Source organism: Dermacentor albipictus, chromosome 1 (assembly GCF_038994185.2).
Source record: "Dermacentor albipictus isolate Rhodes 1998 colony chromosome 1, USDA_Dalb.pri_finalv2, whole genome shotgun sequence".
Classification (NCBI taxonomy): Eukaryota; Metazoa; Arthropoda; class Arachnida; order Ixodida; family Ixodidae; genus Dermacentor; species Dermacentor albipictus.
The window spans coordinates 200,832,509-200,976,687 of NC_091821.1; the positions used below are offsets into that span (position 1 = coordinate 200,832,509).

General features: G+C 43.5%; 3 protein-coding genes and 1 long non-coding RNA gene across 7 annotated transcripts in view; 1 reads left to right on the forward strand and 3 right to left on the reverse strand.

Annotated features, from left to right (window-relative positions):
• Positions 1–329: 329 nt before the first annotated feature.
• LOC135903144 (Fanconi anemia group A protein homolog) lies at positions 330–89,023 on the reverse strand. 2 transcript variants are annotated; one of them, XM_065433549.1, is made up of 39 exons: positions 88,728–89,023; positions 88,585–88,636; positions 84,445–84,626; positions 81,597–81,686; positions 81,438–81,511; positions 80,972–81,072; positions 80,819–80,892; positions 79,581–79,614; positions 77,332–77,371; positions 77,139–77,251; positions 76,999–77,075; positions 66,049–66,187; positions 64,969–65,102; positions 44,871–44,981; positions 43,934–44,029; positions 43,778–43,822; positions 43,634–43,716; positions 43,486–43,546; positions 43,327–43,376; positions 43,163–43,227; positions 42,602–42,691; positions 41,952–42,067; positions 40,156–40,296; positions 37,313–37,488; positions 36,772–36,859; positions 36,559–36,666; positions 36,401–36,477; positions 29,097–29,223; positions 28,891–29,024; positions 27,029–27,134; positions 23,370–23,426; positions 20,433–20,620; positions 6,416–6,551; positions 6,267–6,320; positions 5,990–6,144; positions 5,406–5,541; positions 5,246–5,338; positions 4,314–4,417; positions 330–651 (listed from the first exon to the last, which is right to left on the reverse strand). In XM_065433549.1, exons 1-38 carry the CDS (start codon positions 88,812–88,814, stop codon positions 4,364–4,366), a joined length of 3,744 nt encoding a protein of 1,247 aa, XP_065289621.1. In that variant the 5' UTR covers positions 88,815–89,023; the 3' UTR covers positions 330–651; positions 4,314–4,363. The 2 variants fall into 2 exon arrangements, with proteins under 2 accessions (XP_065289621.1, XP_070386817.1); XM_070530716.1 differs by having other exon boundaries at positions 43,934–44,051; positions 44,836–44,981.
• Positions 89,024–101,236: 12,213 nt separating this feature from the next.
• On the reverse strand, positions 101,237–111,779 carry LOC135903148 (UPF0711 protein C18orf21 homolog). Its single transcript, XM_065433556.1, has 5 exons — positions 111,574–111,779; positions 110,991–111,022; positions 110,684–110,889; positions 109,285–109,403; positions 101,237–101,953 (listed from the first exon to the last, which is right to left on the reverse strand). The coding sequence occupies exons 1-5, from the start codon at positions 111,675–111,677 to the stop codon at positions 101,758–101,760; spliced, it is 657 nt and encodes a 218-aa protein (XP_065289628.1). The 5' UTR covers positions 111,678–111,779; the 3' UTR covers positions 101,237–101,757.
• Positions 111,780–111,948: 169 nt separating this feature from the next.
• LOC135903147 (proteasome subunit alpha type-4-like) lies at positions 111,949–112,983 on the forward strand. Its single transcript, XM_065433555.1, has one exon. The coding sequence runs from the start codon at positions 112,075–112,077 to the stop codon at positions 112,870–112,872; it is 798 nt and encodes a 265-aa protein (XP_065289627.1). The 5' UTR covers positions 111,949–112,074; the 3' UTR covers positions 112,873–112,983.
• Positions 112,984–115,150: 2,167 nt separating this feature from the next.
• LOC135903150 (uncharacterized) overlaps positions 115,151–144,179 on the reverse strand; it is a 38,764-nt gene continuing 9,735 nt past the window's right edge. For 2 of the 3 annotated variants that reach the window (XR_011511035.1, XR_010564734.2), the window contains one exon: positions 115,151–122,777. This is a non-coding gene — a long non-coding RNA (uncharacterized lncRNA). The remainder of the gene's footprint in view (positions 122,778–144,179) is intronic. The other variant, XR_011511036.1, reaches the window with a different exon arrangement.

Genomic DNA, 144,179 nt, shown 5'->3' on the forward strand with positions numbered 1-144,179 from the left:
TATATGTTTAATTTTTTTTCACATTTCCTTTTTTTGTATTGAGTGCTTTGCATCGCTCAAAACCAAATTTCACCTGCTCCAAAACACAAATTTTGAATGAAGTCACTAAGTCCACATTCAGTGACACTGAGAAGAAAGGAACCATGAATTGCGGTTCCTTTCTTGTTCTTTGTTTTTTAGGGTTGTTGAGTTTCAAGTTGGTTCATATATTTTTGTATCACAGCTTGGGCAATCCTTCATCATGAGTATGTGCCATAGTTTTCAAGAAAAGCCACGGCCTTGCGGTGAAACATAAGTATAGCATAGCAAAAGGTTAACTGGCCACAAAGTGAGAGGGCGCATACATTTATTAAAATGTGTAAAGAATACAGCGCAGATTAAACATGTGATGAACGATTATTGAGTACATTAAAGACTAGCTGAATTCCCTTAGTGTAGCATGTATTTATTCCAAATCATTTGAAAATACCATGGAGTATGTATCGCCACTATTTACAAACTGTGAAAAACAAAGTCTTATTCGCTGCATAAAAACATTATTAGTATCAGCAATATATTATTGTCCATAAGTCTAAAGGTGGGAAGACGTCCATTCTGCTCACTCTAGAATGTCATTCTTGGCAGGTTGTGCAATCGTTTGACCTTGATGACCTGAAATTACAGAAGTGTACAATCAGGTTCGTCGAAATTTTGTTTCTCAGCCTAATTCGATCATATGCACAAGTCCCTGCGAGTGTAAATGCACATTGAGAAGTCGTAACTAAAGGGAGGGGAGCAGTATACAGATCGCTAAAATCATTACTCATCAAAGGAGCAACAGGGGGAATTACAGAAAACAGCTCCTCTCTGGACAGGTGCACGTGGGAACAAAGCACACATACTGTCACTATCCCCAGTGCCCTTGAACAAGAGCTCCCACATGGGTTCACAACAAACAAGAGAACATTAAAGCAACAACTGGGGCACTCCTGTTGGCATGGACGAAGTTTCTTTGCTTCCTCCATGCACATCGGAAATCGGTGGTTACGCACTGGCAGCGCATGTGGATGTGCGCTTCAAGCCCTTTAATGGCTTTAGTCGTTGGTGGTACTTGACCTGGTCAATAGAAAACGTCATGGAGGGGCTTTACTTTTTCCATAGCCTCGGTTGCTAGGTGCAGCCATGATAGAAAGCCAGGGCAGTGCATGCAGTGTAAGCAAAGCCCTTTTGACAAGCTTTGCACAACATATGCAAATATTTGGCTTAGCTACACGGTAATAAGTTCTATGTTGCTTCTTGTTGATGTTATGACTCAATAAGGACTGAAAGCAAGAGTGTTGGCACCAGGCTTCATTTTTTGTGGGGGTCTGCTTGGCTGTCATTAGCCATGGCCTCAGAAGTGGTGCACGCTGGAGGTTTTGCTCTGGCCTGCCCATTTGCACTGAAAAAGTGCAAGTTCATTAGTGGGCGTGGCCAGCTTCTTCTTCCCATTGCAGTACTTTTGACTGAGGGCTTTTCATGAGTCAGGGAGGCTTTTGGCCACTCCAGTGCTGTTGCTGTGGCTTGGGTGAGGAGAGAAAAAAAAATGCTTTTGCGCTGCTATGTCATCCCTTATTGATTCAGAAATGACGGCTGACGATCTATGAGGAGAAAAGTGCATCCTAAGGCCTATTGCTCAAATGTTGTTTTTTTACCCACATACTCCCACTACATTCACATCAGTATGTAGAAGTGGAATATCTCTGCAAGAGTTCGTCACGTACCGGAAACACACTATACGTCGCAATTTGTGGGTTATATTTATATTTATCTTGTGAGCTCGCTTCAAAGCTCTGAACGAGTTGCCTGCTGCTGTCGACGCTTGCTTTCATCTGTGCATTTTGGTGTCATGATAGAGCTTGAAGCAAGACGTAGCATGATCCGTTCACAGAAACCTTCTGCAGTCACTAGTGTACTTAGATATAGGTGCACGTTAGAGAATCCCAGGTGGTTAAAATGAATCTGGAGCCGTCCCACTATGGAGTGCCTTAATTATATTGTGTTTTTGACATGTACACCCAAGTTTTTTTTTTCCTTTCTTTTCTTTTTTCCACAATCGCCACAGTAACGCTTTGTCGTACTAAGTCACCAATTGTAATAGGGGTCGCTTCGTCATTTCATTCTAAAATTTTGAACCCTGTTTCCTGACAGGAACCAGTGTTGCACGTATGATGTGTATCAGCTCACAAAAGAAGGCATTCAAAATTATTATATGAAAGTACAGAAAGAAACATTGTATGCTAGTTAATGATTAAGTATGCCAGTACGAAGGCAAATACTCAAGGGGAAGTGTCACTGAAATGTGCAAGCGCACAAACGTTTGTTTTAGCTAAGGAGCAGCAAACTTCAATAATTTTTTTTTCTTGCGGAATAAAGAAAATCTGTGTGTTCTGGAATAATGAAATTACTTGTTTATTAGTACATGTAGTGGCTGCCCAGGCAGACATTACCATAACTAAAAATAGTAATGACTAAAGTATGAACAACACTGAACACAAAAATACTGCATAGTAGCTTTCCCGCATGCCTGCTTACTGCATGTTTATTTTATTTTTTTGTAATATCTTTATCGATGAATACCTTATGTGGCCTTCAGGAAAGCATTGGGTAAAGGGGGAAAAGGGGGAATACAGTTACATTAACATAAAACAAACATTATTCAACAAGGAAAAAAATAAAAAAGCATCAGTTAATAAAAACATTATTCACACAAAGCAATAGCACACAACATCAAAGAACAGAAAAAGATATGCATGGGGAGATACTAGCAAATATTATACGAACATTACTGCACTACAAAGAAGGCATACAAATGCGAAGATTGCCATATCAATTGCCAAATCACTGCAATGCTAAGTGCAACAAGAAAGTGAACGAAAGGAAGAAAGAAAGATAGAAATAAAAACTAAACATACAACAGTTCAAATCTGCCAACTAGGATAAGCTACCAGTTGACAGACCATGGATGGTGTATGAACATACATATGATTAGTTTAGAAAAATAAGCTAATAAACATATGTGCAGGCTATAGATACAACAAAATTAATGGATAGGCATATAAAAAGGAGCAGGAAAAAATAAAGGCACAAAAGGATTAAGTGGATGAGGCGGCAGAATGTTCGAGGCAGAGCTTTTTTGCTGGGGAGCACGCCGAATGGGACAGGCGGAGCAAAATGTGCCAGCGCACACAATCTCGGAGGCTATGCTTTAGCATACAGTCCTTAAACAAAATTAAAGATGTGTCTTAGCACAGCAATTTTCTGCAGGCTGATTAACTTCACTTATGTGTCCTCTATTACATGTTTAAAATTTTGATGACACTGAGATGAAATGTATAAGTGTAAACAAAACAATGTTCCAATATATAAGGCTGTGCAATCTAGGCTACAAACCTTTAAAATGCGCTTACACCACAGAGGACACGCACTTCATGTGGCTGTTACTACAGCACTGTTGGGATCACATGGTACACACCATAGTGAAGCATTTTTGTGCAACTTCTCACAAAATATGAGTACTGTGTAGCTCGCATGAGCCTATGAAACTTAAACTTGGCATGCATACTTCATGCAAAATACAAACAAGGATAGCAAATTCTTCGTGCATTCGAAAATTCGACATTAAAATAGCTCAGCCACATTTCTCTACCTCTAACCCGAGATTTTAGTGTATAAACATTACTACACTTGGCACTAATCATATGATAGGATGAAATGTACAAGAATCTAGGCAACTTGATGTATTGTTGTAATGAGCTGTGGATAGCAAGAACAAAGGCAGAAGCAAATTGTCCTTTCTCTTTGGTTTTTGCTCTACAACCATATGTAACAACGAAATTGAAAAGGCTTTCATTTTCTCGCTCACTTTGTCTCATGGAACAATGGAGCTGCAGCCCATATGCAACCTCACCAGAGGTAGTCTCATATGTGATGTGAAGTAAATAATAAAACAAGAAAGACAACACTAACACATCTGCATATGCAAACCTCTGTTAAGTCATTGCTTTTTGCAATAATGGTTGCCAGACTGTCAAGGCTACAGCTGCTAGTATATGCCTGCCTTCACAGTGCAGGTCTGATTGGTCTGCTAGCTTAGGTTCGCCTGAAACTATGATCACCACTTAAGAAGCCACAGTTACTTCAGCAAAAGGCGCAGCAACAAATATTTTGTGCCAAGAGAAAAATTAATAACATTCTCAGAAGCATCTGTAAAACAAAGGCCCTCCTTCTTGCCCAAAGAACCATACAAAGAGAACAAATAGAGGGGTGTTTGTTTTCCCGCGTTTTTTATTTACCTTTAACTAATGCCCTTTTCATCCACATAGTCAGAGGTGTGTTGGCACGGTTACAGATGCTCGATGCATTGACGAAATACTGTTGGGCACATGGCCAGGGTGGCCTGCACATGCACACATGAATTGTAAGGAAGATTTAGTGCTAGCAGTAGGAACCTTATTACTCATTCGGCATCTACACATGCATACATGAATCAGAATGAAGATCTAGTGTTGGCAATAAGAATCTGTATTACTCATCCAGTGTGAACATTTTTTTCAGCAGCCATTATCCAACTTCATCACTGATATATGCGCCCCTAAAGTAATGCCTTCTTTCCACTTGAGTTACACACGACCATTCATTGATTGCTTGTTTGTGTTTAATATCCTAAAGCAGCACATGGGCTATGACAGACGCTGCGCTGAGGGGATCTAGATTAATTTTGACCATCTGGGGCACTTTAATGTGCACTGAAAGCACAGTACACAAGCGTTCTTGTATTCTACCCCTATTGGAATGTAGCCACTATGACCATAAATCAAACCCATGACCACTTGCTCAGAATGTCATAGCCATCGGGCCAGCACAGTGCACATCAGTTACACATGTGCCTAGCACCACAACATCATCCAGTCAAGCTGCAAGCAGTACTGTTAGCTTCGAGGTCAAGCCAGTGACATCACTGATCACAAAAGCCAATAACAGTGTGAAACTGTGCTCTGTTAATCAGACCATCTTCAACTCTGTATATGAGATATCCCCAAACAGGAGATCTTTCTATTAATGAGTGTAACTGATACATAGTATAGAAAGTCTTAACAATGCAATGACACCAGAGTCATTACAATTGAACTGCAGTGTATTGCTGACATTTTCCGTGCACACTTCATTGATACTGTGATACTAATGGCAAAGAATATAAAAATATGGTTGGATATTCAAAACTTACTTTTGGCAATGACTTGAGGAGTGCTGGTGGTGCATTTCTTATCAATGAATACAATTTAGCAGATGTTGAAATTGGTGTGCACACTCCTTCGGCCTGAAACCACACAGTTAACACTCCAGCTATCATGGCGCTGGCTAGTTTGCATTTGGTCTGAACATACCTGAAGTTCTGCGGGAGCCCTGTCATCACTCAATATGTCCCCGTCGATTGCATCAATATGTACCATGAGCAAAATAGCAGTGTTGATGCAACAGCTCTTTTTCACTTTCTGCTGCTCCACACAGTTAACTATAAAACTATAGTAGAAAATTGGATGCAGTTAGTAATCTACAATATTAACATCTGAAAATGCTGAATACAGGTAAAACAAGTCAAAAGCAGGAATACAGGGGCAGATATGTGCCAGCAGAAAGAGCACATAAAGTAAATAATAAAAGGGGATGTGCTGTCAAAGGTCTCAAAACTGAAAAATAGTAGCACAACCTAGATGATGTTGCAGTCAGGATACTGTATACATTGCCGAGTTATATTTTCATATCCACATACATTATTTAGCCAGTTTTTTTTTTGAAGGTTAAAAAGAAGCCATGAATGTGTAATCTGACAGTGTCATCTACTTATGGTTGGTAAAACATCTGAGCACAACAATCTAGCATACAAAATTTTTTGCAGCAAGCAAGTAATCTGAAAGTGTTATAATATTTTCTTAAGTAAAAGCCCCTCTCTTAAATAAAGCATTCTTACTTGAAGCAGTAAACCAGGAGCATAAAGAAGTCCAGGGCAGACATCAGTGTGTTCATCAAGGCACTGTCAAAGCTAGCAGGCTCTAAGGAAGTGCATAGGCTTGGGTTCTCTTGCAGGAATCTTGACAAAAGAATTTTCAAGCCATCTTTGGGCTTCTGTGCACAATAAAAAAAAAAACACTATACATCAAGGATAATAAAAAAAAAACTTAACGTTTCAGGCCTAAGCATTCACAAGAGGCAGTATCTTGAGTACATACACTAACAATCACACTTACACTGTCGTTCTTTTGACAAAACATGAGAAGAAACTGTAACACCATGGTCTGTACCTAGAGTAAGGAATTGAAAAAAAAAAGAAAATAGAATTACAATAACAGCAACAAAGAAGACAAAATGAAGAAAACAATAATTTAAATCAGATTACCATAGGCTTCAGAGATTTATAATGCAATGGCATCACTTGGTCTGAGCTGATGGAACAGGCTAGCACAAATGCTGGGAGCCAGGTCTTGCTAATCTTTGAAAGCTTCTTTCCAGGTTCTTCAGAACCAGCTAGAAACCTTAAGGAAAAGATCAATGAAAAACAGCAACTCATAACTTTATTTGTCACATGAAAAACAAGGGTAACCCTTACAAATGCCCACTTATAGACATATATATCTAATTCCTTAATCTTTTCGGTGTCACTGAAGTACCAGTACGCTTCCATGTTTCTGTTCCGCCATGTCAGTGATGTACCCATGCATTCTCCACTCTCTACCCTCAGATTTTTGCAGTAACACGAAGCTGGCGAGCCTTGAGGTGGTTCCGCCATTTGTTGTATATTTCTAGAAACATATTTTCTCCTCTCCCTGGGTTTGCTCAGTTGTGGTTTTTGTTAGTGACTGTGGAATGAGCCTTTACGTGGGCACGGTTGCACCACGCAGAGCACGCACATCCGCAAATGGGAAAGGTGGCTACCAGGCTTTGTACACCGCTACAGTGGCAATTTTCCTCCATTCAAATATTTGCACCATAGTATAAGGTCACTACTCTTGGGTGTTTCTGCCATTTGTTATACATTTAAACGAAGTTTTTTATTATTATTATTTTTAAACATCTCTTGCTATCTTCACTACAGCTTGCCTCCTTTCCAGTGACAAGGGCGCTCCTTTTGTTGGTGTACTTTCTCTAAGATTGCTCTGCCCTCTGTAGTATCTGTTTCATCTGTTGCTCTCTCTGCTTTGTCTGGTTGAGTTCAAATAAATCAAGGGCTCCTTCCTTGAGTGTGGCCGTGTGATCTCTTTGAGATGGCTGCTCATGCAACACCTTCAGATGTTGATAGGAACAGTTGCTCTTCAGACTCTGCATACAAGCCAAGCTTGGACTCAGAAGGTGATAGTTTGTTGTCCACGTGCAGAACAGGCAACTTCAACAGCATCACATTCCGACCCTGACATCATGAAAAAGTACAAAGAGCGATGGTGTTTTTGCGTCTGCTATTCAAGTTATTCCTTTTGTGAGATAGGAATGTAAGGACCATACCAAGAGAGCATTTGCCATTATCCGTGTCATCATTTCCCTTTCTGAATAACCAAAAATAAAACCGTTGTGCTCGTTTCATAATATTCAAGAAAAAAAAAACAATGGGGGTGAGATCACACCCCCCCCCAAAAAAAACAAGATTGAAAGGGTTAAAGCAACACATAGTGAAAGCCAAATACAATTGACTTCCGTTAGTTCAACCCTGATGGGACCAACGAAATTTATTTAATTATGCGGTGGGTCGAATTAAGCAAGTTGTAGAAAAACGCCATTTGGCATTTGGCAGTATATTTCTAATTCTAACACACCCCCAATGCAAATGTGCACCTGCTTTATCAGAGGCGTATGTATCGGGAGGGGGGGGGGGGGGGGGCAAACTAGGTCATTTGCCCTTCCTTCCCTACTTTTGAAACTTCAGAGCAGTGGCGTAGCAACAGGGGGGGCCGGGGGGCCGTGGGCCCCGGGTGCAAGGGGCCAGTGGGGGGGTGTCATATACGCCTGAAGACACCCCTCTTTCCGTCGGCTTGACTGGGCGCAAATTGCAAAGAATGCTCCGGTATCCAGTAGCCCGAGCTCATGCACCCGATGCGTTGCGCCGCAGAATTGTCGACTGCAGCTCTATCAACAGCCCACGAAATAATTGCACGAACGTGCGGGCTAAAAAATTTAATTCGCGAAATGGTCGCTAAACTACTCGCCTTAGCGGAACGTTTCATGTGGGGTGCGCTCGTGCTGTGCGTTCATGATGGGAGCAGGAGTCGCTAAACATACAGTGAGGCGTTGTAAGGCGTTGGGGCTCTTGGATCCCTCTTCCGTTCAGAACGCGCAGCGAAGACGAACAAAGACAGCAGCATGAGGGCGCTCAACCAGCGCGCCCGGCGCTCGCGTTTACGGCGAAGTGTTCGTTGAGAGCGACGTTGCATAAATGGGGCCTTCAAAAGTCGCGAATGGGATTCTCTGTATCGTCTTCAGTCTTGGTTCAGCCGAAGAGTTTGGCGGCTTATGACTCAACAGGCTGTAGTCGCGGGCCCACCGCGATGTCCGGCTCGCTTTTACTTCCCCTCTCCCGCTCGCTCCGAGAAGCCGCTGCGAAACCTGCCGTTATGTTTCACGCTTTCCTACTTACCCTCGAAAGTTTCAGAAAACTGTTGTTGTGCGACTTCATGTCGCAAGTACAGTGTCCGTATCAGCTGCACAGAAATTTATAAAAAAAAGGTGAATTTTGTAAGGATATTTCCCGATCGAGATTCTATGAAGTTATGTCTTTTTGTGAATACTAGGAACTCGGTAGCGCGAAAAATATGGCAGATAAGTAATAACCATATCCTTAATAATCCCATAGATAGTACTTATAGAGGAAGCACATCAATTCGAGAATTGAGGACTCAGAGTCATATTATTACCTCAACAAAAACTTCTTGAACAAAATCGTTTTGGGTACTACAACCTACAGTACTTAGGCACTGCGGGCGGCGCCCAGGATATGGCTGCAGAAATATGAAATAGTGGACCAGTGACGTTGAACCCTTAATCCTCTCCACTGCGAGTGCAGACCAACAGTAGTGCAAGCTTTCGCTGGCACAGGCTTCATCGTGGCCTTTTCTTTCTTTTTTTTTATGGTGACGCCAAGAATCGACGTGAAGCGTGCTCTATTCTGTTCTCAATGTTGCGGTGGTACCGCAGCTCAGATAATCACGTTTGTCCATATAGCAGCAAATGAAAACAAGGCTTTATTGATCAGAAGGAAAAGAACTCGTAACTTTCATAGCATTGGCGCCCGCGCAGCGGGGAGGCAGGTAGCGTTTTCTAATAGGGTGGAGAGATAAGCGTCACTGACAACTTAATTTTCGTTTTCGTTCAGGGCTGCCCACAGACAAAATACTGCGTCCCATAGTACCTACGACGATTTTTGTGAAGTAGTTGGGCAAGATATGAACGTCGGGCTTCAATTTTACAAATGCAATATTGCCGCTAAAGTTGGTAATTAAAACTTTATTATAAAGATATCTTTTGTTACTTGTGACGTGAGTCATATTTTCCACGATGCCGCATTTGTATTGGGTGCCAAGCCTTATAGTCTGGCAGAAGATGTGTACATGGGCTTATCACACGTTATCAGTGCAGCACCCTGTGTTATTTGGCGCAGGAAAAACAGCGTGTATATTTGCTGCATTCGTGATCTCTGGGAAAGAAAGCGAAGGAGAGGGGGACCCGGGGAACGTGCGCGGTATCCAAGGCGGCTGTACTGGGGCTGAAACCCGGAAATTGTCGATATCCTCGCCTTCCTCAACTACACGAGGGGGGGGGGGGGGGGGGGGTGACAGAAGGCCTATGGACCCCGGGTGCCAGACGACCTAGCTACGCCACTGCTTCAGAGTATATGCGCCTAGAGTGACAACCAAGATCACTTGGGTCTACAGAAAGCGACTTGAAGCACTGATAATAGGGTCTGGCCTCTCCACCGGAGTCTCGGCCACATTGGTTCTTCAACGCACTCATCACTGGTATTTATATAGCACACACAGTATACTATATAGTACACAGGTAACAGTTCGTAAATTTCCCCACTTCTGAAAATCTGCAGTAGTCTTCCAAGTCTTGATCTAGACATTGACTCGGGCTACTCGGTCTGTCAATGGTGCAATTGAACCTCATTAGTGCAGTTGAGGTTCTCAGAACTTTCAAGACTGCTTTCACTTATTTGGTGGTGAAAGGTGTTCTTGCGGTGAAACTGAAGCAGCATGAAGCGTTCGCTTAGTGCTGCCGGCGGTCTTCACCACGTCAGTGTAGTGATAGCTAGTGCTCGTGGTTTCCGAGTGAGATGTCTTTATATGTGCCTGGACGTGCGTGACACCATGCTTGTCATAGGCGTATCTGCCGGTTTGGAGGGAGGTGTGCCCCTCCCCCCACAGTCAGAATTGAAAAAGAAAAATAGGCCATTGATACACCTCCCTACGCGCAGACACTTGTGAAAGTGAGCACTGTCGGCTGCACACTGCACAAATAAAACAAAACAACAGCTGATGACAAGTTTTCTCTCAGAATTGGGCTCACGTGGGCCCGATTTATTTATTGCACATCCCCTTGCTTCGGGCCTAGCCTCCACGTGCTGTAGCAGATAATGCGTTACTCCGTACTTTGCGGTGCGAGACGCCTGCGGGACATGCCTTGCAAGCCTACATTGCTAAGAAAGCTATCGCTAGGCTGTCCAAAACAAGCTTAATCTACCATCACTTGCATCGCCCCATGTTTGTTGGGGCCATCTAACCTAACCATCTTTGAAAACGCAAAATCAAATTTGCTTTAATAATTTACTGCTTTTCTATCAGTGCTGCCATTCTAGCGATTTTGACGCTATATTTTGAGACTTCTTTGTATGTTTACGGCAAAGTTTACTATTTAGCAATCAGTGACTTTTTCAGTGACTTGAATGAACAGTTGGCGACATTATAACGCCTCATAAGTTAGATAGATTGCTTGGAAAATGGCCTTCAAGAACGCGCTTTGATATTCAAAAGCCACATGCAAGTGGCCGAAACTGGCTGTACGATGCATAGGCTCCGTGGCCATGATGAGCCAACAGTTGCCTTCACATTGGTGGCCTTCACATTGTGATAGTGCTTCACAACACTGTGGTCACCATAACCTTGACATTGTGGTCACAAAACTGAAGTTTAATTATCATTTACAAAACGTATTGAATGTCCATATAATTGAATATTACAAAACATATGCGAACCCGCAGCGTTTAAACACTGCGGGTTGAGCGGTGTCACAATTCATTCGATTGGCAGATGCTTGGCAAGCATCTCAGATAACTAATTTACCAAAACCAAGCGTGACAAATTTTCGTTTCAGATTTAGAACACAGCAGATGAATAAGCCCAATCGACTGCATAAAAGCATAAATATCGGAACGGCTTAGCTCGTTCACTTGCGACTGAACAAATCGCTTCCGTTTCTCATGCCTTTTGGACCAATTAGTACTTCACGATGGCTTTCAGCTAGATCAAGAGCGAAAATATGGTATTTAACCTGTACAAAGCTCGGGTAATTGTCATTGCGATGTTAACAACATGTGGCCAAGTGCGTTCCACAGAATCTAGTTCTGCTACCACGAATGTCAACAAGCACAAAAAATTTAGGAATAATATGCCGACTAAATGCATTTTCATGCAAAGAAAACTATGTTGCTTGTGTTCTTTTGAATCGTGCTGTATTTGTAACCTTCCAATCTGAAGATAATGAAAAATTTAAGCTGTCATAATTCAGTATGTAAATATTAGACGTAGACGATCAAATATAGACTTTTTCAAATACGAATCGAATACGAATAGTAAGTATCGAATATCGAATAGACAGACACAGATGGCCATATTTAAAGCAGGAACATTTGTTTCAGTATAGTTTGGAACATGCTTGCACTGAATAGACAGTCAACTATCACGCACAACTAAGATAGTTTTAAAGACAAGATCACAACAGTCATGAAAAAAGCTACATGAATAGCCGCTTGACACCTTTAAGCCTGGTGGCAAACAAGCTTTCCAAGAATGACAGGCATTTGAAACTGACCAACTTTTCAAAAATGCATAATAAATAGTTCTTGAAAAAATATCAGAAGTTATGGAAGAGGTAGATATAACACTAAGGAGGTATTTGTGCGACCTAGAAAGATTACAAAGATTTTTACGAGAAAAAACATCCCTGGTTTTGACGTAAGTGATAAAACTCCTACATGACTAGGCTGCAAGAAAGACAAATTGGTAGGCCATAAGCACAATATAGCTGATTGTCAAGTATTGGACGAAAAGAAGGGGAACTGACGGGCCCGGTTTTATTGTAAGAATGCTCGCACGTATTTGTTAGTCAGAATCATATGAAAACAACAGGTAATGAAGAAACAGAAAGCATAGGATAAATTATCTGTAGTTTCTAATTGAAGTACAAAAATGAGAAGCTATTGGGAAATAGAGGAAAACTCAACTTGCTGTCGGTGAGAGCCGAATCCACGTCTGCATTATGTGTGCATTGCACTACAAATTGTGCCATGACGACGATGGCAGTTCCCACATCCATGCAGTCTTGGGTATTTATGTATGTATACAGGATTTAACCCAAGGAGTGTTAACCAGTGCAAAACTTCCACCGCAAAACCGAAAGAAAAAATTAATTATGGTGTTTTATGTGCCAAAACCACGATATGATTATGAAGCATGCCGTAGTGTCCGGGAGACTCTGGAAATTTCGACCACCTTTGTTTCTTTAACATGCACCTCAATCTAAGCACACAAGTGTTTTCGCCCCCATCGAAATGCAGTCACCGTGGCTGGCATTTGATCCCGCGACATTGTGCTTAGCAGCCAAACACCATAGCCACTAAGCAACCGCGTGGGTCCCGTGAAACTGAGAATAAAGCTTGTATTACCAATCTGGTTTCAGCATTGTGTCAAAAACCTTGTTGCTGTTTTACTTCTGATAACTATAATTTGCGATACTTTGTTCAGCACGTGAAGAACAGTAACCCGATTTGAACAGTCGGTTGTTGCGAAATATTTGGTTAAATTTGATATTCGAAAATACCGAACAGTTCACTTTCGAATATGAATAAAATATTACACACCAACTATCCACATTCGAAACTTCGATATTCACCTATCCTATAGTAAATACATTACTAAAGTTAAAGGCCTCTATGCTCTGTTGGTAAATTCACTGTTTTCCTTTAGCTGCACAAACGTTAGACCAACATGACACGTCTAGGTAAATTATTTAGTTCACGCTACCTTATGTTAGAGTGTTTCAAAACACCTACATTCTTGAAACTCACTTCAGTGTTATAGCGAGAGATTTAGTGACTAAAATGTTGGCAACACTAGACTGTAATGGTTCATAATGCACGATTGAAAACCAGATCTGTCGATGAGAAAGATGACTTTCGCTGACACATTTTTCAGCCTTGCTTATTGCAATGGCAATCGGGTAATCTGCAAGGGAGGTGAACTTTGTAGTATACGTGACACCTGAGTCCGCTCTGTGCATGCATTCTCCGCCCAGCCGTGAATGTGAACTTTCCTATAACCTCCAATTAATATTTTCCAACAAATCAACATGTCATTAACTCATTAACTAAAAGAATGTGTCATCATTTATTGGTCTGTGGCCGCTAAAGCGGCATCTACCTAACCTCCTTCCCAACCAGAAGGAGCCAGGTGGGAGGGAGTTTAGGTAGATGCCACTGACCTAACCTCCACTCCCCTTGGAAGGAGCCCTCCGTATCGGGCTTTGTGGTAAAGCATACGAGAAAGGAACATGTATTGCAGAGAAGTCAAAGGGTAAATGATATGTAGGGTTGTAAAGCTGCCGTTGCTGGCGTGGGGCATCAATGTGAGCAGAGAGAGAGAGAGATGACTTGCCTTCCCCCACTCGGAAAATAGTTGGTACGCCACTGCGCCTTATTGCTTTGGAGCCCTGAAACGGCCACATGACCAGAGCATGGGTGATCGTTGACAGGCCTGCCAGGTTCTGCAACTTCTCATCAAATGAGGGGAACGCAAGGTGGCGTCGCCGCGTGTGGACGTGTCTTATCGGCTCCGTGAGTTTTTGGGTGTAGCGCCCGTTCTTTTTGTTATATCCTAGTGGCTCTTTCACGCAACATGTGTGAAGATTTCCGCGACGTTTTGAGACTATTTTTGAAGAGGTCTGTGCATTAGAACACCAGTTATTGTGACTTTTGTGGTTTCTCGCCTACGAGAGCTTGGTGGCTCTCCGACGCCATGGGCGTTGACACGCCTCGTGCAGGCGTCATGAACCCGGTTGAGGTAGTAGAAGGGGAAGATCTTTCCCCGGAGGAGGTGCTCAAGTGGCGACAAACGCACATATACGACGCCGCATATCAAGACCCACTCCGCAAGGACGCCATCGCTGCCACGGCCAAGGCTGCTGTATGGAAACAGATGATCTCCAGGAATAACAAAGTGAGGCCTCCCAAGTTACCCGAAGGCTCATGCAAGGCTATTTTTTGCATTCGCGGAGGCTTCGATGCCTCCTGCTTCAGCCACTTCCAACTGACCAAGATTCTCTCTACGGCAGCCGGCTTTCCAGCCACTGCGGAGCTGCGCCAAGACATCGTTACCATCAACCCCACCACCAACACAGTTACCCTCAGCACGGAAAGCTGCAATTGCTTGAAGAAATATCTCGCCATCAAGTCGCTCACGGCCGACGGCCAAGAGCACGAAGTCTCCTACAGCGTTCCACACTTCGAGACGTGCAAAGGCATTATCTACATCGACAGAGTATGCCTGGGAGAAGTTATCTATGAAAAAGACATTCTACCCATGCTTCGCAAGTGCAACCCACAAATGCACTTTTTAGAAGCCAGACGAATGGGAAAAACTTCCAATGCAGCCCTCGTGACTTTCTTGGGAACGAAATATGAAATGGCGATGCTCCGGTGCAAGCCTTTTCGACAAAGAAAGGAGGCCTGCGCACGCTGTTGGAAAGTTGGACATCGACCGGACGTGTGCCCTAGGTACACTGAGGGTACTTGCCATAAACGTGGAACTGTGAATCCTCCGACTGATCATATGTGCATCCCCAAGTGTGTACTATGCAGTGGAAGTCATGAGACTGGATCCATTCAGTGTGCACTACGATATAAGCCCAAAATCTCACTCCCCAAGGCTGACAAGACTCCTCCTCAATCCAAGACCAAGTCTTCTCCTTCGCCCAAGAAGCAGGGACCTCTTCCTTAGAAAAAACAAGACGAAGATTGGCCTCTTCTATCCGCATTCAACAACATAGATCATGGATCTATCTTACGTGACTTGAATGTAATTACCTGTGGTAGAAAAATGCATGACTACATCCGTGAATTTCTTACCAATCGGACAGCTGTCATAAGTCTCAATAAACAAACTTCGCCTCCAATCACCCTAGGTAGCTTTGGCACTCCTCAGGAATCTGTGCTCTCGCCGTTTCTATTTAACCTAGCTATGAGGTCTATTGCTGGGAAACTAGCACAAATACCGGATCTCCCACATTCTTTATATGCAGACGACATTACCCTATGAATTAAGGGTGGCTTGGATGGCTACATTCAAGATACCTTACAAGAGGCTGCAGATGCAGTGGCCACAAGAGCCGGATTCATGAACCTCGAGTGCTCGCCCACCAAATCTGAGCTGTTACTTCTATCCGCAAATAAACGCGTTACGCTGAACATTCAGTTTAACATTAACGGGAAGCAAGTTCCCGTAGTAGACAAAATCCGTGTATTTGGCATGCACATTCAATCTAACCGACTCAATATGTATACACTTCAAACGGGTACTGCCAGCGTAGGTCACGCCACACGGCAATAGGAAGGGTGTACAATAAACACGGAGGTCTCCACGAGGCAGAATTGCTAAGACTGGTACAGGCGTTTTCTGTCCGTAAAATCACATTCTCCCTTCCCTATCTCCACTTAACTAGGGCCGAGGAAGATAAGTTAATTCACTGATACGCAGACTCTATAAATTTGCCCTTGGAGTGCCAAGTAGAGCTTCTACTGAGAGACTTTTGGCTACAGGTACCTCAAATATTTTTAGTGAGCTCGCAGAAGCCCACCTGACTGGTCAATACCAGTGCTTATCAAACACCCACACAGGTAGGCACATCCTAAACTCCCTAAGTATTGCCCCGGCACTCATGACCAATGAGAAATTCAATATTCCCCACTCGATACATGAGCACTTTCATATCCCTCCTCTCCCTAAGAATATGTACCCTGTTCATCACTAACATAGAAGGCAACAACGAGCTAAAGCTCTGCAGAAAAAGTTATTTAACTATAAAGACGTCCTCTATGTTGATGCCGCAGAGTATCCATGTGGACACAAATTCACCATATCAGTCGTTGACTCCACTGGCAGTGTTGCAACGGGAGCATCCATTATAGCCTCTTCTTCAGAGGAGGCAGAGGAGGCGGCGGTGGCACTCGCTGCAACAATACCCAATTACTCTGTCATAGTAAGTGACTCCAAGACTGCCATATACAACTTCAGAGCAGATAGGGTTTGCAGGACAGCTCTAGCCATTCTATCTCACAATCCGCCAGCCCAACTTGTGAGTCTAATCTGGACACCTGCTCACGCAGGCCTAATCGGCAATGAAGCGGCCCACCTAAGTGCTCGAGCTTTCACGAACCGAGCACAGGCTAGACTAGGGGACGGTTCAGACGCCAATAATCTCCCTCCAGCATTCACCTCCAAAGACAGATTACTTACATACCATGACATTTGCGAGCATTACCGCCTAGGTCGCCTAACCCTCCCTCCTTTAATGATTCGGTCGTCACGCATACACAAGGTACTATGGCGTAAACTACGGACTCGCACTTTTGTATCTCCTGCCTTACGTCCCAAAATTCACCCGGGAACATACCCTACTTCAGCCTGCAAGTTTTGTCCTGCTAGCAGAGCGGACCTTAACCACATTATGTGGCAATGCAAGAACCACTCCCCTCCCCCTAACCTTTGTAGAGCTTTAAGTAGCAGGGAGCTGTGGGAGGCTGCCATGCGCAGCTACAACCCCGAACTTCAGGAAGCTATCCTGAGGTGGGCTGCGGTGGTAGAGGAGGCCTACCGCGAGTAGGATAACCTCCCTCGCCTTCTTCCCACAGCCCCTTTCCCTTTAGGATGGGATAAATAAAGTTGTCTTTCTCTCTCTTTCTCATCAAATTGGCTAGTTTTAGAGGCTCCTGGCGACCGAAAATCATGGTTGGCGACTTTCTAGCTACTCTTAGCAGTGGTAATTAGTAGAAAACTAACACAGAAATGACATTAAAGCTCTTAAAATAAGTAGAAATCTAACGTGCACATGATTTTTTAGCAAGAAAAATGGGAAAGGGTCTAACATGTGTTGCTCAATGGCTGCCAGTTTTGTAAAGTCAACTTTGCCACACGGTTTCTTAGCTTCGCCGCAATAGATCTATGTTATGTGGTAGAGCATCTGACCAACGCAAAGGAGGTTTTGGTATCATGTTCGATTGTATGTGTCCGTTGTATGTCACGAGACTGATTCGTCCGCTATCACGTACATTGTGTGAATCCAGCTTTATCAGCATTGCTGAAGAGGTGAGAACAAAGTCGCAGGCCGAAGATATAATGCGGACGAGTCGTGCATCCGCGAATGGAAACTGTTATTGCAAAGGTTTGAGTGTTGTTGTATGCAGTTAGTTCTGCGTATTATATGCGAGGATGTTTTTTTTTTTTCAGGCTGCTGTAATTGGGTGCGCTGGTTATATACGGAAAAATATATGGAAAATATACGGGGAAAAAAAAAAGGTCAGTGGGTCACCTCGCATTGGGCACTCATGGGAAGACTACAAATGAAGCTGCGCAGGGTGATATGGGCTGGACTAGTTTTGAAGTGAGGGAAGCTCACAGTAAAATTGAGTATGAAGAACGGCTGAGGAATATGGAAGAAAGTAAATGGGCTGGGAGAGTGTTCAGGTATCTGTACAGGAAAAATATTGATTCACAGTGGAGGAAAAGAACTAGGAAGCTTACCAGCAAGTATGCGGCCTGTAGGGTGGGCAACACAGCAACAAAGAAGGTCAAGCGGAAAGTTAGAGAGGCCGAAATAATCTCATGGGTGGCGGCAATGGAAAAGAAGCCTGCCATGAGTAACTACTTAAGAGGAAAAAATAAAATCAGGAAAGAAACCATTTATGATAACTCAAAGGGAAGCTCATTACTTTTCAAAGCGAGATCGGGATGCCTTAGAACACGCACCTATAAAGCGAGATATAAGAAGAAAGAAGAAGCATGTGCTTGCTGCGGTAAAGCTAGGGAAATGACAGAGCATGTTTTATTAGAATGTGAAGACGTCTACCCAGCGGTCGATTTAGGCACCACTGGCCTCCTTGAAGCCCTTGGGTTCAGCGGGAGCAGTGGTAAAGCAAACATGTCCGCAATAGGCATTAGTAAAAGGTGATTGGAGGATTGGTGGAAGAAAAGTAGGGAAACGACAAAAGACGGAAATGTACAAAAGCACAGTTCGCAATAGGGTGATCAGAAAATTTGGGCGTGGTAGTTCATAGTGTCCTTTTTTTTCTTTTTTCATTATTTAACCTAGGTAGGACATTAGGCAGTATAATAGCAAGAGCTTGATGGGGCAACCCACCGCCCCGTTCCAAAGGGGACGCTCATAACATCCATCCAAATATGGTGGTTTCTCACAAGCGCTTCTCTGAGAGATGCGAGCGACACGCAGTCAGCTTAGCTTCAAAACGATGAACAAGGCAGGTGGACACTGGCATGAGCACTGTGCACACATGCGCTGGTGTTTCCGCTGAGCAGCCATGTGCAAGTTGTTAAAAACAACATCAGAACGGCACACATTTTCTATGAAAAAGCACTTCCCACTCCCTCTCAAGTGACAGACCTATGATCAGAGAGTCATCTCGTGGGATTATTTTGAACCAGGAAACATAATCAGCCCTTTCTGCAAGGAGTGCTCTCCACACACCTGAAGAGCTGTCTTACTTCTCAGTGGTGATACATTTGGAAAAGGAGCCTGTGCCTTAAGATGTCATTTATGGGGTTGTAGAGTCTCACATAAGTACCGACCACCGCGGGTTTGAGCTTAGCGAGCCACAGGGCCGCATCAGCCGTCAGCCTCTAGCGCCGCTGCGCGCGAGCTCAGGCCACAAGGGGCTACCGAGCAACGCACGCAAAAACACAGTATTGCCCTAAGTTGACGGAAACCGTTTATTGTCTCCAACGGCACCCAACACTGCACGAACGCGAAAATACAGTTAGGGGCGCCTGTAGCACGTCGCTGCGAGAGCACAGGCTCAAGCTGGGACACGCCGCTGGGAAAAGTTCCGGCGGCTATGCTACTTGCTCTCGCGATAACCGATGGGTCAACTCGCGAGAGCTCGGGCAATCTCCTTCGGCTTGGGCCTCCGGTGAGTGCGGCTCGGTGTGGTACGACCTCACGCGAGCACTAGGCACCTGTTCTTCGGCTTAGCGTCGGGATAGGAACAACACGAGGTACGCGCTCCCCGCACGGGCAAAGGCACCGTGCGTGAGCTCAATCCTAGTCACAAAGGTGTCGGCGGACGAGAGAGAGCCTGTATGTACCGGGCGTCGTCCGAAGGAGGAAGAGCCGGTACCGTTACAACAGTAGCCACCAGGGGCCGCTCCGTGACGTCACTAGCTCCGCCCTCACCGCGAACCACCGCGAGTGGAGCGCCACCGCTAAAACTGGTTCGGAGCAAGAACGAACGTGGCGTAAGGGTTGCAGACATGGGTGAAATGCACCCGCGCAATGGCGCGTCGAATTCCCCAAATCCCCACACATTGCAACAGTCGTGAGCGCAAATGTGACATTTGATGAGTGAGATGGCCTGGGCTACTTCAATTGTGGCAATTTTCTGTAGCCATCGTGGGGCACATACTGGTACAGTAGTACATAACAGGTGGAAATAACCTCAAGTTCAATATGGGAATACCCCCTTTTTCAAGCATTGATGTGCTGAACACCTGGCCAGGAGCATGCTTGTACCCATCCAAAAGTAACATCTGGGCTATGAGAGACATCACAGTGCCCAGGGAGCTTTCTGAATTAATCTTGGCCAGTTGTGATCCTTAGCAAGCACTTAAATCTAAGTACACAAATGTTTTTACATTACAATACTGTCGCAACATTGCCAAAAATTGCCAAGAATCAAATCTGTGACCTCATACTCTGGAGCACACTAACTCAAAAGCCATGCCACTGAGTCACAGCAGAGGGGTCTGAGGCTCCCTACATTCTTCACTTTCTGCTCAACAAGTCTCATAATGATGTCCCACTAAAGATGTACAATGAGTCAAACAAGGTAATTGGTCCTCTAAGATTACTTCAAATTAGCATAAACTCACTCTGCAACCATAGCAAACAGCTTCTCAACAGTAGTCAGTAGGTTGCCAAGTTCCTCACACTTCACAGGCTCAAGGGCAAGTACCGGACATATGGTATTCCAGTGACGTATAAGACAGAGCACAAGTACAGGGCATTGTTCCAAAATGGTAGATGCATCAGCTCTAGACAAGTTGCTTTGAAGTAAACCCTGAAATAAATAAAAATATTTTAGCTGTGACAACTCCTATGCATAATGTTTTTGCTTCTGCATCTAAAATTAAAGATGTAAAATTGCATTAGGTAAAGTTTACTGTCATGACTGTCGGTGAAGAACGTAAACGTGCCTCTAATAGAAAAAGCAGGAGATCAAACTGCAACATCACTTGATCTGTAATTAAGCATTAATTACATGTTGAGCCACTGCAAGCTTAAAATTCCTTTAAAAAATACACCCTGTACTCAGTGAATTTTTATCAGAAACACAATGCATGAAATAGATTTTACATCTCATTAAAAGTGGTTTCAAGTTTGCACATATGTGGCAATGGCAATGCCTGAATTGCCAAGGTTTAGTAGTTAATTGATTATGAACTAAAGTCTAGAACCAAACCCATTTTGTGGTGGCTATTAGCTCCATTATTAAGCGGCAAATATCAGGAATATCAGGCCAAGGGAGTTTCGAGCAGCTCTCGGAGCTGGAAATTTGGCATATTGGAGCACGTTCGGAGCAGGAATTCTTCAGGTAAGGCTCAACATGAGTGAACTACAGACAAATCAAGAAAAGACATTTTTTATTTGGCTTCGCAGAACACTATTAGGTTACGGCAGATCAGTTCGGTGGCAGCCCACGAGGTGGCAGAAAGTTCACTAAAGGAAAAAAAATGTCATATGCCCGACAAAGCACATCCATTTGCCTTCCTCGAAAACCGCTGTTAAGTGACAAACAAGGCATGCAAACTAAATGTGGCCAAGAAAAAAATAACCAAGGGATTCATACGAACAGTGCCCCTTGTATGTTGATAGGTTTTTGCTAATGCTAGTCAAGAGTTTTCTTTTCATTGTGCACAAGCAACTAATATTTAAGTTTAATTAACTAACATTAATTACCTCACTTACTGGATAAGGATATTGGATAATGCAAATCCTAGGTTGCTTTAAATCCAGTTATCACTCATGTTTTAACATCCTCCACAACATTCTCATTTACATCTCGTCGATTAGGTAAGTTTATTCTGCTTCTTTCTTATGGGATTTTACGTGTCAAAACCACTTTCTGATTATGAGGCACACGGTAGTGGAGGACTCCAGAAATTTCGACCAACTAGGGTTCTTTAACGTGCACTTAAATCTAAGCACACGAGTGTTTTCGCATTTCGCCTCTATCGAAATGCAGCCGCCGATGAGGTAGGTAAGTTTATAAAGTCAGCTAATAAGATGTATTCGTGCACAATGAACAAGAAAAGCTGACTGTGACAACCATGAACACCCTCAACATACAGTGAGTGCCATTCGCATAATGCCTTCAGTTATAATTTTTAATTTTTGGTGGCATTCAATTGGCATAGCAAAGTACCAAAGAAAAAATGCGAAGTTACTTCGTTAGTCATTGCATGTTTGCCAGTATTCCACATAACTTGGCGAGAAGAAATAAAAAAAAAAAACTCTGACATTTATGAAGAGAATAAAGGGGAAAAAATGTGTTCAGTGGCTTTGCAATCAGCATCACCGACCAATATCTTGTGCAAGCTGAATTATTAGGGCTGTGCCATAAAGTCAATGTAAAACAGGGACTGATATTTTGAATGCTAAAGAATGTTTTTTTTTAATTTTTGGACTTGATCTGCGCAAGTCGTGTCATGAACATCATTGCCGCAAAACCAATTTCTGTGTCATTCGCATATTCTCTGACCCTTTACAACCGCCATTCTGCTGCTATAGTAGACTAAAACCGAAACTCTAGATCCTTGGTCCACGTTTTGCGGCCGCAAAAGTGTGATTTTGTATAGTGTAGTTGTGCACAATGTACCCGGAGTGCAAATCTGAGTGATGATTACAGATTTCTGGTCAAGAGGTTTCAAGTGCACATGCCATTAATCGACGCACATTTTCCAATAGGGTGTACAAGCGAGCCTTAAAATGTATATAGACAGACAGTATGATTTCTTCATTCAGCTGAGAGTGCTGCTTTCTTTCCAGACTGCCTCATAAAAAGAGCGCCAGTTCAAATCAACTTTAGCTGGTCCGCATATTATGCAAACTCGTACGACTTATATAAAGGACTTGTAATGCATTGTAGAGCACAAAGGATTTTCATTTTTCTGCGGCAAAGTTACAATGCACCACCAAAAACACGCTCACTCCAAAGGCGCCGACTCTGAAACGGATCGCTTTAGCTTGACTTCTAGGGCTAAATGATAGTGGGCACATGGCTATGTGATTCCCACTGAACATGAATATCCTGCAAAATATTGCGACTTTATTCGAAGTTAGTGTTTTGGCACAAGTTGGCGCAGTTTGCTGGCTTGTTCGGTGGGTTGGCGCAAGATGGCGCAATTGGCGCAGCACTTCCATCCTTGAAATATACAAACATAATGCAAAACTACCTTGCTTTTTAGTTCAGGCAAATAAAGATAAACATACTAATTTCACACCTGCAAAAAAATAAAGCTTGACTGCTTTGAGTCTGCTGCTGCATCAATTGTCACTGACAGCAATGCAAGTTGGAAGGAGGACAACGGCAATGAAGTATGTAGGAATTACGCTCAACTATAAACACCTTTGCTCACTGCTCTAGCATTAAAATTGAATGCCAATCTCTTCAGGTTTAAAAATGTCCACAGTAAAGCCCTGTGAAAACCACTGCTCAACTGAACAGAAAAATCATGGTCATATTCCTTGCTGGACGGCTTCCAGTTTACAAACAATATAGTGCAGAGAAATCTATCACAAGCCATTACCTTGAACAAGTGCAGAGTCAACATAGGCATGTCCTGCTGACTGCAAAGAATATGTAGCTGACAAAAAAAAGAAAAATAGAAGGCAACAAATTAATCAGACATGTATATATAAGCAAGAAAGCTAGACACACAGACACACAGACACACAGTTGTGTGTATAAAGGATACAAATTGCAATCTTGCTCCCTGTAGCACTGTATCACCACTTATAGAGGGTAAGTATCTGAGGACACAGCTTTGTTTTGCCATAGACGCTAACATTCTAGTTTTATTTATTCGGGCACTTCACTTTGTCTTCTCCAACCCTTTTATCACCCATCTATACATTTTCTTTTCTTTCTTTTTTCAGGGTAGCCTCGAGCAGGCAGTCGTGCGGAAATTTTACGTGTACTCACGGGCTTCTTTCAGGCTCAGAAAAAAAACTTTATGTAGCATATATTGAGGGATAGAAAGCTGTATCAGGAGTTTTTCATGTTGCTCTACAATTTTCGCATTGACACTTTTGATCTAACTAAAATAATTGCGAAGTTAATTAATAAAGACAAATTATGTATTTAGGCAGAACGCAAAAAATAATCTGAGTATCTCCAAGCGACGGCAAACAATGTTATCTTTGTTCGGTCCAGCTATGTGGAACTTGCATATTTTCAAAGGTTGGCTAAAGTTACATGAAACACCCTGTATATATGATAATTGGAGCAGTCCGGAGCCCACAAATTTTCATTCAGAGCATTAATATGATTGAGCAGCCTAACAGTCACAAAACCTTGAATTTTTTAGCATTAAAGAAGTGGTGAAAAGCGGCTGAAAGGCATTTTTCATACTGTTATTGTACTAAGTGCTGGTGAAGTGACTGGAGGTGCACTCTAACAGAAGATGTGAAGAAGTTAGGGTTAGTGAACACCGCAGTGTTTTGACGTAATAGTTCTGCGGAAACTCGCAAGGTGGAGAGAATTAATAAAATGTTGATAAGGTGATAAATTCGACTTCACCTGCCATCTGCTAGCTGCCTGGTTAGCTCAAATGGTAGAGCGGCTGCCTCGGAAAGGCGGTGGTCCCAGGTTCGAGTCCCGGACCAGGACAATTTTTTTTTCTCTAACTGCGAAGCTTTTCTTTTGAGGAAACCATATGGGTTTCCTTTGTAGCACTTAGCTAGGTTTCAGTGGATGCCTCATTTTTCCTTTATTAACCACAGTGGTTTATTCAAATACCTTTATAAGTAATGTAAGAGCACCAACTAGCTTAAACTCTGCATGTGACTGACTTTGCTTTGCCACTCACTAGAAGCACCGAAACATCTGGAGTTCATGTTGAGTGATTGGGTGTACATCCCCTAAATAACCTAAAAGTAGTGACATTCTCCTTTTCCTGGCCTATCCTTCTCCAAGTATCATCGCCCCACATGCCTTCCCTCGTCGCTCGCAATTTACTCTTTTTATTGGAGCGATCTCGCTGCGAAGCACCGTGTTTGCAACTATATCAAGATTCACAATGACCATGAATGCCGCGATCGCGGGGCTGCGTGCTGCAATCAATAACTGTCAAGGCGCTAGAGCTAGCAAAAAGAAAATTCATAAAAACAAAAGGAAGGGCCAGCAGCTCCTGGACAGCTAGTGCACTTGTTTCCGCAGAAATAACGCCAGATAACAACGTGATTACGCTCCACCAACAGGCAGGCGCAGATAAGCTCCTGACCTCCTTGTCTGCCCTCACTCCCCGGCTCAGGTGGCAAGATAAGAGAATGTCGCTACATTTACTTTTATTATAGTCCCTATATTTATTTAGGGAATCCAATTGGTTACAGCTGTATGCGCCCACTGGCAGCAAAAGCCATCAATACACGACCTCCGAAACCAACCACGCAATGCCCTGCACTGTGCCAGGATCATTTGCTGATACATGATGCAGCTACCCTACCCACCCTACCGGAGCCAAAGCTGCCAAAGCTGCTCTGGCACAGAGTGGCACATTTTTGGTCATTTATGCCTTTTTGGTACAATTTGGCGCAGCAATTTACATGAGTATCAAAATGCCGCAAATGGCACAGAATTACCACACCTGAAATTTTAACCTGATTAATCATATTTTTTTAATCAATGAATTAAATTTGTGGAGCATGTGAGCTAAAAAATAAAAAACGGATTATTTTTGTGCATAAACTTTAAAGAATAAACAAACTGAGCTATTAGAATGGACAGTCCCTTTTAAAGGGGCCCTGCAATGCTTTTTTCCGGTGACCATGTTTGCTCTAGATCTATTCTCAGCATGTCATATAACAAAACGCAAAAGTAATTATGAAAGTTGACCCACACAAACCTAAGTTATCGGTCAGAGAAAATTCAAAGTACAAGCGAAATGAGAGTAACCCTCCACTCGAATTTTCGCAGCTTTAAGTAGGTGCCGCATTTCACTCCCCCATGACGTTGTACGGTGACATTAATAGCGGCAGGGCATTAGAGGAAGTTGGCATGCCATGGTTGACAAACCTGCTCACAGTGTTAATGACATTCTAATCGCCTCCGCTATTGGGCAGCACTCCGCTGTCGTGAGCGGCAGTTGGTCCGATCTTGGAGGCCATGGCATCACTTTTGCGCTTAAAACTTCTGCGAGGCAGCCGTTGGCGTGCCAAAGTGCTCCACATGTTGATGCATCATTCTTATGGTTGCAACACCTCGCCCGTGGCTGTGCACTGTTTAAATTTGGTTGCAAAACGTAATGCCCTAGCTTTTTTCGCAGTACTCGTAATATTGTGCGAATTTTGTAAATTGCACATTAAATTTTTAACCAATGATCATAGTATCACTTTTTGACGTCACATTCTGTCAGTGAAGTAAACGAATACAGCGCATCGAGGTGATGACATCGGTGGCGCTCAACAAGCTTTCCCTGGCACGTCGCAGGGCCCCTTTGATAACACATCAGCGACCCTTTGCTTAAGTAGACAGATATCGAGCACATAAAACTCATGCAGACATAATCACAAGTCTAGCTGTAGTGAAAGTATTCATTCACTTGATCACTTTCCCACCAGTTTGAAGTGTAGCACACATGGGTGGCTTTTTGTACTGACTTCCGAGAGACATGCACGCAGGTACCATTGTAGTTCAGTCTCTGGCTCTCTTGCTGTTAAACAAGCGAAGCGGGGACATTAGTACCAATGCTTGCCTATTTTTGATCATGTGACCACAACTGATTAATTGCAATAAAAAAGTTAGCCCCAATTAAAGCAGTAATTGATTAATGAGATGGTTAATTGATCAATCACCCAGCTTAGTGAGAACCTAGGTGCTGCTGCAAATGGTGAAAGTAACCATCTATCTCAACTTCCTGATCTGAGCTAATTGATGTGTGACAGCTGCTTGTTACTGAAAGACACACACTGTTAAAAACTGTTCATGTTTCAAATTTCTCTGTGGGATGTTCATGGGCTTGGGCTTTTACAGTGATTCATTTCGTCATTTAAGAGATCCTCTCTACAAAAAATTCTGAAGTGAGATAACAAGCCTCATAATAAGCAAGGTAGGAATATGGCTCACGCATATATAAATTCAGTTTCAGTAAAACTTTACAATATTAGGAACAGAAGGCATAGCTAATTACTAGGAACAAAGTGAGCAGTATTGACATCTTTTCATACAAAGGAAAATTTTTCAGCTTACCAGGTTATTGTTTATCACTGTTATAAAAAGCTTAACAGATTCACTTGTTGGGCAATCATCTGTTCTGTTCACCAGTAGGCAGTACGGAGGGAGGTGACAATAAATCCTGCACACATTTTTTTTAATCAACTGTCAGCCGTGTTATAGCATACTCTTGCTACAAGGAGGTAAAAGACACATATTTGGTTAGTTGGTCACACACATTTGCAAAACCAAACTGTAACTAAAGGCAGAAACAACAGGAACACGCACAAGATGACAGCTGCCAAATGAAATCTACTGTGAAATTGAACATTTTCATTCTTACAATCTTAAGGCAAAATGAAACAGTGGACCCCCATCAACATGTTCTCATTCATACAATTTTCAGGCTAATATATTCAAGGCAGAGAACACTGAAATCATTGTGTTTGAATCTACAATTCGGTTCATGTCTTCCCAGATGTTCTTTTTTTCACACTTTTCTGTAAGGCATCATTAATGAGGGTCTACTGTTAATAATAATAATAATAATAATAATAATAATAATAATAATAATAATAATAATAATAATAATAATAATAATAATAATGTCTCCATGCCATTTTTACTAACCGAAGTAGCTCATAAAGAAAAGCATGTTCTGATATCTGTATTCTCATCAATCTATTCTGACAATGGTTTAATTCTGTGAAATAAGGAAATGACTTTCTAAAGCTGAGAGTGATAATTCCTAAGAGTCAACCATGCACTGTGAAATAGATATTTGAGTCACATAGTAACACTGTTTTCTTACAAGGGGTAAAATGAGCATAGTACCAGAATAGATAGGGCTGAAAATTTGCCACTGACACCAGTGCAAGTTGGAAAACAGGCAATATTGCACAAGTGAACGCTTCAAGAGAAGAAGCACCACTTAGTGACATGGAGCACATGCTTCCAGAGCAGCAAGAAAATTACGTTAGGGCTTCTGAGCCAATGCCATAAGACGAGTTCAGAATCGTGTTGCCATTTCTGCAATATCTACCCACGGATAGTTAGCACATTTATGTGAATAATGGATTCTAGTAGATTTTCCTTATTTTCCTTATGTTTGTTGTGGAATATTCTGCTTCAGTGGGATCGTAACATTGATTTGCATTGTCTGCCTTTGATAACATAGACATTGTGATAGAATTCATAAACTTTTATGACATTTTGTATTGTAGAGCATGGATACTTTTTAATCAAAGCAGTGATTTTTCTTGACGTTTGCCGCACACTACCGGATGCAATGGAAATCACGTCACCGTCTAACATGGCAGAACCTGGCCCACTTCAGGCCAAATGGGTAGCCATTCCTAAGCCATTTGTCCCCTTCATGGGAAGTGACTGACGCTGTAGACTTTCGCTACCCATGTCACCTCGGCAGCAAAGTTGGCTGTTATCTCAGCAGTCTTCTTGAGTGGTTCTTGATAATAAGGGATGAAGGCCTAGCCTACGGTCAGATGCAGGCAGCTCACGATGTCACTGCAATAGATGGTGGTGCCATCTCTCACCACTACGGGGGAAAACACACAGCAAAACACGCCACACTGTGACAGATGGCACAACCATTCTGTTGCACAGAAATTACTATCTTTTGAGTCGGCTAGCACTTGCCTTGGATTGATTGGCATTGCTTCATGCAGCATACGCCTTATATGCATCAAATCAGTTTCAGTTCAACTTGATTCAAATCAATTTTGGTCAAATCAAAATTGCAAGGGTAGCTTTCAACCTTTACAGTGGATGAAGCTGTTTGTATAGACAAGTGGCGACATCCATGTTCAATATGTAAGAATACCGTCAATTAAACTGATCAACCACCAATGGCAGGCTAAGGAAAGAGTTAAGCGACTTACCTAAAAAAATTTATTGCCCTCTCTACCACATCCAGTGGACAGCCAGCAACTTCAGTTTCTATTTGTGTCAGTGCTTCAGTTGCAAATGGTACAGCTTTGCCTGAGAAACTGCTGGATGAATTCAACAGAAGACTCTGTGTGGAAAAAAAAAAACAGTTTTTTGTTTTCCTCTCACTTGAAGGTACTTTTTGAAGTCTTGCACACACCTGCAATAGGATATGAAGCTGGGCATGGTTGGGCAGTCTCGGTCCACGACAAACCAGAACTCGCAGTAATGTTGCGCACAGACACCTTACACTGTCAACATCAGCAATAAATCGAAGTAAATCTTGTCTGAAAATGAAGAAAAGTAAATAGGGCACTGTCATTCAAAGAACCAAAGTAGATAATATGATGTGATTGCGAAGATGATAAGATAAAATAAAATTCCAAACCCAAATTTCATAGTAAATAAGTTAGTCCTACAAATGCAAAAATTTTGGTGTTTCCTTATCAATGCTAAGAGCTTTCAGAACGGTCAAGCATCTTACAAGAAGACTGCATGTAATGCCTGTGTGTAAATTTATAAGAAGCTATGCTGAAATATTTTTTGTAGTTTGGCAAGCATAAAGACTGAGAAGCACTGCAGGTGCCCGTGAATCACCCGGGTGCTCTTGCTAATAGTTTAAGAAGTTTCACTTTCCTTGTCTAGAAGCAAAGGAACTGCGGAATAATTGTACAATGATTTTGCCCATATTGCAAAATATTTTGTAATAAAATTGGTTATGTATACAGAAATTATTAATAGCATGACGTAACGCTGCTTTACACCTGATATACAGGGCCCATATTCTGAAACGTTCACCTTCTGTGAAACTATCGCCTTGGCCACGCCTCCACCAACGGCACGCGGGGATTGGCTGTTTTAGCAAAACCAGAAACTAAACAGTGCTATTTTGTAGTTCCGGCTACGTCATTTTAAAGTCATGGTGTCGATGGGTGCTCTTGACATGTATTGAATAGACGAACATGTCTTTTGGCATTCAGTTGGTGGTGAAGTGTAGTAGATATGAGAGGTGGTAGTTCATAGTAGTCTTTTTGGTGGCATCTTAAACGCGTTGTTTCGCAGCGATATTTGTTGATTAACTTAAAATAAAACAATTCACCCGTTTTTCAATTTATCTTACCTAAAGCAGCCGTAGCCAACCACAGTCAGTGCGCAGAACCTGTACAGCGGCCACTGCACTCGAAAACAACACACCTGAGCCGCTCTGCACTCGCACGGCGTGGTCTCTCATGCAATGCAAAGCGTTCGAAAGCGCGTGCTGGTAGTGCACGCTGACATCACGGGTAAGCAGCTGCTTGATTTATTGAACGTGACTATCGCAGCAATGAAACTATCACGGAAGGTGAACGTTTCAGAATACGGGCCCAGTATTCTAGAAGTTCCAGGGTTGCCAGAATAATTTCAGGAGCTTTTTGTGTCATACAGAGAGAATGGGTGCTCTACGCAGAGGTGAAGCAGCACACTTTCGCAAACATGGGTAGCAGTTGCCACTACACATTTTGACTGCTGAACATCATCATCATCGACCTACTAATTAGGTCCAGTACAGCACAAAAGTGCCCACTGTCTAATGCAGCCGTGCTGTCTTTCCGTCGGCTAAAATTAAGCCTATCACTTTGCTTTCCACTGCTTCTTCTATAAGTTACTAAGACAAGAACAAGGTTAACTCCTTAGCGATTTTGCAGGAGCCCTGCTTGTCGAAGTCCTCGCGTTCCTAAAGAGTTCAGGACGGGTGCGGCTCGTCCTTGTGGTATTTGTTCGCCACTTAAACACTTTGGACAAGAGATACTCGTCGACGGCTTAACCGGTGTTTTGGTTGGCAGATGGCAGTATGCGCTCTGTGATTTCTTTCTTCTTCTACATATGGAGTGTGTTTTAGTGCGGCAACTGGCTTTTTCAAAATGGTGTCTGATGGAGGCTATGCGTGTATCGCTGGCCCGTTTTTCTGAAAAAATAAAGTCATTTCTTCACCTTCTTCTGATGATGATGGTTCAGACACAGAATGTACATCATTTAAAGTGAAGACAAACGTGATGACTGCAATAAGCGGCTCCTCGTATGAAGGAAAAGAGGAAAGCTCACAGAATGACATTGCAAGTGTGCATCTATGGACTAAAATTGACATGAACAGCATTCCACTAAAGCCTCCACCATTTACTTTTTTTTTCTGTACCCTGTCAGAAGTTTACTTTAAGCTTGCCAGCTGAATTGTTTGAATATACTGAGTGTTTTCTAGGGGATGAGCTGGTTTTTATAGTCTATGAAACAAATCTGAAAGCAACTCTGCATAACTCCTTGTTTTGAACTGTACCACACACTGCAAAAGCTCCCTTAGTCAAATAACGCACTGTTAGCATGCACAGTTAACATGTTCACTGCATTGTGGGTTACCAATGGGTCACAGTCAGTGCTCCTCCTATCTGCAGCGAAGTGATGGGCATTCATCTGCTTGCTGCTGCGATAACTTTATGACACTTGAACGCAGAGGTCTGATTTTTGTTGTATGAGATTATAAATAGCCAGACGAATACTTGTCCGATGTTAAATGCTACGACCCACCAGTGACCCACGACACACTCAATGAAAACGTTCTTATGTTGTGTGCGGCATGACCCATCAGTGACCCACGCACAAGAACTCTCCGTCTTGTGCTGCCATCTGAGGTTCAAAATTGCAACACATCTTTTTTATTGCATTGGACATGGGGTGGCACGCTTGTTTCGAAGAGCGGAGTGGCGGCACGTTTATCAGTTGTGTTGCTTGCAAATATTTGTGTCCCAGTTCTTGAAATACATGCCGTTGGACTAAGTATATGCGTTTTTCCTGCTGCTCTCAAACTTTTGAGCACGTCTAATGGATCCTCATGCCTTTTACAGACGCAAAAGAAAGCACAATGCCGAGGAAACAAACGAACTTAGTTTTGGTGGGAAGAACGCACCATCAACTTCGCAATCATCGGCTGATGACTCAAGTGCTTCAGTGTCAGATGTTCAGAACTGGACAGACAGTAAAGTCAGTGACGAAGATAGTATTTATGAACCATCACAGACCTCGGCCAGCACATCGAACAGTGAGTCAGACCTGCCTGATGATTCCGAGGCAGACGATTCAGGCGACAATATCTCATTTCTCTCAGCCCATCTCTAGAGAAATGGTCACCAGCAATGACCACTTTGCCTAGTGTGATGCCGCACTTCAGGCCAGCCACTATCATTCAGTTGCCATCTAGCCATGATGCCCTGACTTATACTCAATGTTTATTACGGATGATATCTGGCAAATCATGGTTGATGAAACAAACAGGTATGCTCAAGAAGTGTTGGAGTCAACTACTCCCAAGTCTAAATCGCGGTTGAAGAATTGGGTGGAAACCAATGTCCAAGAAATCAAAGCATTTGCTGGAATACTGATCTGTATTGGTCTCGTCAGTCTTCCTTCTCTCAGTCACTACAGTCCAACCTTGATATATCAAACATGCATATATAAAATTATTGCATATATTGAACACTTCCTATATCACTTGAAAAATCGCATGCATTTTTAATTTTTTATGTTGAACGGGGTCGGACGTAAAATGGATATATCGAACTCTGCCACCCCAGATCACGTGTGCTGTGTTGACAGGTGGTGAGCTTTTCCGTGACACCCTCGAAGATAGCGGTGGTGCGATGGGCATTCCCAGCTGCTACGCACTATAGCTGCACACATCGATTACACCGAGGGCGCCATTTGAACGTAGCAGTGTATGCAAGCAGCAGCTTGGCTAGTTCGACAACGTGAATGATGCATTGCATTTGCCGCACTGACTCCTCCTCAGTGCCGCGCTTTGCGACTGCCACGCCGCGTGAGGAATGGCAGTTTGCTTTCACAAGGACACGCGACAGCAGACATTCACTGGGCTCACTCATAGACCCCTTGGCAGATGCCACTTTGCTACTGAGAGTGTTTCAAAATGCTTCGATTGATGGACACGGAGATCGCAGCAGAAGTAGCAGCCAAACAAAGATGCTGCCGAGGTTGATCCCGCATGCGCTGATTTTGCCCCGCTCCTAATTTCAACTGAGGCTGTAGCTGCTTTGGACAATCTACGCTGCAACAGCGGTGCAATAGAACGCACCAGCCTATTGCTTGTAGATCATTTAGACTATGTTGAGAACACCACGGTTAAGCACGTGGCTGCCAATAAGCAGGCTACACTACTACAGTACTTTCAGCCAAAGAAATAATTACTTTGTGTGAAGCTTCAAGTGAGTATTTACTGCCCCCCGATTGGTTCATTGACTGATTTATATAAGTTCTTTACGCATTTTTAATGAGATCTTATATATCGAACTATTTCACAACCCCGCACTGTTCAATATATCGAGGTTCGACTGTACTAGGCAAAAGGAGACCTGTATGGCATTGAAATCATTCATAAAATATGAGCCGTGACCGCTTCTTCCTGCTTTTGAGGTTCTGGCATTTTGTGGACAATGAACTGTTTGCAGAATCGCGGGGTCATGTCTTTAAGATCCGGCCTCTGGTAGAGAAATTGAACAAAAATTTTGCCACTTTGCTTGAGCCAGGAAAGGAGGGTCGTGATTGATGAAACAACGGTGCCCTGGCATGGCCGAATTTTGTTCAGACATATATTCCAGGAAAAGCCCATGAGTACGGAGTCAAGCTCTTAAAAGCATGTACAAAAGATGGTTACATGCTTAAAGTCAACATATATGCCGGAAAGTCTGATCGACAAGTTGGCATCTGACACACCAAAGATGTACCGTATCTACACGATTGTAGGTTGACTCGAATGTAAATCAACTCCCCCATATCGTGAGACAGGAAAAAAAAAAAGAAGAGCATACCCGAAGGCGCATTCGATAACGAAAATTTATGAGTAGCTGACATGGTCACTGGACTACTCGTCTTCACTAGTGCTGCCATCATCACCCCTGCTATGCTCCCACAGCGCGTCGTCGTCCAGCAAAATTCCACATTTGGCATACGACCGCACCACGACATCTTGTGGGGCAGCAGCCCACGCCGAATGCACCGAACCACACGCAGCCGTCAGAGAGGCCCTTTTGGCAAGTTCGGTTGGCGTAAGTTCGCGGTCTTCTGCCGCCAGCCACTCGTTGTATGGAGCAGGTCCCTAAAAGGCAAAGATCCGGGCTTGTTTCATGACAATGTCGCACTTCACTGGCAAAGACCGATCACGCATTTCAGCGACGTACGCCGCAAGCTTGGCCTACAGCATCGGAAAGCGTCCAGACTTCGGCTCATGGGAAATTCCTCACTTGCTGTCACAGGTGACAATTTCACTTCGCTGCAGTCGCCACTCTCGCACCACCCGTTCAGAAACATCGAACTTGCAGCCCGCTGCACAGTGATTTGTTTCTTCAGCGTAAAGGATGACAGCCCTCTTGAACGCTGCTGTGAACGAGTGCCGAATGATTAGTGGGCCTGGAGCACTCATGACTGAAGAAGCACGGAAGTAGCATATAGCCGGCAGTCAAGTCGAACACGTCAAACCAATGCCTTTGGTCAAACTATAGAGAAAAAATTGGCAGTGGCTTAGCAAGGCTATGTCAGGATATACGTAGCGAAAGAAGGCATGGCATGGTTAGCTTTGGTTAATCTTGATTGCAAGTCCAGGTTAGTCTGGTTGTCTAGCTGTGTTGCAGCGTTTAGCCCGATGTTCGGCGCGCTGTTCGTCTGTTTCCTGGGCTATATATTTCCTCTTCATCTCATTCCGATGTCGATTCCAGGCCTTCTCCTGCTCATCAGAATTGTCGCCTTCCATACTGCCGCCTCAACTGCGGTTGCGGCGCACGCTAGCTCTCCTTTTCAATCCTCCGACATGTTATCAGGCATGCGACGCAGCTGGCGAAGCGAGCGGACGCAAGCGCAACAATGAGGAATGCGGTGTGACGTTTTAAACAGCAGCGGCAGAAAGGCGGTGCGCTGTGCAGCAGCGGAACACCTGTGGCTCGGCGCTACTAGTGGCGCATGCGCAGTAGTGACTAGAGAGCGAGAGAGAAAGGAATATCTGCGGCGAGGCACACGTTATGATGTCATGGGCCTCCTCGGAGCACCGCCAAGCGAAATCGCAAGTTTGCGGCCAGTAAAGCTTTCACTTTAAAACCTGTGAGCGGTGTCTGCTCCTCCATGAACTACCGATACTCCTCGCAAGCGCCGCTTTTCTGAGGGTGCCGCCGCGAATGGAACCGTGGCGCTTCCATCAACTATCGACACCCCCCATGAGTGTTGTGTGCGCTGTAAAACTCTAAAAAATGTTGACCAATCCTTCCGAAAAGCGAACAAACACACGGGATAGTAAAAAGCTACGGGTAGGGCCGGAGAGCAAGCATAAAATTGTAACTACGTTGTAGCTCCCGTTGGTCTCGCTTTTTTGGTGTTGCCATGTTTTGGTTTCAATTGTAAGTCGACCCCCCCACTTCAGATTCTCAAATTTTAAAAAATGGGTCGACTTACAATCGTGTAAATACGGTCTGTTTGAAACTCATTCAAAATTACAAGGGAGTCAGGTGCACGCTATACGTAGACAACTTCTACATGAGCTTGCTGCTCACTCTTCGCCTTCTAAAGGAAGACACTTTCATTTGCAGTACAGTTTGCTCAACGAGGAAAGGACTACCAAAAGATGTCACTGAAGCCAAAGTTGCGAAAGGCAGTCTGACTGAACTTCGGTCCAAAGATGGAATGAAGGTACACAAGTGGATGGACAAGAGGCCCGTTCTGATACTCACATCTGTCACCAAACATGAAGCAACATTGGTGGACAATGGGAAGAAAACAAGAGACGGCGCGCCAATCATGAAACCTCAGGCCATTTTTTATTACAACATACCAAAAAAAAGGTTCCAAAACAAAAAGTGGTACAACATACCAAAAATATTTCTGTATATAATTTTTGTGGATTACCTGTGGTTGGTGTATTTGTACTACGGCATACAATAAACTTCAGTGACCTACATTTATTTATTCTATTAATCAGTTATTTTTTTCTGCCTCAAAGACATGCTTTTCATAACAAGAATATTCGCAATCAGCAACAAAGAAAATAAGCATTCTGGGTAAGAAATAAAAAAACAAAAACAAATCGGCTAAGCGATTATTTAGGAGCACTTTCCCTCAAGGCTCACCCGATCTGTTAAAATATGACAACCCTTCCCATCCTTATTATCTGCCATGCTGACTAGCCAGCCCCAGTGACAATAAAGGTGGAGTGTAGGTACTCTAGCCAACAGTGAAAGGCAAGAGGCACTTTGCCTTTCAGTGACAAAGAATCGTTATACTATGTCTGCTAATTAGAGTTATTTTATTCAACATTTAATGTCAGGGTGTGCTAAGGCTGTGTTAAGTAAAATGAAACAGCACTGGCACACAAAAGTATATAAATAAGGAACCACCATGTGTGCACTTTACAAGTACTGTGTCATGAAGTAGCTTGCTCACCTCATAACAGGTGTAATAGTAGCATTGACACCATCACTTATCTCAGACTCATAGTTCACCCACTCCTGAAGAGACAGCTGAAAATCAAAAGAATGCATCACTTATAAGAACCCAACGCACTGGAAATGTGGTCACTCCTTGACCAAGATGACTAGTACCTTGCCAGGCTGAAGCCAGTCCTTTACAGGTGACTCAGAGCATTGCTTCCAAGCATCAGAGTCAATCTCACCAAGTGTACACTCATTCCTCTGCATAACGAACTCAAACTGAAATGACAGCACAGCCAAGACAAAAGCACACTTTGGAGTAAAGCCCAGCTTTTTACAATGAGGCAGCAGCACAGCAACAACAAGGTTGTCTCAAAGTAGTACCTTCTTTAACAACACCTCAGGCACATATGGTGGAACTGTAGTACATGGTGCTTGCCTAGCTGCTGCTATAAGATACATCGCCGACAACCTGTAATAAAATGACTGCTTAGAAATGCACTTGAACCATTGAGAGCCCATTTTACCTAGGCAAATACTTTCACAAAAATAGAAGAAAAGCATGTCTCATCATCATGACATAAAACAAAGGTACTGCAACCATAGCTCACCAAAATAAATATTTTTAATTCTACAGCTCACTTAGAATCACCAATATCAGATTCAAATCAGACTCAAATCAGACCCAGCTTCACTCACTTGGCCTCACAAGCTCCAAGACTCAAGACACTTGCACCTGCTCATTGAATCAACCTCACTTAAGCTCATGAACTCGGCCATACTGAGAATTACTGTACAGTATATGCAAGCTTTATTGCATTGAACAGCTAAACAAATCTGGCAATGTACAGATGCACATACCAGCAGAATAGCGAATAGCTGATTCCCAGCCCTCTTCACTACAAGCGTAAAACATGCACTCAACTGTAGAAACTGCCTCCTTTCTTGCAGTGTGGAAAGTGGGAGCCACAAGAACACAGCCTCCTGCACAGACATGTATGTTGCGCCAGAAACAGAAATTTTGAGAGGCTTGTCTTCCCACATCACTGGTACGGAGAGTAGGAACTGGCTCAAAATTTCGGCTCCTTGTCTATCCTTGACCTACATATGAGAAAAACACATAAGTGTTAACATAAAAGAAACAATAAGCAATTTGAAGAGAAATTATACAGGACTCGACAGAACATGTGCGAAACTGCTATATTTAGTTCTGGTGGTGACACCTCTGACTATGCCGCTGCTAGTGGCAATCAAATTTGGCAGACTACAAGCTCTTGCTTTATATACAGTGGACTCTGGATAAACGAAACTCGCTTAAGTGAAAATGTTGTATAGACAGGATGAAGGTACCAACTTTGGTTAACTACCGATAGGAACAATGTTAAGAAAGTTTGTTTAAATGAAGCACTTCTTTTTGTGAACTCTGCTTAAACAGAACTGCGACCAAAAGTGCACCAACCTGATTGGCCATCATACATTTTAAACACGAGTAGGCCGACAAGGATTTAAATGCTTGTCGACCAAGAACATTAAATTCACCAGCCAGTTGCACTGTCGTGTGGCGTACGGCTACTCTGCAGCGTTGACGTTGCTTGGTTTTTGTGACAGTTAAAAAGCTAGAGTGCATAAACAAATAACTTGTGCGAAAGAAGCTGTGATATTCCAAGCAGAGTACAATAACGTCTTTTTTTCACCGCAGTGAAATTACTTGGGTCGACTCTTTTGAAATGAAACAATGTTTTCATTATTTTTTTGCCCTTCGCATAAGCAAAACTTCTGGTAAACGGAACTTTATTTTTTGTACCTTCAAGTTCTGCTACTCTACTGAATAAATTTATTCATATTCATTGGTCACAAACCGAATAAGGAAGGGAAAAGGCAGCATACTGCCTGACTAATCCTACCTTTCTCAAATACAAATGATCGTGCAGCTTGTTCAGTTTTCACTTCATCACAACATAAACAATGTTTTCTTTTATGATTTCCAAAATATATATTAGACGAGGCATGCATCTGTACCAAGGTTGACAACGGCTTAAAGCAGACAGTTCCTGACACAAAATACCCCAAACCACCTCCGATAACTGAAAAAGCATTTGCATGCTCCTCTCCAGGATTTGATGTAACCAGGGCAAAAGATGTCGATTGGTCGATTTACGAGAGTCATCAGTTCCGATCCGTCTGCTAGGACGCCTTTGACATGCAATTGCAGGCCCACTCATCCTCGTCGTCTCGCTTGCCTGTCTAGCACAATCAAATGATTTCACCTCATGTAGTATATTTCGCACTATGTGTGCGGCAGCAACAGCGTGTAGCCGAAAAGTACAGAGTCCAGATAAGCAGAAGTTGACGGCATTTTCAAGCAAGAAAAGAGTGCCAACATAACTTTTGGTTCTGCCGCAGAGTCCACGTCTTCTTGAGAAGTACATGAGAAAGAGGACCGAGTGGTCGCGGGGTGGGTAGCAAAGGTTAGAGACAAATAACTCTCTTGCCTTCCAGCTCACAGTAGTCTAGGGGCCCTTTAATGCAGTTTAACTTTTTTGTGATATAAAGGCATTTTATGTGATTAACCAACAACCTACCTTACATGCATGTGAAATGAATATGAACATGGCCTAATGTGCAAAGAAAGAAGTTGACAAGTCACTTTAGCATACGATAAAGAGGATGAAGGCGAAAGCCTGCGTGCTTACGAGACATTCATTAAATTACTTGACATTCTCATTCAAATGCATTATTACTTCCTATTACTTGTTTTCTCCCACCAAAGGTTGTGGGTTCAAGTGCCTTAATTAACCCCAAAGGTCATGGGTTCGACTCCCACCAATAGTCGTGGGTGGTACTATAAATTTTGGTGATATTGAATTTTGGTGCCACAATGCCAGACACTTATTTTTCGATAACACCGGACAATGGATTTTTTTACCCACGAGGCTTCCGCCTTAAAAAGAAAATAATCCATGGGTGCACTTTCAGTTCAATGCTCTGCAGTATTTTTAATGGGGGAGTCAGTTGAGGAGGTACCAGAGAGTGTTGTCAGAGGGGAGTTGTTATTGGTGAGTCACTTGAGCTGAGGCGCTACAGCATCATCTGACAAAGGCACAAGGAGGATTTCACTGGTCACTTCATCATGGCACTGGTGATAACTCATCATCTTTTTTAGCTGCACATCACTCCATTTTAATTATTTGAATTTCTAATTCCTTTTAATGCACCCTTATTGCTGGCCATTGTTCAGGTTTAGATCACCACCAGTGCAGCCAGCAGAATTCTCTTCCTTTCTTTCTTCCAACAATCACAAATAACACTAGCTTTTTCTACAATCAGATGCAAGCTGGTGTAGGAGGTGTTGGCCGACACCCATGCCAGCGTATACGTGTTGCCTCTTTCTTGCGCGATGAAGTTTGAGGGGAGAAGGGGGATAGCAGAAAAGGAATTTTTATAGGGGGGGGGGGGAGGCAGGGCAGGAGGAGAGGGGGCTGCCTAGATTAGGTATTTTCCCCACCCAGAAAAGGGTGAATGGGTGACAGATATAGGGAGAATTTTTAGATTCAGCAATTCAGCACTTTTCGGTATAAACCGAATTCCTAAAATATGAACAGGCAGGTCCCTTTCAGCATTTATTGGTAAATATAGAAAACCCCAATCCCTACACATACCTAATCTTGACTGAACTATTGTTGCTATTTCTGAAGTTGTCATTATGTCCTCAAACATGTGACACAAACAACAGTACATAAGAATTCACTGTATCCAGGCATAAATTACCTGGATGGTTGTAACCTGCCTCCATAAAAATGCAGCCAACAGGTGGACTGTGCTCAGTGAACTTCCCAGCGCCAGGAGGAGGCACTTAATCCAGGGGTGTGGAGGCTGATGGCAACAAGCTTCTTCAGCAAAGTGAAGAAGCTGCAGTATCAAGTGTATCATTACAAGACATGCACACCGTCCTCACCACCCCATGCTATCTTTCAGCACAAGAATATTTCCATAATGCACGTACAAATTAGGTTATGAATTATTGCAGGTTTGTATGCATGATTGATCTAAGTCCTGAAAAATAGCGTAAAACTGGTCATAAACACTGCCGACTAGGCCAGTGTGTTGCTATGAGGAAGGAAACTGTCACAAATGTTACTCAAAGTTACTGTTTCGAGGTCTTCATTGACGATCAGGCTAGTGATTTATTGTCCAAAAGAGTAGGTAAAGCACTAAGAAAAAAATTTTTGGCTCACTTTGTTACTGTCACCAGCAATTTTAAGCTAGGAAATGGGTCACTCATGTTTATTCATTCCTCGTTTTTTTTGTTTTTTTTTTTTTTTTGTTCAGGCATGGCACTTAAGGTAAAAAAAAATATATTCGTGGGAGGTATACCTGGGATAGAGCCAACAATCATGCGATTCCTAGCCAAGCACTCTAACCACTGCACCGAAGCTGCCGTGCACAAGAGAACAGGCAACATACTTGCACTAGGCATTCACAACACTACAGGTTTTCTATCAGGCTCATCTCTTGTGCAATACTATAGAGTCGATTGAGATGCAGTGAATGCAACATTAGTGCATGTGCACTTTGGAGCACTTTTTTTTTTTTTGATGCGCTAGCATTTGCATTGCGTTGCATGTGCAGGTCTGTGAAATTTGACAGTGCGTAAAGCAGATATGTAAGCGAAAAGAAAAAAAAACAGTGTAGGAGGTGCATTGGGTGATGCCCACCTCACAGAAGACTTGCTGACTGCACGTATCTTGCACATCCTGCTTGCTAATGGATGGCACAGTAAATAGCAAGAATTTGCTGATGTACGTTTCTTTAGATTTGGGGGCAAGCTCTTAGCATTGTACAGAAGTTTCCAGTTCCTATTTCAGTGGCATTGTAGTTCTCCCGAAGTTTTCCAGGAGTATCTAGGGTTGTCCTAGAGATCACTAAACGTGTCAACAAGTGAGTGGCTTTTAAATGCTGTTGTTTACTTTATTAGCCACCATCTCTATAATCATGATATGGAGCCTCAAATACTCAAATGTGCAAAAAACAATATTTTATATCGTCTTTTAATTCAAGAAGTTTAAAACACACTCCGTGTGCAACTTCATGACGTAAGGTGCGTTGAGCAAGACTCATTAGATTACAGAAACCACCTACACACTAATTGCAGTGCAGCAGCTCTGTGGCCAAAGTGTAGCATCTTTAGCCATGTACTGCCAGCGCAAAAGAAACATGAGCATAGCAATTCTAGCAACAGAAGTGCTGCCCAGGTATGTTGAACAAGTGTGAATAAAGGCACGCTTGATATTGATGTATCACATAATGAAGTTCAAATAAAACACACTTATGCTACATATGCCAAGCATGATTGTTTGATTTTCTTGCTCTGATTTGAATTTTCCTATCTGGATTTCATTTGCTGAGTGTGTCTGCTGATACATTACACACCTCTGCATGGGCTCGCACTGGCCAAAAAGGCCATACTCAGCCTGGCCCAGTGCATGAGTTGAGCCCAGGCTATCCTACTCCCACTTGTTTATGAATTTCATTGTTGATATTATAAGTGTATTTTACAGACTCACCTCAAACATTTCCTTTGAGTAAGGAAGTTCTTGTTCAAGATTCAAGGCATTTTCCAGAACTTCTAGCTCATTTTTTTTAACTTCCTCAATAATTCTCAAGACGACGACTTCACAGTCTGGAGTGCGAAAAGAAAGTATCCATAAAATCAGCTGTAACAAGTTAGAACACAGTACCATATTGTTTAAGTTAGACTTTTTTATATCTTGTTATGTGTGAAAAAATATTTCTATTTCTCTTTGCAGGGAACAAATGCTTACCACCAGGGGAAACCTCACAGCCATAAAAGAAACAAACATGACAAATTCCACAGGAACTTCAGGTTACAGGAAGACGGAAAGCTCAACACGTGCTGGGAACATGAAAACACACAAAAGCAACCACAGATTGACAGTAGCTGCTCAATACATTCTGCTACAACAGACGCCTAGCACAGGTACTTGTAACCATAGAAGCAGCCTTTATTGCGTTTTACATTAAAATTAACCTGAATTCCACGATGCTAGTAGAAGTTTTCATGCACAATTGTCATTAGCAGCTGTTGCAAGTGTGCATGTTTATCAGACTACAAGCTTTCGTGGAGGAAAACACACACGCACGCACACACATGCACACACGCACACACTCACACAAAAAAAGAATATTAATTCACCTTTATTTGGCAGTGATCCAGATCTGAGCTGAGCAAGCAAATGCTCGGGCAAAGGAACTGGCCTGTTCATTTCTGCATCACATGTATCATCTGGAGAAAAAGATGTACTACTCAAATGGCAGTGAAATAAGTCATAACAGTCTGTCTTCCTCATGCAGTTGCAACTTAAGAGAACTCTGCATCTGCATTGTGGCTGTCTTATGTGCAATGAAAGCAACATCTTTAGATGCTCAGACACCTGCAAGAACAGTCACAACCACTAGTATTTATGTTTCCCATATAACTGAATATCATATGAAATTGACCTATTCAGTTGAACAACATTATTTTTTCATTTCCCCTCCTTATTTCGCAAATCAGGTCTGAGCACAGTAATCATACCTATGTTATATTTTACATCAAAAGGTGCCATTTACATAAAAAGGTGCAGTCACTCATGAAAAAAACATGACAATATAATTTATGAATACAAGTCACTAATATTATGCTGTTTACTGCTTTTTTTTTTTCAGGGTGCCAAAAGTAGATAGAATGCACAGTACGAAGCTCCAAAAATTTTACCAGTTTCTTTCCTGTTGCAGTCATCAACAAACCTATCATATCGCTCTTGAGAAATTTTTCCATGCCTACAAATGCAAAAATAAAAGCATGAACAACACCGTAAGAATCATGTGTAAGAGATTTTACTTAGGCATATCACCACCACAGGTACAAGGTTAACATACTGGAGCAGTCCTTGGACCATGCTGCATACAACTCCACGATGCTCTGGAAACTGGGCAAGAAAAACCAGTTGCAAAGAAAAAAAGAAGCAATGATATCAACACCATCTATGCTATCAACACCATTGCAAGTGAAGACATTTCAAATTACAATGTGATTACATTCTTAGGATTCAGGAGGACTGGAAGAAACTGCCCTGTAAAATATGGCTTCTTGAAGATGCTGAAATGAAAATGGCCAAATATGTAGCATTTTTCACTTGTTGAATACTTCATATCCAGGTGTACAGATCTGAGCTCCCCTACATACCTGGCCTCTATGACAGCCCTTGGTATTTTTCCTTTTGCTGCAAAATCTTCTATAGATTTCCGAACAAAGCCATGAGCCTGGGCCTGTAATTAGAAGTGCTTAGTGAGTGACAATCAGTTATAAGAAGGTCACATCTTCACTCACCAATTGCTCCGCATCTTCAGAGAAGGCATTTCTTTCATCAGCTATCTGAATGTATTAAAGAAAAATAGAGAGAAAGAAAGTAAGAAAACAAAATGACAGTCAATTACTTCTCCCATGCATTAACCAAGACGCACATCCACATGTGTCAAGGCGAACCTCAAAGTCCTGCAGGCGCGTCTTAGCCAATGCCACATAGTCATGATAAATCACACGGCACTTTGGTGATGCATGAGCAGGCTTCTGGAGGTGTGCCTGCAAGGGCATACCGAACAGTCTGTAAGAGTCAAAATAATTTTCAAGCATGGCCTTGCCAAGACAACTTTCAAAACAGCCATACAAGTCCAAATACACTTTTCTTTTTTTTTAATGAGTAATTGACCCTGCGAGGCAGCAAATCAGGACCCTGATGGAACATTTTAGCATGGCACTGCATGCAATTTGTTACTGCAACATGCAATATGGATCCTGATACATGTGCAGTTTGTCCCACGTACACAAGCATTGCTGTGGTGGATCTTGCTATGATAAAACATTTTATTTTGAACCTGCACCTACAGTTGCATTATGCATCACAAGTTCACATATGCTGATTATGGTGAATTAGAGTGTTATGCAGCAGAATGTATGCAAAATTTGACATTGAATGTGTAGTGAAAGCACCAGTGCATCTGCCTTGTGCATCATGTCCAGGTCCCCAGTGTAGTGAAAATGATGTGATGCACAAAGCAGAGAGAAATAGAGACTGTCTGTCTTTATTCTCCTCTCCCCATGTCGTCCATACAAATTCAGGGCAGCACTCAAGCCATCTTTGTCATTGCCAGCACTGGTGTGCCACCACAAATGAAATCCATAAAAGTACTCATGTAAGGATTACACTATATAGGCTTCAATGATGTATTTTGAAATAAAAGTTTTGTTAGTGTCACCGCATGTGCTGAGGAAAGCAATAGTGGGATTCAAATTGCAACATATTTGATATTTAATAACACTTTATACAAAATGCTAGTTACTATGCTATCTTCCTGCATAAAGAAAAGATGAAGAAAGAAAATACTTACAGATTTTGCGTAATATAGATGCCGCATAGACATACCTTTAAGTATTTAGGTTGTTCAAATGGAACCATTTCACTTAAAAATTTCACTAAGAATGCAAATGTTCTTGAGCTGCTTGCATATGTTGTATCAGAAAACCCAAAGTATTTCTGAAATACAAAAAACGAATGAATGCTACCATGTATACTTGCCCACTATCTTTTACAAATTTTTGGTATTTACGAGTATTTCCACCACGCACACTGTACTTGTCATTACCTGAAATACACAACCTGTGTGACCAAATTAAGAAAGGGATAAATAAAGACAAAATGGTGACCTGGGTGAGTTGGTGAAATGGATTTTCCACTAGAAGACGCAGACAAAGATAGGGAAGCCCTGTACCCCTTTTCTTGTCTGCGCCTTCTAGTGCAAAAACCGTTTCGCAACTAATACAAGAGTCATTCATTAAGTTTGTACTGTCAACACCAAAAATTGGAACTGCAGTCAATCCCGAATATATTTAATTATTGTCTTTATCAAACAGATGTAATATCCCTTTATAAAACCCATGCAAAAGTATAGCACTGTTGTATGCGTGTGTCTAACTCTCGTTCACCATGCCGCACATTCTATATATAGAACACTGCAAGTACACTTCTCCTAACAGGGCAACAATCACTTCTCATGCCAACGAAAAAATTCAATACCGACCAAACGACACTGTCTTGTCATATGCTACCAAACAAGAAACTGCATCTGATGCACAGTACATGCCATGAAGGGGACTGGTGTTGTGACACTTTTATTATGCCTTTAAGTAATGTTTACTTTGCCTAGTTCACCATGGTTTCAAGTTGGTCGGTTGGCCTGTCAGCCAGTTGGTATCTCACAAGGTATGTTTATATATATATTACCACTGGTCTTTAAAGAGGTCCTGAACCACCCCTCATGCTTGGTGAAAAAACATAGTCTGCAGATAGCATATGCTGCTGTGAACATCTCAGCCAAGTTTTGCTGCCGCATGCAGCACGTCGAGCTCGCAAGTGGAGAGCGAAGTCACCTTTCTCTCGAATGCACTCTTTTCCACAGAAGCTTACTCTTCATTCTCTTCTGGATGCTTTCTTTCATAATAAAGTGAATTCCCATAAGCAGCTGCTATTGACCAATAGCTGATGTCAATCAAGAAGGATGTTTGGATCAGTGCATTTTTTTCTACTGTTACTGTGTATACCTACTGACGAAGTTCAATAAACAGGCAAAAGTAAGTAAAAAGTGCTTTCGAATTTCAATAATAATTACATACTTCCGGAAGAAGCCAACTATCGTCTGCTCACGTGCACTCTGCCGCGGCCACCCACATACGAATTAAACTTTGGCCACCCTGCTTATCGGTGTTGTAGCCAGCAGGCATCGCTAATTTCGACTAGTTTTGAATGCTCAACTACCCTCGAACCATGCAAAATTTAAGGTTAGACCACACACACACTTGCCAGTGCACGCTCACTCCTGGCTGCTCCTGGTTAGATGTCTTGGCAGACTAAGTGATAGCGCTTGAAAACTGCACAAGTTGGATGTGGCTACTATTCGTCGGTCAAGCTGGTGAAGGGCAAAGTCAGAGGACTTCCAGATAAAAAACAATAGGGGGTAGGATTCCTAATCCATAAGGACATAGCGGGTAACACTGATGAATTCTACAGCATTAAAGGGACCGACAAGTGGCCAGAATTAGTTTAGATGTTGATCAAAATGAAATAACCATGATTTATAGTGATAGAATCCAGCACACTGTTCGCAATTTAAGTAGAAATTATAATTTTAAATTGGCAAAGAAAATTTCAAAAACCAGTAAGTGGCAAGGCCTGGCGGTGAAATATTGCTACTTCGGATGTAGTCTGTTAGATACTGCACGTAAGTCGACTGTTATTAATCACAGCATAAATATTGCTTAAAATTGCAGTTAGTATATTATTAGACACTCGCGCATTATTCTATGCTTCGGAAATAAGAATATCACACGTGGCTGCAGCAGCACGCTGAACTCTGTAGCACGTGTAAGTGCATCATTTTGTTTTCGATCCAATTGGTTTCGTTTTGACTGGTTAAATATCAAAGCAGTTGGACAAGAAACCATGAAAACACGTAGCTATTATCGTAGAAATACTTTAACAATTTGGAAAACATAAATTGCAGGAATATCGACTTGACAAACAAAATCATGCTTTGTCACAGCTATGGCCACACTTGTAATCTACCTCCCATTAATGCCGGCGTATAATCGCTATAGCGCTCACCTACCACCATTTTCAGCATACTTCCAGTGAACGACTACATCATCACTGCAGATAAAAAAATTCTTATAAAAATGTTTCATGGCATTTTCCGCATTAGCACTTAATGATTAGACACTCTGATTGGTAAGCTCTCCATTGCACTAAAAAAATGGGTACCATGAAAATTGGTAGTCGGACCCTTTAATGAGAGGGTAGCAGTAACCATAATAAAGCTAAATAGGAGGTATTTCATTTTTTTCATTTCATTTATTATACCCTTCAGGGCCAAGGTAAATACAAAAGAATGAAGAAGAAAAATACAGTTCAGTAATGTGGAAAGTTGGGCTAGTTGGTTATTGATCATCGTACCTTGCTGGTGAAGCATCGCACTGACGCGGACACGGTAAAGACACACAAGAAAAGATGACACTCGCTGCGAGTGTCGTCTTTTCTTGTGTGCCTTCACTGTGTCCGTGTGAGTGCGCTGCTTCACCAGCAAGGTATGAAGACAAATACAATTGGTTACATGAGTGTTTAAATGGCACCTGTATATACAATATTAGCTAAGGCTTCACGGAACTGTTCATAATTAGTAAGGCCTACAACTTCAGCGGGAAGATGGTTCCAGTCAGGTGAGGTTCACGGCAGGAATGATGGTGAAAAACTTTTAGTGTTACATGACAAAATGCCTACTTTGTACTGATGATCAATGCGGCAGGATACATAAATTGGATGGGGGATCAGGTAATCTCGTAGAGTATGATGATGGTAGAACTAGTGGAAGAGGGCAATACGAGACACTTTTCTGCGAGATGCCAGCGATGGGAGGCAAAGATTAGATATCATGTTAGTTATACTCGCTGTGCGGTTGTAGGCAGCAAGAATAAAATGTGCAGAGTTATTTTGAACCATCTCAAGGTCAGTGATTAGGTTTTCATAAGCAGGGTCCCATACTGGAGTCGTGTATTCGAGTTTGGGTCATATTAAAGTTTTATATAACAAAAGTTTCAAATTAGTAGGTAAGTTGAAAAAGTTGCGATGTAGGTAGCCAAGCATGCGATTAGCGTTTTTAATTATGTTCTCAGCATGAAGAGACCAGCTGAGGTTAGAAGTGATGTAAACACCAAGATATTTATATGAAGAAACTGATTCAAACGACATGTTGTCAATGTAGTACGACAGTATGATATGTTTTCCTAGACACACGCATGCCTTTGCCTAATATTTAGCTCCATTAACCATTCATTGCACCAGTTCCCTATAGTGGTAAGGTCCGACTAAAGTAATTCAATATCGTTAGCATTGGCGATTTCTCTGAAAGTGACGCAATCATCAGCAAACAGATGAATATGGGAGTTGATAAGCGAGGGAAGATCATTAATGCAAATTAGGAACAGGGGTCCAAGGATGGAACGCTGTGAAACACCTGAGCAGACCTCAGAGAATAGAATAAAGGTAGTACAAACCTGCGCTCCAACCTCCAATCACAATGATGAAGAAATAGAACAGTTTTATGAAGATGTTGAATTAGCGATGAGAAAAGTGAAAACTCAGTATACTGTAGTCATGGGCAACTTCAATGCAAAAGTGGGGAAAAAGCAGGCCTATGAACAAGCAACTGGCAACTACGGCATAGATTCTAGGAACACTAGAGGAGAGATCTTGGTAGAATTCGTGGAAAGCGATAAGCTCAGCAGAATAATCAATACCTTCTTCAAGAAGCATAGCAACAGGAAGTGGACATGGAAAAGCCATAATGGAGAAACAGAAAATGAATTAGATTTCATACTCTCTGCTGATCCCAGCACAGTGCAGAATGTAGAAGTGTTAGGTAGGTTAAACTGCAGCGGTCATAGGTTAGTGAGGTCTAGGATTTCCCTCAATATCAAGAGAGAAAGAGTGAAATTAGTCAAGAAGAAGCAGGCAAATCTAGACGCAGCAAGGGTAAAATCAAACCAATTCAGGCTAGTGCTTCCAAACAAATATGCAGCTCTAGAATAGAGAGATGAAGACGACATAGAGGTAATGAATGAAATAGTAACTAGGCTGGCTTCAAAAGCAGCAATTGAAGTGGGAGGTAAGGCATCAAGGCAAACAGTAGGTAAGCTCTCCCAAGCAACAAAGGACCTAATAAAGAAACGACAAAGCATGAAAGTGTCCAACTCAAGAGATCAGATAGAATACGGGGAACTATCAAAACTGATCAACAAGGGGAAAGTAAGGGGTATTCGAAATTATAATGTGAGGAAGACTGAGGGAGCAGTAAAATACGGATGCAACATGAAATTAGTGAGAAGAAAACATGGCATAGGACAAGCCAAGGTTATGCACTGAAAGATAAGTAGGGTAACATCACAAGCAATTTCGAAGATATAGTAAAAACAGCAGAATTCTATGCTGACATATACAGTACTTAGAGTAGCCAAGCTACCACCATTTGATGTAGCAATGAACAGGATACACAGGATACAGAGGTTCCCTCCATAACTAGCAATGAAGTTAGAATGGGCTTGCAAGACACGACACGGAGAAAAGCAGCAGGAGAAGATGGAATAACAGTACACTTAATCAAACATGGAGGAGACATCATGCTTGAAAAGCTTGCGGCCCTTTATACAAAATGTCTTAGGACTTAAAGGGTTCCAGAGAACTGGATGAATGCCAACGTTATACTAATCCACAAAAAGGGAGACGGTAAATAATTGGAAAATTATAGGCCCATTAGCTTACTTTAGTATTAAATAAAATACTCACCAAGATAATTTCTGATAGAATAAGGGCAAAACTTGACTTCAGTCAACCATGAGAACAGGCTGGCTTCAGGAAGGGGTACTCTACAATGGATCACATTCATGCCATCAATCAGGTAATCAAGAAATATGCTGAGTACAATCAACCTCTCTATATGGCTTACGTAGATTATGAAAAGGAATTTGATTAGTAGAGATACCAGCAGTCATAGAGATATTGCGGAATCAAGGAGTACAGGAGGCTTACATGAATATCTTCGGAAATATCTACAAAGACTGCACAGCTACCTTGGTTTTCCACAAGAAAAGTAGAAAGATACCTGTAAAGAAAGTGTTCAGGCAAAGAGACGTGATCTCTCCAATGCTATTCACTGCATGCTTAGAAGAAGTATTCACACTATTTAACTGGGAAGACTTAGGAGTGAGGATCAATGGCGAATATCTCAGCAACCTTCGGTTTGCAGATGAGATTTTCCTGTTCAGCAACACTGCGGACGAATTACAACAAATGATTGAAGACCTTAACAGAGAGAGTGTAAAAGTGGGGTTGAATATTAATTGCAGAAGACAAAGATAATGTACAATACAAGGAAACAGGAGTTCAAGATCACCATTCAGCCTCTAGAATCCATGAAGGAGTATGTTTATCTAGGTCAATTACTCACAGGGTTTCTTGATCATGAAAAGTAAATTTACACAATAATAAAAATGGGTTGGAGTGCATATGGCAGGCATTGCCAGATCATGACTGGGGGCCTTACCACTATCATTGAAAAGAAAGGTGTACAATCAATGCATTCTACCAGAGCAAACATATGGGGCAGAAACTTGGAGGGTGACACAGAAACTCAAAAACAAGTTGAAGACTGCACAAAGAGGGATGGAACGAAAAATGCTAGGCATAACGCTAAGTCACAGGAAGAGAGCAGTGTTGATCACAGAGCAAACCGGAATAGCCAATACTCTAAATACCATTAAGAGGAAGAAATGGAGTTGGGCAGGCTATGCAATGTGTAGGATGGATAACCGGTGGACTATGTATTAGAGTTACAGAATGGGCGCCAAGAGAAGGGAAGCGCAGTCGACAAATGGCAGAAAACTAGGTGGGGTGATGAAATGAGAAAATTCGCAGGCACAAGCTGGAATCAGTTGGTACAGGACAGGGGTAATTGGAGATCGCAGGGAGAGGCCTTCATCCTGCAGTGGACATAAAATAGGCTGCTGCTGATGATGACTACTCATCAATCAAGCTGGCGAAGGACAAAGCCGGTCTGCACCACGTAGCATGGTCAGCTGTAGCATATGAGGGTGAGCATGCACTCAAGCCCTGTTGTGCACAAAGCAAACACTGTGCATACACACTACAGTTGCACGTAGCTGCGGTCTTCTACGTAGCATAGATACTGCGGTTGCCGCGGTGTGCCACCATGAGCCCACTAGCGAAGTGCACTGTGGCTCGCTGAGGACAACTGCGTTTGGCTTACATGTGGCGCATCGTAGGCACCAAAACCAGAAGTAGTGGCATCTACATTAACATCCAAAAGTAAATTTCATCTGCGCACCACGGTGACATTTTGAAGGCAGAGCATTGTGGGCACGCCCCGCTTTGCCGTAGTCTTTGCAGTGCAAGGCATTGAAGAAGGAACTGGAGCACAGTGAAGAGCGTGTTTGATCGCCAATAACTCTGCTTCTGCTGAACACAGTGACATACTTTTACGGCAAAGTATTTCGGAAATGGCCTATTTTAACTTCAAATGCATTTCTCCTCTTCTATAAGAAGTGGTTCAGGGCCCCTTTAATAACCATAGTATGTTGATCTACAAAGTAGTGCGAGTGGGCACACTTCTGTTCTGTGTAACCAAGCAATATATCATGATGTAAAACCTGCACATATCGCTAAAGCACACAGACCTCTTAATGGAATAGCACACATTAAATGCCTTATTTGATTTTCTTAATTTGGGCTATCTCATTTTTAAAGGGGTCCTACAATACTTTTTATCGAAGTCGAGAAATGCATTTGGCATTTAAAAAAGGCTATTTCAGGAATACTATGCCGTAAAAAGTACTTCAACGCATTCAGCAGAAGTGAAGTTATTAGCAATCAAAGATTACTTATGATCCCCTTCACGGTGCTCCCAATTATTCTTCAATGCCTTGCACCGCAATGGCTAGAGTTGAGCGGGGTGGTGCCCACAACAATCCGCCTACTCAACGTCACTGTGGCAGGCACTTCAAATTTGATTTTGTATGCTCACATAGAACCCACTACTTATTTTGGTGCCTACAACGCACCAAACTCATACGCTATCTCTCAGCTTACGGTTGAGTTCATGATGTCTCAACCCTTTGCTGTGCTACAGTGTACTAGATAGCGACACACAGCTATTCTCACACCGAGTGACATGAGTGGCACATTTCCTTTCGCACTTATCTCTACAACAGTCGCACAATTTCTGAGGGTTGACCAAACTTCCTTCACATTTGCTCGTGTGAGTACATCAGCAGCGCAAATATCGGCTAAGCGATGGATGCCACACTCCGGACTCGCGTTGAAAGGATTCCCAACGTAACGAGCTTCAACCATGATGGCGACACACTAGAGTGTGCAACTTGGGAAGAAGACGACCTGTTCGACAGATGTTAGCATTTGGGCATCACCAAGCGCCAACATCACATCGCCCACAGATACTAATATACCAATCAGAACACGCTGTTGGCCTCAGCAAGCCATAGCAAGCTTAGCAAGCACGCTTGTCGCAGCACCACGCAGTTGCTAACATGCAACTACATGCAACTGCAGCTACATGAAACTGCAGTAGTTAACTATGTGCATGACAGGGCTGGAGTGTGCATTTGCACTCATGTGCTCCAGTCTGGACGTGCTATCTCGTGTGGACCAGCTTTGTCCTGCACCAGACTGACCAAAGGATAGTAGCCACATCCAAATTGCGCATTTTGTGCAATAGCTTAATAGGAAGTGTAGTCTGCCAAAGTAGCTTCCCTCTAGTTTTCTTTAATGCCACCCAGATGCAGCCGATCTTACCATTCACTACCCTCTCCTATCGTCCATCCTACTCTCGCCCGTTGGCTAGCGTTCAAACCTGCTTTACGGTCATGGGGGAGAGTACCATCTAGTTGGCGCCTCATGAAGGAAGTCGGAGGAAGCCTGACAGACGCGTGATAAACTGACAGACACAGGGACGGAGCGTCTACTGCTTTTCCATCAGAAAAGCAGCGGTGCACACTCAGATGCACACGTGACGCAAGCAGCCGTACCATCTGGGTATCGTTGCATCGCGGCAACTCACTGAACTAAGGTGCACCAATGGCTCCCATTGGGGAGCGAGGGATTGCATTGGCATTGAAAAAATGGAGGAGGCGATGGCCAAGGCATCTAGCCAGGAGCTGCCAGGAGTGAGCATGTGCTGGCAAGTGTGTGTCTGGTCTGACTTAAGTTTTGCATAGTTCAAGGCTAGTTGACTGTTCAAAACTAATAGAAATTAGCGAGACCAGGCAGCTACGACACTGATAAGCAATGTTGCCAAAGTTTCATTCCTATGCAGGTGGGCGTGGCCGAGAGTTAGCAGATGATAGTCGGGGATAGTATGACAGTCGTACATCCGGAAGTACGTAATCCCTATCGAAATTCGTAACGTAGATTTTCGCTTACTTCAGCCTGTTTATTAAACTGCATCAATAAGTATACATAGTAATAGTAAAAGGAAGCAAACTTACCCAAGCATGCTTCTTTACTGATGTCAGTTATTGGCCAATAGCAGCTGTGTATAAGAATCTGCTATATGAAGAAATATGGCAGCCCGAAAATAATGAGGAGAAGGCTTCTGTTGAAAAGGGAGTGTTTGAGAAAAAGGTGACTTTGTCTTTCACTTGCGAGCTCCTCATGCTACACACAACGGCAAAATTTGGCTGACATGTTCACAGCAGCGTATGCTATCTGCGGGCTGTGTTTTTTCACCAAGCCTGAGGTGTGGTTCAGGACCCCTTTAAAAATTGTGTGTGTGCCATCAGATGCTTCAGCTTATATACAGTAGTGAAAAAAAAGACATGGTGGTATTTTGCATTTGGGTCCTGTGAGCTAAATTGAACATAATGTTGGTGCTGCGTTATGCCCGATTGCTAGCTTAAAGCAATAGTCTTGAACAGGCACTGCCCCCTTATGTTATTCACACTGCATAGCTCACCCACTGTGCACACAACTTGCATATTCCACACATGTATCACAAAAAAACTGTATACTATATCAACCACGACGATAATGGAAGAGAAAATAGTCTAGACGAATTCGAAATCCCATAGGTAACGCCAGAAGAAGTAAAGAAAGCATTGGGAGATATGCAAAGGGGGAAGGCAGCTGGGGAGGATCAGGTAACAGCAGATTTGTTGAAGGATGGTGGGCAGATTGTTCTACAGAAACTGGCCACCCTGTATACGCAATGCCTCATAACGTCGAGCGTACCGGAATCTTGGAAGAACGCTAACATAATCCTAATCCATAAGAAAGGGGACGCCAAAGACTTGAAAAATTATAGACCGATAAGCTTGCTGTCTGTTGCCTACAAAGTATTTACTAAGGTAATTGCAAATAGAATCAGGAACACCTTAGACTTCTGTCAACCAAAGGACCAGGCAGGATACTCAAGAATAGACCATATTCACACTATCAATCAGGTTATAGAGAAATGTGCGGAATATAACCAACCCTTATATATAGCTTTCATTGATTACGAGAAAGCATTTGATTCTGTCGAAACCTCAGCAGTCATGCAGGCATTACGGAATCAGGGTGTAGACGAGCCGTATGTAAAAATACTGAAAGATATCTATAGCGGCTCCACAGCCACCGTAGTCCTCCATAAAGAAAGCAACAAAATCCCAATAAAGAAAGGCGTCAGGCAGGAAGATACGATCTCTCCAATGCTATTCACAGCGTGTTTACAGGAGGTATTCAGAGACCTGGATTGGGAAGAAATGGGGATAAAAGTCAATGGAGAATACCTTAGTAACTTGCGATTCGCTGATGATATTGCCTTGCTTAGTAACTCAGGGGACCAACTGCAATGCATGCTCACAGACCTCGAGAGGCAAAGCAGAAGAGTGGGTCTAAAAATTAATCTGCAGAAAACTAAAGTAATGTTTAACAGTCTCGGAAGAGAACAGCAATTTACAATAGGCAGCGAGGCACTGGAAGTCGTAAGGGAATACATCTACTTAGGGCAGGTAGTGACTGCGGATCCGGATCATGAGACGGAAATAATCAGAAGAATAAGAATGGGCTGGGGTGCGTTTGGCAGGCATTCTCAGATCATGAACAGCAGTTGCCATTATCCCTCAAGAGAAAAGTGTATAATAGCTGTGTCTTACCAGTACTCACCTACGGGGCAGAAACCTGGAGGCTTACGAAAAGGGTTCTACTCAAATTGAGGACGACGCAACAAGCTATGGAAAGAAGAATGATAGGTGTAACGTTAAGGGATAAGAAGAGAGCAGATTGGGTGAGGGAACAAACGCGAGTTAATGACATCTTTGTTGAAATCAAGAAAAAGAAATGGGCATGGGCAGGACATGTAATGAGGAGGGAAGATAACCGATGGTCATTAAGGGTTACGGACTGGATTCCAAGGGAAGGGAAGCGTAGCAGGGGGCGGCAGAAAGTTAGGTGGGCGGATGAGATTAAGATGTTTGCAGGGACGGCATGGCCACAATTAGTACATGACCGGGGTTGTTGGAGAAATATGGGAGAGGCCTTTGCCCTGCAGTGGGCGTGACCAGGCTGATGATGATGATGATATCAACCAGTATGTCAATATGTGTGTATGCTGGTGTTGCAAATTTCAAGGATAGGTGGGCAGGTTAGCTGAGCAAAAGGCTTGGCATGCTACTACAGGTTTAATATATAACAAGAGATCAAAGAATGAGAGAAAAGAATAAATGCACACACATCCACTCACACAAAAAATTGGAAAGGGGCTGCAGTGAGCATCACGTAATGAACAAAGTGGAAAGTAGAACTTTAGGGCATTGTCAATAAACAAAATGCTAGCTATCTATGTGGTGTAGCCAAAGGGACAAAGCTCAATCACACTTTGTTTATTGATGGCGCCCTACAGCTCCACTTTCAACTTTATTTCATGATGCTCACAGCTGGCCCCTTTCCGAGTTTTTGTGCAAGTGGATGCATGGGCGTTTTCTTCTTTTTTCTCGTTTTTCGATCTCTTGTCATATATTAGACCTGTAGTAGCATGTCAAGCCTTTTGCTTGGCTAACTTCTCCACATATCATTAAAATTTCTCTCACCATCATACACATGCTTTGACATACTGGTTGATATATAGATTCATGGAATATGCAAGTTGTGTACACGGTGGGTGGGCTATGTGGTGTGAATAACGTAAGATGAAAGTGTGTATTCAAGAGGCAATTACCCTAGGCTGGCGGTCTGGCATAACGCAGCACCAACCTTCCGAGCAGTTTAGTTCACAAGACCCAAATGCAAAATGTCATATCTTTTTGTTCACTATTGTAGCATAGAATTCTGAGAAAAAAAGTAGTCCCAGTGAACACACCTATGTTCTGCAATTTCAAACAAAAAGCTACTGAATAAAACCTGTATTATAATGTTGGCTCACAGGTATCTTTAAAGCACACACACCTCTTTATCAAACAGCACATGATTTACAATGGCTTCTTCGGTTTTCTTATGTTTCTTATATTCGGCTTCCCCCATTCTTAGGTCAATGGGTATGTGCCGCTGTGACACAATGGGCATTGAAGCCTTAAATGCATTTACATATGTTTCACACTTCTCTCTGTTACACTTCTCCTCACCATTCTTCCCTAAAAAAACATAAAACATCGCCTTCATCCTCATAACCTTTCTGCAGAGACGTCTCACAATCTACATCTGCATCAACTGCTGTTTGCATTTTGGCACAGTTTGCAAACAGAGTAGTGTATAAGCTAAACCATTAGCATGACAGTAATGATGGAACTTATGCAGTGCAAAACAAACATTGCATATTACATATTGCACTGGATTAAAATAAAGACTATTGTATGCATCATACTAATTAATAACATAGCATTTAATTAGCCACTTCATGAACATTCCACTTGATGTAGATTCCCACATGTGCATTGTATCTGCACAATTTTTATCACCTGCCTCTTCACTTAGAATTTAATTGAAAGGTTTCAATAAAGCTTCACTTAGCATTGCTTCCAACAAGCGCTTCGGATCTACTGCAATTCTTAGAATTTATGAAGCCTCGCAGATACAAATACAGCATAAGTATACTTTAAACTGAAATGGAACTAATAAAATAGCATTAAAAAAACATGACGCTATCAAACAATCACACAGGTGTTATTGGCTCATAGCTCACAGCAGTTCATACTAGTGCCAATGGAGTCACCAAAAGTTCCCTCTCTTGCTGCAATAAAAAAAAAAAGTTAAGAGCTCTAGACGACAGCAGAATGATGCATTATTTTGTTTTCTTTTATTTCAAAGTACCTTACAGGCCCCAAGGGGACCACTGAGTAAGGGGGGCGTTGTCAAATAAATGACGACAGAAAACCGTTATTTCAAAGTACCTTACAGGCCCCAAGGGGACCACTGAGTAAGGGGGGCGTTGTCAAATAAATGACGACAGAAAACCGATACATGAGAGCTAAAGATGTTTACAATGATAATGTGCTTGCAAAACTGTGTTACAAATAAAAACGCTAAAGCAATACAAAGAGTTGTCAGGAAAGGAATGAAAAGTACAGCTCACAGTAACATAAAAAGCGACGTATCACTCACACAAAATGATGCACATAGCGCGAGCACATGAAACAAACAAAATTTAAACAACAAACTGAAAAAAAAAGATGGAAAACAATAAGAATCGCCAGAGAAAGAGACAACTCAAACCAGCATACAGAACAGCATAGTGAAAAAAAAAAAACATAAGACAGAGAGAGAGACATGGCACATATATGATACATATTATATGACATGACATATGTACAAATGAATATATATGTTATGATGAAAACTGCGAGTTCAGTAGTTGCTTTAAATGTATCATTGCTAACTTGCACGACAGTGCTGTTAGGAAGTGGATTCCAAAACTGAGTTGCCCATGGTAGAGCCGAGAAGTTAAATGCGTTAGTGTTCTAATAAATGCAAGTGAAGCTTAAATCATCATAAAGTCATCGTGATGTGCAAGACACACATTCCAGTGGCAAGTTTGATGGCGTCATTTGGTGAACGTATCTATGGAGCAAGGACAGGAGTGCTATGTCGCGTCGGCTAATTAGTGATTGAAGGGAAAGATCAAGTTTTATTTGAGTAATGCTGGATTGGTAGTTGTAATTGCAGGAAATGAATCGACCAGCTCGGTTTTGGATGGCTTGTAACACGGATTAAGTATTCGTAGTAGGGAGACCATATAGGGGACGCGAACTCAAGCTGGGGGCATACAAATGATAGGAATGCTAATTTACGGATGTTAGATGGGCAGTTACGCAAGAGTTGATGAATATAACCAAGAGATTTGGAAGCGTTTGCACATATGGTTGCGATGTGAAAGGCCCAGGAAAGGCTCGGTGTAAGATTAATGCCAGATATACATAGATTTATATACTGATGCTTGAAATACTACATTTGTATTTATATAATAGGAAAAGCTTTGATTTGAAGTTTTTAACGTGAACGTCATTATTTTACATTTAGATGAGTTAAGTTTCATTTGCCAGTCTTCGCACCATTTGGTAACGAGATGAAGGTCCTCTTGAAGAATGAGATGATCATAAAGGCTGCGAATTGGTCTATATAATATACAATCATTGGCAAAAGAAAACACATAGTATATATATGTAGGATACTTCATTTTCAGGCTTTATGTTTTTTTTTTTAATTCGGGGAGTAAAATACGGGTGTTATTTTTTTAAAGAGGCAAACTGGGGGAGAAATTGGAGTTTTTGTTGTCTGGCAGCCCCAAAGTTTAGGATTTTCATTGTAACTATGATAAATGATTAACACAAGCAATGATCTCGTTTTGTACACAATTGTTACATTTAAACAAGCGAAATCACTCACAGGAACTTATAATGACAAAGAGAGCTGCTCAAAAGTTCTGTCACAAACTTATCTATACAAATTCTCGCTGGCAGGCATTACCTGCTCACAGTAAAAAAAAAAAGCATACAAACAAAAATGGCAAACATAAAGGTTTATGGTGATCCCTTGTTTACTTTGCTCACTGCACTTTTTTTAACAAAGGAAAAAAAAACAAATAGTAGTGAGAACAGGCAGGGGCATGCTTCACAAGAGGTGTGATGCTTTTTCTTGTGTTAAACACCCTGTCAAGGTGTTTATTGACAGGGCACGCGAGGAGAGAGAGGTCGAACTCGGTGCAGTAGCCAAAAACCCTGCAAGCAGTCCGAACCAGCCCCATGCGTAAAACACTGGTGATGCACCTGACTGACCGGCAATTCTTCCTTACATTTCATACGCTGGAGATGCGCCAGGCTAACCAGCGCTTCTCCTTCGTTACATTTGTGTCCCGAAGAAATAGGCGCCATCCTGGCGATCTAAGAATAAGGTAGCATAGAGGGATCGTAGAAGAGCTTTAGCCAATCTACGTGAACAGTTTCGTGAACAGTTTCGTGATCACGACGGCGCTGATCAGAAGATGGCAACACAGGCTCGACGACATAGTTCACGGGGGAAGTTTGTGCAATAACACGGTAAGGTCCATGATATCATGGAAGCAGCTTAGAAGAAAGGCCGGGGGCTAAAGGTGGAACCCACAGCCAAACCAATGAATCGGAAGGGAAGCTTGGGGGGGGCCAGAGCCACCATGACGAAGCTTCTGGTGTGTCTGATCTGCGGTGGTAAGACAGCGGGCGAGTTGTCTACATTCTTCGCCATGCTGCGCAGCTTGAAAGACAGGAACACATTCTGATGAGTCAGGCTGGTAGGATAGAATGGTACTGATGGTGCAGGAAGGTTCGCGGCAGTACAGTAAGAAAAACGGAGAAAAACCAGTGGTGGCCTGAGTGGCAGTATTACAGGCGAACGTGACGAATGGAAGCACAGTGTCCCAGTTGGAATGGTCGGACGCGACGTACATGGCGAGCATGTCGCCAAGAGTACGGCTGAAACGCTCCGTCAACCTGTTCGCTTGCGGATCGTATGCGCTAGTGGTCCTGTGGATGTTGTGACACTCCTTCAGAAGCGACGTCACGACTTCAGATAGAAAAGCGCGGCCTCGATCACTAAGAAGTTCCCGAGGGGCTCCATGACGAAGAACAAAATGCCGGAGTATGAATAACCCAACGTTTTAGGCAGTGGCAGATGGAAATGCAGCGGTTTCTGCATAGCGTGTGAGATGATCCTCTGCAACGATAACCCAGCGGTTGCCAGCCCCGGTACAAGAAAATGAACCATAAAGGTCGATTCCGACATGATCAAATGGACGGGACGGACAAGGAAGTGGCTGCAAAGGTGTGGCAGTGGAAGTAGGGACCGACTTTCGGCGCTGGCAGTCGAGGCAGCAGCGGACGTACTTGCGAACCAACTTGTACATGACAGGCCAGTAATGCCGGAGCCCAAGGCGAGTGTAGGTCTTTAACATGCCACCGTGTCCACATTGGGGATCCGTGTGAAACGATGCCCATAAATCAGCCCGAAGATGACACGGTATTATGAGGAACCATTGCCGATCCTCGGGGAGATGGTTGCGATGGTAGAGGAGTTGGTCGCAAAAAGCAAAGTGATGCATCTGCCACCGTAGTGTCCTAGATGCTGCAACAGTTGGAAGATCAGCGAGAAACTCCAAAAGCGAAAAAATCCACAGGTCCTTGCTCTGCTCAGAGCGCATGTCATCGATGGCAAATGCTGACAGGACAAAGTTGAGTGGGTAAAGACTGTGCACGTCAGGTGAAATGGCCGAGTGGGAGAGAGTGTCGGCATCGGTATGCTTGCGTCCAGAACGGTACACGACCCAGATGTCGTACTCTTGTAAACAGAGCACCCAGTGTGCGAGGCGGCCAGAGGGGTCTTTCAATGAGGAGAGCCAGCACAGCGCATGGTGGTCCATTACTACATAAAATTGGCGGCCGCATAACGACGAAATTTCGTAAGGGCCCAGTGTATGGCTAAACACTCATTTTCTGTAACAGAGTAGTTTAGCTCTGACTTTGTCAGCGTGCGGCTAGCATAAGCAACAATGTATTCCTCAAGACCTCGTCTGCGTTGGGCAAAAACCGCCCCAAGGCCAACTCCACTAGCATCTGTATGGACCTCAGTTGGGGCAGCAAGGTCAAAATGTCGCAAAGTAGGAGGAGAGGTGAGCAGATGGCGAAGGGTCGTGAACGCGTCATCGCATGCTTTCGACCAGGTGGATAGGGCATTGTCTCCAGCCAGCAGTTGATTCAAAGGGGCGATGATCATAGCGAAGTTCTTCACAGAGCAGCGAAAACAGGAGCAGAGGCCAACAAAACTACGTAGTGTCTTCAGGTTGGTGGGCTTTGGGAGCTCCGCAACTGCACTGAGTTTTGCAGGGTCCGGAAGCACGCCTTCTTTGGATACGACGTGGCCTAAGATGGTAAGCTTACGGGCAGCAAAGAAGCTCGGTTAGTTCGAGGCCTTTGGCAAATCGAAGGGGACGCAGTTCTCGCCTCAGGAACTGCGACACTTAGATTCCCTGAGGTAGAGGGCTTGGTCGGCATCTCATCGGTGACATGGAGCGGCGGCGTGGGGATGGGGAACGACGAGCATGGTCGAGAACAGGGGTTTCATCCAGCGGCACAGGAGATTGTAGTTGTCGAGGGGCATAAGTGCTCATGGGTTGGCGGTTATCATAATTATGTAGCAAATGGCATCGACAAAAGTAGGCAACGTGTCCCGGAATACCACGATAGCAACAAATTAGGGGGTTGTCCGCGGTGCGCCAAGGATTTGGCTGACGTGGTAGCTGTGGTGCAGGCGGTGAGAAGGGAATCGAGGCCGGTCACGCAACAGCTTGTGCACGTGAAGTGAAGGGCGGCCTTGCAGCGATGTCAGAGTGTGTCAGGGGCGCCGCGACGGTAGGCAGTTGAATAACAGCTGGCAGGCATTCGGTGACTTGCTCCTTGATGACGCTCTGTAACCCCGGTGTCAGTGGAGAGAATGGTTGCGCGTTTATAAAGGACACCAGGGAAAGGTGCCAAGCAACTTCTTCTCGTACTAATTCTTTTATCTGGTGCATTAGAGGCGACTCGTCAACATCTAGCGTCAGACCTGAGACAGCGGCGAATTCTGAGGACGGATGTCGTGTGACTACTCGCTGCCTTCGAAGTTCGTCGTAACTCTGACAGAGCACAATGACGACAGACACTGTGGTCGGGTTTGGGGCAACCAACATTTGAAAGGCATCGTCCTCAATTCCCTTGAGGGTATGCCTGATCTTGTTGGCTTCTGGCATCGTAGCGTCGACTCTGTTGCACAGATTAACGACATCTTCAATGTAGCTGTTGAAATTCTCACCCGGTTGCTGGGCACGTCCGCGCAGGCATTGTTCAGCCTGAAGTTTGCAGACAGCATGACGACCAAAGACTTCTGTGAAGTTGGTCTTGAATGCCGACCATGTCGGGATGTCAGATTCGTGGTTGCGATACCACAAATGTGCAATGTTGCTCAAGTAGAAAATTTCGCTGTTGAGCTTTGCCGTATCATCCCAGTGGTTATGCACGCTGACTCTTGTTGTACGAGGTGAGCCAGTCCTCGATGTCCTGAATACCGGTACCCGCAAAAATAGCAGGATCTCGCTGACGCTGCACGCCAGGACAGATGACAGTTGGTGGCGTGACTACAGCTTGTTGAGCTGGATCGTCAGGCATGGTTTGAGAAGGCCGGGCAGGATCATCCGGCATGGGCCGAAATGGTTCAAGGGTTCAGCTTCGAAGTTCCAGCGTTGATGGAGTCGTACCCCGCACCTCCACCAAATGTCAAGGTGTTTATTGACAGGGTATGCGAAAAGAGAGTGGTCGAACTCGGTGCGGTGGCCAAAAACCCTGCGAGCAGTCCGAACCGGCCCCGTGCATAAAGTGCTGGTGATACGCCTGACTGACTGGCACTTCTTGAGCGTGCCTTCGTTAAGAAAACATCCTTTCAATGCCACAGCTACCACTTGCATTGCACAGTAGTGTCAGCATTGCATTCACTTCCTAGTGCACTACCGCCGTTTACATGTCTGCGATGTGTGGAAGATGCGATGCAATATGCCACTGTCGTATTTATGTAAATTGTGACTAATAATAGGGCAACAAGCTTTCATTCGCTAAAGGCTGGCAGGCACTGAACATACCACATATCTGTTTTTGCTTGAATGTTAGTAAGAATGAAGCATATATAGTATTCATATTTGATTAATATTAATAATATTATGATATATCTTGACCACTTCCTCACACAAGGCAGGCAGTGTTCACTGGTATTGTAATACCTGCATTTATTCTTACCCTTTTACGGAAGAATAAAACTTCAGGGAGAAAGAGGACTTGACCTGATTTTCATAAATTTTGTTTGGCGTGCAAAAGTTGGCAATTCTTGGGTTTTGCCCTAAAACAAAGGACCCCACCTATATGATATGGTCTACAATGTTAACCCTTTATGGACTAGTGATGCCTTCAGTAAACATACCAGAAAATGTTTGTTTTCTTGCCGAGTTTCAGTATTGAGTATGAAGCTTCTGGCTTCATACTTTGGCCAACAGTGAATGAATGGCAGCAAGCATCATTTGTTGGTTTAGAGCAGCAACACAAGATGAGGAAGATGAAGTTGAGCAGGCGATTCCCTTTCTTTTAAATGTGTATTCAGAGCAGGCAGAACAAGGCAAAATCTCCGGCTGCGGTGGTATCACACACGTGATGTAAAGCAAATGAAATGTACACCTATGGTTAGCATATGACGAGAGCTGTCTGTACAAATTCCAAGCAAAGCCATAGGTGGCTTAGGGTAAAGCCCACTTCCAGTTTTCTGCACGGTTTTTTCCCCTCACTGCTGAAAAAGATTCCACAATATATTTTTTGCATTTATTGATTATGCTTATTCTTGATGTGTTTTGCATATTTCGATAGAAAATAATTTTTTTTAAATATCTATATGCGTCATCCTTAAAGGGTTAAATGCACTCTTAAAAAGTTCTTTAGATAGGAAGAAGTCGAAGAAATGCATCAGCTGGGTGCAAGTAACAACTGTTTATCTGACCCCCTTGTCACTATGGGCAAGTGCTGATCGTAGCAAATATTCTAGAGAAGAATTCACAAATAAATCCCAAGGGCAAAAAGTATGACATGGGGCCACCATGGGAAAAAGTGATGCTGAGGATGTTCTGGTGTTATTGTTTCGGCCTAAGACATTATGACCATAAATGCCAAGGAGCTTCAAAAAAATATTGCTGCAAGCTTATAAGGAAGTTATGAGAAAAAAGTGTCAACACAAAGCATTAAGAGTATCCTCCTGTTCTACTACCAAATACTTACTCATTCTTCAGAAGGAGATGGTAAAAAATGCAGCCTTCTTGGGTAACCAAAAGTTGGCCTCATCACTCATTTTCACTCAACCACTAACATGGTAGTTTGTTATTCTTTGCTTAAGTGAGGTGACCAACATGTGAAAATTGCCTTCAAACACAAGATTTTTTTTCTTTTCTTTTTTTTTCCTTCTTTTCTCTCTCTCTCTCTTTCTTTTTTTTTTTAAGTTCAATGATTCCTGAACGCAAAAAAAATTCCTATCCAGCAACAGGAATTTGCATGGTCTTGGGTTCTGAAGTAGCTGCGAGTGACACAGTTACTACAAACAGTTTCGTATTTACGATTTCATCTCATCCATCTCATTTTGACATGTTTCATGGACACTAATTTCGCGGGATGGCCAAGAGGAGTGCTATGGGAAACTGATCCCATTAATTGTTTATGAGGCCAATTTTTCATTAACTGTAAACTATTTATAAAAACTGCAAAAGTTAAGTTATTTACAGTAATTTACATCATGCCACAGTACACCACTTAAAGAAGGACAGGTAGGAAATAAATTGAAATGTGCGCAACAAAAATGTTTTCATACAAAACAGAAGAATTACCTCAAACCAGGATGAATATGGAGGGAAAATCTGAGGAGCTTCTTGGGATGCATGTCTAGCCAAAAGAAAGGCGCTGACTAAGTTTTCAGCGTCCAGGCATTCAAAAGCGCCTTTCAGCAGTGTTTCAATAAGACCTGCACAAAGGAATGCAATTACAACACACTTTATAAAAACAGTCCATGTCATATCTTCAGTATTAAACCTGCATGGCAAATTCATCTATGAGCAATATAACTATTTAAGGGGAGCTGGGCCTTGAACCAAAAATTTGTAAAAATCGTTATTCTTTGAGGTCTGGTGCAGAAAACTTCTCAATATATTTAATGTTGTGTGCTTATTTCAAATACAAGGTCCATTTTTGTTCATCTCCTTTCATTCAAATTTTACATAAGCTTCTTTTATTTAAACTTTTTACAAAGATTTACATATCGCTTTCTCAGATTTCACTAAACAGGGTATCAATGCCTTCTGTATGATTCAAGGAATGTCACAAGATCAATCTTATTGTTCTGCCTGCCCTAGAACAGGGGTTGCAAGACTTTGAAGTTTAAACTCAAGAGAGTGTTCTTTTGGAAGCTCAACTTTGGAGTCTCACAATGCTTGTTCTAGGGTAGGCAGAGCAATGAGATTGATTTTACAGCATTCCTTGAATCATACAGAAGCCATTGATACCCTGTTTAGCAAACTCAGAAGAATTTATATTTTGCAAACCTTTGCAGAAAATGACTAAAGGAAACTTGCATGAAATTAGAACTGAAGAAACTACACAAAAATGGATCTCATATTTGAAACAATTGCATTTACATATATGTACAAGTTTTCAGCAGCATATCTCAAAGAATAAAGATTTTTATTTAATTTTTGCTCTAAGGCTCAACTTCCCCCTTAACAAAGGAACTGCATATTCACTGCAGATGGTGCTTCCCCCACTTTCCAGTACACATACATACATGCATGCACACACATTATGAATCAAGCAACTTTAAAGCAGCATGGGCACGAACAGCGCTCAGTAAAGTAATTTTCCAAATACAAAGTGCTGCAACAAAGTCCATCAGATACACAAACATGCAATCTTACCAATAAGAAGTTTGCAATCTTGGTATGTGGTGACATACACGGAGAGGGCAGTGAGCAACATATACCAGTTCACCTCTTTGCTATTAAGAGCCTTGCACAGCTGAGTGGTCACCTGTTCTACATTGAGGACCTGCATACTCTGCCAAAGACCAAGCAATATCATGCATGAATGGAGATCATGGAAGTCGAACACGATACACTTTTTGTTGCAGTTCCCGAAAGTTCACGTCTTTTATGTGTTTTCGAAGCCTGTCCTATGCAGGTTTTTACCATCCCACAACGTAATGCCTGCACCACCCAGCATCAGCTCAGCCAATAGATGTGAGGGAATCTTTAAATAAATAAATAAATAAATAAATAAATAAATAAATAAATAAATAACGCTGGGAGACTGCTACAAGACCATGTCATGATATGTTTCAGTAACTATAGATCCAATGCCTGTTAAACACAATTGGTATCAACTAATACCACACAATCATTTTCAGTGACTACTGATCTCCATGGCCACTGATGTACCCAGGGATTGCCAATGCCCGCTGAAACCTCAAGAGCGATTAAGAGCAGCCCGGCACTTGTTCAACAACAAAAACAAATAGTATGTAAAAACTACAAAATAATTAGTGCAATCTTGTTCTATTATAAAGAAAAAGGTTTATTAAAGCACAAGTTTACAGATTAAATTTTTGCAGTCTAGATCAGACACAAGCTTTGTAGACTATCAGATGTAACAAAAGTATTTCATATTGTTACAAGAGAAGACGCAGACGCGACGCTATATACAAGTATATATACAGTAGGCCTTGAGCCTACTGACATGCACAACATCACTGGATGCTACAGTAGAAGGCAAGGTAGAACTGACCGGAGCAATTTCAAATCAAATCAAATTTCAATTTCGAAAGTCACTGGCGTCACCTGGTGCAGCATGCGGTAGGGGCCCGTGTACCAGGAAAGGAGGTTCTCTGAAAGTCCCACATGACAAGAGGGTGACCACAGGAGCACGAGCACACCAGGCGAAAACTGTATGTTACGGTGGCAGGCATTGTAGTTTGCAAGGCTGTCAGTCGAGTACGTGCAAACTGGTGTGCATGGTCAGCCAAGACAATGGCATTGCACACATACTCGCTTATTGAAGTCGCAGCAGGAGGAAGTGAAGTATCAAGGAGCAAGGTTGGTTCGCGACCATACATAGATAAAATGGAGAAATTCCCGCAGTATTGTGGCGAGAAAGTTGTAGGCAAATGTGATGTAAGGAAGGGCAATGTCCCAGTCATGATGGCTTTTCGAAACAGTCATGGACAGGATTTCTGTGAGGGTACGGTTCAACTGCTCCGTAAGTCTATTGGTTTGAGGATGGTATGAGGTGGTCAGCTTATGTTGAGTGGAGCAGGAACGTACAATGTCTGCGATAACTTTCCACAAAAAATTACGAACACAGTCAGTAAGCGGCTGTTGCAGGGCGCCATGAAGCAAGATGATGTCGTGCAAGAGAAAGTCTGCGATGTCAGTGGCGCAACTGGTCGGGAGAGCCCGTGTGATAGCTTATCGGGCGGCATGATCAGTTGCAACGGCTACCCATTTGTTGCCAGAGGATGACGTGGGATAAGGGCTGATGAGATCTAATCCAACATAGAAGAACGGTTCCACAGGTACGGTGATCAGCTGGAGATGACCAGCAGGCAACACCTGAGGCCTTTTCCGTTACTGGCAGGAATCACAGGCAGCAACATAGCGTTGGACGGAGTGAGCGAGACCGGGCCAATAGAAGCGGCGGTGAATGCAGTCATATGTGCGAGGTACTTGATGGTGTTCTGCCGTGGGCACGTCATGGAGCTCAAAGAGCACAGTATGTCGTAGATGTTTGGGCATGACAAGATGATCAGATCTATCAGGGAGGAAGTTCCTGAAGTTCCTTCGGTACAGAATGCCGTACTGGAAGACGTATCAGCAAACAGAGGCGTCGGTTGGTGAAGAATGCAGACACTTGATGAGTGCTCGTAGCAATGGGTCCTGGTGCTGCTCATCGACGTTGTTAGCGAAGATGGACACAGAGAAAATGCCGTTGGCGGTGCTACTGTCAGCGGCGTCAGGCTGGCCAACCGGGTAGCAGGACAGGCAGTCAGCGTCCTTGTGGAGATGGCCAGATTTGTAGATGACAGAATGCGAATATTCTTGTAGACGTAACGCCCAGCGACCAAGCCATCCTGTAGGATCTTTTAGCAAGCACAACCAGCAAAGCGCATGATGGTCTGTGACAACCGAAAAGGGTTGGCCTTATAAGTATGGGCGGAACTTCGCAACCGCCCACACTAGGGCCAGGCACTCACGCTCAGTGATGGAATAGTTGCGCTCGGAGGTTAAGAGGAGCCTGCCGGCATAAGCGATAACATGGTCGTTGCTGCACTGACGTTGTGCTAGTACTGTGCCAATTCTGTCGCCACTGGCATCGGTACAGACTGTGGTAGGGGTAGAAGGATCAAAATGGGCCAGAACGGGCAGCATGGTGAGAAGGTCGATTGGATGCCAGAATGCAGAGGCTTTGTTATTCCTCACTTGAAAGGGGCGTCTTTCTTCAAAGCTTGGTAAGAGGACGTGCGATGACCACAAAATTTTTCCCAAAGTGGCGAAAGTACAAGCAGAGACCGATAAAGCTGCGCACATCCTTGACACATTTGGGAACAGGGAAGTGCATAACAGCATGAATTTTACGCAGGTCTGGTCGCCCTCCGTTCACATCAATGAGGTGTCCAAGCACAGTAATCTGTGGCATTCTGATGCATTTAGCTGCAGACCAGCTCGACAAAAAATATCTAGAACTGCTGAGAGGTGCTCGAAGTGAAAGGCGAATGTGGGGGAGACTACTATAATGTTGTCTAAGTAGCACAGGCATGTGGACCACTTTAAACCGTGAAGAAGGGAGTCCATCATGCGCTCAAATGAGGCTGGAGCATTACATAGATCAAACAGCACCACTTTGAAATGATAAAGACCATCGGGTGTTACAAAGACGGTCTTTTCACAGTCTAGATCGTCCACGGCAATCTGCCAGTAGCCGGAGTGGAGGTCGATACAACAGAAATAGCGAGCACCGTGGAGGCAGTTGAGGGTGTCACCAATGCGAGGTAGGGGATACACGTCCTTTTTTACTACTCTATTAAGGTGCCAATAATCCACACAAAATCGCCATGAGCCATCTTTCTTTTTCACCAGGACAACAGGTGACGCCCAAGGACTACACAAAGGTTCAATAATGTTCTTGGTAAGTATTTTGCGGACTTCTTGGTTGATAACTTGACACTCAGCCGGCGATACTCAGTACGGGCGACAGTGAATAGGAGGGACATCGCCGGTGTTTATGCGATGTCTAACAGCTGTTGTTTGGGTCAAAGGACAATCATTAAAGCAAAAAATATTGCGTTGTAGAAACAGAACGCGGTAGACATCATGAGCGTGCTCGGACAGCAAGTTGAGCACTATCATTCTCTGCAAGTCGGCAATAGTGCAAGTTGCAGAGTGCAGTGCTAGGGTACGGGTCGGTTGAACTGTCGTCTACTACAACAGATGCTACTGCGTGATCCGTGAAGATGCAAAGCTGGGCCAGAGACATCACATGTAGTAGCACTTGTGTCGTCAAGCCAAAATTGACAACTGGCAGGCAGACGCAATTGGTTGTAATATATAAAACTGTATGAGGTACCATGATATCGTGTGCAAGGAGAACATCTTGCATGGGAGTCGCAATGTGATGACCATCAGGCACAGGCGGGGATGACACAAAGTCAACATAAGTCAGTGCCAAAGCTGGCAAGCGAACAAAAATCTGCAGAACTGAGGTGACTGGGGTGTGGTTCAGCGGGGTCCAGGAGAGGCGGGTCAAGGCGGAGAGTATGGGCTGAACAGTCTATCAGAGCAGAATGCGCGGAGAGGAAGTCCAGGCTGAAAATAATACCGTGGGGATAGTGGGTGATGGTGGCGAACAGAAGGATTGTAGAGCGATCAGCAACGGAGACTCGGGCAACACGCATACCAATTATGGGAGCTGCTCTGCCGTCGGCGGCGCAGACAACAGGTGTCGGGGCGGGTGTTATTAATTTCTTCAGGCGGTTCCAAAGGGCAGCGCTCATAACAGATAAATGCGCACCAGTGTCTATAAGAGCAGATACAAGAACACCGTCGACTTGCACGTCAAGCAGGTTCATATGAGTTGGCAGTGTCAGTAGAGGATTTGGGTGCCTTGGGCGCAATGCAGCGTCACCTTGAGGCACCGCATTGTCTAGTTTTCTGGCTGCAAGCATCCGTAGGGATTCAGGAAGTATAAGCGACGGGGCTGGGGTGAGCGAGATTGACACATTGGGGCGAAGGCGACCATGAATAGGGGCGGTTTTGTGCAGGAAGTCCAATGGCAGCATTGTCGGACCGTGCAGCATAGGGACGAAAAGAGCAGCTTAGGCGAGAGGAACCGGTATAGGTGATCTGGGCCGGGGAACTCCAGCAACTGCAACATTGGCGAGAAATGTACCCGATTCGACAGCAGTGAAAACAAATGGGCTTGTTGTCAGCAGTGCGCCATTCAGACGGGTTGCAGAAATGTGGTGAATAATAAGATGGTGCGACGGGGTGTAATCGAATTATCCGGGCGGGAGTCAGGGCGATGGGCTGAACACACGGAGCGAAGACCCATGTTGGTGAACTCTTGGCGTACGACTGCCGGAATCAGGGAAACTGTGACTGCAGGTGTGTTGAGTGAGCTGGATTCGAAGGCAGCCGGATAGGCCCCCTCAATCTCTCGTCAGACGATTCGAGTAACATAGCCAGTGTTGTTTGAACGGGGAACGTCGGCACAGGAAGATGTCACTGCGGTGTTTAGTAGGCGAGCAAATTGTTGGTCGATACGTCGGCTTTTCGTGAGTTCCTGGTGGCAGCACTCTTTGATAACTGCGTTCACCATTGCCACAATGTTGAAGACCAGCAAGTTGAAGGCATCATTGGCAATACCTTTCAGAATGTGAGAAACCTTGTCTGGCTCAGTCACATGTGCATAAACTTTGCGGCACAGAGCCAACACGTCTTGAATGAGCATGACGTAGGGCTCTGTTGACGTCTGCACTGGGCTGGATAATGCCTTCTTTGCGGCAAGTTGGCGACCGTAAGGACTGCCAAACAAGTCATGCAGCTTTTGTTTAGGCGTATCCTAACTGATGAGCTTGTCTTCATGTGTTCTAAACCATACTCGAGGTGTCCTACCGAGGTAAAATACTACATTGGCAAGCATGGTAGTAGGGTCCCACCTGTTATTGGCGCTGACACATTCGTACAGGCTGGTCCAGTCCTCAACGTCTTCCCCATCTTTTCTTGAGAATACGCCAGGATCATGGGGAGTGGAGAGTGCGATGTAGGTACGTCGGAGTGGCAGCAGGTGTCAGAGCCGGTTGAGTTGAGCTGTCGTCTCCGGGAGCCCTGACTGAAGGCTCGACATACCATCCACTATGAAGCTCCGTGATGAGGTACATCCACCTCCACCAAATATGTTACGTGGGAAGACGGAGAGGCGACGCTATATATACAAGTATATTTACAGATCGATACGCTGCACTTGGTCAAAAGGCAACATCTCGCGCTAGCCGCAAATTGTCATCGTTGTTTTTGCACCACTGGCCTATTCGTCCTTGGACATTGGGAATACTGGTCCGTAGCAATATTGCCTTGGTCCATGCTTTTTCTGTTTGTGTGCTTGTGTTCTATGTATTTTTTTTTTGCTTCTTCCTCGCAATCTTTATAAGAATGCTGCGGTTTTATTCTAGGTATTATTTACCGAATGTAGTTTTTCATATCTACTGTACCTAGCGTCACCTGTCGCATAAAAATTCCTCAACGATCACAGAAATGTGCGGTATGGCAGAGGGATTTGTGAACTGCCCGTTAACACTGCTCTGATGACAGTATATTTGTAATTAATTACTATAAGAAAAACTGCGAAAAAGTAAATAATCTGTCCCAGATGTCTGCCTCCGTCTCCTTCACATAAATTTGCCGTGCTAAAACTTTGGTTCCCGTTCATCTAGAATAGGGCTGGACAACATACATGCAGCCCATGAGCAAATTTTTTAGCAGCCTGCAGCTGAGGTCACACTTCTGTGATGTGCTGGGTGCTGTAATCAACACATCACCATACGCTAAGAAAAACATTTTTGCCGCCAAACACACTACCCAACATTAACTGGCAACAGCACTAAGCACATTAAAAAAAAAAGTGATGCTGCAGTGTGTGCGGATAAAGACGGATAAGAACGCTGAATGTGTTTTTCACGGTACCTACGGCAAGACCGCATTATTGGCACAGCATCCATAACTGAACCGAACACACGCTTGCACATATGCTTCAGCTGAAATCATCGCAGGCAGCAGCTGTGAATCGATGCTTCAGCTTTGGCGTGTTAATTTGAATTTTTAATATTCACAAATAGGTACTTTCTTACACAGTAATGAACTGTAAGCATAAATTAAGGTTATTTGAATGAAGTAACATTGGGGCCCATGACGTCATTTGAGGGTTTGTATACTGTTATGTATATGAGAACATAAAGAACATCATGCACTTCATCAACACATCTGAAAGAGGGATGCGGGGCTAAAATCACCCAAAATATGCAATTTTTAGATTTAAGTTGTTTTGCATTCCTCAACTAATTACGAAGCTTCTCACCAAATTTGGTTGGTATGTGCACTGTAGGAAAGAAGAAATGTAGCTTTTTTCACACATGACGGTGGTGCACGCTTGCATTGAAAATGCTTGTGAACGCTGTTGTGAAAAGATGGTTGCAGAACACAAAAGAAACTAAATGCAGAATGATTGCCCTCTTTCGAAAGATAGTTCTTTGCACTTTTTAGCCATGAGAGACTTATTGTGGCTTCAGCACAACACACAGGAAAAGTGCCAGAAACAAGTAATATTTTGTGCTGCAGCGAGCTGGAATGAATAGCAAACCGAACCTGAAACTCTGTTTAGCAGAAAGGCAGCCAAAAATGATATATTTTCATTCACAGCAAGTCTGGATTGATTGAAAAACCAACACTGAAACTAAGATTGGCAGGCTATGATTGAATTACAATAGGTGAACTCTCGAATTACAATTGGCATAAAGCCCCGGTTGATGCCAAGAAGCCGTTCGTTCCAAGAAACCACCATCCACCCTTAAGTAGAGACATGCAAAAGAGGTAGTGTGTCTATACAACAGGCTGTTCTCCTTGCACGATGTTCGAAGATGTAGACACAAAATGCAAATGAATCGTTCAATGCATTAGTGTAGAAGAGGTGCCCATAGACAGAGTTTGCATTCCTGAGAACAGTGGAGACTACAGCAGCTTTGGAGCATCAGCTGTACTTGAGTTTAATGAGGGTGCATGCAGCATCAAGAGATTGTTGCATGAGCTGGAACTGAATGGTTTAGATCAGATGACAAAGCAAGTCAAGCAAGCAACTAAGGGAATAATTTCATTAGAACGGACAAGCGTGCTTGACAACCCTAAAGCTGAAAAACAAAACATAAAAACAGAAGACAACTTGAAGCGATTCTTGCCAAGCAGGGTAATGTTGAAGAAAGGGGCCCAATTTATGCAGTAACGGCCTTTGATCGATCGCTATTCACCATAAAGTAAAGCAACATGTTCTGGATCTTTTGATTTTTTTCAGTTTTCATTTTTTGGCAAAGCACCTTTTTTAGGAAAATTATCATGTTGAGGCACATTTGCCAAAGGCTGCTTTCATTGTGGTTTCTAGAGTGAAATTTTGTTGGGAACAAGATAAGGTACTTTTTAGGTTTCTAAATTTCTGCTAACATGATGAAAATGACAGACTTGCCATTCGACATACAATGACAGCACAAAAAACAAACTTGATTTTCAAGTGGCAGAACTTTTACAGCAACAGCATCAAAAAAAAATTTTTTTTTTGAAGTGGCTGCCCCTATCCGGCATTATATACCACCTAGAAGGCATCCATTTGAAAATAATTATTATATTTCTATTCTATTTGAAATGACAGTTTTCCCAAGTTGACACACTCAACTGCTCAATATGATAATCATAACTTTTTTCTGTTTGTGCCAGGGGGGTGAAATTTAGAATGTGCTCTAATGACAAGCAGATAAATCATCCTACATGATTTTAAGGTTTACACGAGGTAAAAGATTTGTTATATAGCGACAGTTGTGTACGAGTCTACAACGAACATGCAGCCGCAAGAATTTTTTGAAATGATGCCATAAAAGCAGAGTTACAGGAATTAGATGATCAAGAATGCGGCCGCTACTCGTTTCTCCCGCTCTTTCGTGTCTCTTCCTGCAAGTGGTCTCTTCTTCTCACCATGTTCTCATCTAAACTACTCTAAATGACAAGCGGACACTACGTCATTACCAATGCCACATTCACATTTCTTTCTCCCAGTTTCAAAACACCACCTACATCCAGTTACAAAGACTCCTAGTTTTTTGGCTACCTGCTGGCACTGCCATGCCATGGCATTTTGCGGCCATTTTTTGGTGATCCCGAAAGATCGCTGGTTGATGGGCTCCATATATGCACTGTGTAGCTGCAGTGTTCAACAAAGCTAAATGTCATGCAACAGGAGTGTCTCCTTTGGTTTTATAAAATCTTATGTAACCTTATATAAAATACGGAAACATAGCTAACAATGTCTTGAAACTGTCATCTCTCTTCAGAAGCACTTATACATGTCTGTGGCCAAACGTTCTTCTTGACGACTCATAACAAAAGTCACCTTCAGTCTTAATTGACCAATGTGACAAGGCATGCTGAGGTCAGCAATGAGTGTGATGACCCCAAACACAGACTGCTTTCTAGCAAGAACGAGGTGTCATGCTTCCCAATAAATTGTGGCCCATGTGGCTCTCAGAGAAGCTGGCGTTTGCTGGCTTTGAGTTGTGCAACCCTGATTTAGAACAGTCATTCTTGCTTTATTGTTTTGCTGATAACACCCCCCCCCCCCCCACACTTCTTTTGACTAATGAACTTTTGCCACAACACCTAGTTCTTAGAAAAATCTCACTTGCATGACAGTCGATAGGTCTTTGGATGTCAAAAGAAGGAAGAAAAAAAGTTGATGGCATATTTGAAACCGAAATGTCAAAATATATAAGCAGCACAACTTTTAGTAAAATCCATCAATACATCAAGAAACTGTTTTGGAACACATACCTGCCATTAAACTATTTTCCTTTATTTCACATGCCAATTTTTAGATCCATTTACCCAAAATCAGCAGAGTTCAGTGGTTCCTGCAGCTGTGAATTCATTTACTGCGACAGCAGCTACTCTAGATGGTTCCCAATGAGCACAACTTTGTGAAAACACCGGTAATTCTATGTGAGTTCCCCCCATCTGTACGCAACAACAACGACACCAACAAACATGACAATGGTAATGACGACCCTGGCCCAACACCTTGACGATGATGACAATGGCATGATGACAAAGTGATGACAGCAACAGCAACAAAACATCACAGTATTGCACACTGCGACATAACAAACACACAAATGGAGTGATGGAGCAAACAAGGTTTCGAGCTCTTAACTGTTGTAGCAGTAAAAGATTGCTTATATGTTATTCGTATCCTGTACTAATTAAATTATGCATGGCTCATGCTATGGCAATGCATGCTACAGTGTAATGGAATAGAGGGATAGACAGATAAACACAGCAAACCATGCTTCAGGCTCTTAACTGCTGTCACAAGAGAAGAGAAACATCTAGGCTAAGTATACAAGAATCTTGAATTTTCAGTCTCATCTATATAAACTAGTTAACAGCACACTGCAGTGCCATGATCCACATGACCTATTACAGGTCATGTCAAACTTGACTGCTGTTCAAAAAAAGCAGATTTCAGTTCTACACAATACACATGCACTTCTTGAGTCAGAAGAACCTAAAACATCACTGTTTTTGAAGCTAGTTAAAGGACAACTGCAACGAAATTTCATGTTAACTAAATTTGTTATGAGTAGTAAACACCACTGAACAAACCTTGGCAAAGCAGCAGAGCTGGTAGTTGTAGTTTTTCTGTTGGCAGCCTTTAAACAGCACCTAAGCATACGATGCATGCACCTAGTGGTGTAACTGTAACTTAAGTCCCAGCATGCCATGTCCGAGATTTTCCAGCAAGCCACAGGCAGTCATGGCGCGTGAGCCAGCCAAAACCAGCTACATGAGCCAGCCTGAGCGCTCGGGCTGGCACGCGTAGCCATGCCTGGAGAACCACAGAGATTAATCAGAGCACGGGGTAGTCTGAGCGTCTGACACAGGAAGAGGGCTGGTCGCAGCACCCTGTGGTGGCCGCAGTATTTATGTTAGGCAGCAGCATGGCCTTTGATATTGCGGTGGTCATGCCGAGGTCATGCATTTGGTCATGCAGCACTTCCAGCGAGGGGTAATGGCGGTGTTTCTTTATTTAATTTCAGTATCAACAAGTTTTTTTTTTTTGCAAGCTTTTAATGAAATTTCCACTGGTAATTGAAACATAAAATTTTACACGAAGGCTCCTCTATAATTATGTTATATTAAACTAGGATTTCTATGTGGTCCAAAATTTTGTTGCAGTTGGCCTTTAAAGCATAAGGAATCATTTATAACCATAAGGATGCTGCAGAAAGGCTGCAGATTCTTTCATTTAGCTCAACGTTCTGCCTTGAAACATCAGAGTTTCTGAAACTAGCAGTGGCATAATTAATAATGAATATGTGGCAAGCAGATGTTATCAGCAAAGGTGGCATCGAAGTCAATATATGCTATTGCACTTATAAGCCTTTGGATGGTGCATTGAAGCTGTATATTCCTTCATCTATCTCAACATTCTATCATATAAGAGAAACAATAAATGCAGCCAGTTAAAGCAGTAGTCACATTACAAAATAAAAAAGAATACAACACCTTCTGGAATATTCCAAGAAGCCACAGGGAACATTTCTTGTAAGTCCAGTTATGGTGGCTTGACATCGCTTGAGTAACTGAGTAGAAGATGTTCAACAATTGAGAGGTCAAATTCCCTATCTAGTATAGAATCAGCTCACCTTTGTATACTGGATTGTATGCCAAGATACAAGACAACAGCTCTTGGGCATAAGAGAGGACAGCAGTCTGTTGTACAAGTGGACTCTGCAACAAAGGTCCCAGGAGATCCCCACTGAAAAAAATTTTAAACATTAGCATTGAAAAGAAAAAAAAGAGAAGCCAAAGTGTTGTGCTATTTATCATTCATGTTACCAGGTTATGGGTTGCCCTTCTTCATTAGCCTTGAGAAGTCCTGCAACAAGAGCAATGGAAGCACCACAGGGACGATCAAACAAAAGATTTTTAGTGGTCAATATTAAAGTTCAACGTCAGGTCAGCAGTGCAAAAGACAGCAGAGCAAAATATGAATTCATCTTACATGAGCATCTTGGAATTTGTAATTTGGTTGACCATCTCAGACAGCACGACTCAGCACAAGAATACCATGTACAGCACACATATGAAATATGACTTGTTTTACGTAATTATTTAAAACTTCATTAGGTCATACAGAGCACAACTAAGCTGATAAGTAGAAACTATCCCCTTAGACAAAGCTTGAGTACAAATAAAATTCCTAGCACAAAAAATACCTACAATGTCATGCAAATCTTTTAAGGCAGTTGCTCAAAATCACTGTATATCCCTTTTAAAGGCTGTGTTCTAAACTAGCCCTTTAAAGAGATGGGATGCCCCAGCAGTGATAGCAGAAAACAAGACAGTGTGGATATGTTGCAGTGGTATTGCATGACGACATCTTTCTTTCACACTTAAGTGTGTTTAAGGAGCTGTGATCATCCTAGGTGTCCCATTAGGGCCCAGCATGCCTTTAAAGTATTGCACCATTTTCATTTGTAAATAATTAAAGAAGAAACGTATTGTGTTCCTTAGTATTCTATATTGCTAAGAATGCTCCCGCCAAGATGGCCACATTGTAGTTTTTTGTCAGCTGCATGATGTATTTGATCTACTCATCGCCAAACTTGGAGAACTGCTGAACATAGCAGGTACTGCTGTACATGCAGTTTCTTTATTTTTTGTCAAGCATAGCATATACTTCTCGAAGTTGAAGTTGGTGAGTAAGTCTTAGAAAAGAATGGCATAAACAATGAATGCATGACATTACATATACAATACATATTTATAGCTTCACAAGAGAATGAATTCAGGTGTACTTTGTAAAGTACACTGGGCCTATGTGTTCGCTACAGTGGTGCGCTTGTTTTCAAAGCACACACAAGGTTTTTTTTACCTGTATTTCGATAGAATATTTTTTTTTTCTGGCTACAAAAACTTCAGAGACGGTTGCAGGTAAAAGTATATTAAGGATTATATCAACACTGCTATTATTCCTCCTGGTTCCTTTCTTGCTACCGACAAAGATGAAGATGCTCTTGTCAGCTCAGTCAATAAAATAGCAAGCAGTGTTACAGTAAATTTAGATAAATGAAAACTATTTAGATATGATATGAAGATTGTTTAAAAAGACAGATAATTAATGCAGAATTTTATTACAAATTGAAAAATAGGTGGGGCGAAACAGAAAACAACAAGGACAACGTTATTCCTATGCCAATCGAGAGGGGTAGTAGAAGTAGGGCAACCCACACTGGGGAACCAGACGTAGACCCCATCTCTTGAAAAGGACAGAAAATTCTAACTAAAATGTCAATGAGTAAATCATACAACATACAACAGGGTTGTAATGCAGGAACCGACTGTCAATGGAGGAGATGCCAAAAGTCAGTTGTATGTTTAACTACCGCTGAACCAAATGCTGAATGCTTTAGTCTTGAATGCCAGCATTCATCATAGGATATCACGTCTAGACCTGCATCAATAATATGTTTCCATTGTGTGCACCTCTGAAAACAACATAAAAGTCCTTCCCCATCACTTGATGAAGTCATGCTACACACTTGAATAGTAAAAACACCTCCCAGCAAAGAATATTTCTCACTAAAATGCTAGTTTTGCTGCCGAGAGGTTATGCAGGCTTGTGTAAAGTTTCGTTTACTCTTAGCTACAAGCCTATCCGCTTTAGGAAGCTCCAAAATATAGCATATACATTTGATGACCTGCATCACGTATTGCTCCGATAAAGTTTCAGGGTACTTTATAAAGCACGCTGTCGTTAGTGTTTCAAAGAATAAAGCGCAACTCATGAAACTTTGACAATGCAGTTGGAGTGTGAAAAAAATCATCTGGTAACAAAAATCAACAAAATTTAACTGGCAGATTTTTCTCGGGTATTAATGGGTTATTCCCTCGCAAAATACCTCCATTAAAAAAGCGTTTTGTAGCTCCTGCATGTTGGTTCCCCTATTGTCTTCTTCCTCGTAAGAAGAAACTTCAAAAAACAACAGGGCCCTCAGTATTTTTCTGGTAGATGACAACATCCCTATTATTCCACTTTATTGCTACAGCCTAATTTTTATACCTAACTAATGAAAACCACTCACGCTGCAGGAGAGTTCCCAAGATGGTCTGGCAAACCTAGAACAAAAGCATCCCTGTCAACACGTAGGTTAAATTCACTATAATTTAAAAAAGAACTAATAAAATGTAACACCTACAGGAGATCATGACATAAAACGTTGCAAATAAATTAAAATGTTGAAGGCTTGTTTGGAAAGGCACACCTCTTACATTAACAAAACAGACAACTCAAGCTATGAAGTCAAATGTCTCTCACATTAAGATCAAGCAGTGAGCATAATTGTATGACTGAAATTCTGCCTACGCAAACCTTCAAGACTAAACATGCATTGTGAGTACCAGCTCATAATTGTTGCCAAGTCAGAGCTTTGGATCACATTACAATTTTTTGTAGACAACAGATCACCTATAACAACTACATTTATCAATTAAAACATTGACTTACAAATTTAAATTATGAGTAGGCATCTAAAGCAAAGTAAAAATTGGTTTAGAGATCGCACAACAAAGTAAAAAAAATTCAGCATTAAAAATATTAGAAAACATTAATTGTCTGTGATAGCTTACCCTTCTAGGGCATATATTTTGATGGCAGGGTTTTCATCAAGAACTACAGATAGAAGTTTAGGAACAAACATATATAGGAAAAAATTCTGACAGCAACTTTTTGCAAAACATTCAGTATTGCCTGTATAAAGTGTGGCAAATTGCTAAAACGTTTAGAACGTTTTAATCGTGCCCATGAGATTATGAGCGATAGATTAGCACTCAAAGAATATTCTCCGACTATGAGGGATGCAACAATAAAAAACATAGGATTAACTTTTGCCATTTGGCAACGTTAACATAAACTCAAATATCAGACCGTGTCTTATATCAGTTTACCAATGAAGGATATACATTGTTACACAAAGGAAAACTTGCTCAATGCTGCATACAAATGAAAAAAAAAAAAGACCCAAGACAGAAAGAAACACATGCAGATAGAGCACACCTTTTAAATACAATTCCAAAGATGGCAGATCTAACAAGTGCCCTGCATGTGCCTGGCTTTTCTGTCAAGACGGTGATTTGGGCGAGTGGGTTATCGATAGTGAAATTGTTTTAGCGCTGATGGACACATAAAAGGGCACAGAACACATAAAGTGCTTTGTGTGACTTGTGCCCTTTTTTGTGTCTGTCAGCTCTAAAACAATTTCGCTTGCTTTTCTGGTTGCCAGTGAATGCTTTACAAAACATGAGAACAATAAAGCAAACATACCTTTCTCACAGATGCACTTGCATCATTGTGGTCTGATGCTGAATAAGCACTGGAAACTAGTTCACACATAAAGACTGTAAAAAACAGCAAAGAACATAGAAGAGTAACAATAAAAACAAAAGTGACGAGCTTATCTCCCCAGATCAAGCATACCTGAGAATGTGAATGCAGATGGTTCACTCTGATCAAGAAGTTGACAAAGGCCAAACAGGCTTCTGCTCAAATCAGCAATTACTTGAGGATTCTGGACATTACTGTAATAAAGATGGCAACAGCTAGACACAAGCTTCTGCAACTGACAATACAAGTTCATGACCAACATTCTGAGCTCACTGCTTAAACAGACATATTATTACTTCCCTTGTGTTTTCAAACTAGACACCTCATCAGCCAGTCAACAAATACCCTCCCCCTCCTCCTTTCCAAACTAATACTAGGTAGTTCATCAGTCATGCCATTATCACACATCGATTGGTTCGTAACTGTCTTCAAACACTGCCATGCCATTGCACATGCATGCAATAAAACTGCACTGCTGATACGGTGTGGAGATGTTAGGCCGAATCACATACAGAATGATAAGCTGAGGAAACAGACAGAATTTCCCTAAACTACTCACAGTGAAATGTAGTCTTTGATACACATGACACCACCAGCATGTAGACGACACAGCAGTTCCAAAGGGGCGACAGTCTGAAGAAGGAGCAGCATATGCTTTAAAGCAATTTCAAATTCACAATACCAAATAGATTAAACATGCATGTTAAAATAGTCTTACGCAACTTGCAAGAACTTTGGCAAAGTTGATTGCAATTCCTTTTGATGCATATGCAGCACTAATGTGTGCAACCAGAGTCAGTGCTGCCTTCTGAAAAGGAATGAAATAACATAAGTTTGGGCATGTTGGCGTTCCATTACTGCATCGAGCACACAAAACAAGAACAAAGATAGTGCCTGTCTTTGTTGGTTTTCACTCTGTCCTTGTCTTGTGTTGTGCGCTAGATGCAGTAATGAAAAGGAATGGTAACACTAAGCTGAGAGCAGTAACATGGTAGCCACAGACAAAAGTATGACAGAAATGACAGCTAAAAGCCCTTTTCAATGAAATCATCCCAATATTTACAGGTGGCAAGTGAAGCATTCTCCTATAATCATGATTACTCCATAAATGTAATCCCCTCTTTAAATGCCTTGCAGCCAGCCAACCATTGAACTAGAGTTCCTCCTTTCAGAAGGCTAAAAGTGCTTCACAAAATATCTACGACACTGTGGCAGCAATTTTCGTTCCTTATTGCCAAAGTAATAACACACCAAAACACATATCAAGCTACTGTGCTACCATTGTGTTTATTTCCTATACAGCAAAAAAAATATGTGCACACATGGTGCCACTGTTAAACCTATTTGGCATTGGACACTACTGGCATTAGAACCTACAACCACTGGAAACCAAGCACTGCTGTTGATACTGTTGATACTGCTGTTGCAAGTGGGAGCTACTAGAGTCAGTCAGTTAGTACCAAAGAATGCTCCTTAACATGATGCATGCTGGTGCTTGTAAACACATCACAATGTGTTTCAGAAAATTTTTCTGAGTCACATTACCTAGGATGTTCTGTACACACATACAAAACCTAGATTTCACCTAAAGCAATAGCAATGTTTTCTAGAAATTTCTTTGGTCACGCAGCCTCACATCTCGTTGCTTTATCGATGTTATGAGAGGAAAAAAGAACTGACTATGAAGAGGAAGGTGACAAAATTTCATGCCTTTATGAGAAGCCTGATATATCGCATCATAAGCCAACAATCACTACTTAGAGGCACTACAAACATTGTATATGATACTCAATTCCATATCCTGTCGTCCAATTTTTGCCACACTCTTGATGCTCTGTTGCCTTTGGTGATGCTTGCTACCAAAGTTAAAAACTAATTTATTTCATCTAACCAACCATATGATTGTCAAGGTAATAAAAATGTGAACAAGACAAAGCAGCTATTCTAGAAGATGTTTATTTAACTATCTTTTGTTGCTGCATAAAACAGTTCTACTTTAACTTGTACAATAAAGGCCAAGGCTGGTGCAAGAAAAAAGGTATTAAGGTTCTCTATATCCCCTTTAGTCATGGCTTACACATTTGTAGACACAACTTATTTTTGCCTTTTCTGTGTAGTGGTGGCAAAGAATATACCAGGAACTTTTAAACTTCTAGTAAACTGAACATTCTGCTTATCTAAAGTACCTTCATTTTACTTCTGAGTGAAATCTGCCACTACAGACGAGTGCTTTGGGGAAGACACTATGCCGTTTTTGATGAGAAGTTTGACATTGGACGTTCGCTAGCAATTGCAACAGATTTTTTTTCTTTCTGGTAATTTTCACTGCCAATAATTATCTTGTGCATATATTCCGAGCGGGTGCTTAAATATATTTTATAAAGAAACGTAGCATGACTGACTGCACAATATTTAGATATTTCAAATACTCTAATTATGATGACTCATCATAAGAAGCCCAAAGATTCATTCTACTACCTTTACTTACTTTCAATGGAGTATCCTGCACTTTGACAAAAGTTATGTTAATTTCATACATTTATCAACAGTCGATCGATTCCTGGCTGAAGAGGACGTATATTCTCTATATACTGAGCAAAGGATGCTAACTACTGCTCTGCATGCAACTTCAAAAGCTCTACAAAACTTTTATAGCTACCATTTCCACTGCATACTAACTGTTTTATATCACGTGTGTTCGAATGTACACTCGGCATAAAAAGTTTAGGATCACTGGATCTGAGAAAAACCTGAACATTTCCACAACATGAGCACATAAACTGGTATTTGCATTTCCAGTCTTTACTAGTATAGTGAGCAACACATTGTACGGTTTCACTGGCTATGATTACAAGCTTCTCGGAAATTCAATGTTTTCTTAGATCCCATAACCTGTACACTTTTGACTGCACAAGGTACAAGAAAAAAAATTCACCAACGATTACAATACTCCATAATGCAAAATGTTAGTGCAGCTCTGTACGTGTTTTCACTTCACCATATATTGAGGCAAAGAATTTGAGACAGACACGTAGCAGAGTCGGCGATCGTCGAAAATCTGATCTGCGGGTCAAGCGTGTCGGCTTTTATACATGACTCATCAAAGGTTTCAATATAATCGCTGGTGCCGTGTGGCTTCCAAAACTACTACACAATTCGCGTTGCACAGGCAATCAGATTACAAAACAATCGCAAATCATGACAATCGAAACAAACGCAAACGAGGCCGGTTTCCCACGGGCACGTCAATGAAGGGGCCACTTTCATTGGTCTCCGCCCCTTCACGGCTCACCTCCTTCATATCCCCCTCCAGATTCAATCACTCTTTGATCTTTTGCTGTGCTCATTCGTTCAGTTACGCCACCAACGCTCGCCTCAGGGACGGGCGCCTAAGAGTTCCGCTCTAAAACTAGTAGAGTAGATTGCCATAAAAAGACTCATCACTTTATGCTGCAAGCAAATTACCACACCTCACCCCACAATACTAATTTTAGTAAAAGAGTCACACACACTGGAAAGCTAAAAGAGAAAGCTGCTCTTGAGAAAATCATTTTTTAAGAGCTTACCCTTCCCTGGCTACTGAGAAGGCAATTCTGGCCAGATTCTTCATCTACAGATTCAGCACAATGTATGACAATTTGTGCATAACCAAGGTTAGAAAAGCTGTCTTCTGTAAGGCTCACGTCATCATGTCGATTTGTACAAGAGAGCAGAGCGGCTTGCATGACAAGTAGGTCATTTGCATGAACTGTAAGAAAAGAAATTTATGACACAAAACTGTGCAAACTTGGCATTGCATGGAAACAAGATGAATGTATAATTAATATGAATTGCACATCCTTTTCACCAAAAATATTTAAGCACACATTCACAAAAAAAAAAACAGTGCCCTTATACTCTGTGAAGGATGGCCAGCGAAGCTGTGTATGTGGGCACTCGTAATGGCGAACTGCACCTCCATCACGGGTTGGCCCGGCATTGCACTATATTCGGGATCGGCCCACATACGAGGAGTGCTTAACGCTTGCTTCACCTTTGCCACGGGTCGACCCAGTATTGCACTATCTTTGGGATCAGCTCATGTATGGGGAGTGTTTAACGCCTGCTTCACTTCCATCACGGGTCAGCCCTGCATTGCACTATCTTCGGGATTGGCCCAAGCATGGGGAGTGCTTAACGCCTGCATCCCCTTTGCAGCAGGTCGGCCCAGCATTGCAATATCTTCGGGATTTTTTTCTACATGCGGACACGATAGTGGGGAAAGTAGCCCTAAACAGCTTCGCTGTAAAATTTCCATGTCATTTGATGGCATCCATTTACAGGTAGCCATAAAAAATACAATAAATTTTGCGAGTTGCTTTATAAAGTAAGAACACAATTGGTGTTAAATCTTACACAGTGAACATGTATTTCTCAAAATACAGGGTAAACAAAATATTTAATGGCTTGGGGATGATACAGAACAGAAGCATTGAAGTTTCAGCAACTTCACTAATCAGGAACCTGGCAGGACGATAAGCTTGGATATTTTAAAGAATGAGCTACCGCAACTAATGTCATTTATAAGGGAAGCCTTCACACAAGTTGCAAATCACATATTGTGCTATGAAACAAACATTAATCACAAGCTACACAATGAAGTCTATTGGCTGGGTTCCGTGTAAATGGGCCCTTTATTGATGGTGTTCATATTTTTCAAGATTTCGAAAATAAAATTTTGAGATCTACTTTTTGAACCAACATTTGGGGAGAAATCAGGTTTTTCCTGGATGCTATTCCACAATATTATTTTCCTCTAGTTATTTTATCTAATCATCATTTACTCATTTCTTAAAGGCCCCTTTAATGGTACTATGTAAGAGATAAGGCAACAGGCTATACAGTCAAGCCCACTTATTATTCCAGTTATAACAAATGCTCAGTTATTAAGAGGATAGCATGATGGTCATAATTTTCATGTGATCTACGGCAGTGCATCTCAGATAGAATTTATATGACGCTGCTGCATGCTCTCTTATAGTGAATGCTGAAGTACCTCTCAGGCGCCTGAGAAAACGCCACTCTCCTTTGTTTTGTATGCCCGTTTGTCAGCATTGCATGCCTGGGCTCAAGCACAAAAGTACATCTCAACTGCTCGAGATGACGTCTCCCTGCTTTTCATGCTAGTTTGTATTGTGCGCTATTGCAGTGCATGCCATGGCCAGGGGCGATAGAGTTGGGAAGCAAGGCGAGGTGCATTATATTTCAATTTTTTCTTGTCATGCTGAAGGTCCATGCTTTTGCTGCAATTTGGAAGTGACCGACTACCGTTCATCACAGGCACTAGTCTGCTTTAAACAATCTGGTAAATGCAATTATTGGGTCGGCATTAAAAGAACAAAGAAAGCTTAGCAATTATATTGGAAAACAGTAACAGTTTTTGTAATTATGATGGCTTATTATTGCATGTCCACTTAATACAAAGAGATGGTAGAGTGACCGGCCCATAAAGGCATTGGTCCCGGGTTTGAGTCCTGGATTAGGACGAATTGTTCTTTTAACTGCGAGGCTTTCTTTCTGAGAAACCCCTATGGGTTTCCTTCGTAGCTTTGTGCTATAATTCAGGTAGATGCCAATCCTTCCCTTTCATGTACTTTCCTCCACCTTGTGGGCTTTTGCAGAACTGATTTGCCATATTCATCTGTATGCTTCCGAATCGCTTCAAAAGTAGTATTTAAGCTTGACAAACACTATATTTTAGGGATATTTACAAGCTTCATTAATTTATTGCAGCCTAGTTTCCAGATGGGGAGAGGGCAGCAGGGGTTTATTCTGGAGAAAAGATTATCAATATGGGGCACTCTTTTTTCTGTTGACATATTACACTATTTTCACACATAAGTTACAATTTCTTTTTTTTTATGTATTTTCAAATTCACTTTTTATTTTTAATTGCACACATTACCATTCGAATACAAAATTCCATGTTGGTTCTCAAAAAAGCAGGCCTGTGCACAATTCAGGACGAAGGACATTATTTGAACAATGAACAGTCTTTTTGTAAAGCACAAATATGTTTGAGCTGGCTTGGTTATGCGGGGCACAGCTAGATGCAATGATATAGTGACAAATAGAAACAGGTCCTATTCCACTTGGAGCACATGCTGGATGTATTGCATAACTTTAACCAAATTTTTTAAGCAGGCAGTACTTTTATTCACAGTCGTTTCAAGTAACTTAGAATTATTTCGTGCACTGCACTCAGTTAACTAGCTAAGATACTACACAATATGGACAAAGTATACAAAAATGACTTCAGGTATTTTAAGCATGCATCATTCTGAATAATGGTTGCGACCTTGGACGTGTACTTATATTGAGTAATTGTAATTGATCTCATCTAATAGTGTAACTTGAGTGTCGAAAGAAGCAATGCAATACAAAAGACATACCATGATGTCGAACAGAATTAAAAAGTTGGTTAAAGTTATGTGAAACACAGAGTAAATGAGCTCATCTCAGCAACAAAGAACATGGCATGAAAGAAACACAGATGAAGAAGCACACATCAACAGGACACATTTCTTTGCAACATTTTAATGCATTAGCATTAGGAGTGGTAAAAAACGTATGTCAGTAAAGTGTTGGATTAGGCCCAACTACCTAAGTTGCGAGTGCAGCGAGTGTCGTCTTTTCATGTTTGTCTTCACTGTGTCCGTGTCAGTGCGCTGCTTCACCAGCAAGGCATGTGGAAAGCTGGTCATATGGTCGTGGTAGACAGGGAAAACTTGGAAGTGTGTGTATATGTCTGCATATGTTTGTGCACGTATTCGTGTGTATGTGCAATGCCTAACGCATTTCTCTCGCATTTACTGCTAAATTGCCACGGTTCTTTTTTTCTGTTTGTATGTAAGACCAACTTGCTCAAGTTTTATTATTGCACTGTTCACTTGCACTGACAAAACAGTCCTCACCTTTATTTGCTTAGAAAAGTGCTTGTCAATGTCCTACAACCTAAGTGGATCAGGTGATGCACGTACGTACAACAGCAGAAAAGTGGCTGAAGCTGGTCTCTGTCAGCTTCAGCAACACAGGCTTTCTGTGTTAAATAAAGTTCCCTTGGAGTATAATTAAATTAGGTAGTTGGGCCTAATCCAAAAATGATGACTCCTATTTATAAATACACAGTGCATTGAAAGCACAGTTGCAGATGGGTAATATCGAGGGGCTTAATGGCACTAATAGTTACCTAGCAGGTGTCAACATAAGCACTTGCTGGGCAATACTGACAAGAATGAAATTTTAGAACTGAAAACTAGGACGAACATGCCGACGATAACCGAGGTATTCACTGGTGCAGTTGAAGATCAAAGCGGCTTTCAGTTCATTTTCATACAAGTCCTTAATATGATAAAAATAAACATCCCAATTACCACCCCAGACCACTTCTCTGGCACCACTGAGAAGTTTAGCTCTTACTGCGCGCTTTGACACAAGATCACATTACCTTGACACGGCGAGGAATGAAATGTTTGTATGATAATATAATAGATATGGTGCCTGACCATTTATCGACACCTATTACTGGATCGCACGGACAAATATTACATGCAAGCACGAGCTTGTAACGGGTTATCGGTTCAACTATGACGCGCATACATAAAGTGACAGAATTAACAAAACATGAAAATATCATGCACTGAACAATGAGGGAATTATTGAATTACCGTAATCGAGTTCCTTGGCGTCACTTTTTAAGATTACGCTAGTATCACCCAGCTGCAAAGGAAACAGACACGAGTGCATTATGAACGGATCACCACTACCTGGCATCGAACCGGCTCATTACAGGCATAAAAAGCATATAAACCTCGCGCACGATGTCGCGGAATCCCCCAGTGCTGCTTATTAAAGCGTCAAGTTCATCAACAAAATCTGGATGCGTTTCCATGTCCATTTTTTCTTTCCGGAAAAAAGGATCCCAAACAGCAGGTGCATAAATAAGCACTACTAAATGACCGACACCTGCGGCACTTTAGGGAGAATTCCAAAAAACGTTCTAATAATACCACGCATACAGGCTGATAAGCCGCTGTTTAGCCGGTTTAGTAGAAACTGTAAAAATATGGTAAAAATACCGCGCGTTTTTATAATGGATTCTCCAAAACACAACAACGATAGAAAGCCGCAAGTCCAGTCGTAAGACATCTAGCCATATGCACCGGCTGTTCCTGTTTCGGTTTATATCAGTGTGAAACTCCATGGGATCCATGGTCAGGCAGTGTCTAAAAACACCCTTAATTAATTTCGTTACCCATCGCTTCCGGCGCCTGCTGTCTCAGAGGGCTTTGGAAAACCAGCGAGTGTTTTGGAGTTGTCCCGAAATATATTTCAGTTACACGATCAGACGCAGCTCAAGGTTCAAGCCTGCCTGAAAGCAGTAGCTCCACCTTATTAGGACCTCCCTGCTCACCACAGTGAAAGCTCCTCACTAAAGCGACATTTAACCGCCAAAGCCTCCCATCGAGACCCAGCTATGTTTCAGAAATAAAAAGAGTAAAGTTTCTTTTTATAAAACCGCATGCTAATTAGTCGTGCGTCGTGTCTTCCCCTCCATCAACCAATCACTCGCTGCTGTAACGGGATTCAATAAATTTCAGCGACAAGCACACGCCTACACCCGTGGGTCTTGAAAAAGAAAAAGAGAGAAGAAAGAACGGGGCCACAGCGCTTGTCTGTGGTATTTGTTTCCTCGTGTCCTCGTCTTTTTCGCGCTGTTTCCCCTCAGTTCTAAGTATGAACCAACTAGCCCTCATCAAGATCTTACTAAAGAACGGGCCGTTATGCTCAAATGCGCATGCAGTATGGCCAAAAGTTAGCATGAAAATACATCAGCCGCTTTTGTCATGCATGTTATGCATGAGCAAAAGCAACATATGCACGAGGTATTTTCACAGCGCCCGAGCGGTCAGCAGCGTTATGTAGGTCTCGTGCGCTGACACGAGGGCACTTCTTGATGCCGCATGCCACCTACCAGGTGAATTGCACACATTTGGATGCTCTGTGCGCACTGTCATAGAATAAAGAACTACTGTGAGGATGCCAGCACAGAAAATAAGCAGCTGCTGGTTCTTTGTGGTTTCAGGATTGAGAACAGAAAACACCATAGGGCACTTAGCATATAGCGTAACCTGCCAACACCCCTAATTTTGTGTGCTAGCTGATCTGAACTGCTGCAGGCGGCTATGTTGGCAACAGCAATATGATTTCGTTATGTCTGAATTATACTAGTAAATGCCTCATACAGAGCAGAGCTTTTATGCATGTAGTGACTTGTACGCTGATGATTCCATGCACAACTCGACCAATGAGATGGAGTGTATATCCATTCAACGTGTTTCAAAAAATGCAGACCACACATACAAGTAGTAGGGCTGGGACATCTACAAATAAGCTTTTGGAGTGGTTGACTAAGGCTCTATTTGGGATTAGTATATTTCAAAATGTTTGTCAGCTGAAGTTGCATCACTCAATCGAGGCTCCCCAAGTGTGTCTTCATAAAATTATTGCAGGTGCAATAATTTTATGAACCTACATGTGCTTGCCTGAATAGTCTCCATGTTTCTACAACCAGTGTTCTATCAACAGACCACCTACAGTTATTTTTGTTTGTGGCGTCATCATCATATAATATGAAATTTAACCACAAGTGCAAAGCCATATAGCAAAAACATATGCACAATCCTGTAGTTTTTTGTTCTTTTTTTGTAAACACTAGATGGTTCACAGTGCTGAATAGTTTAAATTAAAATCAATTGTTCGCATATTTTGCTCATCAATCAACACATCTATTAGTCACTTAAAGTATGACAATCCAATTTAAAAGTCTGGTTGAACCTCAGTATTCAACACAACAGACACCTTGAAGTAAGGGTCTAGCTTTCTTCCCATCAAGTGCATGCACATGACTTTGAGTACTTTTTATTTTTTGCAGCCCGTTGTATGAATGTAGTAAAGGGTCCAAGTATGCTGCACCATTAGTTATTTATGTAGTCTCTGCAGCCACCCTATGTCACGCAAATATTTTATGTTTAGCAGTCAGGTGGACGTAGCAACTGACACTAAACAAGGAATAACCTGCAAATAATAGTTTTCGAGTGAAAGCAACATTATACTGATACCATCATTACACCACTGAAATAAGGGAATGGCAATAAATTCATTGGAACAGCTTTGCTTGTATATCTTGTATATCCCACTGTAGCAGCACCTCAGATTTGTCCGGATTGATTTGGTCGATACTTTGGCAGCCCCAAATTGCATTTGAACTATTCTGTGAGGTTCCATAAACAATATATTAAACAAAAGCATCTCATGCCATCACTTCCTTGTCACCATTTGTCACATGAGTGATCGAGATGGATAGAACCCACCATGATGGTGTAGTGGCTTTGGCGTTGTGCTGCTAAACCCCAGGGCACAAGATCAAACCTCAGCCGTGGCAGCCACATTTGAATGGGAGTGAAAAGCAAAAATGCCCAAGTATTGTGCATTAGGTGCACATTCAAGAACCGCAGGTGGTGAAAATTCATCCAGAGTCCCCCACTGCAGTGTGCCCCATAATCGTATTGTGCTTTTGAGAACATACTGGTAAACGCCAGAATAACCATTTTGGTAAAACCCCAGAATATAATTTTTAATTCTTGCGATGTATAGATTGTGAAAAGAAGGTAATTTTATCCACTACACATGGTGCTGCTGGCTTATTCATACATCTGTTATGCTGTGGGTGCTATAGCCCTGCGACATAAGCCAAGCTTAAAGAGATTCAACAAATGTGTAGTGCAATCCGCTGCTACTGTCAATAAGTACATTTTCAATGAGGCAAAGCAGTAGTAAATCAGCAATGAAGACAAAACTCATGATGCCACATATTTATTTTTTACACAGGCTTTCTTAACTCTGTTCAATTTGTAGTGCTCAGTGCAAGGTGTACATGTTGCAGCTAATCTGCAAACAGCAATGAAGCCATAGATGCCTTCAACATTGCACAAGCACATTAACTTGATGCCACATCACCCCTCAAAAAAAGCCGAGCATTATCAAGATGGTGCAGCATGCAGACTGAAAGAAAAATGCTGCATAGAATGTGTCAGTATAGTTTTAAAGAGAATAACAATAGTTCAGTTTAGGCTGGTAAAGTATTGTCAAAGCTGCTTGCATTTAGTTGGCAGAATAAGGTTGGTTACTAGCAAAGAAAATAAAGCTTGAATTTCGTATTTAAATTTTGTGCCCAAATCATAGAACTCGAGGTATGACAGTGGGATCTCAGACATTGCGCGGACATAGTTAAAAAGCGTCCCAAAGTCGTCATCAAGCATTTCAACCAACCTGGTCATAACTTTGATGAACTTAAACTCTACATCCTACAGTTAATTTCCGTTCTGCATGAGAAAGAAAATACAGAGAATGATACCTCCTCTATAAGTTTAAGACATTGCAACCAATAAGCATAAACATTTGAAAGGGAGCTTTAGAACCTATTCGCTATTCTAAATTTTCAAGCTATAGGCAACAGTACCTAGTTATTCTCCCTTGGGTTTCTTAGTGTTGTTTCTTTTCTTTCCTCCCTTTCCTTTATTTATAGATTTATTCCATTTATAATTATTTTTTTTACACAAGCACCATTTTCCACGGATCCTTTTATTCTCTCTTGCAGAGAGTCTATAGTTCACTGACCTCAAGCAGAGCAGATAATCCCCCCCCCCCCCCCCCCCCCCAGTCGTCCAGGCCCCTTCCACACACACAAAAAAAAGGAACCTACAGTGATACATCAACCGGCTGACACATGGTGCTACCTCACAGTCCTCCTCTGACATTGACGCTTTTCCATTGGCACACTTTTCCTTTCAACTCTATACCCTCATCGCTGACACACCCTTCGTCATTGCCTCGCCAACCCAACTTACCCCAGCTCCCTTTTAGAAGAACCCTACCTATATATACTATGCTGAGGAAAGCATATGTCGCCTTGAAAAAGACAAGTCTACTTGTTGAAACGTTGGCTCCCGCTTGGACCTCGTTCTCGTTTTGCTGGTCTTGAATTTCCATCTTCCACCTCTCATTTGTTGATGTAACAAAATGGAGAGCTTTAGCGTGTCCAGTATTTTGATATACACAAGTGTTTGTGCAATACTGGATTACTGGATGCTGATAGTGACACCTTGCGACACTTTATCGAACCGCAATGCCTTACAGAGACGTTTTTGTGTTTCACGAATGTTTTTGTTGAGAAAATATTTAGAAAGGCAATGCATTCACTATTACCTCGCTGCCTAAACGTTGCACCAATAGCGAAGTAGAATACACTTGGTTACTGCAATATTAGCTCTGCGTTGTCTGGTTGAGTTATGCACCACCAATCTGGCCGCTCATGTTTACACTTCCGTAGAACCTGTAATACGTACACTTGCGTATACCGGAATATCAGACATGCCAAACTCTATATTTACTAGTCCCGAGCAGACGCTTAAAATCTTTATTGACATGGGATGCCAGCGTGAAAACTTGACAGCATGAAAACAACGAAGTTGCCAGGACTCTTGCTTTTGCATGTTTTTTTTAGACCTACCATAAGCTTCTTCTCATGGTGGATCTTACCATTTTGGTATTTGGGAACTGTGAATTTACCAATACAGCTTAACTTAATATTACTCTTTGGTGTCCCTTTAATCTGTTGTTTAATATCTTGTTCTCAAGATTAACAAAGGTACGACGTAATAGTTCTGTGGAAACCCACAAGGTGGAGAGAAGTAATTCATAAAGGGAAAATGAGACATCCATCCAAACGTAGAACTCATGCCTTTGCTTCTGAGTTGTTGGTAAATTCATCTTCGCCTGCCATCTGCAAGCCGCCTGGTTAACTGAGATGGTAGAGAAGCTGCCCTGGAAAGGTGGTGGTCCCGGGTTCGAGTCCCGGACCAGGACGAATTTTTCAACTGCGCAGCTTTTCTTTCGAGGAACCCGTATGGGTTTCCTTTGCAGCACTTAGCTATGTTTGGGTGGATGTCTCATTTTCCCCTTATTAATTAACAAAGGTAATTTGCTAGCCACCTCTACCCAAGTTCTCTCTCTCTCTCTCTCTCTCCACACACACACACACACACACACACACACACACACACACACACACACACACACACACGCACGCACGCACGCACGCACACACACACACACGCACGCACGCGCGCGCGCTAGCACGAAGGAAAAAAACAATTATAAAACAGACATTCCCCACTACAAATTTGTTCTTTTCTGTTTAGCATGGGTGAGTTGCTAGTAATGTGAATGTGCAAATCGTCTGTTCACTTTTGCAAATTTTCAGTGCCAATTATACTGGGCAAAACACTGCAACTCTCCCGATGCATACAATTATGCTATATGTAGTTCTATCTATTGGGGCAAAAACTGCAACAAGTTTTTATGTAAATAATTTGCACAAGGTAGCTGACAACAGTTGTCATGACTGAGTTACGTGGCATTTTAAGATCCTCTGAAGTGCATGCATAACAACCATTGTAACTAGCAAGTGGCAGCTTGTTTCAATAGTTTTAAGAGCATGCATTCACATCTGTCCATCTTTGCTACACATCCACGTAGCATGTCAGCTGCTTTAGACTCACCATTTCCTTGAAAGAACTTACTGAATTTATGAATAAAATACAATTTCCTCTCCTCTGCTCACATGCATGGGCATTGTTGAAAACAGACCACAACGGTAAAATTTAAGGTTTTGGTTGAGTGAACTTTGCAAGTATACGAAGCTCACGCATTTAGAGGAATACGTAAAGTATGTTTTAACAAGAAACAATAGCACATTGATGCCAAGATTTTAGCGCCCCATGGGCACCACTTATAAATCTCAGAGGTCATGGTCATGGCACTGGTTATCAACTTTTTAGGCTCTGCACCACCTGATGAATGGTAATGGCAGAGTTTTGTTTTTAGTTTTGGTATCGGAAACATCTATTCTTGCAAACTTTTCACGACACATCCACTGGTATTTCGAACGTAAGATTTTACATGGAAGCTGCTATAAATCTACACTATCTGAAAGTAAACTTCTTTTGTGGTTAAAAATTTCTTTGCAGTGGCCTTTAATTCCGAAAATGCATTGTTTGCCGTGCAGCACTGGTCTGTCAAAATGGCACTCAATAAAATAAAGTGTACATCCTCAAAGCAACAATTTGCCATAAAGCATCAACTTCCTCAAAGGGATACTCAAGTGAAATTTAAATGTAGGTGCATTTTTTAGGTCAGTACAGTACCACTCTGCTGCCAATTCGGAGACACAATTTATTTATAAAATGCAGAAATACACATACGACACTGCTGATGACACCATCAACGCATGCTTAAACTGCTATGAACTGTGAGTGAATAACAAACACTATTTACTCATGTTCAAGCATTTTTATTGACTGTGCTAAATTAATTGCAATTGTAGTTTACTGAACGTTTTAAAGGGACTTACAACTGGCCAGAATGTGTTGAGAGATGCTGATGGAAGTGAAATTACCATGATTTATAGTGATAGGATCCAGTATGCTGTTCACGATTTAAGTAGGAATAATAATTTTAAATCGGCAAAGAAAGTGTCAAAAACCAATAAGTGGCACAGCCTAGTGATGAAATCTTTGTACTTCGGATGTAGTATACGAGATTATTGTACACAAGTTAGCTGTTATTAAGTATGGCGTTCTTATTGCTTAAAATTGCAGTTCGTATACTATTAGACGTGGGAGCTCTATTCTATGCATATTACGAAGTAAAGAAAGTCCATGCTAACAAGCGGCATATGCATTCAACAATGCATGGTGGTGCACATACTGTTGCATGCAGGCGAGTTTTGCAAGTACCTGAAGTTGTGTGGTCTCCCTGAGAGATACAAAATGCCATCGACTAGTTGGGCCATAAATGCGTGCCAGCACTACTATATTAGTGCATGGGTGGCAAAAGCAGAAAGCTGAACTGCGTATCACATGTAAAAGTATTGTTTTGCTTTCGGGAACTTAACTTTGGCTTGGCTAAAAAAAAAAAACACCCTCGACTGGTTAATGACCAAAACGGTTAGACAGGAACTCATGAAAATGCGTAGCTATTATTGCAGAAATAATTTGACACTTCGGAAAACATAAATCGCAGAAACTTCAGCTTGACAAACAAAATAAAGTTTTCTCATAGCCATGGCTGCACTTGCCTGCCTTCTACCATTATACTGGCATATAATCGCTGTCACACTCACCAATCAGTGTTTTCAGCATGCTTTCAGTGAACAACTACATTCTAAAGAAGCTTTTATTAACTACATCCTCATTGCAGATAGAAAATTCTGCTAAAAAAATGTTCCATGGCGTTTTTCACATTATAACTTCATGATTAGACACACTGACCGACAAGCTTTCTATTGCACTAAAAAAAAAGGGGGGGGGGGAGCCATGAAAATTAGTTGTCAGTCCCTTTAAGAACATTTTTGTGTCAATATTTATATGCACAATGCTTTAAAAAATGCAACAATTATACGGATCCCACATGCTGTGAGAATTGGCTTAAGCAAGGCTATCTTTAGTGTATGTGATGAATGCTGTTCTTGTTTAGTGCCCATTTGCAAGTACAGACACCACAATGAAGTTTGACATCGCTTCACTGGGAAACGCCTTACTCAATGTAGCCCTGAGACACTCCAACATCACAGACGTCCGAAGGAACCCCGAGCCAATCACACACACTACACAATGAACTGAACTCATTCTGAAATGTTTCTTGAAGTACTTGCCTGCACATGTGGACAACATGACCCCATTCTGCTGCTGTCTCATCATTGTGTCAATGCCACCTGACTTTCCATTTACAAGCAAGTGTACACTCACATTCCATTTTTCAATGCACGTTGACGTTGCTTCACTTCATGGTGAAATGTTCACTGTGTTCCTCGACACTGATCACTGCAGCCTAATGTTATTCCACTTCTTGTTTATGATCCAGAATGATCCTGCATTCTAAACCATGTTTCATTGCATATCGAAGATGTTTATAATTCACTCAACACTTCGTCCGAGAGACTGTCTCCTCTGCATTCGGTACATGCTTTGCCCCCCCCCCCCCCCTTTTTGTGCTAGAGCTCGTATCTGTGCTCGGTGTATAATACCACCGACTGCTCAGGGATGGCTTGGTTTGCACTATCTCCAGCGCCTGCTCACTGTGCTAGGCAGCAGGCAGCACTCGCAAAGTGTTGAAGCAACAAGGAAAGCTTCACTTTAAAACAATTCAGTTGCAGCATTAGTTCTTTGAAGTAGCATAACCATCAGCAGCTTCATTCAAATAGTGGCCTGGGCCTCTTTCAGTACTGTTCCCTATGGTGTACAATCTGAACCCTAGATGGCACCATGAATCTGCCCTCTGTAGGGTAGCTCAATGCAAGTTCGCTGCAAAATATTAACTCAAAGGTAATCACTGGCAAACTGCGCCATGGTCACAACTTATCTTGTAGAGCTCCAGACAGACTGTTATCAAGTGTCCTTGATTTGCCCATGCATGAGTGCTCATCACTACAAATAAAATATGACAGGCATACATTCGCAACCTGAGACTGTCGAGAACTGCTTGAATGCACTGCTAAGATTTTGCTCACGTATCACGTCATTGTGCTAGGCACACCGTACTGCAGAGTGGGCTAGAACATGATGCACGTCATAGCAGATGACACGGTTGTTACCACCCAGAACAGAGCAGGGGAGAGAGAGCGCACCGAGACATCCTCGCCACCTCCCACACCCTTGAAAGGAGAGTTAGAAGCCATGTAATAAGAATATGGGGATTGCATAGCAGAGGGATGTGTGCGATAGCTTGGTCTAGCATACTGGAACCACTGGTGCTCACTTCTTGCATTCTCTAGAAAAGCACTTGTACAAGGGACAACCCATGTGCAGAATACACAGCATCTTGGTTCAGCACGACAGAAGCACACAATATGTCACATTGTCACAAATGTCACAAAGTGTCAGAAGAACTTCAGTTTGGCCAAGTTGGTATTTACTGCAAATCATATTGACCGCAACATGCGATCTGCGCATGTTCTTTTTGCCTATATATGCCCACTGGCTGCTATGAATAAAACAGTTGAAAGTTACCGCCCGTGCTGTTTATGTGTTTTCTTCCTCTGTCCCCGTCTTTTTTGCGGTCAATATGATTTGCAGTCACAAAGTGTGACACTTTGTGACATTTGTGTGACAATGTGACATTTGTGTGCAAGTGTCTCGTTGTGCACTTCATTTCGGCCAACCCTTACAAGCAAAACCAAAGGCAATGCATGGCTGCAATGGCATAGTTAATAAATAGCAGTACCTTGTTAACATTGGTTATTACAAGTCACTAGGAGCACAGGAGGTAAAAACTTTTTTTTTTCAACACTTTCTTGAAAATCTAAAATTGGAGAATCATGGTGTACACTCTGAATTCAATTTCTTTGGAAGCAATTAGACAAGTGCAAGATCGTTTCACAGGCCTTTTAAAACATAGCCCACTGCAGTAAAACATCTAGGCTTTTGAGACAAAAAGCCAAGTCATTTGGAAAATAAACCTTAAAGGGACCCTGAAACGGTTTTGACAATTTTCTAGAAACGTACTGAGTTATTAGAGTAGGTCCTTCTGATCATTAATTGACGCATCTAAGTGCTCCGCGTAAAGCGTGTAATTTATGATAAGGTTTTAAAAATGTACGTCACTGCCGATCGCAGCACACTGCTCGGCTGAATTTTCAGCCGCCCCTACTCATTTGGCGTCATTCACCCAATTGACGTCAGTAGGGCGAGCTATCCGATTGGCTTCCCAGGGCACGTGTCATCGACAATTTTTCCAACTTTATGGTGAACAAATGTTGTTCGTCATAGTTGGAATGTGAGTTAATTTGTTTCTATAAAAAGAAAGAAACAGAAAGAGAATGCACAAGAACAATTTGTCAGTACACTTAAGCACTTCCGGCGCACAGCAAGTGTCTGGGTTACAACGTGCTTCGTTTTGACGAGAGCTCTGCGGTCAGTATCAGTCTCAGTCTTTTCGCGAGCACCATGATTCACCTTTGTTGCGTTGTGGGCTGCAAACGTAGCGATTGGGAATATGTCAAGCTGCGACATCGTGTCCCTCTGCAAGGCAGCAGACGAGCGCAGTGTCTCCAGCGCATCGGACTGTTGCTATCCAATCGGAGCCAGGATTTGCGCGTTTGCGGCCGTCACTTTACACCGCAGGATTACTACCACAATAGCGTTTCCCCGAGTCCGGCACTAGGATAAATGGAAGCACAAGGGGACAGGGCCTGGCCATTTGACTATGCCGTTTCACAGGATGAGCAGAAGCGCGAACGTGAATGGTCTGCACGGTGCAACCACCTGGAGGCACAGTGCTCAACCAAACACAGTAGCAGTAACGAAGTGTATTCTTTTTTGCTGCTTGTGTAAATATTTCACAGGATCGCAATCAATAACACGTTCTTGTAAATGTTTAAAATGTTTTACACTTAGAGAAATATTAGCTCTTTGTTTGGCTGGTTAAGCTCTGCACCACCAACTGGCTGGACCGTGTAGACCGGTCAGGCCGCTCACGTATGTCTATGCTAAAGTTCCTTCATCAGTTTGAGTTTATGCCTCCACCATTTCGTTGAAATGCCCAGCTCGCCTGTGTTTACCGGAATACCAGACACATTCAGCGCTGCGACAGAATGCTCGCATCACACGCTGCTTCAATAGATCTCACTTGGGGTCGACTGCCAAGCAGCTGGTGGAGAGGTTGGAGAGGCTTCGTATGCTCGCTCCTAAAGAACCGGAAGTAGACGACGCGACGTGCCATCATGACGCAGAGCTAGTGAAGGCGAAAGAGTTGAGGAGAAAATGGATGGCTATGGAGGAGGGTAACTTGCAAGCGTCCGTAACTCTCTTAATATGAGGCACTATACACAAATTGTGGTGTGAATTATTAACTCTAGCTGTACCCTACGCGCCTACGAAATTTGACCGAATCGTTTCAGGGGCCCTTTAACCTGCATATTTACCTCAGGTTGTGAGAGAAACTTATACTTAAAGTGTAATAAAATACCAACCCAAACACTATTTTTTAAGAAAAAGGGAACAAGGGCTTCAAATCTTTGTACATTGCAAAAAGTTTAGTAATAATCAGAATTTGATGACTATTTCAAACAGCTGTACACGTAAAGATATTGTTCATCAAACAAAATCTTCTCTTAAAATTTTCTAAAGTTTTCGTAAACTACAAAAGTATATGCAACCACGTGTCCTCATTAAAATGCCTTGTATCTAGGCACCCTACCCTCATAAGGAATCTGCACTGTCTTAAGGATCATGTTACACTGCTTCCTAATAAGGTGCCCCAGTGCTATCGGCAGGACAAAGACAATCTAATTAGTCTAATTGCATGCCTTATTGACCAGGACACAGCAACAGTAGTTCGCACCTCTATGCTTAACACATCTATTGAAATGTTTTCCATTACTTTTCGAGATATATAAAGAGGATGCTTCTGGGACATGATGCAACTAAAAAATTTTGACATTGAAAGCTACTCAACATTTACATGTACAGAAACGAGATCTGCTTATAGTGATATTGAACTGCATGGCAAATATTGTAGTTCCCACCACTTGCTGAAAACCACCTGCACTCTATGGGCATGCACTAGCTTGGTTTCAAGGAACAGGTGAACAGCAATGACAAAGCACTCATCAGCAGCTGGCATTAGTCGCATCAACAATGTTTGTTCAAGCCCACTGCGCTTTCAGTTCAAGCCAATGCATGCAGAAACCACGACTCATATTCTTCGCAATAGGGACATGATGCGGAGATAGGCACCAACTTTCTGCAGTGCATGCTCACCCTAGCCTGTGGCACTGGTACATGGGAGAGGCGATTATGGACAGGTGGCACAGACAGAGCTGTCTGCCAGGCACTCACGCAAAGCCACGAATAGATCTGTGGAGGTATTCTGTAAGAGTTCACCTAGTGGACATGTCCATTTTGTCTGCTGCTGAAGTTCTGAATCGCTGGGCGGGGCTGTGCGTCCACAGCAGCCAGGTGCCACAGCCACTCAGAACTTCAACAGAAGACGAAATGGACATGTCCACTAGGCGGACTCTTACACAATACCTCCCCTGAGCTCTGTGAAAAAAATGTTTACATCATAGTTACTGTGCATTACTTTAGAAGTTAACCTCAACAATGGTAGTACTATGTGCATTTTAAACTAAATATGTGCAATAAAACAGTGAACATTTTTGTTATCCAACTGTTTTGGTAATATATTACCAAAGCAAAGTGGTTGGCCAACCATTTTATTAAGACAGGTACAGAAGTTCTTTGTCATGCAGGACAGTCCGAATGGAATAGCTATGCTCTTTTTTGCCTAATGGATCTTACTTGAAGGTTAGCACGTGATTTTGCCTACCCTGCTGTCCATATCTTATTCTTGTGCTTCTTGCCCCCTCCCACGCCTTTCCCCGTGAAATTTCTCCATCTGTTCCAACATACATTTACTTATTATTTGTACTTTGCTTATTAAACCAGCCTTAAGTCACCTCTCCATTGTGTCTGCTTGTGCCTGACCCATCCACTCCAGTGTGTGGTTTCCCTTTATTCCAACTAATGTATCAAGTGACCAGAGTATGTCCCTTAGTGATGACACATGGCATGCTATAGGGTTTCAGAAAATTCAGAATGCTGTCATGATGCATGTTACTACGCTTAACTTACAAGGAAATATTAAACATGCGGCTGCATCCTTCACCTTTCCTTAACAGTAGCTGATACAGTAACTGAGAGAAACACATTTTTTTTCCTCTACAGAGAGGAAAGGAAACTATGAAGTCCTCCACTGCTGGTTTTTCGTGTGTCTTCTTCAATAAGAACACGCTTCAGCAAACTCCTGTTGCGTTTGACAGAGGCACATTCCTTTGGAGTATCTGATACTGTGCACTTTTCTTCTTTCTTCTTCTTTACAAACACGTGAATAGGGCTTGAAGTGGGTCTCTTTGTGCTGAAAGAGGGGCAGGGACAGTTAGTGACAGTTCTTTGATTGACTTGGCTGTACAAGCAGAACCCTGGCAGGGCTAAGCCCAATTTTAATATTTTCGGCACTGATTTGTGATCATGTAATATTAAAAATGGCATGACATAGCATCACTATCCTGCATAATGTTATAATTGACAGGAAACAACAGGTAAATTGGCACCAAAATAAGCCTTCCATGTGCATGATTCCAATCATATGCAAGATCTGAAACAAGGCGAGTCCCTGTAAGACCTCTTTCCTTTAGTACAGAAGAATGCTGAATGCTTGTGTGAAACTTTACTATTAGACGATGAGCAAAACGAGGACAAGGTGAAAGCGGGAGCCAACGTTTCGACAAGTGGACTTGTCTTCTTCAAGACGACATATGCTTTCCTCGCCACAGTATATATAGGTGGGGTTCTTCTAAAAAGAGAGGGCGTAAGGCAAGTGGGTGTGGGAACGAGCGAAGGTGTGTTAGCGGCGAGGGTGGCTAATTGAGAATAAAGGAGTGCTGTGCACAAGGCCAGTGACACAGCCGTCTGTCAATTACGTGTCAACAGCCGTGTGTCAGCAGGTGTGCACAGCAGCCCTCTATTACCTGTTTCACTGGTGGTCGTGGGCTATTGTGTCTCTGAAAGAGATAATAGAACAAGCAGCAGAAACCGGTGCTCGTGAAAAGAAAATATTGAAATAGAATAAAAAAATAAAACAAAAAAGAAAAAGAAACACTAAGCAACCAAACTAAGTGTTGTTGCCTATAGCTTGAAATTAGCGTAGCGAATAGATTCTAAAGTTCTCTTTGAAACATTTATGCCTATTGGTTGCAATGTCTTGAACTAATGGATAAGGTATGATTCTCTGTATTTTATTTCTCGTTCAGAAGGGAAATTTGACTGTAAGATGTAAAGTTTAAGTTCATCAAAGTTATGACCTGCTGGTTGGTTCAAATGCTCAGCGACGGCTTTGGGGGAGGGAGCTCATGTTGCAGCTCAGCTTCTTCCTTATAGTGCACAGCAGAGGCAGCGGCAATAGCGCTGGCGATACGAGACGCCGACTTTAAGGGTCAGTCGGCTCACGTGCTTACAGACTCGCAGGCAGCGTGTCGACTCTTTATGCGGGGAATGCTACCGCGCAGCGCCCAAAGAATACTCGGCTCACGACTTGACCTGGACCACGGCATTACATGGTGCCCCGCGCACAACGGATTCGACGGGAACGAAAGGGCAGACCGCATAGCTCGAAGAAGCAACGACCGAGCAGCGGCCAGAACCCTAGAGGAACCGCTGTCCGCAGTGCGCGACATATTAGAGAATCAGAGGAGGGAGAGACGGACCTACGGCCCTCCGCACTGCAAACTAAATAGAAGACAAGCCCAAGACTGGCGTCGCATACAAACCAATTCATACCCGCACCTAAACCTCTTACACAAGCAGCACCCGACATATTACACAGACACCTGCCCGTGGTGCGGCGCGAAACCCACGCTGGCCCACATAACGTGGGAATGTACGGCTCGGCCAAGCAACATCAATTCACCTTTTCTAAGCGTCACAGACTTCGTACGGCAGTGGGAGGCACTACTCGCAAGCGAGGATCAGGGGAGCCAGTTGGCCCTCCTGGACCAAGCTCAGCGAGCCGCAAGAGCCAGTGGAGCCCTGGACTGAGGGCCCCACCCAGACCTGCCATAACTCCGATTAACTGAGCAATAAAGTTTTTTCTCTCTCTCTCTCTTCCTTATAGAATTTGACGACGGATAAAAATACATGAATAATAACTGCATTGCCATTGTTAAAGATGCTGCAAATGAATTCTTGAATGCTACGCACTGTCAAGACAAGTAAAATATGTATTTCTTTATAAAAGAATGTACTCGTATGCCGCAAAAATTGTGCCCAAAATAACTGATGTCAATGCTTCGATGTTTTCTGTCTATTTAATAAGTAAAGAAAATACCACACGAACTTTAGAACTATATCAGTTTGAAACGAGCAAAGCAGTGCATGCCGCTGATATGAAGAATGTAAAGGCCACGAAATGAGCAAGTTGAGGACAAATATTTTAATGAAGCTTTGTCATTCAAGAACCTTGTTTACATTTTTGTACATATGCAACGGCAAGGGAAAAATCTCAATGGTGCTGCTTTTGTTACAATGTATTGTGCAGGAGCAGCTGTCACCGGTAGTGTATTGTAACTGTGCCGAAATTATAGTCGCAACAGAGAGCACATATAAAAAGCAGGAGTTCTGCAAAATATACGAGAGAGAGTCAAATGAAAGTGAGCCAATGCAAATATATGACAAACGGGATACTTTATTTAAAAGTAGTATCCATGAGCATTTAAACATTTGTCCCACTGACTAACAAGTCGCATGATTCCCGTCTCATAAAACTCCTCAGGTTGCTACTTCAAATAATCTGTAACCGACTCTTTCACGTCATCGTCCGACACGAATCTGGTTAACTTGAGCTGTTTTTTCAAATGCCCCAAAAGGTGGAAGTTGCAGGCGACAGGTTTGGGCTGTTTGACAGATGTTGCAGTGTTTCCCACTTGAACTTTGCCAGTTTTGTATTAACAACATCAGCAACGAGGGGATGGGCATTGTCGTGGAGCGAGATGACCCCATTCCTCAATTTTCCACGTCGTTTGCTTTTGATTGTGACACATAACCGATCCGGCGTTTCACAATATCAGAAATTATTGAGTCTCTCCAGGTTTAGCAAAATCAATCAATAATGGCCCCTGATGATCGAAAAAAGAAGTCAACAACACCTTTTCAGCAGAAATGATAGCCTTTGCTTTCTTTGGGAGTAGTGAGTTCAAATGTTTCCACTGTAAGCTTTGCCATCGTGTTTCAGGCTCATAGTAGTGACACCATTATTTGTCCCCGGTCACAATTGCAGACAAAAAGTAGTCACCCTCATTGTGATACCGGATTAGATGAGTCAAGGCAGTACCAAACCTCTCCATCTCTGGTGGTGGTTCAAAACCTTGGGCATCCATTGTGCACAAAAGAGCCGATAACAGGAATGTCCATGAATTATGATGTGACCCGAACTGTGACTGATGTTCACATGCTCTGCCAATTCATCGATGCTTATCCTCCATTCTTGTCTACTCAGCTCATCTGCCTTTGCAATTGTGTTAGGAATGATTGCACGATGGCTTTGGCCTGTCTTTAGATCACCTTTGCAACTTTCAAGTTTTTCTTTGAACTGTTTGCTCCAACGCTTTACAGTGGCCAATGAAATGCAATGTTCAACGTACATGGTAGCCATACGGAGACTAATTTCTTTTTGGAAGACACCTCCAGCTGTCAAAAACCTCACGACACCACGCTGTTCAACTTTTGGAGTGTCTATTAGGTCACACAACCATGTTCAACCCAGTGTATGTGAGCATTAAAGAACCTTTATCCTCACAACTGCATGTCACTTTTGTTAATGAGAGATGCCTGTGTGCTACGCACATGCCTCGCACATACTGAACTGAACTATTATGGCACAGGGTGGGTTGGCTCACTTTCATTTGACTCGCCCTCGTACATTAGAAATGCTAAGATACAATGGCATATACAAATGCGAAGATACAGCTTGATAAAAAGAAAAAAAGTGACACTGGAAACAAAGTTCACTGAACATATACACAAAACCTCGCAACAAGATATTTAAATATACGTATAAGTCTCCAATAAATCTACGTATCTAAGAAAAAGTCACCGTATATAATGCGTCAAACAAGGCAAATAAACATGTTGCGCAACCACAGGTTCACGGATCACAGCCCCTCCTCCGTCTACTCCCTCTAATGTATCGTGCGCAAGAGGAGGTGGTGCACTTCCTCCCTGCTTTTGTCCCTTGTGCACACAAGATTGAGCCACCATCGTTGGCTCACACATTCTGCCCCTTGCCCTAGGCTTTCACTAGCACATACAGCATGCAGCGCGCGGTCACGATGTTATCGCCCTTGGACTTCACACGAAACATGAGGCCGACGGCAACGGCAAGAATGTGCCCGGAATGTCCATATAATTGCTATCGCTGGCTCACTCATGCCACCCCCCCACCTCCTACACTTTCACACGCACATATAGCATGCGGCGCGGTCACAATGTTATTGCCCTTGGACTTTATATGGAACGTGGGGCCGACGGCAATGGCAGGAATGCGCCCGGAATGTCCATATAATTGCTATCGCAACAATACAATAAGAGTATCGGGCAACTGAAGCGCCCTGTGGCCCATTACTTTCTGCAAAAGAAGAAGTAACAAAATCGAACTTTCACCATGCGACAATTTGGTGTGCCGAAACAATGCCCTTTTTTTATTTTGTGGGGCGGGGGCACGGAAATGAGAAAACACAAAGGAAAGCATGTTGGTCACAATCGTATGACTACTTTGGGCACTTAATGAGGCTACCGAAGGAATATTGAAGAAAATGTGAGACACTTGGTTCACAGAGAACCACAAGCATACTGCTAGGTATCCTACACCGGTGAGACAAAATTTTCTGGAGAGGTTGCACTCAAGCAAACGCGTTGCAATCCATAAAGTTCCTGCAGTGATGGCGGTGAGCGACAATGCATTGTTTCTTTTTTTCGCCTGCTAGCCAGAAAGCGTCCAAAACTCTACCAGGCGAAAATCCACTCGGCCAGAGAAAAATGAACGCGCATAGAAGTGCGCCGTGCGGTGGTCGGGGCAACACGAGAAAAACGCATGCGCTTTGGCTGGCTCCGGCAGCCAAAGCAAGTGGGGAAAAAAAAAAAGAGAGAGGCTCAATGTGTTTTCGCAAATAAAAGTCAAAGTAGAAAAATAACGCAAAAGGATAGAAAGTTGGGCGAGTTAGTATGGCAAAATATTCTTGGATTGTAGCGCGATGTGACACACACACAGACTAGAAGAAGACAGGACGAGCTCTAGTCCCGTCTTCTAGTCTGTGTGTGTGTCACTTCGCGCTACAATCCAAGAATAGAAAAATAAATAAGAACGTAGTTACCTTTGCTGGCTTTAGTGTCTTGACATGGGTGCTTTGGCGCAGGTGAATAAAAGTGTTATTTTCTGTGACATGAAAGCAAGAATGAACCACCACAACGCTTCGATTCATCAGACCTCGCTGCGTGCTTTCTCAACTTGTCTGACAGTCTGTTGATTTGTGTTGTTTCGTTGTATGGTCCGATGTAAGAGCTTGGAAAAGTCAGTGCACCTTTGGTGTCAAATGTTTACAACAACATTAAACCCATAAAGTTTTGGGATCGAAATAGATGCGCACGGTCGATTCTGTGGCCTCCGTGAGATGCCGTGACGAGCCCGCTCGCAATCAAAATAACCTTGAAAGTTAGTGCTCGCATGGGGCTCCATGCTTATGCGACTCCCGGTGCATGGGCATTGCCATGAAATTCAGCCCAATTTTGCAATGTTCGCACCAAGATGTCTTTTCGAGTGTGAAAAGGACATTCTAGACAAAATTCAAAATGATTTCCGGCGCCGGGGGCTTCTTTTGGTTGGCGGTGCACCACAGCACCCCCTCCGGCTAAACGTTTCAAAGGGAGCTTTAGAATCCATTGACTAAATTTCAAGCTATAGGCAACAACACTTAGTTTGATTGCATAGTGTCTTTTTCCCCCCCTTTATTTTATTTTTTATTTATTTATTCCATTTCAATATATATTTTTTTTCTTTTCACGAGCACCGGTTTCTGCCGCTCCTTCTATTACCTCTTTCAGAGACACTATAGCCCATGACCACCAGCGAAACAGGTAATAGAGGGCTGCTGTGCACGCCGTTGACACGCCAGCTGACACATGGCTGTTGACACGCTATTGACAGACGGCCGTGTTACTGGCCTTGTGCACACCACTCCTTAATTCTCAATTCGCCACCCTCGCTGCTAACACACCTTAGCTCATTTTCGCACCCATCCACCTTACGCCCTCTCCCCTTTAGAACCCCACCTATATATATTGCGACGAGGAAAGCATATGTTTCCTTGAAGAAGACAAGTCCACTTGTCGAAACGTTGGCTCCTGCTTTCAGCTTGTTCTCGTTTGGCTCATCGTCTTGAATTTCCATCTCCCACCTTTCCCCTGTTGTCCTTGAATATTTATTATTAGGTTATTCCTACAGAAATAAGTATGATATGCTTAACAACAGAGGATATCACATTGAAAAAGTCACATGAACATGTTCCTAAACATACAGCAGACTTCTGTTAATTCAACTCCGGTTAATTCGATTTTTCACTTAATTTGATCCCAGCCAAAGGGCCTGGCTAGTGTACATGCATTTCTATGGGCCCAAAGTTTCTTTATTTAGATCCTAAAATGGGCTTCACCGGATGATTCAAACTTCACCAGTCAGCATGCATGCGCCTGATCTCTATGGTGACCCCTTTAGTGGTAGAGTCTGTCACAGCAGAGCGTAGGGGACAGTGAATGCATTGAACACGTCAAAATCTCCTGTCGAAAATGCCTATTTGTGACCTGCCTCAGGACGATTTTCAACCAATAACCATAGTTCACAATGTCTGATAACAGGATTACAGTACTTACGCGATTCCAACATTAACCTTTTTTCTTTCAAGAAAACTGGGCCGAAAATTGCCTCCGCGGTGCAAGCTTTTGACATAATAGTTCTGCAGATACCCGCAAGGTGGAGAGAAGTAATCAAGGAAAAATGAGACATCCATCTAATCGTGGTAATTGCTACAAAGGAAACCCATACGGGTTCCTCGAAAGAAAAGCCTCACAGTTGAAGAAAAATTCGCCCTGGTCCGGGACTCAAACCTGGGACCACCGCCTTTCCGAGGCAGCTGCTCTACCATTTGAGCTAACCAGGCGGCTATCAGATAGCAGGGCGAAGTCGAATCTGTCAACAACTCGAAGCAAAGACAAGGGTTTGACGTAATAGTTCGGCGGAAACCCGCAAGTTATTGTATGCTTTACAACATAACATGGGTGTATTGCGGCGAAGCTGACTTTAGGAAGCCGGCAGCCATAGTGCAACACATATTGGACCTTTGCCCATTGATCTTGCTAGAAAATCAAATCAGCCGCGTGTTAGATTTTATGTTGTTTAGCAGCTTTATTGACATTTCTACATTAGTTTTCTACTTTGGAAGTGGGTGCTCGTTTGATTCGGGGGCATGTTAGAAAACGGAAAATACTTTCAAATTAATCAGCAGTGTGTTCTGGCATCTTTTTCTGCATCTTGTTTAATTTGACCCACTGGATAATCCACTTAATTTCATTGGTCCAGTCAGGTTGAATTAATAGAAGTCAACTGTAGTAGCAACAATAATACTTGCAAGTATTTATAATTACCTCTTTGTAGCAATTGCTTTGTTGCGAAACAGGCTTGAATTGACTTTTGATGGGTGGTTCTTCAGAAGTTTTGGACATGGCTGCTCCTGCTTTTTGCCACAAACCTTGCACAGGAATACCTTCAAGATGAACGTGCATGAATGTAATTAGATGCTGGGCAAATGCAATGCACAAGCTCCTGCCACATTACAGTGGTAGCAGTGCCTACTGAACATGATATGAGGAGCCAACACTATGGTGGCATGTCCTCACTGGCTTGGCAACAAGCCAACTTGCTTTTCCTCCATGCTTCCAGCAAGACGTAGATGACCACCTGGCAGCAAATTTCAAGCATGTCTACCAGCAACTATTTGTAGGCTTCACCAATAGTGCAAAGCTGACAATCACTGAGAGCCTTAAAATGTGTCCCTACACAACAAGGAGCACTCGAACGTGATGAGGATACTCTAATCTTCTGCTTTTGTTTTAATCTTGCTTGGGCTAGCTTATGCACATAGTGGTGCTTTTTTGAGCAACAAACAATATGTCTGCTAATCAGCATACTGTCCTGTCTTTTTATTGCTCATCACGCCATCTTAGTGCTGCTGCTTCTAGGTGACATATTCATGTCTGAAATGCACGTAAGAGCCTGAATGCCACAGAACAAATTGCTCATGCCACAAGCATTAATGTTCTGGCACTGTTTATATGTGGTCAACATTTTAAAAGATTTAGTCTTTAGCTAAATGGTGTCACATGCATGCAGTAGTCATCTTGTTACTGCCAGGCCTCACTAAGTGGGCAATGTTACACAAATGAGGTGCAACCAGTGTTCCCTCTAAAGTTCACTGATCTGCGTCCACACTGCCTTTCTTCCAGATTGCAGTGCCTGCTATTCCCATATGCAATAGGACGACTGCCTATGTGCCTAACCATCCACTTGAATGAGAAGCACTTGCACATGCTGATGTGAATAAAATTTTATGCGCAAAGTTGTATGCTGGGGTTGATGACTTAAAAAAAAAAAGAAGATTCACAGTTACGGGAGGTCAGATAACAGCAGAAGAGAAAAACTGCTAAATTATAACAGATCCTATTAAAGAAATTTGGAGTGATCTCTAGAGTGTGCCCCCCTCCCTTTTTTTTCCTATTGATAGTCCACTGGCGCTCTGCTGAAATCTTCACTGTTGTAAATAAGTTTTTTTTTTTTTTAATAAACTGCATCAAGACGGCAAGTTGGGCCAGTGGGTTAGGATTCATTGTAAGGTTCGCAACAGTGCAACACAAGACACGGACAAAAGGAAGGTAAAAAACGACAACCAGTGCCGTGTTGTCGTTTTTACCTTCCTCTCGGATAACAACTCGGATCAAGGTACAAGAGAGGGAATTCATACGGAATACGACTGATCTCAGCACTGACCAGCATTGTTGTAGCACACTTGAAACGCTTCAGTAGTTTCTTCTGCCTTGAGCTGAGTAGCCATGGCTGGTGCTGTTCTTTGGCAAGTAGCTTCCTAATGCTCCGTCGCAATACAGGTCTGGGCTTTGTCCGAATTTTAACAGTGGATGGGTCCCAAGCAATTCCACAACTCTCACACTTCGTCAAAAGGCTTTTCTCACTGACACCTAGGTGAAACGCAAGGTGTCGTGTTGTACTCCAATGAAAGAGATGGTTACCTTCAAAAGATAAAAACAAATATACACACACATAGAAAATGAGCACTTACCTCGGTGTTCACTGCATTCCAAAAGACGATAGCTAAACGTGAAAGAAAATGCAGGCATTAGGCAGTGCACATACACAGTATGTCAAGGCGAATAATACATAGCACATGGTTAACAAACTTTGCTGACTTTGTCAAACTCTGCTATAGCAACAATGTCCAGCTTGCAGCACCGCAGGCATTTATATGCTTCTCTTTCTTGGGGCTACCAACTAAAATGAATATCGCATACCATCAGGCTCATACGCGTAGAGCGCCTCTTCGCACAGCCTTCCACACAGCCGACTGATTTGCAGCTGCCAACCAGTCCTGCTAGTTCAGGTTTTTTTTCTGTGTCTGTTTTCGTCGTTTAGGTGCTTACAGCGTTGCTCCCGTAAAATAAAGTGTCCCATACTGCTTGAACTGAGAACGTCGCCTGAACGCAGTTGTATCCACCATGAACTGCTGATCCATTATTGGGATCCATTGATGGTCTTAGATAGTGCGGAATGTGGTGAAGCAGGTTGTACAGCCCAAAGTTTAAAAACAAAACAAACGAGACTCGTACTTGGAAAACGAGGGACACGCAAGCGACGTACTTACTAACCTTATGCACCTTGTAAGCGGTAAAGATATTGCACTGCATGTTTTTGCTAATTTATGAAGGTAGCTCAGCGTGGCAATAGACACTTCGTAGTTATTGCTGCTCATTTCCTCACTAATTAAATTATATCTGCGATTGAAGTTTCAATGACATAACGTCAGTCAAATCAAGAGCGCAAAAGCGAGTAGATCCACCCATTGCGACGCTAACAGCTAGTTTCGTAACTGCGAAATGATACTAGAATTAAAATATTTTAATTGAATTCCTAAATGAAGCATAAAATTTGAACCGAATGCAGTAAGTTTCTTTAATTTTACATTTTTGCAAGGCTAAATACACAATCTTGAATACGGCACTTTTCCTTGGTATATGACAACTTTCTACACTGGCGCTGTTCGCGAAGCTTGCAGCGGTGAGAAAGCGAGGAACTGCAAGTCACGAGCGCGGTGATTTTTGTTGTTGACCATACGTGCGTCCTAGTAAGTTCCGAACTTCGTGTTCGCTATGGCACGCCGCTACGATTCTAGGACGACTATATTTAGTCCTGAAGGTAGGCTCTACCAAGTGGAATACGCGATGGAAGCAATCGGTCACGCCGGTACGTGCCTGGGCATCTTGGCGTCCGACGGCATCTTGCTGGCCGCTGAGCGAAGGAACACGAACAAGCTACTTGACGAAGTCTTCACTGCCGAAAAGATCTACAAGCTGCACGACGACATGGCCTGCAGCGTGGCCGGTATCACTTCAGACGCAAACGTGCTCACTAACGAACTGCGTCAGATCGCTCAGCGCTACCTCCTGCAGTACGGCGAGTCCATCCCTTGCGAGCGCCTTGTCAGCTGGCTTTGCGACTTGAAGCAAGCTTACACACAGTATGGAGGTAAGCGTCCGTTTGGTGTCTCAATCCTGTACATGGGCTGGGACAAGCACTACGGTTACCAGCTGTACCAGTCTGACCCGAGTGGTAACTACAGCGGCTGGAAGGCGACTTGCATCGGCAACAACAGTGCTGCCGCCGTGTCCATCCTCAAGCAAGAATACAAGGAGAACGAGACGACACTAAAGGATGCCCTGGCTCTGGCCATCAAAGTCCTGAGCAAGACACTCGACATGACGAAGCTCACTGCGGACAAGCTCGAGATGGCTACTCTCACTAGAGATACGCAACGTAACAAGACGCGCGTTACCATTCTGCCTCTGTCGGAAGTTGAGAAGCTCATAAAGAAGCACGAAGAGGAGGAGGCCAAGCTGGAAGCTTCAAAGAAAGAAAAGGAGCGCGAGAAGCAGCAAGCCAGAAGCTAGGCGACTATCGTGCTCTATTTCAGTGCATGTTTGACACATTGCTATTAAATGGCCCAATTCTGGCGCTAACATGTAACCATGTGACCGTCAAGGTGCGGGTATTTCTGTGGCTGTTTCCTGTCTAGAGTTGTTGCTGCACCTGTTCAGTGACGCAGCGCTTTCTGCTTAAGGAAGCAAGCGCTGTTGCACTAATACTTTTATTGACCGATCTTGCTGGAATCGTCAGTGGTGTAGCCGAACACACTGTAGAAAGAGCGCCAGTTTTTAGTGCAACATTGAAGCATAATGTTTTTATGAATGTAAAGCCAGTAATATCAAAAAAGTGCATAATTTAGTGAACTTACATTACCTCGGCATTAATTAAGCCGTGTTCAAAAGCTCAAAAAGGTGCTTTGAAGTAGTTTTTTGCATGTACCACTGAGTCACTTTGAGGTAATGTAAACTAACCATCTTCTTTAGCAAGCCATTCCCGGATTTTGGCACGGCTGCCATTACATGTAATTAGGCAGGCAGCCTTGAAGGTAGGATGTGGTTAGAAAGTGGCACATGTCACTTCCTAACCACATTGATTATCGAAGTTGCGGGGCACTCCTGAAACCCTTGGCTGCAATGAACAGTTTGCAACATGTGTCGATGCCTTGTTGACATGCAACAATTTGTCCTGCATCGATACATTCTCAGAAGTGCACCATTGTGAGAGTAACAATTGCGGAATGGTTATTAACTTGGCCCAACTTCGGACATGCAAAATTCGTTTTATTGATATTTTAATTAAAAAGCAAATTCTAAATTAACGGTTTAATGACATGGAAATACCTTGTAAGAGTGGTCAGCACTTGCATTTGAATGTAGGCACTTTACAAGCGATCTTGAAGCACCATACTCGGTAGTTAAGCAAGGCTCTTGATTTCCTGTGCAATCAACCACCCTGCCAGTTCATAGTTGAGCGTTTACTTCCGCTCACTCTGTCACAATCGTACGAATTATGTCAATGGCTTAAAATTGGTTTCAATCATGAAAATGGAAGCCCACTTTTACATGGGTTCCAGCCATAATTCGTTCTTTAGGCTATCGGCACATTGTTTTCACCTACCCCTTTTCATTCTACTCCAAAATTTTCCCATTCTGGCCGTGTTCTGTCCAATTGGCAGGTAGTGTGCTTGGCATGTTGGTGGCACAGTTGCCATAAAGCTTCAGAAAAATTTCTTACCACATCCGACCTGTTTTCTATCAACTATAGTTATACAATATTCAATGTATGAAGTTTCAAATATAGTGATATTTTTCTTGTACAGAGAGGTGTGGGGGCCTATCGGGACTTTTGAAACAGTTGAATTTACAGATGTTGGTCGTGTATATTGTAGTGACATTGAGAACTCCGTGCTTAAATTTATAGTACACAACTCAATATATTGCTGCAGAAATTGTACAAATGTGGGAACTACAAAATTAAATTATGGCATTTTACATGCCAGAACTGCTATCTGATTAAGAGGCACACTGTAGTGGGGTAATCCAGATTAATTTTAACCATCTGGGATTCTTTAATGTGCACCAAAATCTAAGTACACGGCTCTTTTTGCATTTCGCCGCCCATCGAAATGGGGCTGCCGTGGCCAGGATTTGATCCCGCGACCTCAAGCTTAGCAGCGCAGCACCATAGCTACTAAGCAACCACGGTAAGTCCATGTGGGGATTAACCACTGTGGAACAGCTGTTAACTTTTGCCAGAGCTAGTCCTAAAAGTACAATAACATTGATTTGCATATTTATGGTAAGCTTCTAATAGCAAGTCCCATGGTAGAAGAGTTATATAGGATGCACTGTGCTCCGAAGCCTCAAACAGTCCAGCCTTGAATGCTCAGTATTGGCATAATTTTTATAAAGATACCGCATCTACTTTGCAAGCAGTTGTCTTGAGCATGAAAGCAGAAAGCACTAGAGTTTGTGCCATTTCTCAGAACTTGCTGGATCAGGATGGTTTTCTTCCAAAATGTACACAGGTTAGCTTGGTTCCCTTTCTGCAAAGAAGACAGCTGTGGTAGGCAAGAAAGCATGTGATAATACATCCCTTTGTGTAAGGAAGTGCAACATAATGCAGTGCACAGAAAGAAGTAAGAGTTGTGGCAGATGGCCCATCTGGCAAGGCATGCTGAAGGAAGTCATTTTGAAGCAGCTGCTTCTGGAAAGCGGCACCACCTGCATTCTGGATAAGTGAGTTTTGTCATTACAAAGAGCTGGCAAGAGAAATGTTTGTTGCAAAGACCACACACACAAGTACACAAAAGAAAACCTTTATTCCAAAACTACACCTTGTCTGGCATTACTTGGCTTTGCCACTACACAGCAGCAGCTTGATATGTGCAGAGCTTGAACTTGACAAGATTACCAAACCCTACCCACTGCATCACATGGCGACAAGTTTTAAATTAAAAAATTCGACACATACGTGCACAATGTGCCCTGTGATTTTTTGTTTGTTCCTGGGTGAACATACATGTTATGCTGTAAAATATGCCATCACATTCAATAATGCATAAAACTAACATACAAACGTAGAAATTAACATTGTACTAAGAACTTGCAAAAAATTTAGACAATATCCTTCTTGTTCACTTTGCCCATAGCATTTCGTGGTATTTCTTGAACAACCTGCAGTAACACTGGAATCATGGCTGCTTCCATTCGAGCTTTTCTCCATTCACGCAGCTCCTGTAGAGTTAGTTCAGTTGCCGAGTCTCGCAGAGCGACTGCACATGCCACCTTCTCACCCCAGGTAATGTCTGGCAGGCCAACCACAACACCGTCTTGGATATCTGATAGAATACAGTAGAGAACTTGTCATGCAGCTGCATTCACGAAAGAAATTCTTTGGGTGCTGATGCCCTAGGGCAGCACCAGTTATTGACTAGGGAAAAAAAGCGCCATTTTTTAACATGTTATTGTTCAGCACGAACTGTCATTGATGTACAGGGTGGCCACAAATTTGAGAGAAAAGAAAACTTTTCTGTGCAGGTTTCCAAGTCCTACAACGTGCTATGTATGTCACTACAGGTATGCAAAATAAACATATATGACATATCACATGCACATAAAATTGATAGAAAAAAATATATCAGCTGTTTGATGTAGAATCATAAATATCAGCCAAATATTGTATCATTTTCGAGCACTCTATTAAAGCCAAAGTGACAACTAATACAACTCTCCCAAAGTAATAAGGTAATACTGTTACATCAATGTGCGCTGAGTTTGAGCGGATCATGGAGGACTGGGAGAGTGAGATCATACCCGGCCAGCCAGGCTACGTGCCGCGTGCTGCACCTGTCGTTAAATCGACCATTGAAAGAGTCGCTCTGAGCGCCGACGACACTACGCTGAGCTACTTAAGCAGCACCACCTGGCCAACATGATCGCGTTGTTGAGCCGAATAAGTTCCACGGTGGCGGCGACAACATTCCAGGCGTGTCTGGGCAAGCAACTGCCTCCACTTCACAGCCGCGGCCACGTTTCGGTTGCACCACAGGGCAGCGCAGTCGCAGCGGCATGGCCACGCCACCAGGACACTAGTGACAGCAGCCTGCACTCCGCGGCCACGTTTCGGTTGCACCACAGGGCAGCGCAGTCGCAGCGGCATGGCCACGCCACCAGGACACCAGGTGGTGCTCACCCCGGAGGGACAAGAAGTTACCTACAAGTCCTTGCTGAACTGTTTGGTACACCTCTGCTGGAGGCCGCGGTGAAAGTATGCTGCGGCTGCAAGATGCCGACCGGGCCGTTTCGTGGTCCTCCCGCTTTTAGCTACGTTTGTGCAGTAAATAAGAATGGTTTTGTTTAAAAAAAAAAAAAGTGATGCAACTAATGGGTCCTCGCCCATGCTACAATTGAGTGACTAAAGTGATCTCATTTAGACGCCTCTCATGCGATGGCTATCCACCCGACATCTGCATGAATTTTTTGCTCTCTTCATGGTAACTACCTTTCATGGGTGACCACAGACAGCCCTGTTAAAGAGCATCCACCGTGGCTGTGGGAGGCAAGTGTTGCCACCGGGTACCTACCAGTAAAATAGCTACAAGCGCGCTCCTAGCCTGGTGCTCAGCCATTATGGAGCCAATGCTTGGAAAGGGGTGTTTGTCTCCAACACGAAGGTGTCCCTACCTCAATAGGTGCATATGGGGTGCCACGTGAAGAATTGCCGCCATGGGAGCGGCCCAAACATTACTTTTTTTGTGCTCACGAGAGTTGACATGAACTTAGAGTGCAGGCTCTTTTCCCAAGTGTTTCACCCCTGAAGGAAGCCGAACGCCAGGCCGGGGTACACTTGTGCCCATTTGAACCAGCGGGTGCCCGGCAGCGATATGAATCAAACCCACAACGCCGTGCAGCCAAAGCGGAAAGTTATGGTCAACCTATATTTGCAAATAGGTTGACCTTTGTTTTCCGGAAATGTTACCCAAAATGCGGAATTGACCTATAGTCATGACCAAAGAATCTCGACCTATATTCTTAAACAAAGTCTGCAAAACTACCAAGGTAATTGAGATTCTTCACCGCACACCACTGTAAACCCAGTTGGGAGATTATCCGGACCGAGTTTAAAAATACTGCATATCCAAAGCACCCAACGGCACTAGGGATGTTGTCATTCGGTGTTGCGAGGATGGCCTACGAAGCATTTGATGAGGATGACCTCTCTGGCAGTTCCGACAAGGATGCGGCTTGTGGCATCGACATGCACGATTTAGTAGCTGAGCTTGTGGTAAATAAAGGTGCGTCATGTTAAGAGTTTTTCGTTTTTCTGAAGAGATGGGGGTCAACCTATATTCGTGTTCAACCTATATTCAAGTAAGTATGGTCCTGATCCTGTCCAATTCTTCTTGATGCTTCCACTATTTATTTTATTTTGTCGTTTCTTTTATTTGTCGACACTCGTGAGAGTAGCCAGAGCAGCACTCTATCCCAGGTGGAGTATCACTCTGACCACTCACAAATGCACAAAAAGTGTGAAGAGGCATTAGCATCGCAAGAATGCATTGCTACAAAATGGCAGCCCTGCACAGCATTCCTATTTTTGTTAATGTGCACAAAATTATGTAACACCGTGGACATGTACCGACATTCCCAACATGCATTCAGTGTTCACTTGATCGGTTGCTGCAATTCAATCAGTATTGTGGAATCCTCTCTCATCTGTTATATGTCCTTCCTCTCCATTGTGCTATCATCTCCACGTGTTGTGCCAGCGCAGCTGTGCAAGAGTTGGCACTGAGATGTGACCACCCTGCTGCTGCCCTTCTTCTTTCCATGTGACCTGTGACATTCCTTAAAGGGACACTAAACAGAAACACTAAATCAGGACTGATAGACTATTCTTTAAAAACTCTATTTTCATTAATTTCACATAAGAGGTTGATTACTAAAAGAGAAAATGAAGGCCTGAGTTTTGTTCCTTGAATTTCGCATGAGAACCACATAGCTGGTAAATCAGTGTGACATCGTGGACTGCAAAGTATTTCCTCATATTTGGGCCTCTGTGGCACAGTAAAACTTCCCAAGTTTGGGTTTTGGCTTCCTTAGAATGCAACATAGTCTATCTTTACCAATTAATGATTAAATAGGCTTGAGCTGGTGCCAAACTTGAAGGCGACATCACCATCAGTCTTTCACTTAATGTCTTTTCTGGCTTATCAGGCCTTCTCACACAGTAAGTGAGAAGGCCTGATAAGCTCTGATATTGTTAAGGGCAATTCACTAATACAGCTCAACTTACTTTCTCTTGAGTATCCAGTTAACACGTCATGCCAATGCCTCGCCTCCTCCACTCCTTGGTTTTGTGACAGCTGTCTGTTCCTCAGGTCACTGTGCAAGTTTCCAAGTCCTACAACGTGCTATGTATGTCACTACAGGTATGCGAAATATATCTAAAATTACAATTTCTTCATATGTAAACATATATGACATATCACATGCACATAAAATTGATAGAAAAAAATATATCAGCTGTTTGATGTAGAATCATAAATATCAGCCAAATATTGTATCATTTTCGAGCACTCTATTAAAGCCAAAGTGACAACTAATACAACTCTCCCAAAGTAATAAGGTAATACTGTTACATCAATGTGCGCTGGGTTTGAGCGGATCATGGAGGACTGGGAGAGTGAGATCATACCCGGCCAACCAGGCTACGTGCCGCGTACTGCACCTGTCTTTAAATCGACCATTGAAAGAGTCGCTCTGAGCGCCGACGACACTACGCTGAGCTACTTAAGCAGCACCACCTGGCCAACATGATCGCGTTGTTGAGCCGAATAAGTTCCACGGTGGCGGCGACAACATTCCAGGCGTGTCTCGGCAAGCAACTGCAGCCTCCACTCCACAGCCGCGGCCACGTCTCGGTTGCACCACAGGGCAGCGCAGTCGCAGTGGCATGGCCACGCCACCAGGACACTAGTGACAGCAACCTGCACTCCGCGGCCACGTTTCGGTTGCACCACAGGGCAGCGCAGTCGCACCGGCATGGCCACACCACCAGGACACCAGGATCGCAGTGTTGATGCGAGTGGTCGGGAGCGTGGAGGCCACAATATTCTAGGCGTGTCTTGGCAGGGAACCGCTGCCTCCACTCCACAGCCGCAGCCACATTTCGGTTGCACCACAGGGCAGCGCAGTCGCAGCGGCATGGCCACGCCACCAGGACACCAGGTGGTGCTCACCCCGGAGGGAAAAGAAGTTACCTACAAGTCCTTGCTGAACTGTTTGGTACACCTCTGCTGGAGGCCGCGGTGAAAGTATGCTGCGGCTGCAAGATGCCGACCGGGCCGTTTCGTGGTCCTCCCGCTTTTAGCTACGTTTATGCAGTAAATAAGAATGGTTTTGTTTAAAAAAAAAAAAAGTGATGCAACTAATGGGTCCTCGCCCATGCTACAATTGAGTGGACTAAAGTGATCTCATTTAGACACCTCTCATGCGATGGCTATCCACCCGACATCTGCATGAATTTTTTGCTCTCTTCATGGTAACTACCTTTCATGGGTGACCACAGACAGCCCTGTTAAAGAGCATCCACCGTGGCTGTGGGAGGCAAGTGTTGCCACCGGGTACCTACCAGTAAAATAGCTACAAGCGCGCTCCTAGCCTGGTGCTCAGCCATTATGGAGCCAATGCTTGGAAAGGGGTGTTTGTCTCCAACACGAAGGTGTCCCTACCTCAATAGGTGCATATGGGGTGCCACGTGAAGAATTGCCGCCATGGGAGCGGCCCAAACATTACTTTTTTTGTGCTCACGAGAGTTGACATGAACTTAGAGTGCAGGCTCTTTTCCCAAGTGTTTCACCCCTGAAGGAAGCCGAACGCCAGGCCGGGGTACACTTGTGCCCATTTGAACCAGCGGGTGCCCGGCAGCGATGTGAATCGAACCCACAACGCCGTGCAGCCAAAGCGGAAAGTTATGGTCAACCTATATTTGCAAATAGGTTGACCTTTGTTTTCCGGAAATGTTACCCAAAATGTAGAATTGACCTATAGTCATGACCAAAGAATCTCGACCTATATTCTTAAACAAAGTCTGCAAAACTACCAAGGTAATTGAGATTCTTCACCGCACACCACTGTAAACCCAGTTGGGAGATTATCCGGACCGAGTTTAAAAATACTGCATATCCAAAGCACCCAACGGCACTAGGGATGTTGTCATTCGGTGTTGCGAGGATGGCCTACGAAGCATTTGATGAGGATGACCTCTCTGGCAGTTCTGACAAGGATGCGGCTTGTGGCATCGACATGCACGATTTAGTAGCTGAGCTTGTGGTAAATAAAGGTGCGTCATGTTAAGAGTTTTTCGTTTTTCTGAAGAGATAGGGGTCAACCTATATTCGTGTTCAACCTATATTCAAGTAAGTATGGTCCTGATCCTGTCCAATTCTTCTTGATGCTTCCACTATTTATTTTATTTTGTCGTTTCTTTTATTTGTCGACACTCGTGAGAGTAGCCAGAGCAGCACTCTATCCCAGGTGGAGTACCACTCTGACCACTCACAAATGCAAAAAAGTGTGAAGAGGCATTAGCATTGCAAGAATGCATTGCTACAATATCGCAGCCCTGCACAGCATTCCTATTTTTGTTAATGTGCACAAAATTATGCAACACCGTGGACATGTATCGACATTCCCAACATGCATTCAGTGTTCACTTGATCGGTTGCTGCAATTCAATCAGTATTGTGGAATCCTCTCTCATCTGTTATATGTCCTTCCTCTCCATTGTGCTATCATCTCCAGGTGTTCTGCCAGCGCAGCTGTGCAAGAGTTGGCACTGAGATGTGACCACCCTGCTGCTGCCCTTCTTCTTTCCATGTGACCTGTGACAATCCTTAAAGGGACACTAAACAGAAACACTAAATCAGGACTGATAGACTATTCTTTAAAAACTCTATTTTCATTAATTTCACATAAGAGGTTGATTACTAAAAGAGAAAATGAAGGCCTGAGTTTTGTTCCTTGAATTTCGCGTGAGAACCACATAGCTGGTAAATCAGTGTGACATCGTGGACTGCAAAGTATTTCCTCATATTTGGGCCTCTGTGGCACAGTAAAACTTACCAAACTTCCCAAGTTTGGGTTTTGGCTTCCTTAGAATGCAACATAGTCTATCTTTACCAATGAATGATTAAATAGGCTTGAGCTGGTGCCAAACTTGAAGGCGACATCACCATCAGTCTTTCACTTAATGTCTTTTCTGGCTTATCAGGCCTTCTCACACAGTAAGTGAGAAGGCCTGATAAGCTCTGATATTGTTAAGGGCAATTCACTAATACAGCTCAACTTACTTTCTCTTGAGTATCCAGTTAACACATCATGCCAATGCCTCGCCTCCTCCACTCCTTGGTTTTGTGACAGCTGTCTGTTCCTCAGGTCACTGTGCAAGTTTCCAAGTCCTACAACGTGCTATGTATGTCACTACAGGTATGCGAAATATATCTAAAATTACAATTTCTTCATATGTAAACATATATGACATATCACATGCACATAAAATTGATAGAAAAAAATATATCAGCTGTTTGATGTAGAATGATAAATATCAGCCAAATATTGTATCATCTTGGAGCACTCTATTAAAGCCAAAGTGACAACTAATACAACTCTCCCAAAGTAATAAGGTAATACTGTTACATCAATGTGCGCTGGGTTTGAGCGGATCATGGAGGACTGGGAGAGTGAGATCATACCCGGCCAACCAGGCTACGTGCCGCGTGCTGCACCTGTCTTTAAATCGACCATTGAAAGAGTCGCTCTGAGCGCCGACGACACTACGCTGAGCTACTTAAGCAGCACCACCTGGCCAACATGATCGCGTTGTTGAGCCGAATAAGTTCCACGGTGGCGGCGACAACATTCCAGGCGTGTCTGGGCAAGCAACTGCCTCCACTTCACAGCCGCGGCCATGTTTCGGTTGCACCATAGGGCAGCGCAGTCGCAGCGGCATGGCCACGCCACCAGGACACTAGTGACAGCAGCCTGCACTCCGCGGCCACGTTTCGGTTGCACCACAGGGCAGCGCAGTCGCACCGGCATGGCCACACCACCAGGACACCAGGATCGCAGTGTTGATGCGAGTGGTTGGGAGCGTGGAGGCCACAATATTCTAGGTGTGTCTTGGCAGGGAACCGCTGCCTCCACTCCACAGCTACAGCCACATTTCGGTTGCACCACAGGGCAGCACAGTCGCAGCGGCATGGCCACGCCACCAGGACACCAGGTGGTGCTCACCCCGGAGGGACTAGAAGTTACCTACCAGTCCTTGCTGAACTGTTCGGTACACCTCTGCTGGAGGCCGCGGTGAAAGTATGCTGCGGCTGCAAGATGCCGACCGGGCCGTTTCGTGGTCCTCCCGCTTTTAGCTACGTTTATGCAGTAAATAAGAATGGTTTTGTTTAAAAAAAAAAAAGTGATGCAGCTAATGGGTCCTCGCCCATGCTACAATTGAGTGACTAAAGTGATCTCATTTAGACGCCTCTCATGCGATGGCTATCCACCCGACATCTGCATGAATTTTTTGCTCTCTTCATGGTAACTACCTTTCATGGGTGACCACAGACAGCCCTGTTAAAGAGCATCCACCGTGGCTGTGGGAGGCAAGTGTTGCCACCGGGTACCTACCCTTAAAATAGCTACAAGCGCGCTCCTAGCCTGGTGCGCAGCCATTATGGAGCCAATGCTTGGAAAGGGGTGTTTGTCTCCAACCCGAAGGTGTCCCTACCTCAATAGGTGCATTTGGGGTGCCACGTGAAAAATTGCCGCCATGGGAGCGGCCCAAACATTACTTTTTTTTGTGCTCACAAGAGTTGACAGTAACTTAGAGTGCAGGCTCTTTCCCCAAGTGTTTCACCCCTGAAGGAAGCCGAACACCAGGCCGGGGTACACTTGTGCCCATTTGAACCAGCGGGTGCCCGGCGGCGATGTGAATCGAACCCACAACGCCGTGCAGCCAAAGCGGAAAGTTATGGTCAACCTATATTTGCAAATAGGTTGACCTTTGTTTTCCGGAAATGCTACCCAAAATGCGGAATTGACCTATAGTGATGACCAAAGAAACTCTACCTATATTCTTAAACAAAGTCTGCAAAACTACCAAGGTAATTGAGATTCTTCACCGCACACCACTGTAAACGCAGTTGGGAGATTATCCGGACCGAGTTTAAAAATACTGCATATCCAAAGCACCCAATGGCACTAGGGATGTTGTCCTTCGGTGTTGCGAGGATGGTCTATGAAGCATCTGATGAGGATGACCTCTCTGGCAGTTCTGACAAGGATGCGGCTTGTGGCATCAACATGCACGATTTAGTAGCTGAGCTTGTGGTAAATAAAGGTGCGTCATGTCAAGAGTTTTTCGTTTTTCTAAAGAGATAGGGGTCAACCTATATTCGTGTTCAACTTATATTCAACTAAGTATGGTCCTGATCCTGTCCAATTCTTCTTGATGCTTCCACTATTTATTTTATTTTGTCGTTTCTTTTACTTGTCGACACTCGTGAGAGTAGCCAGAGCAGCACTCTATCCCAGGTGGAGTACCACTCTGACCACTCACAAATGCGAAAAAGTGTGAAGAGGCATTAGCATCGCAAGAATGCATTGCTACAAAATCGCAGCCCTGCACAGCATTCCTATTTTTGTTAATGTGCACAAAATTATGCAACACCGTGGACATGTACCAACATTCCCAACATGCATTCAGTGTTCACTTGATCGGTTGCTGCAATTCAATCAGTATTGTGCAATCCTCTCTCATCTGTTATATGTCCTTCCTCTCCATTGTGCTATCATCTCCAGGTGTTCTGCCAGCGCAGCTGTGCAAGAGTTGGCACTGAGATGTGACATCCCTGCTGCTGCCCTTCTTTCCATGTGACCTGTGACATTCCTTAAAGGGACACTAAACAGAAACACTAAATCAGGACTGATAGACTATTCTTTAAAAACTCTATTTTCATTAATTTCACATAAGAGGTTGATTACTAAAAGAGAAAATGAAGGCCTAAGTTTTGTTCCTTGAATTTCGCGTGAGAACCACATAGCTGGTAAATCAGTGTGACATCGTGGACTGCAAAGTATTTCCTCATATTTGGGCCTCTGTGGCACAGTAAAAGTTACCAAAACTTCCCAAGTTTAAGTTTTGGCTTCCTTAGAATGCAACATAGTCTATCTTTACCAATTAATGATTAAATAGGCTTGAGCTGGTGCCAAACTTGAAGGCGACATCACCATCAGTCTTTCACTTAATGTCTTAATGTCTTTAATGTCACTTAATGTCTAAGGCGCCTTTCATGCGATGGCTATCCACCCGACATCTGCATGAATTTTTTGCTCTCTTGATGGTAACTACCTTTCATGGGTGACCACAGACGGCCCTGTTAAAGAGCATCCACCGTGGCTCTGGGAGGCAAGTGCTGCCACCAGGTACCTACCAGTAAAATAGCTACAAGCGCGCTCCTAGCCTGGTGCTCAGCCATTATGGAGCCAATGCTTGGAAAGGGGTGTTTGCTGTCAACAGCCATTCTCTGGTAACCGTTCTCCGCAGCGTAACGCTCGAGAGCTCTGTGCAGATATGACGGAGGTTGTGTGTGCGGTCGGTATTTGTGATTTTCTAGAAAGAAGCTTCATTACAAAGTGCATGATCAGGCTGCGTGGTCGTCCATTCTACTAGAGCGGGACAATCAATAAACGATACAAGCATGGGCATACACATGCTGTTGCCAAATAACCCTTAAGGTGGGTCCATTTAATACTGATGAAGACTGGGATGTTCTCTTTATGTTGCTGCCTTCAAAGTAGGATAAATCGAAATTTGGCCAACAAATTTTACTAGTGTTATAAGGTTTTGTGAGAAAGGGTGTTGTGTATTGCTTTTTAACGAGTGACTTTTAAGAGTGTGACATTGTCTCCCATCGCACGTGTATATCCCGGCTGGAAGTTATGTTCATGTGCTCAACAGTGCTTCAGGAACCCTCTGAGCACTTACACGTTGATATTACAGCCACTTGTGAATTCTGGTCCTAATGTAAGCATTAAGGGGTTTAAGCACTCATCTTAGTGATAACCTTAGACGTTAATTCTATAGTGTATATTGTTAACTGACAAGCTGGGTCTGGTAAGTTTTACATCTTGACACTAAGAACCTGTGGCATGATGAGTTTGCGCAAAAGAACAGTGCAGGTGCCATCATATATATATTCATTGTCATTCACGCACACTATTGGACGGACTCCATTCTACGTTAAGTACAGTGCAATCGGCGTCAGTACCAGTGGTCGCTCAATGTGTGGTTTGGAATTTATGCCAGTGCAATAATCAGTACCATCTTCAATCAGGCACTGACTGGACAGCGTTATGTGAACGAAATCCTTGAAAAAGTGGTGGATGAGTTTCTCAGCAAAGTTCCGCTATCACATCTTCCACTTCTGCTGTATCTGCAAGATGGGCCACCTGCATGCAGCAGCAGCCGAGCACGAAACTGGTTGGGTGCTACTTTTCATGCACAATAGATTGGAAGGCACAAGCCTGTAAATAGGCCGGCTAGGTCACCTGACCTCTCTCTGTTCAGTTTCTTTCTTTGGGGTTATGTGAAAGATTGTGCCGGACGTCAGATTAGACGGACGTCAGATTAGTTCAAGGTAAGGATAACGGATGTCTGCCGTAGAATTCCGGCATCGGTCATCAAGAAAGCCACTAAAGGTGTGATAAAATAGACAGTACTGCGTAGCTGCAAAAGGAGACCTATTTGAACACGTCCTCTAGGCTGATGTTCAATGGAGCTTACGAATTAATAGATAATAAGAGCACACAGTTTTTTTTTTTTTTGGTCTGTGTGTGTGTGATTCTGATTGCCATTTCGGTTCATAGAAGTGGTATATTTAATTTCGTGAGCGCATTGGTTTTGCCTTTTCTCTACAAGTTGGTCGCTTTCCAGTGTGTTTATTTCGCTTTTATTTGTTGACACGAACCTGTTTTTGCAGCACGTATACACTTTCATGAAAAATAAAACGCTCACTTTATATTGGCTTTGGTCCGAAGCAAGTTTCTGGTGTGAAATATAACTTCGCCCGCACTCTTTCGATGCGGTGCGAGCAAAGTGTGGATTTTGAAACATTCTGTGCCTATTACATTGCTCTTCACATTTCGTGTGGGGTCAGAGCTGCACTTTGGCTGCGTTATCAAGGGGCTTTTGTTATCATTTATCAGTCGGCCTTGAGAGAGGGATAATAAGTGTGACGTAGAGAGAAAGAAGTAGCTGCGAAACCTGCTGTTGGGGCTCCTTCCGTACCATTATCAAGGTGGTGCGCTGTCTCTTCGGGTTTGCGATAGGCAATGCAGTTACTTTCAATCAGCTTATTTGAGGGCACTGCTTTATGATGCGGGTGAGAGTTCACTCACATGGTATTTTTCATAGTTCGTGAGGTTATTTTCCAGTCGGTAAAATTGTACGCAATTAGTATGTCGCTGAAAACACTGCAGTTAGATGTCATTTTGGGATGCCAACAAATGTCTCATTGACACTCTGAAAATTATGAGAGTACTTCTCGAGTTAGATAATTGTAATTACCAAATTAAATCTCAGTAACGAAAGAATTACTGGTTACTACTCCACTTTACTGGAAACAATATGCACTAGGTTTTCTTCGAGTAATGGAACTGTTCTTTTTCTAAATCTTACTGCATGATAGCTGCGGAACACTCTCTCTCTTCATCCCTATACCCCTTTCCCCAGTGCAGGGTAGCAAATTGGACATGTGTCTAGTTAACCTCTCTGCCTTTCCTCTCTTCTATTTCTCTCTCTCTATAATTCACGCAGTAACCGTAATGAGGCCAAGCCAGATTCACTCGAAATCAGAATCAACAGCAGTCATGTGCGGCAGCACTTATGCTTGGACTAGCAGAAAAAAAAAGAGAGATGCTGCAGTTTTGCAGAAAGGCGAAGCAGTGTTAGTGATAGCCAAGTATGCGACAATTACATGAAGGAAGATCACACCAGCAAGGGGACTCAGGCTGTGAAATTGAACTGTCTCCTACTATGAGGTCTTGTATATACTTAGCGCCGTCACTTCAGTGCTCAAGTCTTCGAGGTCAAATGAAGTTTCTTGAAGTGCAAGAAATATATATATATATCGTAAGGAACCGCTTTATTCCAGCCAAGCTCGGGCTACTACCTCGAGGATTAAACTGTGCTGCTGGGGATGATATATGCAGATGGAAAAGATGTGCAGATGAAGTTGAAAGTCAGGCATGTGTTGTGCCCACGCTATTTCTCTCTCGCTGTGGAAGCGGCCGCCTGGCTACGCGTAAGTACTATAAAATGTGTCAAGTATTTGGTTTTAAGCGGGAGACATGCACTATATCTTGTTACGTTTCGCCTACGACGCGCGGTATAGCCGGCGCGGATGCAACAAACACCGGGGCTTCGTTCAAAGCGGCGGACATTTTGGCCCGTTCAGCGCTGCCGCAACGCCTCCCCGCCAAGCGCGTCCAGGCATGTTTCAATGCCACGTGTCTTCGTGTGTGTGTGTGTGTGTGTGTGTGTGTGTGTGTGTATATGTTGGTGCCCACGCTTGTCAAAGCGCGGCAGCCGGGGAGAGGAGCTCCCCAACTATGAAGCAAGGAGGTCTGACCGGCGCCGGCCCGGCGGATGCGCCACTACTCGTCTCAACGTGCCCGAGCGGCGCCGTCACGTGCGCCCCATCCAGAGTTGTTCCTTCTTGCCCTCAACTCCGAGAGTATAAAAGCAGCTGCCCCCGAACGCCAAGAGAGAGGCTCCGATTTCTCCCGTCGAGTAATGTGCTCTCCCGTCTCTCCACTTCGGTCGACCTGACCGGCCGCTCTTTTGCGATGCTAGAATAAACAAGTTGTTCTGTTAGCAGTCGACTCATCCTTTGCCAGGACCTTCGGATGCTTCCAGTTGTGCCCCAGGCCGCCAGGCCAACACTACCCTTGGGGCTTGCGACCCAGATGCAAGACTCTGTGCCACAGCAACGGGAATCAGGTGGCGTTCTAACAAGCGAGACATGGTAATTGGCAGGTGATGTCTGCTCAATTACCGTGGAAAGTCGAATAAAACATGAGAAATTTTTTGCAAAAGCCAGGAACGCACACAGGAGTCCAAAGAAGAACTTCGTCACCAGGAGAGAAAGTCACAGCACAGTGGGTCGAGTCGTAACGAAACTTGCGAGCGTCCTGGGAGACGCCGGTGTTAAGCGGGGCGAGGCGACTGCACTCCGCGAGGCGAGACACAAACTGTTCCAAGAAAGGAACTGATGGGGGTACAGGAGTCGAAAGGAATGATACATCAAGAATGAAACTTGGTGAATAGCCATAGATGAAGAAAAAATGTTAAAAGCCAGTAGTACGTTGCGTAGCCATGTTATAGGAGAATGTCATGAACGGCAGGATTGCATCCCTGTTCGTGTGGCAGGGCGGATGTACATCACAATCATATCAGAGAGGGTACGGTGAAAACACTCCGTCAAGCTGTTGGTCTGCGTATGGTAACTGGAAGTCGTCTTGCGAATTGTGTTAGAGGCACACAGAACTTCGGTAAGGATAGAAGAGAGGAAGACTGCTGCGGTCACTGAGGAGAACGTGCGGAGCGCTGCGGTGTAAGATAATGTTGAGTAGAAAGAAATCGGTGAATTCAGCAGCAGTCCCGGATGGTAGAGATGCTGTCTCCGCATAGCGTGTTGGATGGTCTATGGCCGTTACAATCCAACGATTGCCATGTAAGGTCGTGGGAAGAGGACCGTACAAGTCTATTCCAACTACTTCAAAAGGCGAAGCGGGACAAGGCAGAGGTTGTAAAGAGCCAGAAGGAGCTGTTGGTCGTTTGCAGCTTTGACAATGAACGCAGGGTGCAACATACTTCGCAACGACTGAAGATGGGCCAGGCCAGGAGCAGCGACTTCATATTCTGTTGTAAGTCTTGTGGTAGCCTAGATGACCAGTCGTCGCATGATCGTGAAAGGCTTCAAGCACCTCACATTGCAGAGAACATGGTATGACCGGGACCCATTTGTTGCCATCGATGTGATAAATGTTGCGATCTAAAACCCCATTGTGCAGCTTGAATTGATTAAGTTGTCGATGAAGTCAGGCGTTTGGAGGTGACGAAGAATCTTCCATGCGTTGGAGAATAGTTCAGCAGTATGGGTCGATGCGTTGGTGGGACACAAGGACAGATGGGCTGTCGTGTCTTAGCCATTCGAGGGTTACAATGGGTAAAGCCGATGAAGAGGACTCAGGACGTACACAATCACGGAGAGGTTATGGTGAATTGTCATGATTCGGCAGAGGGTAGCAAGAGAGAGCATCGGTGTCTTGATGCTTCTTTGCAGCCCTGTAGGTGACATTGAAATCGCACTCCTGTAGGTGAAGCACACAGCAACCCAGGTGACCTGATAAATTCTTTAGCGATGAAAGCCAGCACAGCGTGTTATGGTTGGTAATGACTGTGAAATGGCGGCCATGAAGATATGGGCGAAATTTTTGCACTGCCCAACAGCAAGGCACTCCTGCTTGGTTATGGTGTAGTAATTCTTCTCTGCACTGGTTAGTGCACGACTAGCATAAGCAATTACTCGTTCGCGGACTGTGTTGTCACATTGCAGTAGAATGGCACCGAGACTGACTGCTAGCGTCGGTGTGAAAGATGGTGGGCGCGGTCGGATCAAAGTGGCACAGTACTGGGTCTGACATCAGGGCATGTTGCAAAAGCAGGAAAGCATGTTCACATTTGTCGGACAAAACAAAGGGCGCATTACTGGCGAGGAGTTGATGGAGCAGTGACGTAAGCGTAGCAAAGTTGCATATGAAGTGCCAGAAGAAGCAAGTCCAAGAAAACTGTGCATGTCTTTTTGACGCAGTGGACACAAAATTCGAGGATGGCAGCAAGCTTCTCGGGGTCTGGTCAGATACCTTCTTTGCTGACTATGTGCCCCAGAACTTTGATGGCCTTGCTGGCGAAACTGCATTTGTGTGTTTGTGTGTGTGTTTGTGTGTGTGTGTGCGCGCGCGTGTTGAGCTGCAAACCAGCATTTGCAGACGTTGCATTCATCAAGACGTTGCAAATGTTGCGTGAACATGGTTGTGAACACAATGTCGTCGAGATAGCACAGACAGGTTTTCCATTTCAAGCCACACAAGACTTATCGATCATGCGTTCGAATGTAGCAGGCACATTTCAGAGTCCAAAAGGCATCGCACTGAACTCGTAGAGCCCATCAGGCGTAGCAAATGTCGTTTTTTCTTTGTCGGATTTGGACATCGGTATTTGCCAGTAGCCTGGTCTAAGGTCAAGGCTAGAAAAATATTCAGCACCGTGGAGTGAATCTAGTGCATCATCCATCCATGACACGGGGTAAACATCTTTGCGCACGGTAATAGACGCAAGAACACACTGAGGTGTATTCGTGACAATTGCAACGACACGAGTGTCAACAGTTCAAGTGACAGTTGATCCACGAGGCAACAGTTGGGGTTTGAGAGTTTGGTTTATTGCAGTAAGCAATGCAGACCCCTCAGAGAAGCGAATAAGGCCAGGGGTAATCAGAATTACTCGAGATAGGCTATGGTCATAGGGTAGAATGAGTAAGCCGCCATCCAGAATGTTACAGGAGTTGACACCTATAATCTCTTCTCTAGGTGGCCAAAGAACGTAATCGGAAGAGGTGACGAGACGAATGCATTCTTCGTGGTTAGGAAGAGAATTGCCAGTGGCATCCAGTTGTGTGAGGCGCTGACAACTAGAGATAGAAGCGGACGCCAAAGATAAGAAGTCCCACCCCAAGATGAGTTCATGGGTCACTCACGAAATCCCGCAAAAACAATGTGGTGACGAATTTAGTCTATGGACACACGAACAGTACACGGTGCGACTGGATGAATAATAACGTTGGCCGCTGCACAAAGAGAAAGGCTGGAGAAAGGCAATTCTTGTGTTTTATAGAGTCCCGAACAGTCACATGACAATAATCGCCAAGCATCTTGTAACATGGAGCCACCTCAGAATTGCACTAAACAAAGATGATGGATGCAGCCAGTCTTGCCAGATAACGACATTTTGAGTATTCTGTATTGTTTGCATTTTTTGTGTAAAAGGAATTCTCGCAGAGAGTTTTATCTTCAGTGGCCTTCAGTTGACGTCATCTGCTACAGCTAGCACATAAGTTAACTCCATAGCACCACTAGGATGGCTTAAGTGTTTCCCCCAGAGCAAAAAGAACAGAAAAAGAAAGGGGGGAAGCCCACACCACCTGTCGGTATAACGAGCTTAACGCCAATTAAAATATAAAAAATGAGGGATCATCACGAAAGATGATCCATAAGAAATTTGGATTCAAAAGCCAATAATTGAAAAAAAAAGGTTCGGAGCTGAAGCCGGTGATAAAAATGAGGAGGTATCGGAAGAGGAAGTAGGTCATGAAGATGAGCAGCACAAGTCTACCAGGGGCACGCTCCTTTAGGGTATGATGAGCCTAAGGCTCCGGCAGTGATGCGCGATCATTTCGATGCTGCATCTTTATTGTATATCAATGCGAAAAGAGGCCAGTCGGCTCCGGTGGTTGTGTGTCTTCCGGCGGTTGTGCCAAGGGACAGAACTCTGAGCATCGGTCCCGCTACAGGGGTCCTGGTACATCGCAGCTCGGCCTGACAGAAGGCCGGGTCCGGAGTGGGCTCAGAGCAGCAGGAACTGGTGATGACCTGGAGGAGCTACATCAGACATGCCCGGATTGGGCAGGGAGTAGGCAAAGATACATAAGGCGTGCTGGTATTTGTTAGAAGATAGAATAGTACTCGGCAGCAGAGGGATAGGAAAGAAATGAAGGGAGGTAATGGAGATGAGGCACGCAGTTAGTACCATAGGCAACGGGGTAAAGACCCCACCACGGTAGGCATGTACAGTGCGAATGGCACGAACAGACATGCAAAAGTAACATGAAGGCGTGCCAGAGCGAGGAGAGGGAGGAAGGAAAGTCATGAGGCATCCGGAAAAGGAATTGTGGCAGGATGTGCCGGCACAGAGCGCACAATGGCAAGAGTGAACTGTAGTAACAAAGCGCGGTGTCGTTTAGTATGTAGCAACGCAGAGTATACTTCTGGCGTCACCTGTTCGAACCGCGAGTGAGCGCACATTTGTGCCACTATCGGCGCAGTACGCGGGCACTCGGTGAAATAGTGTTCCACTCCCGTGCACTCCGCTCCACAGGTACACAGATTTATGGCACTTAGGTGAAAGCGATGCAGGTAATAGGGAAAGTGCCCATGTCCCGTGAAAAGGTGAACGAGGAGGCGGTTAGGAGGGAACCAATGAGGAATCGAGTGGACACTGGGCACCCAAGCATAGAGGCTGGTGCCTCGTCCCTCCCGTTGCCAATAGTCGTGCCACTGGTTCGCTGCGATCCCAAAGAAGCGCTTTCTGATGGAGCGTATGGAGAGGGTGCTCGTAGGCACTGCACCAGTGGTGCATGCAGATGAAGCGGCGGTGTCAGCAAGTTCGTCCCCCAGTACGCCTCGGTGCCCTGGTACGTGAAATAACAGGACACCAGGTCTGTTGTGTGCCAGGAGACGCAGCACAGTTCTAACTCGTCTTAACTGCTCCCCCTCACAGCGCAATCGTGACAGGGCACCTAAAAGGGAGGGGCAGTCAGTGTACAGGTACACTGTGTGGCGCAGGGTTGCTACATATATCAGCGCCTCTTCAAACGCACAAAGCTCCGTGCCGAATGCACTAGAAGCGCCAACGACCCGGTACCTGCCTACACGGACGACATGACCACTCCGATCGAAGGCTACAAACGCGGCGCCTGCCGCAGTAGTGGTGAAGGCACCGTCCGTGTAAACATGGTAGACCGGAGCCTGGGAGAGCTTATTCGCCTGTTCGGGAGTGAGGCGCGTGAAGGGGAACCGAACGCGCTCACTAGGGTGTTCCTTCCACGGGTCGCAGGGGACGTTAAGGGAGCGTGGATGAAAGGATTCAACCCCATAATAAGTCACCTGTCGAAGTGTAAACAGGGAAAACTCTGCCGCCAAGCGATCTAGCTCCACAGTAAGGGGGGGACAGTTAGCGAGAACATGAAGTGTTGACGTGCGCGTCGTGTGGTACGCGCCCGTCATGGCTACGAGAAGGGACCGCTGGGCAGACAGCACCCGCTTGGTAAGGTGGGTGGAGGGAAAGGGAGGCCACCAAACTGGGGACGCGTATGCAACTGCAGGCAGCAGGACCTGTCGGTAGAGGCGACGAATAATTGCCAGAGGAAGCACGCGATGTAAACGGATAAAATTGAGTAATCGAATAGCCAATACCTCTGATTTAGATTTAATATATTCAATGTGGGCAAAGAAATTAAGTTTGTCGTCAAAGACTACACCAAGGAGCTTGATGCGATCTTTGCACTGCAGAAAAGCTCCATCCAAGCGGATAGACGGCCGGCGCTTTGATGTGCCAACGTGGCCGTTGTTAAAAAATACAAAGAATGATTTTGGATGACTAATTTGGACCTTGTTCTGTCGAGACCAATTACAGACCAAGGTAAGGACAGATTCCGCCAAGGCCTGCAGTTGCAATCGCGACGTGCCAGTAATGAGGAGAACGGTGTCGTCCGCATAGGCCTGTATACGTACTCCTGCGGGAAGGTCAAGGTCTAAAAGCGAATAAATAATTATGTTCCATAAGAGAGGGCTGACCGGTGATCCCTGAGGGGTGCCAATCGACGAGCGTGCTGTCACCTCACCCGCGTTCGATCGAAGGACAACCGTTCGCCCCGTCAAAAAGGACTGGGGCAGGTGGTAGAGGTTGTTCGGGCAGCGGTGCTTGCGGAAGAAGAAAAGAACCGCGTCGTGCCACACGCTGTCAAAGGCCCCAGTAAAGTATAAGGAAATCAGGACGGCTGGAGTTTTTGGTGGATTTGAGGGCGCAAAGCCTCTGACGCAATGTGTAGAGCGCCTGGAGGGCACCACGAGCATGTGTAAAGCCGAACTGGCGGGGGTGAAGGAGATTGTTGGAGTGCAGGCAATGGTAAAGGCGGGAATTTAGTAGGCGTTCGAGGATCTTACCGAATAGCGAGTTCATAACAAGGAGCCTGTATGCGGATGGAAGGTGCCGGGGACGACCAGGCTTCAATGTGAAAATGATTCGGCCGACCTTCCAACAAGAGGGGAAGTGGCCCAGTTTAAGAGCACTGTTAAAGACTGCCAGAAAAAAGTGGGGATGCTGCTGAAAAAGTTGCCAGACAAACATGCCTGTGAGGCCGTCGGGCCCCGGCGCCGCACGAGGGTTTCCTATCGAGATGGCATGTTCAACCTCTGCCATGCTGAACGGGCGGTCCTTGCTGTGCCATGGATAGGGGGAAGTGGTGAGCCGTCGAAGGCATTGGTGGAACTCGCCGTCAGAGGTCGCATCTTCGGTCGCCACATGCAAGAGCAACGCGGCGGAATCGAGAATGGAGACCGTAGATCGTTCCGGAGAGATAGCGAGCGGGGGAAGGGGCATCGGTGTGACGCGTTTCCCAAAAGCCAGTTTAAACGGTTTGCCAAATAGGTTTTTTGCCGTGAGATCACGACAGACTGTTTTTTCGAAGCTGTCCTTTGCGATCCGGATGTGGTGTTTGTATACCGCGAAAGCGTTGGCATATTGCTGCCGGAAAATCGTACGGAGCGCAGGGTCCCTTGTCCGCTGAGCCCGGCGTCGCATCGCACACACTTTTGCCCACTCCTCACCTAAATGCGGGGTCCACCATGCATTGGCCCGCTCACCCCTTTGTCGAATTACGCGCATGTGCTTGTGAGAAAGCACATCGTACATACGATAGAATTGCGCTAACACCATGTCCAACGAGAGAGGCGTGGAAAAGGCGCAACGATTCACGCGTGCGAACCAGTCGGAGCACTGCAAGGCGTTCAGCATCTCACACTGCGCATATGTGGTTAGACGCTTTACTGTGATACCGGAAGTCACGCAAAGGGAAAATTCGATATACCTGTGGCCCGAAAGCGTGTCCGCGTCCGATACTGTCCAGATGTACCCCTTGCTGGCTAAAGGTACGGACAGCATCGTAACGTCAATCCACGAACTGGCATATCGTGTGTCGAAGGTAGGGGCAGAAGCGGGGTCATTCAGGACGTGAAGACCATTGCCGCTAGCAAAACTTGCCAGCTGGACGCCCCGTATATCACCACCTACAGGGCCCCAGAGTTCGTGCTTGGCATTAAAATCGCCGGCCAAAACAAAGTTCTGAGAAGGATGCCGTGAAAAACATTGCCAGAGCTCATCGAGGATGGGGTCTATAGGACGATGCGGTGGGGCGTACGTCGCTACGATGATAAAATCCTGCCCCGGGCAAGCACAGCTGACCGCAACTACGTACTGCGAGATATACGTCGGGAATAAGTCAAATCCGGGAGCACGTGCCAGCAGCATTACACGCGGGTTCTCCAGTGTATGGAAAGCTGTTAAGGAAGGTGGTACATTGGCAATTTTGCCATCTCGGATGTGCGGCTCCGAAACGATGGCAAATGTGAACCTGCCCCGATCCATGTGGTCGACCAACACCTTCATCGCGTCCCTGGTGTGATCGATGTTAGCTTGCAAGAACTTAAGGGTATGCATCCTGGCCAAAAGCAACGAAAAGCCACTGATGCCGGGGCGGAGAGTGTGGCCAACAGAACACCAGTCGGAAACACGTGTCCGAGAGCCATCGGGTCACGCTAAACAACCATGCGCATGCGTCCTCGCACGTACGCACCCGATGGAGGAGGTCGCACAATTGCCGAAAAATTGCCAAGGAGAGAAGATCGGACAGGAGGCGCGGAGAGGCACCGAGCATGGTGAGAGGCAGGGAATAGGAAGGAATCAGAATTGAGCAAAAGCTAGTGGGGATACAACGAGCAACGCACGAGACCGTAAGTAAGGATTCGTAAATAAAGAACAAAGGAACTCGCAGAATAGAGAGGACGCCGCGCAGCAGCCCCAGTCTCACACGCGAGCTCAGTGGACACGTCCACCACTGCGTGTAAGTGCGGGACCTACCATCCGCTTCACTGCGGCCGTTGCGCGGCGACCCAGGAGCATTGTGGGGGGCGTCAGCCATAATCGGTTCTAGCCCTCAAGCGGGCCACCCGGCTGGCTAAAAGAGGGCAGAGGCGGTCCCCAGTGGGGTGCGTGCTTGCTAAACCGGCCTTGCGGCACTCGTTACAACACACTGCCACGTCTCCCAAGCGAACAGTACACTGTGTGTAAAGATGTAGGCCCGCGCAGCGCGTGCACACGGCCATAGCCTCCTGCTGTCGCACGGGGCAGGCGCGGCGAGGGTGGCCATAGGTCGCACAAAACGTGCAGGTGGGGACATGGAGGTCTTCTACCACCGCTGCCGAAGTCTAGCCCACCATAACCCGCCCGCGGCTCAGGAGGGAGCGGAACGCCGAAGGATTAACTTCTAATACGTGGGAATAGTTGCCCGAGCGTTCCTTAATGGATACGCGGACCGAGCATAACGAGATATCTAAGTCCAAGCCAGGATTGCGGGCGTTGAGTTGCGCAACTAAATTAGTGGCAGGGATGTCAGGATCAACCCCCGTTAACTTAATGTGAGGCTTACGTTTTTGCGGTAAGCGGATTGACATGGTGGTGTTCGTCACATGATTTCTTTCGAGGGCAGCCTTAAGCCGCTCCATTGATGTCTTGTCATTTGAAAGGATTGTCAGCCCTTGTGAAGTCTTTCGTATAGTAACGGCTCCTATTTGTTCTTTGACTGGGTCAATGTTTGCTTTGAGTACGGAATGAATGTCCTGAGCGGCAGAGGACGTGGGAACTAGAGGTGTTAAGAACATAATGTGTTCATGGTCTCGCCTGAAGTGGGTGTCGGTGGCTCCCTCGGTCAGGGTGGACGCCGAGGTCGGCGCAGCAGCAGCTTCCTTAAAAGTGGACAAGAAGATTCTAAAGGAAAAGTGTGAGATGGTCACACTAATAACCAAGGCATTTGGCATGGGAATGACCCAGCTACAAAGGTATTATCAGATGTGGACAAGCATATAATACTAAATGGCGCCTTGCACGAGTCCCAAGTGTCAAATGTAATGAGTATTGTGCATTGAAAGGGCCAAGGATGTTTTGTACATGCAAGGGAACACTAGTATGGAGACATTGTGTCATGGGATGCTTCCTTAAAAGTGGACAAGAAGATTCTAAAGGAAAAGTGTGAGATGGTCACAGTAATAACCAAGGCATTTGGCATGGGAATGACCCAGCTATGAAGGTATTATCAGATGTGGACAAGCATATAATACTAAATGGCGCCTTGCACGAGTTCCAAGTGTCAAATGTAATGAGTATTGTGCATTGAAAGGGCCAAGGATGTTTTGTACATGCAAGGGAACACTATGGGCATTTGATAGCAGTTGCTTAGATGTACTACATTAACAGGAACCAAACAAATTTCCTCAGACATAAGCATGCAGCAAATTCAAGGACTAGATGAAGCTTCAAAGAAGTAACTGCATTTCATGTAGGATAGGTGTGAATGACCTTTGTGCATGAGATCAGTGACAAAAACACTAAATGAATGCAGTACAGTGTCTGTATCATATCTTGTGCAGACCAAACTAGCCTGGAATTTCAGCGTTCCTTGTCAGTTCATTTAAATAGGCACTACATAGTTCAAAGTGCAATATTGTTCTACAAAACATAATATGCAAGATGTAGCATGATAACCCTCGTGGCTCAACTACTGAACTTAAACCTCAATGAGCAGTGAAGCTTCCTTGTAATTTTCATCGTAACCATACTTTTGCTCTTCGCGGGATCGAATCCCGGCCACAGCGGTCGCATTTCGATGGGGGCGAAATGCGAAAACACCCGTGTACTTAGATTTAGGTGCACGTTAAAGAGCCCCAGGTGGTCGAAATTTCCGGAGTCCTCCACTACGGCGTGCCTCATAATCAGAAAGTGGTTTTGGCACGTAAAACCACATAAATTAAATTTAATTAATTAATACTTTTGCTCTTGAAAGTGAACCTCTTTAGTGAATCTGCTTGTGTATTTCATTTTTCTTTAGGCAAGTATTTTTTATACATGTTAATGTCTCAATCCTCCTTTCTCTTTTCGGAGCTAAAACAAAATGCCTCTTATTTCAATTTGATCTTTTGACCTAGGAAGCCATCATCTGGTGCTGTGTTCAGCAAGCACATGCTTCGGGCAAGGAGGGAGCCAGCACCATATCTACATCAGCAAGAACCTCGGTGCTCAAAATAAACATTTTCTGTGCAAATACCTGTCATTTTATACTTCCAGCATGAATTAATAAGTTTATTTTGCCTTCACATGCAGGAAGGTTTATAGGAATAAATAGTGACTGTTGAATGCCCAGGAAAAGCCTTGAAGCCATTCTACTTGTACAGTGATAAAGTACATGTGTACTTGAACTTGATAGTACAGAAACGAAAGGCAAAGTAACAAACACAATGCTCGGGGCAGCAGTCATATAAATGGTAGATGAACACAACTAATTGTGCTGTCCAGTTTCATTCAGTTTGACCAAGTGTTGCAAGAATTGCCTTCAATATGAATCATTCAGTTTAGCCAGCTAAAGTCGAACTCGTACAAACTTTGGAATGTCTGCTGAGAATTTTAGCATAAATGCTATGTGTGCATCCTTCAGCAGCACTACAAGCCCAATAAGGTTCTTGCGTTACTGTCCCCTCTCCCTTGGTGTTATTGCAGTGTCTACTTCAAGTGCTTGAGGGTATAATGGAGAATGACTCCAGTTTGCTATAAATATGTGCAATGTAGCAGGCAGAAATGAGCAATGTGCAATATGTGCAATGTAGATGCAGAAATGAAAAGGCTATATAAATATGCAGGACAAGAGCTGGTAGGCCTGGTTATAAGCATGAATTAGAAATTTATAGACCAAAGGCAATATGAATACAATTTGTTAAATGACATCCATGTGTGGGAACTGCCCACATGAAAGGAAAGAAAGTGCAATACTTGCAACCTACCAACACAAACATCAGCCTAGGGAAGGATTCTGTAATGATCCACTAAGTGGACTATTTCAGCACACACTGATTAGGTAGAGCTCTAAGCTGGTAGAGCAAGCGGCAATCGTCACCATGGGCTCTCGTGCTCTATTCATTCAGCATGTACTGGAATGGACAGTCCACTTAGTCAACACTTAAAGACTAGCCCCCTAGGGCTGTGGAAGCACGCAGTATATTAAGCTTAAGTCTGTGTGGAGTGCTACCTCCTGCTTATGTGGCAAGTCCTCCTGTTTACCTGTTCCTTTCAACTGAGAGCTGAGCACCGCCTAGGTTAAGTCAGAAAAAGCAACCAGCGTCCATAGAATTCAAACTATTACTATTTGCCCTATAAAAGGGGACAGTGAAGCCTAAAATGACACTTGACTTGGGCCATATTTTTCGCAATATGCCCGAGAATATTGGGATTTCCCATCAATTTTACCCTTCCTACATCACATATTGAACAACCTGAAAACTTAACACTGTTGCACAGAGCGATGAAGGGTCAGGATTTGAGCGAGAAAACAACACACGACACCTGAGCGCAAACTATGAACTGGTTTATTTTTCTGCAAGTGAGGCGTACATAAAGCCTACATGCATGCACAGGAGTCCTCTTCTCTGTCTACCTACACCCTCAATTGTCAGCGATTATGCTAATCTCTTTATTGCTGAGTGAAATAGACGGCAGGCTGACACACGAGCCCTGTGGGTCTATCTTGAGGTTGTATGCTTTCACGACTTCTCTTTTCCTTTGGTTCCTACTTTTCAGCAGAATCATTGTCTTGTGATAATCACCAGTTGATAGTTTGTGCTCAGGTGTCGTGTGTTGTTTTCTCGCTCAAGTCCTGTCTCTTCGTCACTCCACACAACAGTGTTAAGTATGTCGAACCAACTAGCCCACTGCACAATTTTCCTGAACTTGAAAACAATTATAAACTAAAGTCCGTGAGAAACGAAGTGTTCTATCATGACATACAGATTTATGCATGATCACTTTGCTATATAAAGATACAATTTTAGCCAATGTTAACGAAGAGCTTCACTTTTGGAGTTCACAAATAATGTCTGTGATGCATTGTGACAGTAGGACGTCCTGGAGATGCTACTGTGGAGATATGTCAACATTGAGCCTATTCCTGTTTAATCTAGGGATAGATGCCTTCACGAAGACTTGGAGAAACTGCACAATAGAATGTTTAATATCAAATGTAATAATTATGCTGTGATAAAGTGTACACGCTGAGCTTAATGATTTAGAAAAGCTCAAGAAAAGGCTCCAGAATAGGTATGATGGATAGGCAACCTTTTATTTGGCTCTCTTCATAGTGAAGTCTAGACGCATCACCTCAGCCACACTTAGTAAAATCTGTGGGCTCGTACTGCCCATGCCTTTACTGCACAAGTTGCCTTGGTGCTCCCAGTCTTGACAGGTAACACTTAAGCACCCTCTCATGCACATGTTTGTTCCAAAGCTACAGTTGCTAACTAAAGTAACTCCCACATGCGATTCTGTAACTCTAGACCTAACTGCAAAAACGCATGCAGTACTACGAGTTTGGCATGGAGTCCACATGACATGTGCACAACTTCAAATTTCGGATAGGCAACAGATAACTGGTAACCTGTTAGAGTAACAAAATGAATGCCAAGGAAAATTCACCCAAAGCCTTAGGCAGGAAAATGAGGTGTTGTGATGAGATAAATAGCAACCACATTTGATCGACTGACTAAAAGCTGGCAGGGGTATTGCATTTGACATGATTGAAATGAGCTGCAGCATGGCATGGTAACTGTGGCAGCCTTTACAATGCCGCGCTCTCTGAATTACACTTATGTGCATCCATATGCTGTAGCGACCAACTGTTTTTATTCAAGAAAGCCAGGTTTGTGGTTCAGCACACATCATACGCTGGCAAACTCAGTGATGAGTCAACTCCCTCAGATCATCCCATGAGTCTGAGTGAGCCCAGCTGAGCAGTATTTTGGCGAGTTTGAGCCCGAGTGAGCTCGGCTGAGTATAGTATATTCTTACGAGTTCAAGTGAGCAGCTAAGTATAATTTTGGCAAGTCTAAATAGTGAGTTCTGATTATTTTGCCAACACATATATGGTCCGTGTACTTTCGAAATTCGGGTATGACACTTGCGCATAGGTTGGAAATTAAGCTTCTCGCCAAGTGACTACTGCAGAAATGATCATCGAGCTAGAGAAGAACGATACGCCTTAATGATGCAGCGTGCCGCGCTGGATCCATGTGTGCTGCGTGCCAGTGGATGGGTGCGTTTGGGAAATTAGGGGGTTTCGACCCATCCACAGATAATTTCCATTATACCTTTCTCCATAGTGTATTATTGCGATAGCAATTTTTGGACATCCTAAGCGAATTTTCGCCATCGCCCTGATGTTCGGTTTAAAGTCCAAGTGTGACAATATGTTCAGATATGTTCAGTCCAAGTGACAATATGTTCAGATATGGTTTTTGATGCACCGAAACAATCCATCGATCCTGGCGAGGTTCCTGTCATTACCACAGAAGGGGTTTTGTCGTTGCTTCGTAAAATAAATATTCGGAAAGGTCATGGTCTTGATGGCATTCCAAATGCTTTTTTAAAGCGTTATGCCGACCATATCTTGGAGCATCTTGCTAAAATTTTCACTTTATCTCTGCAAACCAGTGAGTTACCTAAGGATTGGAGGAAGGCTCGTGTTGTACCGATCTATAAAAAAGGGGATAAGCTACTCGTGACTAATTACCGACCGGTATCAATTATTTCTACATCCTGCAAACTCCTAGAGCACATCGTGGCCCGCTTTATAAATGACTTTTTAAAGGACAAAGACATCCTACCACCTTTTCAGCATGGTTTCAGGAAGGGCATGTCAACCACTACTCAACTAATTACGACGGTTCATGACTTTCTCAGCGTACTGGATAACTCAGGACAGATCGATGTTCTTTTTCTTGATATGGCGAAAGCTTTTGATAAGGTACCGCATTCAAAGCTTCTTTATAAATTGCAGTTGATTGGTCTTCCGCTGTATCTTGTAGAATGGGTCAGAGCATACTTAAGTGGTAGAACGCAGTCTGTTGATGTGAATGGCACCCTTTCTGAATCGCTTGCAGTTACTTCCGGTGTTCCGCAAGGTAGTGTGTTGGGACCTCTGCTGTTTTTAATATATATAAATGATTTAGTAAATGTAATTCCGAGGTCAGTGTCAGTAAAATTGTTCGCAGATGACTGCGTTGTATATAAAGAAATAACATCAATAGAAGACCATAAATTGCTCCAAGAATCTTTGCTTAAAATATGTCACTGGTGTGAAGAATGGAACATGGATTTAAACATTGATAAAAGTGTACTTCTCCGAGTTACGCGAAAAAGAAATATTAGCTGTTACCAATACTGCCTCCACAACAGTCACATTAGAGAGGTCTCACAGTATAAATACCTAGGAATAACTCTTAACAACCGATTAACCTGGGGCACTCATATTTCTGAGATCTGTTCAACTGCATTCTCGAAGCTCTGTTTCTTGAGACGAAAATTAAAACATACTCCTAGCCATATTAAGCTCTTGGCTTATAAAACTTTCATCAAGTCCAAACTTGAATACTCGTCCGTAATTTGGGACCCCCACACTAAGAAAGACATCTATCAATTAGAGCTCATTCAGAGAAAGGCAGTACGTTTTGTTTTTCATAAATACAGAAGGTCAGACTCCCCAACACAACTTATGAAGGACAATAATATCCCGTTGCTTAGTACACGTAGAAAACTTAGCCGCGTTTCTTTCCTTCATAAAATTTTGGCAGGAAAGCTTAGCATTGCTCCCCCCTCATTCCTCAGGCACTCCACAACTCGAAGGACCCGACATTATAGCGAACACGCATTACAGCCTATATTTGCTAAAACAAACTCATTTAAGCGCAGTTTTTTTCCTCAAACAATAGCTGATTGGAACGCGCTTCCTGAATCAATTTTTCGCTCTCCTGACGTAGAACAGGCCCTTCAAACTTTATTTCTTCAATAGAAAGTAAACAGTTTCAATGTTCATTGTTTTAATTTCTGCTCTGTCATTGTTAATTTTTGATTCTCTTGTATGTTACATGCAATGTAATCTTTTTTTTTTGCATATGTGTGCTGTTATGATTTGTGTTTTCATGCCGCTCCTGCTTGGGCTGATCTGGCCTGCAGTATTGTGAAATAAATAAATAAAATAAATAAAATTATAGTGCCCATTGCATCTCACATGCTGGGGTTAATTGCGAATGAAAGGGTGCAAGGGTGAGCCGAGAAGGATGGCAGCTTTATGCGCGCTGTCCACGTCCTGTGATCAAGCGCGCGCTAGGGTAGGAGAGCGCGCCACGTCTCTTGCCCGGCCGTGCCCGTGCATATGGCTGTCCGCGCGCAGCAGAGTGCATATACACGGCCCGCGCGTGCCACATATTTTTAAAAGTAATTTGCGGCCGGTGTAAAGGCAGCAAGCCAACGTGGCTGCTGGTTTCACGAGTGTTGGAAGTAGCGTTATCTAAGTTTTGGACGAAACTTAGAGAACAGTGACTTAAAACAGTGACTTCCTTAGAGGGGCCAAAATTTTGGGGCGCATGAGTGGCACGTATAGTAGAATGCAGTGTTCCATTGTAAAAAAAATTTTTGATGTAACAAAGTAGAGTGCTGAGTGTTACGTCTTTGTTACATCAAGGTTCAACAAAAATTGAGCACTTGAAATCAGCACTGGACG

Coding starts and splice junctions, on each gene's coding strand:
- LOC135903144 (XM_070530716.1), bottom strand. CDS start 88,814: ATGGACATGGAAACGCATCCAGATTTTGTTGATGAACTTGACGCTTTA. Junction 80,893..80,971: donor ATCTGCATTCACATTCTCAG/GTATGCTTGATC, acceptor TGTTTTTTACAG/TCTTTATGTGTGAACTAGTT. Junction 44,982..64,968: donor CATATTCATCCTGGTTTGAG/GTAATTCTTCTG, acceptor TTTGTATTTCAG/AAATACTTTGGGTTTTCTGA.
- LOC135903148 (XM_065433556.1), bottom strand. CDS start 111,677: ATGAGCAGCAATAACTACGAAGTGTCTATTGCCACGCTGAGCTACCTT. Junction 110,890..110,990: donor GGAATGCAGTGAACACCGAG/GTAAGTGCTCAT, acceptor CGTTTCACCTAG/GTGTCAGTGAGAAAAGCCTT. Junction 101,954..109,284: donor AAAGCAATTGCTACAAAGAG/GTAATTATAAAT, acceptor CCCCTCTTTCAG/CACAAAGAGACCCACTTCAA.
- LOC135903147 (XM_065433555.1), top strand. CDS start 112,075: ATGGCACGCCGCTACGATTCTAGGACGACTATATTTAGTCCTGAAGGT.